At 35.3% G+C, this 144,179-nt stretch overlaps 2 protein-coding genes and 1 long non-coding RNA gene across 3 annotated transcripts; 1 reads left to right on the top strand and 2 right to left on the bottom strand.

Annotated features, from left to right (window-relative positions):
• Positions 1-3,238: 3,238 nt before the first annotated feature.
• On the bottom strand, positions 3,239-9,115 carry LOC142231060 (uncharacterized). The gene is made up of 2 exons (XM_075301679.1): positions 4,016-9,115; positions 3,239-3,946 (listed from the first exon to the last, which is right to left on the bottom strand). Exons 1-2 carry the CDS (start codon positions 9,113-9,115, stop codon positions 3,917-3,919), a joined length of 5,130 nt encoding a protein of 1,709 aa, XP_075157794.1. The 3' UTR covers positions 3,239-3,916.
• Positions 9,116-50,716: 41,601 nt separating this feature from the next.
• On the top strand, positions 50,717-55,972 carry LOC142231603 (ADP-ribosylation factor). Its single transcript, XM_075302230.1, has 4 exons — positions 50,717-51,143; positions 51,285-51,510; positions 55,190-55,552; positions 55,619-55,972. The coding sequence occupies exons 1-4, from the start codon at positions 51,028-51,030 to the stop codon at positions 55,913-55,915; spliced, it is 1,002 nt and encodes a 333-aa protein (XP_075158345.1). The 5' UTR covers positions 50,717-51,027; the 3' UTR covers positions 55,916-55,972.
• On the bottom strand, positions 55,342-102,001 carry LOC142231604 (uncharacterized). The gene is made up of 3 exons (XR_012720841.1): positions 101,275-102,001; positions 55,578-55,889; positions 55,342-55,469 (listed from the first exon to the last, which is right to left on the bottom strand). It is a non-coding gene; the product is annotated as an uncharacterized LOC142231604 (long non-coding RNA).
• Between the last annotated feature and the right edge of the window lie 42,178 nt (positions 102,002-144,179).

Raw genomic sequence — 144,179 nt, forward strand, 5'->3', positions numbered from 1 at the left:
TTCCTATCGAGGAAATTGTGTCGGAATCTAGAATAAAATGGGCTTTAAATAGCTTTGGACCATTCAAATCCCCCGGACCTGATGGAATTACTCCGGCGGAGTTACAGGCAGTGGCTGAAAGAGTTATCCCCTGGTTGACGGTGATATATAAACGATGTGTAAACTTAGCATATATTCCAGAAAAGTGGAGGGAAACAAAAGTCGTCTTCATACCTAAAGCAGGAAAAGCCTCTCACTCGAGTGCGAAGGATTTCCGACCAATCAGCTTATCCTCATTCCTACTTAAGACCCTGGAGAGGATGATAGACATGTATCTTAGAACTAGCGTGGATTCAAGTTTGCTCTCGAAACGACAGCATGCATACTCGAAGGGCAGGTCTACTGAGACCGCATTGCATGAACTAGTCAGCTTTATTGAAAGCTCACTATCTGTCAAAGAATACACAATCGTGGCGTTTCTAGACATCGAAGGGGCGTTCAATAATGTCCATCCGAGGTCGATATTAAATGGACTGACAACTCTGAATGTTGATCCAGGTATACTTAGGCTGTTAGACGAACTTCTAATAAAGAGACGTATTTCAGCCACACTAGGGCAAGCAAACATACAAAGGTATGTGAACAGAGGCACTCCCCAAGGAGGAGTTCTATCACCTCTTCTTTGGAATGTTGCTATAAACAACCTTCTGGTTTCCCTAGAAAAAGAAAGGATAAAAGTGGTGGCATACGCAGATGATGTGGCGCTAGCAGTCAGGGGAAAATTCCCATCCACAATCAGAGATATTATACAGAGAGCTCTCCGGATGACTGAGAAATGGGCGAAAGATAATGGTCTTGGTATAAATCCAGCAAAGACAGAACTAGTCATGTACTGCAAAGATCGTAAAACTCCCACGGTTAGGCCCATTTCCTTAGGGGGTACTGAAATTCCCTTTGGTGAGTGTGCAAAATACCTTGGCGTTATTTTGGACAGGAAGCTGAATTTTAGGCTTAATATTGAAGAGAGGGCGAGAAAAGCCACGGTAGCTTTGTACTCGTGCAAAAAGGCAATAGGGAAAAAGTGGGGACTAAAACCAAAAATTGTGCATTGGCTATACACTGCAGTAGTTAGACCTATAATGCTATATGGTGTTGTAGTCTGGTGGCCGGCACTTCAGAAACCGACTTGTTTAGATAAAGTTCAGCGTATGGCGAGCTTATGTATCTCAGGCGCATTTAGTAAGACAGGAACAGACTCCCTTAATGTCATGCTACATCTATTGCCTTTAGACATTTTGGCCAAACAGTCAGCTGCAACAACGGCTGTGCGGTTGCGCGAGCTATCGCTGTGGTCGGAAAAAATGTACGGTCATAGTTCGGTCCTCAAAATAATGCCAGATGTGCCTAACGTAGTGGATTATACCCTGGCAAAACCACTTTTCGACAAAAAGTTTGAAACTCTAATTCCCAACAGTGAGGCGTGGTGTACACAGACCCCGGGGAATAAAAGATATATAGATTTCTATACTGATGGCTCCAAATTGAATGGACAAGTGGGGTTCGGAGTATATTCTAAAGATCTGGAAATTCGAATAGCGAAAAGATTACCTAATCACTGTAGTGTTTTTCAGGCTGAAATATTAGCAATAAGAGAGGTGGCGAATTGGCTGAGAAGTAATGTTCCAACAAATATTGGCATTAATATATACTCAGACAGTCAACCTGCAATAAAATCCTTGGACTCTGTGTTCCTCAACTCGAAAACGGCTATCGACTGCCGCAAATCTCTCAATGAGATGGCTGAGCAGTACAATATTCACCTAATATGGGTGCCTGGCCATAGGAACATTCCGGGGAACTGCGAAGCGGATGAGTTGGCAAGGCTAGGGACTACCTTACATATTCCAGGGGAACTGGAATTTGTTGGTATGCCCCTAGCTACCTGCAAGCTCATGCTGCGTGAGAAGGCTGTTAGGATGGCAAATGTTCGATGGGAGAATTGCAAGGGTTGTAACGACACCAAGCAAATATGGCCCCATTTCAACTTAAACCGCACACTAGATATGCTAATGTTCTCGAGACGTCAGATATCACTCCTGATATCTGCTATAACGGGTCGCTGCCTGATAGGCGATTTTGCAAAAACTATTGGCGCGAAGTATAATGACTATTGTATGAGCTGTCATGATGCGGAGGAAAAAGAATCAATTAAACACCTCTTGTGTGAGTGTCCTGCATTTTGTGTAAAGCGCAAGCAACTTTTAGGAGCATATAGCTTCAGATTACTGGCGGATCTGGAAAACGTTAACTTAAGCAGTCTGCTAATGTTTTTGGAACAATCTGGTTGGTTCAACAAAGAAAAATAATCAAGAAGGTTCAGCGGTTAAAACTAGAAGTGCCCATATGTAATAGGTACTTTTAGTTAATGTGGTATCACAATGGACTGAATAGTCTAAGTGAGCCTGAATCTTAATCGGGCTGCCACTTTAACCTAACCTAACGGATTTGAAGAGTTTGTGCATTTCTATGAAACGACCCCAGAAGTTTTATGAGGCCCATTGGGTAGTGTACACGATTGCCACACGAGTCAAATTAATAATCTAAAAAAATTTTCATAAAATTCTACATATTCGAAAAACGCAAAATTTTTTGTTGCAATATACACTCACAATCCATTCCGTGCTTACACACTTCACCAGTATTCCGGAACGGGGTATAATCAGTTTGTGCATTTGTATGTAACGACAAGAAGGACCAGTCTCAGACCCATCGTCTGAGACCTAGAATTAAAATTAGTATTGAATTCCGAGGCTATTTAGTGATGTCTGTCCGTGTGTGTCTAAAAGAGTTTAGGTATAGATATACATGCTACCAAAGTGTGCCAAATTTAATCTATACTGAAAAAATTTAATTTTGAAAAAAACAGCAATTTTCCAACCTGTTAAAGAAATTGTCTTCGAAAAGAAAGAAAACCTATTCACGATTAAAATTCCCAAAGAAAAGAAAAGAATATTTCAAACACTGAGTATTTGCACAGAATTTATTACTTAAGTAACAAAGTATATACTCAAATGTTTCAACACAAATTGCTGAAAAAAAGTTTATGGGTTAGTTCAGTTATTTTACGATCTGGATTGTTCAGCAGCCAAAAACAGAAAGGGAAGAATAATTTTCAGTCTGATCTCAATACCCAATTTCAAAAGTCATTGGAATATTGAAAAAATTCTCTAATCTCTCATTAGAATTTTTTATGCATGTAAGTTACACCTAGGCCTCGTTAAATTAAAACATAATGTTTGAAATTCTTTAAATGTTTACATATTTAATCTAAGCTTTGAAGTTAAAAACAAAGCCGATGGTCTCGCCGAGGCCGAAGTGTAGTGAAGATCAAAATATGTTAGTACGTTTGTATGTTCGTTGCTCACCTAGTTTGTTTGTCATTACTTTGGAATAAATATTTAAGTAAGTAGGTGTATGTATGTTTACAATGTTAGTATGTTTTTGTTTTAGAACATTGCAAATCAAGTGAGCGACAACATAAATATCTATTGCTGAGTATATACTGAGAAAAAATTACATAAGTACAAACATTGATATATATATATATAAAATAAAAATTTTAGTAAATGATTTTAGTTTTATTTTGACATGAATTATTTTTTTGTTAACATGTAATTGGTTCGCAGAAATTTACGCGAACATGCTCGCCCCGAAGAACGGATGTTCTTAAAATGATAAATAATGTAGCTGTGGGATGGCCGTGTTGGGAGTGTTTTAGTCGAGCATTTGCTCCGCTGTGCTCCGACTCACAGCGTTCATTGATAGGCTCCATCCCAGGCCACCAAACTGCATGGATGATAGAAGTGACGATGATTTTATATTTCCATTATGATAAATGATGGTTTGAATAAGGCAAAGTGATTTACTGCGGTAGTAACTAGTTATTAGAATCCGATATAGAGTTGTGCTGTGGAAGAAAACATAATTTAGAAAGAGGTCTTTTTGTAATTTTATTTTTTGTTGAAACAGATACCACCCTTATTTTTCCATCAGGTCCAGGATGAGTGTCAACAATGCGTCCAAGTAACCACTGTCCGGGAGCACATCTTTCATCTGATATTAGTACGAGTTCACCGATTTTTGCATTTTTTTCTTCCTTAAGCCATTTTGGTCTTGCTTGAAGGCGATTAATATACTCACTATGCCATCTTTTCCAGAAATGTTGTTTCATTTTTTCAATATTTTTCCAGCGTGATAAACGGTTTGAACTTGTGTCAAGTAATGACTCTTCTGGAACAGAGTTTGTAGGCTCACCTATAAGAAAATGTGCTGGAGTCAAGGCTTCAAAATCTGTTGGATCTGCTGAGAGGGGGCATAAAGGTCGAGAATTTAGACAACTTTCGATTTGGCACAAAAGAGTCGATAATTCTTCGAAATTCAAAAGCCTATCATTTACTATCCGTTTTAAGTGATGCTTCACAGACTTGACACCAGCCTCCCACAGACCACCAAAATTGGGAGAGGCTGGTGGAATAAAATGCCAATTCGTACAATTTAAACTAAGGGCGTGTCGAAGGTCATCGGGTAATGATTTTGAACTCCTATTGAAGAGTATTTTGAGTTCCTTAGACGCACCCACAAAATTAGTACCACAATCTGAATAGATATCCGTGCATGTACCCCTTCGAGAAACAAATCTTCTAAAGGCTGCCATAAATGCATTTGTAGTGAGGTCTGAAACGGCTTCCAAGTGCAAAGCTTTTGTGACCATGCAAACAAATACACAAATGTAGCCTTTAGAAATAATCGTTGATCTAAGAGATGAATTTTTCAACATTATTGGACCAGCATAGTCTACTCCACTATGCTTAAATGGCCGAGAAGCGTTTAAACGAACAGCGGGCAAATTTCCCATGATTTGTTGTGAAGTCTTCGCTGAAAATCTAAAACATTTCATGCATTTATGAATAATCGTTTTAGCCAGCTGGTTACCGGATATAATCCAAAACTTACGACCCACATAGGACATTGTTAAAGTAATGCCACCATGCAAAGTTTTCTCGTGTGAATCGAGAATTAAAAGTGATGATAAAGGGTTTCGCTTCGAAAGTATAATTGGGTGTTTCATGTCAAAAGCAAAACTAGAATTTTGCAACCTACCTCCTACCCGTAGTAGTCCTTCATTATCAATGAAGGGCATTAGCTTAATTAGGGAACTTCCCTTCAAAGTATTGCCGATACGCAGAAGTTTGAATTCGTCAGGATAGTCTATAACCTGGACGATTTTAATAATACGATGAAGAGTAGTATTAATTTCAGCCAGCGTTAGCGAACCGGTAATTTTTAAAGTAGGATGTTTGCAATTGTAAATAAATCGGAAACACAATGATAAAGTACGTAATAAAGTTTGCATACTCGAAAATCGAGAAAGTACTTCGGGATATATGTTTGCAGTCAAATTGTGCGAAGATAACTTTTTAGTTCTCTCCTCTTCCGATGTTCCAAGATAAGGAAGGTTTCTTGGCCAAGATGACTGAGATTCATAAAGAAATTTGGGACCATACCACCAGGTTTCATCCCTGATCAATTCATCAGGAAAAACGCCTCTTGAAGCTCCGTCTGCAGGATTCAAGGACGATGGTACATATCTCCACTGGCGAGGTTTAGAATAGTGCTGAATATGTGAGACTCGGTTGGCAACATAGACAGTCCAAGTCGAAGGTGGCTTTTGAAGCCAGCTAAGAACTGTAGAACTATCACTCCAATAAAATATGTCCCGAATACCAAATCCATTCAAGGATTGATTTACACTATTAGTAAGATCGACAAGCAATTTAGCAGCGCAAAGTTCCAATCTGGGTATTGATATCGTTTTGATTGGTGTCACCTTTGACTTGGCTTGCAATATATTAACAAATATTTTACCAGCCGAAACAATTCTGCAATACACAACTGCTGCGTAGGCAATATTCGAAGCATCACAGAAACAATGAAGGTCAATGTAACAATTGGGTGACCAACTAAACCATCGTGGGATATTCAAATTCTCAAGTGTTTTCAAAGAATTCCTGTACTTAAGCCAGGTATTTCTAATATCAGTGGGAATCTCCGTGTCCCAATCTAAACCATTTTCCCAAAGAGCCTTAAAAAGAGACTTGGCTATAACTGTTGATGGCGTCAACCATCCAAGAGGGTCATATAGTCTAGCCGACTCCGACAATATAAGTCGCTTGGTGAAATGAGAGATATCATCAAGATTCACATTAAAAGAAAAGGAATCGGTCCGTGTATTCCATTGGAGACCAAGCGTTTTCACCACATTATCATGGTCGAATCCTAATGTAATGGATGGATCCCTATCCTCTTTAGAAATGTTTTCCAAGAAATCGTTGGAATTTGAGATCCACTTGCGTAGATTACAGCCACCCCTTCGCAAAAGCTCATTCAAATTGTCCCTCAAAAGTCTGGCGTCTTCAATGTTGTCAGCCCCAGAAATAATATCGTCAACATACGAATCAGAAACTAAAACTTGGGAAGCTTTTGGAAAAACAATTTTAAAATCTTCCGCAAGTTTCTGAAGGACACGAATGGCAAGATAAGGAGCGCTAGTAGTACCGTAGGTAACCGTGTTCAGTTCATATATAGAAATTTCATCAAAAGGCTCATATCGCCATAAAATTTGTTGAAATTTTCTATGGTCAGGACATACGTCAATTTGTCGGAACATTTTTTCAATGTCCGCGCTAAATGCTATCTTATGCCTCCGCCATCTCGTGATGATAGAAGGGAGATCATTTTGTAGAGGAGGCCCACTACAAAGTTCCTCATTAAGAGAAGTATAACCGTATTGGTGACTACTACCATCAAAAACAACACGTAATTTGGTGGTAGTGCTAGTCTCTTTCAAAACGCCATGATGAGGTAAAAAATATGAATTCAAGCGAACACCACCTGGGTACTGTCCTATTTTTGTCATGTGCCCTAAGGATTCATATTCCCTCATGAATCTTTTATAATCGTCCGCAAATTGCGGCCGTCTCGAAAAAGATAATTCTAATTGACGGAACCTCCTGCATGCATTAATAATGTTATTATGCAATTTAGGACTGGAATTGTCCCTTAAAATCGATTTAAATGGTAAATTTACCATATAGCGACCATTCTCTCCCTGTTTCGTCGAGTTACTAAAGTAATTCTCACAGGACAAATCCTCATCTGTCAAATCTCTTTTAGGAAGTATTTCCTCTTGTTCCCAAAATGATCGCAAAATACCGTCGAGGCTTGCACAATGTATATGGATTCTATGAGAAGAAATACTACCACTTAACCCCGAAAATACCCAGCCAAAGTGAGTATTTTGAAAGAACATTTTGTCATGGACAAACGATTCCGTAGGAATTTTGATTTGGGAACAAACGTCGGAACCAAGAATCAAATCTATTGGATCTGACATATAGAAATGAGGATCTGCCAAATTACCAACAGCAATCTCAGGCAAAGAAATGTGCTTAGTAAAGAAATCAGGAGAATACGAAGATAAGTTAGACAAGACCAAAGCGGTACAAGTCAATACAAGTCGATCCTCACGAGTATAGAGATCGACATCCACTGAATATCTTGCTAAATTTCCGCATCCATCGCCCACACCTATGACCTTAGAATGAGTTTTAGCCCTCTTCAATCCTAACAATTGAACCGCAGACTCGGATATCAGGCTTCCCTGTGAGCCTGGATCTAAAAGAGCACGTAAAGTGAACGTTCCTCGAAAAGTAAACACTTTTAATCGAATAGTATACAAAACGACTGATTGGAGCGAATGTGTGGTATGGGATGTAACTCGTGTCATGGTGTTATGCCCAGAATTAGGCGAGGAAATGGAAGGTGAAATAGACTGTTGACCAGCATCTATAGGCTCATCCTGATGAAGTATTGTGTGATGCAATTGTTTGCATGAAATGCACCGAAAAGGTGATGTACAATTTATTGGTTCGTGACCAGTAACTAAACAATTGCGGCACACTTTCTTATTGATCAAAAAATCATTTTTGGTCGAAAGTGGTAAAGCCAAAAAAGTATAACATTTTGATAACCAATGATTTTTCTCACAATAAATGCAAACAGGAGAATTTTGTTTAGAAATCTTGCTAACATGACAAGTTTTCTTAGCAGGGGTGAACCCCTTGTTATTTTTAAAAGATTTAGACTTAGAACTCGAGGGAAATTCATCAACCAATGACTCTAATGTTCGAAATGTCCTCTCGAGGAATGAAAAAAATTGAGAACGAGTAGGTAAATCAGTATTAGAGTTAAGGGAATTTTCCCAATCCCTACGTGTTTGTAAATCCAACTTCTGAATGAGCAAATGTAATAGTATTGGGTCCCAACTATCTGTGTCTACTTCTAAATTACCAAGCGATGAAAGACATTCTTGGGCAGAATCCAAAAGCAATTTAATGGATTGAAAACTTCCATCAGACCTCGGTATAGCAAACAATTTCGATATGAGACTCCCAACCAATATACGCCTGTTATGGTAACGCGCCTCCAACATCCGCCATGCTGATTCGTAATTAGCTTCGGTGGCCGATATGGCCTTAATAAGATTCGCTGCCTCTCCAGACAATGTGCCCTTCAAGTAGTAAAATTTCTGAACTTTATTAAGAGAATCGTTGTTGTGTACTAGGGAGCAATATATATCTCGAAATGGAACCCATTCCATATATTCCCCTGAAAATTTGGGCAAATTAATCTTAGGAAGCCTTGAATCAGAAAGCACGCTAGTCTCACACCTAATATTTGGAGCAGCAAAAGTGCTCGCCATTGGAGATTGGCTTACCGAATTATCTGGTAACGAATCAATTATCTGGCCCTTTATCGTCAAAAATTTATCAGAAAAGGTAAAATAAACATCATCGGCCAAATACGGTACATCATGAACATCTAATGAAGTCTCGCGAGCTTCTCGCACTATTTTGTCATGTTGCCCCTCAAATCTAGAAAACAAATCATCAATTCTTTGAGCAAGTGCATTTAAATAACCATGGGTTCTTTCATCTCTGGATTTATTCTTTAATGTACCTTCATATTTTATCAATAATTGCAACAAATCTCTTTGTTCTTTTATCAAAATATCCATGCCCTTTTTGGTTATTTAAACACGTGCACAAAAAATTGTAGATTTATTTTGAAGACCGATGAGCACAAAAAGCAATTTCACTGTATTTCACACGCGGTATGGAAAACTCGATAAAGAAAATTATTTTCGACGAATTCCCGGGTTTCGGCACCAATTTTTATGTTAAAGAAATTGTCTTCGAAAAGAAAGAAAACCTATTCACGATTAAAATTCCCAAAGAAAAGAAAAGAATATTTCAAACACTGAGTATTTGCACAGAATTTATTACTTAAGTAACAAAGTATATACTCAAATGTTTCAACACAAATTGCTGAAAAAAAGTTTATGGGTTAGTTCAGTTATTTTACGATCTGGATTGTTCAGCAGCCAAAAACAGAAAGGGAAGAATAATTTTCAGTCTGATCTCAATACCCAATTTCAAAAGTCATTGGAATATTGAAAAAATTCTCTAATCTCTCATTAGAATTTTTTATGCATGTAAGTTACACCTAGGCCTCGTTAAATTAAAACATAATGTTTGAAATTCTTTAAATGTTTACATATTTAATCTAAGCTTTGAAGTTAAAAACAAAGCCGATGGTCTCGCCGAGGCCGAAGTGTAGTGAAGATCAAAATATGTTAGTACGTTTGTATGTTCGTTGCTCACCTAGTTTGTTTGTCATTACTTTGGAATAAATATTTAAGTAAGTAGGTGTATGTATGTTTACAATGTTAGTATGTTTTTGTTTTAGAACATTGCAAATCAAGTGAGCGACAACATAAATATCTATTGCTGAGTATATACTGAGAAAAAATTACATAAGTACAAACATTGATATATATATATATAAAATAAAAATTTTAGTAAATGATTTTAGTTTTATTTTGACATGAATTATTTTTTTGTTAACATGTAATTGGTTCGCAGAAATTTACGCGAACACAACCTGAGAAAAGAAAAATTGATAAACTGAATTACAAATTTTCAACCACCGCCACATCAACCGTTTTGATTGAGTCATCGAGGAATTCCTCTTCACAGATCTCGGTGACTCTCGGAACAATCCCCGATTCAATCCCTGATGAGGTTTGAGCCTGTAGAAACTTCCCGCATACGATGTTCGACAATGTCGGCAGTTTTTATGTCTCTTTCGGCATCGCAAGGAGATTTTTTCACTTCTCATTCTTACGGAGGCTTGTCCGTTATGTAATCCTTTGGCTGTATACCTTCATATGGATATCATGAAGGCCGTAACTTACACGTCCTAAGGTTAGGTTAGGTATAGTGTTAGCCCGATATTTCAGGCTCACTTAGACTATTCAGTCCATTGTGATACCCCAGTGGTGAACTTCTCTCTTATCACTGAGTGCTGCTTCCCAGCTTTAAATCAATCCATAGTCCTCTGGTCCGCAAATGCGATTAATTCAAATCGGCCTTCATACCATCCAGCATCTTGCCGGGAAACTTGTTAGTACCTCTGAGTAGACACCGCGTTCTCAATTTCCCACCATTTTTGCAAGACCGATATTATAGGTAGCAACCGCACATAAGATATAGGATTCGATAAGAGAAGGGTCCATATTTCAGGCTCACTTAGACTGTTCAGTCCATTGTGATACCATAGTGGTGAACTTCTCTCTTATCACTGAGTGCTGCCCGACACGCCCTTGGATCTGGCCTAGATGTGGCAACGACTTAATGTTTAATATAAACATCGCATGTCGTCTTGGTCCATCCATTCCAATCGGCGGTTGGAATATCTGGGTGCCATTCATTTGGTCTGTTTAATATTGACTCAGGATCAGGAGGGTTTTCAGGTATCCATGCATGTGCTGTAAGTTTAGCCGGTATGTCTTTTACTCGACTAACTCCAAAGTGATTCCTTCCCAGCTTTAAATCAATCCATAGACCTCTGGTCCGCAATTGCGATTAATTCAAATCGGCCTTCATACCATGAGAGCCATCACAAAACAGTCTTTTGCAACTAAGCCAAACGGTCTTTGATTCCGTTTGGAGGATGGCAGCTCATTCGGCGATTTTTCCCTTTTTCCAGCTTCAATAATTCCTTGAGCCTATTAAGGAATAGCTTTGCTTATCCGACAACATGCTTGAGTCGACAGATCCTGATTTCTTTAGAATAAACAAAGTTATTCTGCGTTCCTTGAATATCTTTCGTGAGGGATTACCTCCTTTTGATGTCGTTACTTTAGAAAAGGTACGACTTGCCAAAGTGTCACAGTTAAGTGACATAGTGAACCGATGCCCTAACGCATCGAGCAAGAATGGGGTGGTATAGGAGGTAGAGCAAACTGCACCAATAGTTCTTCTAAAACGTAGGCATTTCTGTTACACTATGAATTTGTTTTGTTTGTTTGTTTGTTTTTATACCCTCCTCCATAGGATGGGGGTGTATTAACTTTGTCATTCCGTTTGTAACACATCGAAATATTGCTCTAAGACCCCATAAAGTATATATATTCTGGGTCGCGGTGAAATTCTGAGTCGATCTGAGCATGTCCGTCCGTCTGTTGAAATCACGCTAATTTCCGCCATATCGGTCCACTTTTACGTATAGCCCCTATATAAACGGACCCCCAAATTTGGCTTTCGAGGCCTCTAAGAGAAGCAAATTTCATCCGATCCGGCTGAATTTTGGTACATGGTGTAAGTATATAATCTCTAACAACCATGCAAAAATTGGTCTACATCTGTCCATAAATACATATAGCCTCTATATAAACCGATCCCCCGATTTGACTTGCGGAGCCTCTAAGACAAGCAAATTCCATCCGATCCGGTTGAAATTTGGAACATGGTGTTAGTATATGGTCTCTAACAACCGTGTCAGAATTGGTCCATATCGGTCCATAATTATATATAGCCCCCATATAAACCGTTCTCCAGATTTGACTTCCGGAGCCTCTTGGAGGAGCAAAATTCATCCGATCCGGTTGAAATTTGGAACGTGGTGTTAGTATATGGCCGCTAACAACCATTCCAAGAGTGGTCCATATCAGTCTATAATTATATATAGCCGATCCCCAATCACACAAAAATTGGTCCGTATCGGTTCATAATCATGGTTGCCACTCGAGCCAAAAATAATCTACCAAAATTTTATTTCTATAGAAAATTTAATAAAAAATTTATTTCTATCGAAAATTTTGTTAAAATTTTATTTCTATAGAAAATTTTGTCAAAACTTTATTTCTATAGGAATGTTTGTCAAAATTATATTTCTATAGAAAAATTTTTCAAAATTTTATTTCTATAGAAAATTTTGTCAAAATTTTATTTCTATAGAAAATTTGGTTAAAATTTTATTTCTATAGAAAATTTTGTCAAACTGAATTATATACGTATTTAATCGGTCTTTTTTAATATAATATATACCAGGTATGTGCTTACTTATAATTTAGAAGACGGTGTTAGGAGGTTTTAAGATACCTTGCCATCGGCAAGCGTTAGCGCAACTTAAGTAATTCGATTGTGGATGTCAGTGTTTAGAATAAGTTTCTACGCAATTCATGATGGAGGGTACATAAGCTTCGGCCCTGCCGAACTTACGACCGTATATACTTGTGTTTTTTTTTATTATTATGGCAATCCTTTAACCATAGCTACCAAAAATGTATTGATTTATGGTAACTGGCCGAAATCTATACCACATGAGCAAGAACTCCGCCCATTGTCCTGAGCAAGACCGGTATTATAGGTAGCAACAGCACATAAGATATAGGATACGATAAGAGAAAGATCGTTACAATACCATTTCAGATTTTGTATAAAGTCCCCATATATATCCGAACGGTAAATATGCCTACAAACCCGATATTTTATGACCGATCTCGACGAGATATTAATACAAATGAGTTGGTATTTTCCACATATCGTAGATTTAATAGCGACCAAATTTGCTCATACATACAGCATTTACTTTCAAAAGCTTTCATTAAAAAAAATATTTCAACAAAAAATTATTTGCTTGAAATATATGTAAGAAAATTTTATTGGAAGACATATTATTTCCTTATTAAATTCGAAAAAAAGGGAAAAAGAAAGAAAATACTTTTACATCGTCTGGAATACGATAGTTCATCAGTTCGGGAGCCACCGTGGTGCAATGGTTAGCATGCCCGCCATGTATACACCGGGTCGTGGGTTCAAACCCAATTTCGATCAAACACCAAAAAGTTTTTGGCGACTTTAGCAACAAAAAGTCAAATTTTCAACTTTAAATTTTTAATATTTTCTAAATGGGCTTTACTAACAAATTTAATATTTTCTAAATGGGCTTTACTAACGAACATATTGATAGTAAAAAATCAAAATAAATTTTGCTGTTGGCAACCCTGTTTATGCACAAACAGCCGTTAATGTTGACAAAACTTTTAATAGGTGGTAACAAGAGTAAAGCAGCGCAATTTTTGTAAAATCAAAAACGGGTTTTTAAATAAATATTTTTATAAAAAATATATGTAAATATGATTTCTAATACTCAAGGCGAGTAGTTTAACTATATATATATATATATATATATATATATATATATATATATATATATATATATATATATATATATATATATATATATATATATATATATATATATATATATATATATATATATATATATATATATATATATATATATATATATATATATATATATATATATATATATATATATATATATATATATATAAATAGAATTTGGTAAATGTTTTATTTCGTAGTTATTTCGATGGTATTTTGTGTGTACCTTTTTGTGAAATTTTTAAGAGTTTTATCGTTTTTCGTAGAGTAAAACTAAAAATATTTTGAAGTGCCATAAGACATTTTTACATGTGATTGTTTGTAGAAATCTCCAGTCTTATGCCATGGCAAAACTGTCTGCTTTTGCTTGCTAATGAATGAATGAATGATATTTTTTCAGAAACACTCAGGTTTAAAAATTTTGAAATCTTTGAGTCTTTGTTGGCAATCAAGAGAAATGATTCGAATTATATTATAGGAATTACATATTGAAGTCTGACGGTTTGAGATATGAATAAGTCCTTTGGATTCATAGTCTTGGCAGCAAATAGAAACACAAAATTTAAAAAAAAAATGGGTCTTCATGTTGAAAAGCCGAAATCAAATGGCAGTAGAAACGGTGATTTTTCGCACGAAAGAGAGAAGAACATTTTCTCGCAAGGACCTTTCATCTTTTACTGGTATTAATAACATTACACCCAATCTCAAAAGACTCGTCATCATTATATTAAAACTAGCGAACATATGAATGGTCCCCGATGTCTGCCACAATATACAAAATATTAGTACATTTATCCCAAATAAACGAGGTTTCAGTAGTAATTATAGATTTCCTTGCAGAAAATTAATCTGAGGCGCGAAACAAGTGTTTTAAAAAAGATCGAACAGGTACATGCATCTCAGCTCTGGCTCACATATTTTTTGTTTACATACCATAATTAAAAAAAAAAAAAAACATCAATTTACTCGGAAAGTCACTAAACGTTTTAAAAGGCTTGAATTTAAAAGAAAAAAAAAAAACAAATAAAATTGCAAAAATTTTTGTTAAGGAGTAATCGTATGAACTTTGTGTAAGCTAGAAAGTTGTTAATAATTATATAGGCTATATTTCGTACTTTGATTGTTTGGTCAAATTTTCAATAGTTCATGAGCTGTAGTAGGAAAGCCGAAAAAATCGGTGAACCATTTGTAATTTTTTCGACATTTTTGGCGTTTTGAGCATGAAGATGAAATTTTTCCAACTTAATATATTCAGCATTTTTGTTTGCCTAGTCAAGAGCTACAAATTTGCTGAAGGATGCAAAAACAAATAACACAATTTTTCCAGGTATTTATAGCCATTACTCTAAAAAGGGGCCATTTTTCTAAAATCCATTTTTTTATAACTGCAAATCTACCCATCAAATTTTGTGAAGTTATCTTGGTGGGAAGTGGTTTTTGCCCCTAAAATCATGATCTAGCCCATAGTGCGCTGGTTTATCACCTCTCAGTAATGCTGCTGACATTTCTGAGGGTTTCAAAGTTTCTCTAAGTAGTTTAACTGCAATTTCAAACGAACGGCTCGGTTGTAAAAAGGAGGTCCCTTGCCATTGAGCTAAACATGGAGCAATAAAGTCAAGTTGACCTTAGTCCAACAAAATTATTTTGAATATAAAGGTACCTAGTTTTAAGTCGAATCCCTTAACTATCTTTATTGAAACGTTTATCAACATTTGGACCAGAATGAGCTTTATATCAGCGAAATGAGTCTTCTATGCAAAATAAAACTCGCTTTGTTATTTTAAGGACAAGAATTCTTTGGCCTCACGACACTATTTTTCAATGTACGGCCCGACAAAATAGGCAAATTTGACAACCACCTAGTAAAATAAATTCCCCGCTGTGAATGCCAAATAAATACATTCCTATGTGGTGAAATTCTTTAGTTTATTCATTGCAATTGTCATAATTTATACAATTTTTTTTTTTACAAATGAAAACTGTCTCTTCCTTTAAATTCTAATATGTATGGTAATTTGTTAATATTTCTAGATCTTGTTAATCCACCCTTAAGAGGATTTTTTCATTGTCGTATAACCACTACTTACACATCTGCATTTACACAAACACAATGCATGTGTATGAGAATAGTTGCTGATACTGTCAAAAAATCATATAGGTCGCATCAGCCGTAACAACCACTAGTGATTGATGACATCTCAAACAAGCGATGATTGATGCATATTTCACACATTTTTTTACACCCTTTCGATGTTCATATTTCGCAACCAGTAACCACCAATAACCAAACAAATCAACAAAAGGCAACAACAGTATATAGAATAAGAGCAGATATGTTTAGCATTAGGGAGGGTAAAGTGCGACAGCGGACACAGATGACGTTTCAAAAAGAAACAATTATATATAGAAGTAAAATTTGGACAAAATTTTCTATAGAAATACGATTTTAACAAAATTTTCTATAGAAATAACATTTTGACAAAATTTTCTATAGAAATAAAATTTTTACAAAATTTTCAAAAGATTTAAAATTTTGACAACATTCTCTATAGAATTAAAATTTTGACAACATTTTCTACAGAAATAAAATTTTGCCAAAATTTTCTATAGAAATAAAATTTGACAAAAATTTTCTATAGAAACAACATTTTGCTAGATTATTTTTGCTCGAGTGGCAAGCATGATTATTTATGAACCGATATGAACCAATTTTTGTGTGACTGGGGATCGGCTATATATAACTATAGACCGATATGGACCAATTTTGGCATGGTTTTTCAACCGGATCGGATGAATTTTGCTCGTCCAAGGGGCTCCGAAGTTCAAATCTGGGGATCGGTTTATATGGCGGCTATATATATTAATGGACTGATATGGACCAATTTTTTGAATGTTTCTTAGAGACTATATACTAATACCATGTACCAAATTTCAGCCGGATCGGATGAAATTTGTTTCTTTTAGAGGATCCGCAAACCAAATCTGGGAATCGGTTTACATGGGGGCTATATATAATTATGGACCGATATGGACCAATTTTTTCATGGTTGTTAGAGAACATATACTTACACCACGTACCAAATTTCAACCGGATCGGATGACTTTTGCTCGTCCAAGTGGCTCCGAAGTTCAAATCTGGGGATCGGTTTATATGACGGCTATATATAATTATGGACTGATATGGACCAATTTTTGAATGGTTCTTAGAGACTATATACTAATACCATGTACCAAATTTCAGCCGTATCGGATGAAATTTGCTTCTCTTTGAGGCTCCACAAGCCAAATCTTGGGATCGGTTTATATGGGGGCTATATATAATTATGGACCGATGTGGACCAATTTTTGCACGGTTATTAGAGACTATATACTAACACCACGCACCAAATTTCAGCTGGATCGGATGAAATTTGCTTCTCTTAGAGCAATCGCAATCCAAATTTGGGGGTCCGTTTATATGGGGGCTATACGTAAAAGTGGACCGATATGGACCAGTTTTTGCATGGTTGTTAGGGACCATATACTAACACCATGTACCAAATTTCAGCCTGATCGGATGAAATTTGCTTCTCTTAGAACAATCGCAAGCCAAATTTGGGGGTCCGTTTATATGGACCCATTTTTGCAGGGTTGTTAGAGACCATATACTTACACCATGTACCAAATTTCAGCCGGATCGGATGAAATTTGCTTCTCTTAGAGCAATCGCAAGCCAAATTTGGGGGTCCGTTTATATGGGAGCTATACGTAAAAGTGGACCGCTATGGCCCATTTGCAATACCATCCGACCTACATCAATAACAACTACTTGTGCCAAGTTTCAAGTCGATAGCTTGTTTCGTTCGGAAGTTAGCGTGATTTCAACAGACGGACGGACGGACGGACATGCTCAGATCGACTCAGAATTTCACCACGACCCAGAATATATATACTTTATGGGGTCTTAGAGCAATATTTCGATGTGTTACAAACGGAATGACAAAGTTAATATACCCCCATCCTATGGTGGAGGGTATAAAAACATCACAAAATTCTACTGTGGCGATGATCGTATATATTTTTTACTATGAAATTTATACATGAGACTTAACCTAAAAAAAAAACACCTCTTTAACATATACTCCAAAACATATTCTCCTTCAAGCATAATCATAAAAAATAGTTTGTGCTGTGCAAACATATTATGTTTCACCCTAAGTATACCTTGTTTTAAGACCCGAAATAGTTAAATCCTCGCCGTCCGTCGCCATCTTTATCTATTTTCTCTATTCTCTCTCTAAACATATTTTTCTAAACATATTTTTGTGGTATGTAGGGTATGATTACATTATGAAATTCTGTGGGTATTCTGCCCATATTTTCCCAAATCGGAAGGACATATATGTGGGGGCGTTATCTAAATCTGAGCTGATTTGGATCCAAGTCGACAAACTTAAATAATAGAATGGAAAATTTAATTTCTATGTCAAGTCAATTGCACTAAAATCTCTGTCATACACGCAAAGAAAGACAAGTGAGTAAAGTAGAAAGACGGGCGGGCAGACTATATCATACCCTAAACCACCCCCAGTGAATTAGTAAACATAGGTTTGGGAGATGAACCGCATTTCCTTATTTATGAAAATTAAGGAGTACATGTTTATTGCAATTTTAACACAATCTAAACAAAAACGTCTGATATTAGGAGCTATACTTGGTTTTACACCTACAGATTTAGGTTAGGTATAGTGGCAACCCAATATATCAGCTCATTAGATTCATTAGACTATTCAGTCCATTGTGATACCAAAGTTGTGAACTCCTCTCTTATCACTGAGTGCTGCCCGATTCTATGTTAAGTTCAATGACAAGGGACCTCCTTTTTATGGCCGAGTCCAAACGGCATTCCACATTGCAGCAGCGTTGCCAGAATTGTTTCACCAAAAACCGCTAGATTTGTCCAAAAAACTAGCCAAAAAAAGCTAAAAAATTTTAAAAAATAGCTAGAAAAAAGCAAAATTTTTTTGTATCAAAAGTCACATTTTTTATTGAAATTTAACAAACTTAAAGGCTTTATTTCACTTAAAATGCATATTATTTTAATTTTATTCAATTTAATTCCATTTCTGTGAGACTGTAAGAAAATCTAAGTCATATCAGCTCTGTTGGCGTACTCGATACATTTTGATAACTATCACAAATTTATGCTGGAAGTCCTTCGTTTATATTTCCTTGTAAAAACATTTTTCCCAGTGAACTTGCAATTGTCAGCTGGTTAATCATGTCACATAGAACTGCATTAGAAAATATCTATATATTTCGTTTTAACTGAATTAATGATAAATTCGTGAACGTGTACACTTCTCCTAATTTTACCCAAGAGAATAAAACCTATTCTAACTGTCTTGCAAGTTTATAATGAATAACTTTTATTCGAAAATTTCCCAAACCTATTGTTGTCCAATTTTCGTAAATGTAAATCCATCCCATTAATAAATAGCAGATTTGTTTTGATCCTATCACTACGAATTTTTTATTGCATTTTTTGGTGTTAAAAAAAATAATACCACATTCAAAACTTTATTTCCTTAATTATTTCTATTTTTGTATTGATTCCGAGTCAAATTTGAATTTATTCGTTTTCTCAGCTTTTTCTTCATGAGCTATCACAGTGCTTTAAAAACGTGCTAACGAAAACTTAAATTTTCAAATTCAGACTCGACTTTAAGTAGAAATTATTTTATGTATACGTTTTTAAAATAAAATGTTTAAAAACCTCTTCTATTTTTGAACGTTATTTTGGTTTGTGGTCAAGATACAAAAACTCCACAAATTTAAAGACTAAAAGAATTTTTTAGAATTGACCCTAGCCTTCTTTCATGAAAAGATACCCATTTTTAAGTTAAATCACTTAACTATAAGGACAAAACGACTGTATCGGCTCTTGGACAAGGAAAACAGTTTATATAAGAGAAATTCACAAATGCTATTATAACCAAAATTCGCGTTCGTATTTTAAGGACATGAAATCTTTGGCCTCACGACAATATTTTTTCAGTGTACAAAGCAATTCAAATCTACTATTTTAATTTAGTAATATCAAAAGGATAAACGAGTCAAATGCTAATATTCCTAATAATTTACTGACAGTTTATATAAGGAATTTGTATGGTAATAGTAGATTTAAAGTTTACGATAACTTTTATGAATACGAGGCAAGAACTTTACAACAAGGTGTATTTGCTGCAAAAATGCCCGCATAATGGCTGGAATAATTATTAATGTTTCAATTGAGATTTGAAACATGGGAAAAACCTTATTCTGGCAGCAAGGCTTAGATAAAAACGAAGTTTTATCCATATTTCAATAGGAACATGTCGAAAATAAAAAAGCCAAAAATAGCTAAAAGGGTCATGAAAAAAAGCCAGAAAAAAAGCTAAAAGCTAAATGCATTTTTTCCCCGCTAAACGTCTTCAAAAAAAGCCAAATCTAGCGGGAAAAAAGCTAAATTGGCAACGCTGCATTGCAGTGAAACCACTTAGAGAAGCTATGAAACACTCAGAAATGTCAACAGCATTGCTGAGGTGGGATAATCCACCGCTGAAAAACTTTTTTGGTGTTTGGTCGAAATTGGGTTTAAACCCACGACCCTGTGTATGCAAGGCGGGCATGCTAACCATTGCACCACCATGGCTCCCACCTACAGAGTTAGTAGACCACTAATATTGAGCTCATTATTACAAAAATGGGAAATCGCCCAATTAGTGTGGATAATGTAGCCAAATTTGTGAAAATCAAGCAATATATTTATGTAAGAGCTATATGTAAGTCTAATTTCGATCGGCTAATGCATATAAATTTAAAATTTGAGTAAAATTTGTCAATAAATAAGAGAATTATGGACAAATTTAGGAAAATAGAGCTGTGCATAAATATGGGAGCTATACCTAAATCTGAACCGATTTGGATGATATTTTGCAGGTTTTGTTGATAGAAGGTTACCTTGTGGTAAATTTGAGTAAGATCGGTTAATAAATAAGGCCACTAATGTAACAAATAAAGTTATTAGGGGAAATTTTTGAAAATCTGGCGCTACATATATATGGGAGCTATACCTAAATCTGAACCGATTTGGATGCTATTTTGCAGGTTTTGTTGATAGAAGGTTACCTTGTGCTAAATTTTAGTAAGATCGGTTGATAAATAAATAAGGATTTTACGGTCAAATTTGGGGAAATCGGGCGATATATTAGAGCTATATCTAAATCTGAACCGAAATCGATGAAATTTTGCAGACTTAAGAGTGATGAAAAATATTACTTTGTGCCAAATTTGACTATGATCGGTGAGTAGTAAAGCGCAACGTGGCGCCATTTGTCGAAATCGGGGGATACATATATATGGGAGCTATATCTAAATTTGATCCGATTCAATAGCTTTCGTCCTTGTGCCCAAAATACACTCTGTACCAGGGTTGCCATTTTGGTCCGATTGGACCAAAATTGGCCCAAAAAATATTAAATTTTAAATTTGGTCCGATGGTCCCACCAAATGGAATTTGGTTGATTTTGGTAAATTTTCGTCAAATCGATAATTTTTCAAAATTTTGACAAAATTTTCTGCAGAAATAAAATTTTTACAAAAATTCCTATAGAAATAAAATTTTAACAAAATTTCCTATAGAAATAAAATTTTGCCAAAATTTTGTACAGAAATAAACTTTAAAAAATTTTTGAATTTTTGATTTTTGTAAAAATTTTATATAGATATAGAATTTTGCGATAACCTTCTATAGAAATGGAAGTTTGACAAAATTTTCTATAGAAATAAAATTTTGACAAAATTTTCAATAGAAATAAAATTTTGACAAAATTTTCTACAGATATAAAATGTTGAAAAAATTTTCTATAGAAATAAAATTTTGACAAAATTTTTTATAGAAATAATATTTTGACAAACTTTTCTATATAAATAAAAATTTGACAAACTTTTCTATAGAAATGATTTTTTTTTTACAAAATGTTCTATAGAAACGATTTTTTTACAAAATTTTCCATAGAGTTAAAATTTTGACAAAATGTTCCATAGAAATAAAATTTGGACAAAAATTTCTATAGAAATAAAATTTTGACAAAATTTTCAATAGAAATAAAATTTTGACAAACTTTTCTATAGAAATAACAAGTAAGGAAGGTCTAAAGACGGGCGGGGCCGACTATATTATACCCTGCACCACTTTGTAGATCTAAATTTTCGATACCATATTATATCCGTCAAATGTGTTGGGGGCTATATATAAAGCTTTGTCCCAAATACATACATTTAAATATCACTCGATCTGGACAGAATTTGACAGATTTCTACAAAATCTATAGACTCAAAATTTAAGTCGGCTAATGGACTAGGGTGGAACACAATGTTAGTAAAAAAAAAATATGGAAACATTGATATCTGAAGCAATTTTAAGGAAACTTCGCAAAAGTTTATTTATGATTTATTGTTCGATATATATGTACTAGAAGTTTAGGAAAATTAGAGTCATTTTGACAACTTTTCGACTAAGCAGTGGCGATTTTACAAGGAAAATGTTGGTAGTTTGACAATTTTTGTGCAAATCAGAAAAACATATATATGGGAGCTATATCTAAATCTGAACCGATTTCAACCTAATTTGGCACGCATAGCAACAATGCTAATTCTACTACCTGTGCAAAATTTCAACTAAATCGGAGCAAAAAATTGGCCTCTGTGGTCATATGAGTGTAAATCGGGCGAAAGCTATATATGGGAGATATATCTAAAGCTGAACCGATTTCAACCAAATTTGGCACGCATAGCTACAATGCTAATTCTACTCCCTGTGCAAAATTTCAATTAAATCGGAGTAAAAGATTGGCCACTGTGGTCATATGAGTGTAAATCGGGCGAAAGCTATATATGGGAGCTATATCTGAATCTGAACCGATTTCCACCAAATTTGACACGCATAGCTATGATGCTAATTCTACTCACTGTGCAAAATTTCAACTAAATCGGAGCAAAACATTGGGCTCTGTGGGCAAATGAGTGTAAATCGGGCGAAAGCTATATATGGGAGCTATATCTAAATCTGAACCGATTTGGATGATATTTTGCAAGTTTTTCGAGACTCATAAAATATTCGGATGTACGGAATTTGAGGAAGATCGGTTAATATACACGCCAATTATGACCAGATCGGTGAAAAATATATACGGCAGCTATATCTAAATCTGAACCGATTTTTTCCAAAATCAATAGGGATCGTCTTTGAGCTGAAACAGGACCCTATACCAAATTTTAGGACAATCGGATTAAACCTGCGAGCTGTACTTTGCACACAAAAATACATCAACAGACAGACAGACAGACGGACATCGCTAAATCGACTCAGAATTTAATTCTAAGATGATCGGTATACTAATTTTCCTTCTTGGCGTAACATACAAATGCACAAACTTATTATACCCTGTACCACAGTAGTGGTGAAGGGTACAAAAATTTGACAAAATATTCTGTAGAAACAAAATTTTGACAAAATTTTCTATAGGAATAAAATTTGAACAAAATTTTCTATAGAAATAAAATTTTGACAAAATTTTCTATAGAAATAAAATTTCCTATGGAAATAAAATTTTGACAAAATTTTCTATAGAAATAAATAGAAATTCAAATTTTTAAAAGAAATTAAAATTTGACAAAGTTTTCTATCAAAATAAAATGTTGGAAAATTTTTACCTTTTAAATTATATTAATTTAATTTGGTAAAATGGTCCTCTGGTACGAATTTTGGTCCAATTTTGGAAAAATGTTGGTCCAAAATAAAAATTCATCGTGGCAACGCTGCTCTGTACCAAATTTCATCAAGACCGGTTAATAATTGCTACCGGAATCCTGCGAACAACATATATATGGACATGCGAACGGACACCATGCGCTAGATCGGCTCAGGAGGTGATTTTGAGTCGATCGGTATATATTTTATGGGGTCTAAACTCAATATTTCTGGTAGGCACATTTTTTGGCAGATCAATGTTATTATACCCTGACCACTATGTGGTTTAGGGTATAAAAACGTTTGGAAACATTTGACGTCAATCGGACTTTGCACACAAAAATACATGAAAAGACAGACAGAAGGACATCGCTAAATCGACTCCGAATTTCTGTGTAGGTGATAAACTTCTAGTGAAACTATTTTGGTTTTTAAACGATAGTGATAAAGGTCCTCAATGCAAGGTGGATGCACCACGGTCGCTCCTTATAGTATGTGTCCAATATTTTCTATTGTTGTTTCAAACCTATATTTTTAACACCTTTAATTGAGGTTACTGGCAGCGGCAGCATATGCTCTGATGGGATAAAAGTACTTTGTGTATTGAAAAGTGGGTTTCTTCCTCAAATCCAATTAAAACACAGATGGGCGGACGCATGTTAGTTCTTAGGTATAACCACCTAGGGAGTTTTCACATACATTTGAGCGTATAATGGATCATTTGTTTTCAAGTCACACTTAAGCCGTTTATGCTACTTCCGCATATCACGTGCGTGTAAATTTTCTTGAACAAATAAACAGCAAACAATTTGAAAATGATCAATCAATTGATTTTTAACCCCACCATCAACCACCACCACCACAACTCGAAATGAACACGGAAAACCCTTTTCACCATAATCCCTGACAAGCAAAAAATAGTAGAACAGTGAATAAAAACTCCTATGGTTCATCAACCCTTTCCTTTGGCATTTAATCGCTTAACAAATTCTCCCATAATCATGTTGATTTCTGTTGAATGTCCAACATGATTAAAAATCATTATCGCCATTCATGCGTTATCAAGGGTGTGATTCGACAGACTGGGTGGCGACTGCCAGGGAGAATTCAGTTTCTCTGGTAATGACCATGGGTCTTTTCATAGTCTAAGGTCAATATACATCATTGGACTATGGGAGTTTTTATGAGCATTCAGGCATTAAATATCTTGAGTGCCAATTCGCGTACACTTAGATGTTGAGATATTGTTTTCACGTCGTACTTAGGTATTGGCAAGGTGGGAAAACTGATATCGTTGCTCTAATAGATTTGCAATACACCGAAGAATATGCCCTTATTTCATGTATATAACCATCAACAAAAATTGGAAGTTGTTATAAAGGCACATTTATAAAACTACTTAGTTCTCTCAAAGAAGAACTACACACACTCACAAAAAAAAAAAAACGTTTTGTAACATATATCCCAAACACATTGTGCTTCAAGCATATATATTTTCAGGATTGGTCCAAACAAAATATTGTTTGTATTGTTCAAACATATTATGCTTCACCTTAGGTATACACAGGTAGAACATTTTTTTAATGAAATTTTCTTTGTGTATATATTCTTTTACTTGCGACATACTCTCTAGGTCTCTCTTTCTAAACACATATATGTTGATATGCTATTTCTAAATTAATATATGTTTGTATCCAAGCATATTATATTTACAAAAATTGTATGTCCCAAAACCAGGGATCCGGAGCGGTCCATTTTTTTCGCTCCGCTCCGCTCCCGCTCCGGAGAAAAAAAAACCGCTCCGCTCCTCGCTCCGCTCCGAGAAAAAAAAAATCGCTCCGCTCCGCTCCACGCTCCGCTCCGCTCCTCTTCGAGAAAATTATAGTACAAAATTGTATTATTTGTTCAATTGAGTTTTATTTTATTTAGAAAAATCGGGCGGTACATATATGGGAGCTATAGCTAAATCTGAACGGATTTCGATGATTTTTTTGCACATATAGTTAGTGCTATAGAAGATTACATTTCGCCAACTTTGAGTAAGATCGGTTGATAAATAAGGGTTTTATGACCTAATTTGACAAAATCGGGCGATACATATATATGGGACCTATATCTAAATCTGAACCGATTTCGATGAAATTTTCAGACTTAAAGGGTGATACAGAAGATTATTTTGTGCTAAATTTGACGACGATCGGTTAGTAAGAAAAGTGCAACGTGACCCCATTTGTCGAAATCGGGCAATACATATATATGGGAGCTATATCTAAATTTGATCCGATTTCTTCCAAATTCAATAACGTTCGTCCTTGTGCCCAAAAAAACTCCCTGTGCCAAATTTCATCAAAATCGGTTAATAATTGCGACCGAAATCCTGTGAACAACAAATACATGGACAGACGGACGGATGGACGGACGGACGCCAAGCGCTAGATCGACTCAGGAGGTGATTCTGAGTCGATCGGTATATAGTTTATGGGGTCTAAAATCAATATTTCTTGTAGGCACATTTTTTGGCAGATCAAACTTATACCCTGTGGTTTAGGGTATAATGACTTTAAAACAATGTTTTGAAATATTTTATTAATTTTGAAGATTTTTTCAGAAATATTAAATCAATTTTGACTTCATTAAAACGAAATTTGCATTCATGTTAGGATACACATTTTTATGTCGAATCACTTAGCTATAAGGACAAACAGACTTCATTGAAAAGTTTAGAGACTTTTAGACAAGGAAAAACTTTTTTTCAGAGAAATACGTCTTCTATTCTAAGCAAAATTCGTATTCGTATTTTAAGCATGTGATATATTTGGCCTCCCGACAATATTCTTTGCGGTGCACCATCTACTATTTAATATGTGATAGAAACCAAATTTATGAAAATGGTCCAAAATGGACCAAATTCTGTTTGGTCTGACCATCGGACCAAATTTAAAAATTAGAAATCTTTTGGACCAATTTTGGTCCGATCGGACGAAAACGGCAACGCTGATTGGAATTGAAAGTCTATACACAGAGTAGAAGTAACTACTCTCCGAAAGTTTTTTTTTGTTTTGCAACAGACGTAGAGAAGAGGTTTTGTTATATTTGTAATGTGTGTGTGTATGTTTATGTTTGCAACAACCTCCATCGACATCAGTCCGTGGTATACCTACGAATATTCTTACTCAGATCTAGTGTTACCTAATTTCGCTTTTTTCCCTTTATTGTATAATAAGTATATGCGCACATTTTTCAACCAAAATTGAAACTATCTATAATTTTAATTAAATTTTCGAGAACTAATATCAGAAATAAGAGCATGCTAGGATATAGTACAATAGTACAGCAAATGTGAATGAAAAAAAGCATGCCCGGTTCCAAAGATTTTGTCTTTACTTTAACAGTTTGGGTATTAATTCCGAGCCAAAGAAGCGGAGAATACAAGTAAGGATACTTTAAAGACGTAATTCTCTTTTAAATTTGGGGGTTATGTACTTGCTTCTAGGAAGCAAATGTTAATTTTTCATTTTTTTAGATTTTTTTCGTCAGTTGTTATCAAAATCTTTTAAAAACGAGTTAACGAGTTATTTTTTTTTCCATATTAAGAATCGACTTCCAGTAGAAATTATGCTATGTTTCAAGTAAAAAGCGTCTTTAAAATAAAGTGTTGAAAAACATGTCTTATTTTTTAACGATTTTTTGCTTTGTAGGCAAGATGCAAAAAGGAAACAAATTTAAAGACAATTTTATTAATGTTAAAGAATTTTTCTTAATTATTAAAGTCACGTTGACCTTACCTCAAAAATTTTATCTTTCATGTTATGATACACATTTTTAAGTAAAATCACTTAATTATAAGGACATTACAACTTCATTCAAAAGTTTATTGCCTTTTGGACAAGAAAAAAAAACTTTATTTTAGAGAAATGCGTCTTCCATGTTAAGCAAAATTTACATTCTTATTCTAAGGACATGGAATCTTTGACTTCACGACAATATTTTTTTCAGTGTAAAAAACTAAAAAATTAAATATAAATAAGATCGTTTAATTGCATTTATTTGACGTTCATTACAAACATCTTTGTAGTAATACGGGATGAAATTGATCGAAAGTACTGTTGTTACTTTTACAACACATACTAGATATATATTTTGACATTTGCCGTTTTTGAAAACAATTACTAAAAAACACGTTGTGTTTTCCCCAATGTACGTACGTACAAAAATACATATCGTACATTTTAAACGTTTACTCACACTACGCTAAGTACTAGCTAAATTTGAAATTACCTACACAGTGAAATTTCAAAGTTACACATTTCATTCAAGTAATATTTTATTCGGAGCGGAGCGGTTTTTCATTTGGAAACCGCTCCGCTCCCGCTCCGCTCCCGCTCCGCTCCGGATTTTAGAAATGCCGCTCCCGCTCCGGCAAAAAAAGGGCTTGCTCCGCTCCGCTCCACGCTCCGCTCCGCTCCGCTCCGGATCCCTGCCCAAAACTAATATGTTCTAACATATGTATTAACATATATGCCCCAAACATGTTATGCTAGTTTATGAAGATTAAATGCTTGCACTTAAAAATTTTGCGTTCCATATATAAATTATACACCCAAACATATGAAAAACAAAGACTGTTTTTCATATGCTTGGGTGTAAAAATTATATATTTGGAACTCAAATTTTTTAACACAATATTTTTAAGTGCAAGCATATAATCTTCATAAATTAGCATAACATGTTTGGAATATATATGTTAATATGTTAGAACATATTATGTTTGGGATATAAAATGTTTGTAAATATAATATGCTTAGATGCAAACATATATTAATTTGGAAATAGCCTATAAACATATATGTGTTTAGAAAGAGAGACCTAAAGAGTACGCCGCAAGTAACAGAATGGAAGTAACCAAGTGGCGCCTTAAAAATATATCCACACAAAGAAAATTTCATTAAAATTTTTTACTACCAGTATATGCCTTAAGGTGAAACATAATATGTTTGAACAATACAAAAAATATTTTGTTTGCACCAATCCTGAAAATATATATGCTTAAAGCAAAATGTGTTTGGGGTATATGTTACAGAGGCGATTTTTTTGGAGGAAGTAGCAGGAAGTGCTTGTAATTAAATTTTTTAAAACTCGCTGCATAATATTTTGAATGAGTAATTTTAACTTTTTTTGTTTCAAATAAGTTAAAAACAGAGTAAAAGTTAATAAAATGGTACAAATTGTTTAAATTTTGTCGAAAAAGAAAATACTAAATCCTTTCCAGAAAAATGTGAATTTTTGAGAATTTTAGGGTCAAACGTTTCAGACAAGCGTTAGATTGCATTAAAACTCACAAAAAAATTATAAAACTTATTTATTTGGTAAAATAACGTAACGCACAATTTTTTAATTCACATCTAAAATACTGAATTAGGGTCACACCTTAAGAAGTGATTCACATTGAGGGCAACGACTGTTGAAATGGTGGGCATCCGCCCAATGTTAAGCCCATGTTAAACGCATTGCTTTTGCGCCAATTTTGCACCACTTTCAGATCAAAAAGAACATTTTAACTTTGTTAAAATGTTCTTTGATCGACCTCAAATCTTCAAATTCGATATTTGATATTTTTGAAAACTGACTCAAATCGATTTTTGGTGTTCGCCAAAATCGATTTTTAACGAAAAATTATAAGCAAATCGAAGTAATTTGGTGCAATTTTCAATAAGCCAAGCAAAGTGGCAGCCCTCCTTCCCGACCAGAAATCATAAAAATTAGGTGCCTTACTTTCACCACGTAATTACGTTCTCTGAAAATTTCCGAGCATGCATCCTCAAAAAAAAAAAAAATTTATACGGCCGTAAGTTCGGCCAGGCCGAAGCTTATGTACCCTCCACCATGGATTGTGTAGAAACTTCTACTGAAGACTGTCATCCACAATCGAATTACTTGGGTTGCGGTAACTTTTGCCGACGACAAGGTATCTTAAAACTTCCTAAAACCGTAATATATACCACGTAGTCCATACCTGGTATATATTAAACATAAAATGACCCATTAAATACGTATATAATTAAGTTTGACAAAATTTTCTATAGAAATAAAATTTTGACAAAATAAACTTTTGACAACATTTTCTATAGAAGTAAAATTTGGACAACATTTTTTATAGAAGTAACATTTTGACAAAATTTTCGATAGAAAAAAAATTTACAAAATTTTCAAAAGATTTCAAATTTTGACAACATTCTCTATAGAATTAAAATTTTGACAACATTTTCTATAGAAATAAAATTTTGCCAAAATTTTCTATAAAAATAAAATTTGACAAAATGTTCTATAGGAATAAAATTTCGACAAAATTTTCTATAGAAATAAAATTTTGCTAGATTATTTTTGCTCGAGTGGCAAGCATGATAATGAACCCATATGGACCAATTTTTGTGTGATTGGGGATCGGCTATATATAACTATAGACCGATTTGGACCAATTTTCGCATGGTTATTAGCGGCCATATATTAACACCACATTGCAAATTTCAACCGGATCGGATGAATTTTGCTCATCCAAGTGGCTCCGGAGTTCAAATCTGGGGATCGGTTTATATAGGGGCTATATATAATTATGGGCTGATATGGACCAATTTTTGAATGGTTCTTAGAGACTATATACTAATACCATGTACCAAATTTCAGCAGGATCGGATGAAATTTGCTTCTCTTAGAGGATCCGCAAACCAAATCTGGGAATTGGTTTATATGGGGGCTATATATAATTATGGACCGATATGGACCAATTTTTGCATGGTTGTTAGAGACCATATACTAACACCACGTACCAAATTTCAACCGGATCGGATGAAATTTGCTCCTCTAAGAGGGTCCGGAGTTCAAATCGGGGGATCGGTTTATATGGGGGCTATATATAATTATGGACCGATGTGGACCAATTTTTGCATGGTTATTAGAGACCATATACTAACACCATATACCAAATTTCAGCCGGATCGGATGAAATTTGCTTCTCTTAGAGCAACCGCAAGCCAAATTTGGGGGTCCGTTTATATGGGGGCTATACGTAAAAGTGGACCGATATGGTCCATTTGCAATACCATCCGACCTACATCAATAACAACTACTTGTGCCAAGTTTCAAGTCGATAGCTTGTTTCGTTCGGAAGTTAGCGTGATTTCAACAGACGGCCGGACATGCTCAGATCGACTCAGAATTTCACCACGACCCAGAATATATATACTTTATGGGGTCCTGGAGCAATATTTCGATGTGTTACAAACGGAATGACAAAGTTAATATACCCCTATCCTATGGTGGAGGGTATAAAAATCGCTTCTGTAACATATACCCCAAACACATTTTGCTTCAAGCATACATATATATTTTCAGGATTGGTCCAAACAAAATATTGTTTGTATTATTCAAACATATTATGTTTCACCTTAGGGTATACACTGGTAGAAAAAAAATTAATGAAATTTTCTTTGTGTGGATATATTTTTAAGGCGCCAATTGGTTACTTCCATTATTTTTCTTGCAGCATACTCTCTAGGTCTCTCTTTCTAAACACATATATGTTTATAGGCTATGTCTAAGTTAATATATGTTTGCATCTAAACATTTTATATGTTCTAACATATTAACATATATGTCCCAAACATGTTATGCTAGTTTATGAACATTATATGCTTGCACTTAAAAATATTGTGTTAAAAAATTTTGATTTCCAAACATATAAGTTTTATACCCAAACATAAGAAAAACATTCTTTTTCATCCGTGTGGGTAGAAGGAATATGCTGATATCACCTACCACATTTTAACCGGATCGAATGAATTTTTTTTTTTTATAGGCACCAGAATTCAAATCTGGGGTCTTCTAGGACGCTCCAGAATTCAAATCTTGCGTAGGCTTCAGAATTCTAATTTGGTTTGCTTATCTAGGATCCTCCAGAATCCAAATCTGATGATAGGTTTGTTTTAGGGATATATGTATTTGAAGCCTATTGGATGAACTTTGCTTCAGGAGACCCAAGAAATCAAAAAAGGGTCCGATAATGTCCCACCGGCCTAAATCAACTACACGCAGATAAGGAATATGATCACCCCAACCATGTTCCAAGAGCAAAATGTTACTTTTTCACGGAAAACATGTAGCATGTTTGTCGAAATCATGTTCTTTTTTTCGGAAATTATGTATCTGATTTCGGAAAGCATGTTATGTTTGATGAGAAAATAATATTTTTGCGACAAACATGCCATGTATTGAATCCTGTTGAAGAATAAATATTCCTCATATGGTGACAATGCTACAATTATATCAATCATATACCCCTATTACTCATTATGAAAGATATAAAAGGCCCCCGTATTAATAATACCTTCTCCAATAAAATCTTATATGAAAATCGTTTATTTTACTATGATGCTTTTTTTTAATGGAAAAAGTATGGATATTGACTGCCTTCATTTTCCTCGATGCCATTGTTTTGGCACAAACCATCATGTAAATGAGTTCAACCTTTACTATTAATCCTTAAGCCGCAGACATAAAAGTTTTGTAATTGATCCACCCAACCAAAAAACAAGTGGCCATTTTTACCCTTTTATTGTGTATTTCCCTTGAAATAAAAGAGTTAAGCCATAAAACCTCATTGGAAAGACACTGGAATGGTCTCGGAACAGGTGTTGTTTGGACAGAGAAATTCACACGCGAATTATGTTCGCTTGACATGTACATGAAGCATGTTATAAGGATTTCTCTTTGGTCATTGTATTTGTGGAGTTCAAGGAAAGAATTGAAGAACGTGGTGTTAGCCTGTCTATAGTCTACATAATCCGTTTTCCAATAATGACACATTGTTACGGACATTCGTTAGGGAACGGACGATAATTGGATTTTGCTATGTAACGAGAAGATGGGGTAAATGTTTGTCATAGAGAGATGGAAATGATAAGTATCCGTCGAAATGTGTGAATTTAAGAAGTTTTGAATATCACCAAAATTCGAAAAAATGGGCGTTTAAATAGGTTGTCTATGACAACTCATAATTTGAAAAAACACAGATCCAGACTAATTTACCTTAATTGATGTATAGTTTTTTTCATCAAGGTTTCTTAAAGATTTAATAGGAATATGTTTTCTCCTTTATAATTGTGATTTTTTTTTGGAAAAGTATCCGCGAAATGGAGAGAGAGAGGGCTTACGTTAAAGAATAGAAGGATAGACACTACTGTGGGTAACAACTGTATACGACCTACTAAGCATTCTAGCTAAGGAGGGATTTGAACCCGTCTGTTACGTAGCCGATATGGACCAATTTCGGTTGTTAGAGACCTTGTACTAGCACAATGTACAAAATTTCAACCGAATCGGATGGAATTTGCACCTCTAAGAGATTCCAGAGGTCAAATCTGGTGATCTGTTTATATGGGGGCTATAAATAATTACACTAGGCAACAAATAACAAACTTTTCTCTGTGAATTGTTTCTAGCATATTTTTTCTTATTGATTATGACCTACTAAACACGAAAACGAATATGAATTTTTATATGTTTTTTTTTTGCCACATTTTTACTTAAAAAACGCCGTTTTTTTACTTTTTTAAGCCGCTAACATCCAAACTACTTACCCGATTTGATAATTTTCTGAGAATGAGTTGTAGACGGCTCAATTTTTTTTAATTTGAGTAGTATTAGGATCAAAAAGGTCAAAAAAAACGAAAGATATGCTCAAAATTGTAGGTGTACCTCCAAAATCTCGAAAACCAATCGACAGAAAATTTTTTAAAAATCATTTTCGTGTTTAGTAGGTCATAATCAATAAGAAAAAATATGCTAGAAACAATTCACAAAATGGTTGTTGGCTAGTGTTATTGACCAATATGAACCAATGTTTGGATAGTTATTGGAGGATCTATACTAACACCACCACCAAATTTCAACCGCATCGGATGAAATTTGCTGCTCCAAGAGGATCCGAAAGCAAAATCTGGGAATCGGTTTATATGGGGGGCTATACGTAAAAGTGGTCCTATATGGCCCATTTGCAATACTATCCGACCTATATCAATAACAACTACTTGTACCAAGTTTCAAGTCGATAGATTGTTTCGTTCGTAAGTTAGCGTGATTTCAACGGACGGATGGACGGACATGGCTAGATCGACTCAGAAATACATCACTATGGGGATCTGTTTATATGGGGGCTATAAATAATTATTGACCAATATGAACCAATTTTTGGATAGTTATTGGAGAATCTATACTAACACCACCACCAAATTTCAACCGGATCGCATGAAAATTGTTTCTCCAAGAGGATCCGCAAGCAAAATCTGGGGATCGGTTTATATGGGGGCAGACGGACATCGCTAGATGAACTCAGAATTCCACCACGACCTACAATTTATATAATTTATTTGAGTCTTTGATCAATATTTCGATGTGTTACAAACTCAAAATTTTATAGTTTAGGCAACTGTAGCAGTTGGTTTCGACCTAACTGTCCTCCACACAGACCGGGTTTTTACATTGCGCGCATATTTTGCTTATAGAATGCTTCCTTCTCTTCTCATCATGGTAGCACATGTAGCAAGCGGACTTTATTTTTTAATGTCTTCTCCCATCTGACAGGCATAAAACTAATAAATAGCCAATGATTGTATGGGTTCGCCACGTTGTTTCATATTTTTAATGGGTACTTTTTCCTTTTCTTTTAATCGGTTAAAAAAAAAGAGTTACAATTGATAAAATGGTTCAAATTATTCAAATTTTGCCACAAAAATGCTAAATCCATTCTAGAAAAATCGATAATTTTTTTAAAATATTCGAGGTTAAACGTTTCAGACAAGCGTTAGAATGCATTAAAAATAAAACAAATATATACGGCCGTAAGTTCGGCCAGGCCGAATCTTATGTACCCTCCACCATGGATTGCGTAGAAACTTCTACGAAAGACTGTCATCCACAAACTTCAACTCACTCGGATGAAATTTGCTCCTCCAAGAGGCTCCAAAACCAAATCTCGGGATCGGTTTATATGGGGGCTATAAATGATTATGGACTGATATGGACCACTTTTGGCATGGTTGTTAAATATCATATACTACCACCACGTACCAAATTTCAACCAGATCGGATAAATTTTGCTTCTCCAAAAGGCATCGGGGGTCAAATCTGGCGATCGGTTTACATGGGAGCTATATATAATTATGGTCTGATAGGAACCAATTCCTGCATGATTGTTGGATACCATATACTAATATCACGTACCCAATTTCAACCGAATGGGAAGAATTTTGCTCTTCCAAGGTGCTCCGGAGGTCAAATCTGGGGATCGGTTTATATGGGGCCTATATATAATTATGGACCGATATCGACCACTTTTTGCATGGGTGTTTGAGGCCATATATTAACATCACGTACCAAATTTCAACTGAATCAGATGAATTTTGGTCTTCCAAGAGGCTCCGGAGGTCAAATCTGGTGATCGGTTTATATGGGGGCTATATATAATTATGGACCGATATGGACCAATTTTTGCATGGTCATTGGAGACCATATGCTGACACCATGTACCAAATTTCAGCCGGATCGGATGAAATTTGCTTCTCTTAGAGGCTCCGCAAGCCAAATCGGGGGATCGGTTTATATGGGGACTATATATAATTATCGACCGATGTGAACCAATTTTTGCATGGTTGTTAGAGACCATATGTTGACACCATGTACCAAATTTCACCCGGATCGGATGAAATTTGTTTCTCTTAGAGGCTCTGCAAACCAAATCGGGGAATCGGTTTATATGGGGGCTATATATAATTATGGACCGATGTGAACCAATTTTTGCATGGTTGTTAGAGACCATATACTTCCACCATGTACCAAATTTCAGCCAGATCGGATGAAATTTCCTTCTCTGAGAAGCCTCGCAAGCCAAATTTGGGGGTCCGTTTATATGGGGGCTATACGTAAAAGTGGACCGATATGGCCCAATTGCAATAACATCCGACCTACATCAATAACAACTACTTGTGCCAAGTTTCAAGCCGATAGCTTGTTTCGTTCGGAAGTTAGCGTGATTTCAACAGACGGACGGACGGACATGCTCAGATCGACTCAGAATTTACTTCATGGGGTCTTAGATCAATATTTCGATGTGTTACAAACGGAATGACAAAGTTAATATACCCCCCATCCTATGGTGGAGGGTATAAAAAATATTAACAAGTATATACAGCAGTAAGTTCGGCCGGGCCGAATCTTAAATACCCACCACCAGGAATCAAATATAATAGTTTACTTTGGAAACTCTTCGTCGTATCGGGTTACTTGATAATATATAGAATTTTAGGGGGTTTGATGACAAATCTTCTCCCAAGCAAATTGGTTCAACTAGTACGCTTCCCGAAGAAAAAATTTAAAGATTTTACCTATGAAGACTAGATCAGATTCTGGATTTATGAGAACCAATTTTGTTTGAGCTTTAGAGAAATCATAAACATATCGTGTATATGATGAAATAACGTCTTGATTTGAAATCTTAAATCTGTAGACTTTTTCCGCCATTATTAAAATGAATACGATTAGTAAAATTTGGAAATTTTGCTTTCAGTTTCAAGCAATTTTCATGATCAGTGCGCCTGCTATACCCTGCAAGTAGCGTTTTCTTTTCTGAGGAACGAAATTTTAGACTATCAAAGTTTTCTTTTGACACAAAATTTAAAGACAATCGTTGAGTCGCTTATCAAAAATTCGGTTTAGTTTGCTCTAAACGAAAATACTTTATACGAAAGGGGAATTTCGTTTGTCTAAAATTTAATTCCGGAGGAAAATATTTTTTCTTTGGATGTAAATATAGTCTCTAGACGCCCAAGAAGTAAAATCGGGAGATCGGTTTATATGGGGGTTATACAAAAAAATGGACCGATACACCTCAATTTCGGCACACCTATTTGTGGTCCCAAAATACCTCTAGATTTCCAATTTCAGGCATATCGGGTAATCAATACAGTTTATAGAAGCCCAAGAATTAAAATCGGGAGATCGGCCTATATGGCGGTTATACCAAAACATGTACCGATTCGGACCATTTTCGACACACGTTTTTATGGTCCCAAATTACCTCTAGATTTCCAATTTCAGGCAAATCGGGTAGAAATAGAAGTTTCTAGACACCCAAGAAGCAAAATCGGGAGATCGGTCTATGGAGCCTATACCAAAACATGGACCGATACACCCCATTTTCGACACACTTCTTTAAGGTCCAAAAATACTTCCAGATTTTCAATTTCAGGCAAATTGGATAGAAAATACAGTTTCTAGACGCCCAAGAAACAAAATCGGGAAATCGGTCTATACCAAAACATGGACCGATGGGCACCATTTTCGGCACACCTTTTTATGGTCCTCAAGTACCTCTAGATTTTCACTTTCAGGCAATTTTGATAAAAACTACGGTTTTTATGAGCCCAAGACCCCAAATCGGGAAGTCACCATTTTTGGCACACCACTTTATGGTTCTAAAATACATCTAGATTTCCAATTTCAGGTAAATTGAATAAAAACTGTGGATTCTAGAAACACAAGAAGTAAAATCGGTAGATCGGTCTATATGGGGGCTATACCAAAATAAGGGCCGATACTCACAATTTTTGGCACACGTATTTTTGGTCCTACAATACCTCTAGATTTCCAATTTCAGGTAAATTGAATAAAAACTACGGTTTCTATAAGCCCAAGAAGTAAAATCGGGAGATCGGTCTATATGAGGGCTATACCAAAAAATGGACCGATACTCACCATTTTTGGCACACCTTTTTATGGTCATAAAATACCTTTAAATTTCAAATTTCAGGCAAATTGGGTAAAAACTACGATTTCTATAAGCCCAAGACCCAAATCGGGAGGTCGGTTTATGTGGGCACTATATCAAAACTTGGACCGATATAGCCCATTTTCGAACTTGACCTGCCTGCAGATAAAAGACGAATTTGTGTAAAATTTCGGCACGATTGCTTCATTATTGAATTTCTCCCTGATCAAGAATATATATATATATATAAAAAAAGTATATATATATATATATATATATATATATATATATATATATATATATATATATATATATATATATATATATATATATATATATATATATATATATATATATATATATATATATATATATATATATATATATATATATATATATATATATATATATATATATATATATATATATATATATATATATATATACTTTATATAGTCGGAAATCGATATTTCGCTGTATTACAAACGGAATAACAAACATACACTGAAAAAACAGTGAACCCACCAGGAAGAAAAATTTCGGTTAATTTTAGAAAATTTTGAATATTTTTAGAAAATTTTGAATATTTTTAGAAAATTTTAACTAAACAGTATAGCAATATCTGGCATCACGCCGATGTCATAAAGATAAGTAAATATTTTTCGACAAATTCAAGAAAATTTATTAGACATAATTAAGTTTTTTCATTTGTTAAAGACATTTTTGTAGTTTGAAGGAAAAAATTGGAGTTCAAAATTACAAGAATGTCTTTAGTGACATACGAAGTTCATGATGAACGCATTTGTAGTAAAATTTACAAATTTAAAGAAATATTGAACTATTTTGTGGAAGACACGAATTTAGTTAATCTTTATCCTTCATTTGTATATATTTTTTTCCTCGGTTTTAGTTAATTTAACTAACGTACACAAAAAATTATTAGAGTAGAGGAAACTTTCTCCAAACATAATAACTCCATGAACTAAAATAAAGTTAAATTGGCTTTAGTGAAATAGAGAGTTCACTTTTTTTTGAGTGTATTATACCCGTGTCACCATTCCAGATTTTACTTCCACTGATTTAAGATTTCAAATCAAGACGTTATTTTATAATTTTCTTGCACACTTACAAAACTCCAAAACTCAAACAAAAATGGTTCTTATAAATCCAGAATCTGATATAGTCTTCATAGGTAAAATCTTTAAATTTATCTTCGGGAAGTGTACTGGTTGAACTGTCATATCTGTCATCAAACCCTCTGAAATTTCAAAGGAAACTATAATATTTGATTCATGGTAGTGGGTATTTAAGATTCGGCCCGGCCGAACTTATACTTGCTTTTTACTAACATTGTGTTACACCCAATGGGCATTCGCCGACTTAAATTTAAAGTATATACATTTTGTAGAAATTTAACAAATTTTGTCCAGACCGGATCAGATTTAAATATATGAATATGGGATCATAAACCTTTATATATACCACCCAACACATTGGACGGATTTGATATGCTATCGAAAATGTGAATCTACAATGTGGTGCAGGGTATAATATAGTCGGCCCCGTCCGACTTTAGACTTTTCTTACTTGTTTAATTCTACTACCTGTGCAAAATTTCACGTAAATCGGACTATAACTTTGACCTCTGTGGTCATATGACGGAAAATCGAGCGAAATATATAAACGGGAACTATATCTCTATCTGAACCGATTTCAATCAACTTTGGCACACTTGACTATAGCACTAATTGTACTCCTAGTGCAAAATTTCAACCAAATTGGGCTAAAAATCTGGCTTCGGGGACCATGGAAGTCCATATCGGGCGGAAGATATATATGGGAGCTATATCTAAATCTGAACCGATTTCTTCCAAAATCAATAGGGTTCTATTCTGAACCAACACAGAAACTTGTGCCAAATTTGAAGTCGATTGACCTAAAACTGCGAACTAGACTTTGATCACAAAAATGTGTTCACAGACAGACGGGCGGACGGACAGACGAATATGGCTAGATCGACTCAGACCCCCACTCTGAACATTATTGCCAAAGACACCATGTGTCTATCGCGTCTCCTTATGGGTGTTGCAAAAATATGTACTAACTTATACCCCAGCAAAAAAATTTGGAAGTTCTTCCAAAGGCACAACTTTAAAAGCACTTCCAGAAGATGCACTCCCAATGATGTTCTTTATTTTAACTACCCAGGAAGTTCTTTTAATTCAATTCTTTACAACTTGGTTTTTTCATACTTTTAATGAGTAATTTAAATTTGTTTCAAATAGGTTAAATGGAGGACTTCCGTCCAATGACAAGCCCATGTTAAATTCATCGCTTCTGCGTCAATTTTGCACCACTTCGGGATCCAAAAAGAAAATTTTCGTTATTTTTGGCGACGCTTTTTTTTCTGGGACCCTGTTCCCCAGGGTGGCGCAGGGTATATGTTAAAGACTGCACAAAACAATACAAATAATAAAGGAAACAAAATACCTATTTGCATATGTAAATAGTGGCAGGAAATGTAGAAAAAAGTTATTACCAGGGCTACACTGAAAAAAATATTGTCGTAAGGTCAAAGATTTCATGTCTTTAAAATACGAATGCAAATTTTGCTTAGCAGAGAAGACGCATTTCTCTAATATAAAGTATTTTTCCTTGTCCAAAAGTCGATAAACTTTTCAATGAAGTCGTATTGACCTTATAATTAAGTGATTTCACTTAAAAATGGGTATCATAATATGAAAGAAAAAATGTTTTGGGTAAGGTCAACTTGACTTTAATAATTCAGAAAAATTCTTTAAATATAATGAAATTGTCTTTAAATTTGTTGTCTTTTTGCATCTTGACTACAAAGCAAAAAGTCATTCAAATATAGGACATGTTTTTCAACACTTTATTTTAAAAACGTTGTTTACCTGAGACATAGCATAATTTCTACTGGAAGTCGAATCTTAATTTGGAAAATAAAGTTGTCGTTAACTCGTTTTTAAAGGACTTTGATAGCATATGAAGACAAAAGGCTGAAAAAGCAAAAAGTTACAATTTGCTTCCTAGAAGCGAGTACACAAAACCCAAATTTAACGGACAATTGTGTCTTAAAAGTATCCTTACTTGTAGTCTCCGCTTCTTTGGCTCGGAATCATCACCAACATTTTTAAAGTAAAGACAAAATCTTTGGAACCGGGCATGCTTTTTTTCAGTGTAGGATTAATGGCATCGAATGCCTTACTAAAATCAGTATAAAAAACATCAGTCTGTATACCTAACAAGTAACATAAGGAAAGTCTAAAGTCGGGCGGGACCGACTATATATTACCCTTCACCACTATGTATACCAACATTTGGGTTACTATCTCAACTACTACAAATTAGCTGGGAGCTATATCAATAAGATACAGATACTTATAATGGAGACAATTTTTTGTACTTATACAAAATCTATAGAATTCAAATTTAAATCGGCTAACGCCATGGAATGAAACACAATGTTAGTAAAAACAAGTATATAAAGCAGTAAGTTCGGCCGGGCCGAATCTTAAATACCCACCACCATGAATCAAATATTATAGTTTCCTGTGAAAATTTCAGGAGGATTTGGTGACAACAGATCAGTTCAATCAGTACACTTCCCGAAGATAAATTCAAAGATTTTACCTATGAAGACTAGATCAGATTCTCGATTTATAAGAACCATATTTGTTTGAGTTTTAGAGGAATCATAAACATCGTGTGCAAGTGTGCAAGAAAATGAAATGAAAATTAAATAACGCCTTGATTTAAAATCTAACATTTGTAGATTTTTAACCCCATTATTTAAATGATTACCGGAAGTAAAATCTGGAAGCTATAATTCAGTTTCAAGAAATTTTCATTATCAGTGCACATGAACCGATATTCACCATTTTCGGCACACCCCTTTATGTTCCTAAAATAATTCTAGATTAAAAATTTCATGCAAAAAAAACTATGGTTTCTAAAAACCCAAGAAGTAAAATCGGGAGATCGGTCTATTTGGAGGATAAACCAAAACATGGACCAATACACGCCATTTTCGGCTTTAATATTTAAGGTCTTAAAATACCTGTAGATTTCTCATTTCAGGTAAAATGGATAAAAACTACGGATTCCAGAAGCGTAAAAAATAAAATAAATTCTGGCACACCTATTTGTATTCCTAAAAACCTCCAGATTTTCGATTTCAGGTAAAGTGGACAACAATTACGGTTTCTATCTATCTGATAGCTATATCAAAACATGGACCTATACTCACCATTTTCGGCATACCTTTTTATGGTCCAAAATACCTCTAGATTTCCAATTTGAGGCAAGTTGGATAAAAACTACGGTTTCTACAAGCCCAAGAATAAAATCTGGAGATCGGTCTATATGGGGGCTATATAAAAACATGGTCCGATACTCATCATTTTCAGCACACCTCTCTAGGGTTTCAAAATACCTCTATATTTCCAACTTCAGGCAAATTGGATAAAAACTACAGATTTTAGACGCCCAAGAAGTAAAAACTGGAGATCGGTCTATATGGGGGCTATACCAAAACATGGACCGATACTCACCATTTTCGGCACACCTCTTTATTGTTCTAAAATACCTCTATATTTCCAATTTCAAGCAAATTGGGTAAAAACTACGGATTCTATAAGCCCAAGACCGCAAATCGGGAGATCGGTCTATATGGGGGATATATCAAAACCTGAACCGATACTCACCATTTTTAGCACACCTCTTTACGGTCCTAAAATACCTCTAGATTTCAAATTTCAACCAAATTGGATAATAACTACGGATTCTAGAAGCCCAAAAAATAAAATCGGGAAATCGGTCTATATGGGGGCTATACCTAAACATCAACCGATATTCACCATTTTTGGCACACCTCTTTATGGTGCTAAAATACATCTAGATTTCCAATTTCCGGCGAATTGGATAGAAACTATCGATTCTAGAAGCCCTACAAATATAATCGGGAGATCGGCCTATATGGGGGCTATACCAAAACATGGACCGATACTCACCATTTGTGGCACACCTCTTTCTGGTCATAAAATACCTCTAGATTTCCAATTTCAGGCAAATTGGATAGAAACTAAGGTTTTTATAAGCCCAAGACCCCAAATCGGGAGGTCGGTTTATATGGGGACTATATCAAAACTTGGACCGATATAGCCCATCTTCGAACTTGACCTGCCTGCAGACAAAATACGAGTTTGTGCAAAATTTCAGCACGATTGTTTTATTATTGAAGACTGTAGCGTGATTACAACAGACAGACAGATAGCCAGACAGACAGACGGACATGGCTATATCGTCTTAGAATTTCTCCCTGATCAAGAATATATATACTTTATATAGTCGGAAATCGATAATTCAATGTGTTACAAACGGAATGACAAACTTATTATACCTACGTCACCATTCTATGGTGGTGGGTATTAAAACGTTTGGAAAACGAGTACCAAAAACGTTTTTCTTTTGTTAAGAGTTTTTTGAATTGCTTCGAAAATTGTAAACTTTTATCACCAAAAAAATTCCATTTCCATTTCGTTTATATCAAACACTGTTCTTTTCTGACTTTAAGTCTTTAATAAGACACATTTTATAGTTCAAAATTTAATATACTACAATGTAATGTTCGACATTTTTTCGGAATCTTCCGAACACATCTGGAATATATGTAAAAAAAAAAAAAACAAAAAAAAACTTTGGTCGAAGCAGGGATCGAACCCACGACCCTTGGCATGCAAGCCGGACGTAGCAACCACTGCTCCACGGCGCCAAACTAAATGTTTCTTTCTGTTAAATAAACTTTGTTTATTCGGTTCGTGGGCGCCGCAAGCCATGCTATATAAATATAACTTATATGGATATTTATCTATTGATGACCATAACAGGTACATAGCTCAGTGGTTAGTGTGTTGGCTTACAATGTGCATGGTCCGCGGTTCGATTCTCCGTCCAGGCGAAAGGTAAAAAATATTTTAAAATTTATAAAATCGTATAATTTCTTCTACATTGTTGGTATTACAGGAAAAGGTGTTAAGAACTAAAAAACCTCGTGGATGTGAGAAAGATGTGAGGGAAATGCAATTAGCAAGAAAACAATGTTTTCTTTTTTTGAGTTTGTCTTTATGAAATTGTTTTTACATCCTGGAAAAGAATAAACGTTTATCACAAGAAGTATATACTTTTCTTCCAAATACACTTCTTTACAGCGAAAAGCAAATGAGAAACGAACTTTGTTTGTCTAAAATTTCGTTTGGGAGGAAAGAATTATTTTTTTTTGCGTGCGGACAGACGGACATCGCTAAATCGACTCAGAATTTAATTCTAAGACGATCGGTAAACTAAACGATGGGTCTCAGATTTTTCCTTCTTGGCGTTACAAACAAATGCACAAACTTATTATACCTTGTACCACAGTAGCGGTGAAGGGTATAATGATAACATAGTTTAGTTTTTATACCCATACAAGATATAAAATATAAAAGTGTGACATCTACAATTCATTTCTGAAATTTTAACGTGAGACAACCCCTAATTACCGCGTAGTCAAAGCGAAGGCGGTTAAAACGCTTTACCAAAGAAACCAACCCTTATTCCGTATAACAGTTACATAGAGTACTGTACACAGACAACATTGCCCCAGTTTGCTCAATAATGTAGTAGGGATAGCAACATGTTGGTAACATTAAACTGATGATGTTAACAAATTACGATATCTAATAACCGTTAATTTCAAAATTAACATTTAGAAATAACATTCACATAATTTGCCTCATGAAAGTCCAATTTTATATGTTAACGAAAATCAGAAAACTATCAGCAGTTTAGGCGGAGATATGCATAAGTATAGTTGGACTTTCGAAAAACGGGGCAATATTACCATGTGGCTGATATGTAATGCAACAGTGTAAAGCACTATAGTTTTTCATTATTTTTATACCATTCACCACTATTGTGGAAAGGAGTATAAATTTTGTGCATTTGTATGTAAAGCCAAGAAAAACTAGTTAAATCGTCTTAGAATTAAATTCTGAATCTGATTGTACTCAAAATTCTATGGTCTTACTTCGGCTCAAATACAATCGTTATTGATATTTAGATATAGCTTCCACATATATCTTTCTCCCGATTTACACTCTTATGACCACATAGGCAAACATTTTACTCTCATTTAAGCGAAGTTCTGCAGAGATTAGTCCTACACTAATATTCTATCTATGCATGTTAAATTTGGTCAAAGTCGATTCAGATTTAGATATATATCTCTACACACACACTCAATAAAAGTGAACCCTATATGACGTTAGTTAAACGAACTAAAACAGGGAAACAATTATACACAAATGAGGCATAAAGATAAACTAAATTCGGGTTTCCCACAATATATTTCAGAATTTCTTAAAATTTGTTAATTTTACAAATAATGCGGCCATCTTTAACGCCGTATGGCACTAAAGACATTTTTCCAATTTTGAACTCCAATTTTCCCTTCCAACTACGAAATTTTCTTTAACAATTAAAAACAAGTATATACGGCCGTAAGTTCGGCCAGGCCGAAACTTATGTACCCTCCATCATGGATTGCGTAGAAACTTCATCTAAACACTGCCATCCACAATCGAATTACTTAAGTTGCGGTAACGCTTGCCGATGGCAAGGTATCTTAAAACCTACTAACACCATCTTCTAAATTGTATGTAAGTCCATACACTCAAAAAAAAGTGAACTCACTATTTCACTAAAGCCAATTTAACTATATTTTAATTCATGAAATTATTATATTTGGAGAAAGTTTCATTTACTCTAATAATTTTTCGCGTACGTTAGTTAAATGAACTAAAAGACGGGAAAAAATTATACACAAATGAAGTAAAAAGTTTTACTAAATTCGTACTTCTCACAAAATAGTTCATTATTTCTTTAAATTTGTAAATTTTACTACAACAGCGTCCATCATGAACTTCGTTGTCACTAAAGACATTCTTGCAATTTTGAACTCCAATTTTTTCCTTCAAACCACAAAATTTTCTTTAAAAAGTGAAAAAAATTATTTATGTCTAATAAATTTTCTTGAATTTGTCGAAAAATATTTACTTATTTTTGTGACATCGGCGTGATGCCAGCGCTTGTAATACTGTTTAGTTAAAAATTTCTAAAACTATTCAAAATTTTCTAAAATTAATCAAAAGTTTTCTTCCTGGTGGGTTCACTGTTTTTTCAGTGTACGTGGTATATATTAAATCAAAAAAGATCGATCCAATACGTATATAATTCAGTTTGACAAAGTAGACATAAAATTTTGACAATATTTTCTACAGAAATAGAATTTTAACAAAATTTTCTATAGAAATAAAATTTTGACAAAATTTTCTATAGAAATAAAAATTTTGACAAAATTTTCTATACAAATACCATTTTGACAAAAATGTCTACAGAAATAAAATTTTAACAAAATTGTTTATAGAAATAAACTTTTGACAAAATTTCCTATAGAAATAAAATCTTGGTATATTATTTTTGGCTCGAGTGGCAACCATGATTATGAACCGAATAAAATTTGAACAAAATTTTCTATAGAAATAAAATTTTGACAAAATTTTCTATAGAAATAAAATTTTGACAATGATGAAAATTTTATTATGAACCGAATAAAATTTTAACAAAATTTTTTTCTCTAGAAATAAAATTTTGACAAAATTTTCTATAGAAATAAAATTTGGGTAGATTATTTTTGGATCTAGTGGCAACCATGATTATGAACTGATATGGACCAATTTTTGTGTGATTGGACCAATTTTGGTATGGTTGTTGGCGACCATATACTAACACCACGTGTCTAATTTGAAACGGATCGGATGAATTTTGTTTCTCTTTGAGGCTCCGCAAGCCAAATCTGGGGATCGGTTTAAATGGGGGCTATATATAATTATGGACCGATGTGGACCAATTTTTGCATGATTGTTAGAGACCATATACCAACACCATGTACCAAATTTCAGCCGGATCGGATGAAATATGCTTCTCTTAGAGGCTCCACAAGCCAAATCTGGGGATCGGTTTATATGGGGGCTATATTTAATTAAGGACCGATATGGACCAATTTTTGCATGGTTGTTAGAGACCATATACCAACATCATGTACCAAATTTCAGCCGGATCGGATGAAATTTTCTTCTCTTTGAGGCTCCGCAAGCCAAATCTGGGGATCGGTTTATATGGGGGCTATATATAATTATGGACCGATGTGAACCAATTTTTGCATGGTTGTTAGAGACAGCGTTGCCAATTTAGCTTTTTTCCCGCTAGATTTGGCTTTTTTTGAAGACGTTTAGCGGGAAAAAAATGCATTTAGCTTTTAGCTTTTTTTCTGGCTTTTTTTCATGACCCTTTTAGCTTTTTTTATTTTCGACATGTTTCTATTGAAATATGGATAAATCGTCGTTTTTATCTAAGCCTTGCTGCAAGTATAAGGGTTTCCACATATTTCAAAGCACAGTTGAAACATTAATAATGAGTCCAGCCATTATGCGGGCATTTTTGTAGCAAATACACCTTGTTGTAAAGTTTTTTCATTATATACATAAAAGTTATCGTAAACTTTAAATCTACTATTACCATACAAATTTGTTAGATAAACTGTCAGTAAATTATTGGGAATATTATCATTTGACTCGTTTATCCTTTTTATGTTATTATAATATTCTAAAGTTATTACGATATTACTAAATTAAAATAGTAGATGTGAATAGCTTTGTGCACTGAAAAATATTGTCGTCTCCTTAAAATACGAACGCGAATTTTGGTTATAATAGCATTTGTGAATTTCTTTTATGTGTTCCTTGTCCAAAAGACGATAAAGTCGTTTTGTCCTTATAATTAAGCGATTCAACTTAAAAATGGGTATGTTTTCATGAAAGAAAAATAGAAAGTGAAATAGTCTTTAAATGTGAGGAGTTTTTGCATCTTAACCACAAACCAAAAGAGCGTTCAAAAATAGAAGATGTTTTTCAACACTTTATTTTAAAAACGTATATATACAATAATTTCTACTTGAAGTGGAGTCTGAATTTGGAAATTTAAGTTGGCGTTAGCACGTTTTTAAAGCACTTTGATAGGCACTTTGATAGTATTTTCTACAATTTAAATAAAAGTAATGTATTTCGAATTTTTCACAATTTCAAATCCAAACTAAAATTTTATTTAAAAAAATGACAAATCATTTTTTTACCAAATCCAAAGCATGCTTAGATCATTTATTATTTTAAAATAACAAGTAAATAAAATAGAGGTGTTGGGAAGGTAGCTCCCACAAAACGAAGGACTTCCAGTAAAAAATTTGTGATAGTAATCAAAATGTATCGAATACACAAACAGAGCTAATATGCCTTAGATATTGTTACAGTCTCACAGAAGTGGAACTAAAATGAAAATAATATGCATTGTAAGTGAAATAAAGCCTTTAAGTTTGTTAAATTTCAATCAAAAATGTGACTTTTGATACAAAAAAATTTAGCTTTTTTTCTAGCTATTTTTTAGCATTTTTTAGCTTTTTTTAGCTATTTTTTGGGCAAATCTAGCGGTTTTTGGTGAAACAATTCTGGCAACGCTGGTTAGAGACCATATACCAACACCATGTACCAAATTTCAGCCGGATCGGATAAAATTTGCTTCTCTTTGAGGCTCCGCAAGCCAAATTTGGGGATCGGTTTATATGGGGGCTATACGTAAAAGTGGACCGATATGGCCCATTTGCAATACCATCCGACCGACGTATAGCCCCCATATAAACGGACCCCAGATTTGGCTTGCGGAGCCTCAAAGAGAAGCAAATTTCATCCGATCCGGCTGAAATTTGGTACATGGTATTTGTATATGGTCTTTAACAACCATGCAAAAATTGGTCCATATCGGTCCATAATTATATATAGCTCCATATAAACCGATCCCCAGATTTGTCCTCCGGAGCCTCTTGGAGGATCAAAATTCATCCGATCCGGTTCAAATGTGGAGTTAGTATATAGTCTCTTACATCCATGCAAAAATTGTTCCACATAGATTCGTAATTATATACACCCAGAGAAGGAATATGATAACCTCAAACATTTTTTTTGGTTTTCGCAACCATGTTATTTTCTCGGAAATCATGTATCTGATTTCGGCAAGCAGGTTATATTTGACGACAAAATGACATTTTAGTGACAAACATGTTACATGGTCACCATACAAAAATAAAATTTTACTCTTCAAACATGTTTGAGGTGATCATATTCCTTCTCTGCGTGTATAGCCCCCATATAAACCGTTCTACAGATGTGACCTCCAGAGCCTCTTGGAGAAGCAAAATTCATCCGATCAGGTTCAAATGTGGAACGTGGTGTTAGTAACATATATGGTCTCTAACAACCATGCAAAAATTGGTCCATATCGGTCCATAATTATATATAGCCCCCATATAAACAACCATGCCAAAATTGGTCCATATCGGTCTATAGTTATATATAGCCGATCCCCAATCACACAAAAATTTGTCCATATCGGTTCATAATCATTGTTGCCACTCGAGCCAAGAATAATCTACCAAAATTTTATTTCTATAGAAAATTTTGTTAAAATTTTATTACTATAGAAATATTTGTCAAAACTTTATTTCTATAGAAAATTTTGTCAAAATTTTATTTCTATAGAAAATTTTGTTAAAATTTTATTTCTATAGAAAAATTTGTCAAACTGAATTATATACGTATTTAATCGGTCTTTTTATACCCTCCACCATAGGATCGGGGGTATATTAACTTTTTCATTCCGTTTGTAACACATCGAAATATTGCTCTAAGACCCCATAAGGTATAAATATATTCTGGGTCGTGGTGAAATTCTGAGTCGATCTAAGCATGTCCGTCCGTCCGTCTGTTGAAATCACGCTAACTTCCGAACGAAACAAGCTATCGGCTTGAAACTTGGCACAAGTAGTTGTTATTGATGTAGGTCGGATGGTATTGCGTATAGCCCCCATATAAACGGACCCCCAAATTTTGGCTTGCGACGCCTCTAAGAGAAGCAAATTTCATCCGATCCGGTTGAAATTTGGTACATGGTGTTAGTATATGGTATCTAACAACCAAGCAAAAATTGGTCCACAGCGGTCCATAATTATATATAGCCCCCATATAAACCGATCCCCCGATTTGGCTTGCAGAGCCTCTAAGAGAAACAATTTTCATCCGATCGGGCTGAAATTTGGTACATGGTGTAAGTATATGGTCTCTAACAACCATGCAAAAATTGGTCCACATCGGTCCATAATTATATATAGCCCCCATATAAACCGATCCCCCGATTTTGCTTGCAGAGCCTCTAAGAGAAACAATTTTCATCCGATCCGGCTGAAATTTGGTACATGGTGTTAGTATATGGTCTCTAACAACCATGCAAAAATTGGTACATATCGGTCCATAATTATATAGCCCCCATATAAACCTATCACCATATTTGACCTCCAGATTTGAAAATTCTTCCCATTCGGTTGAAATTTGAACGTGATGTTAGTATAGGGTATCCAACAACCATGCAGGAATTGGTTCCTATCAGTCCATAATAATATATAGCTCCCATAAAAACCGATCCCCAGATTTGACCTCCGGTGCCTTTTGGAGGAGCAAAATTCATCCGATCTGGTTGAAATTTGGTACGTGGTGGTAGTATATGATATTTAAGTCTTTAGTCTTTCGTAGAAGTTTCTACGCAATCCATGGTGGAGGGTACATAAGCTTCGGCCTGGCCGAACTTACGGTCGTATATACTTGTTTTTTTTTTTTGTTTGTTTGCTATCACATCTGTGAAAAATATTTAGTATACATCAAGCCATTGAACAGACAACATCATATTTTTTTATCGTGTTACAAATGTCGAATTTTGTACCAGAAAGAGATGATTTGCGGAAAGCATTAATTTTTTGTTTTCATTTGAATAAAAGTGCTGCAGAGTCGCATCTCTTGCCAATTCCTTTTTTCTATTTTACCCGTCCAATAACTCTTCTCGATTGCATATCTTTCATCTGGATATTAAGGATATTAAGCATTTCTACCCACTATTAAGGGGCTACAGCGTAGCCGCAATTTGGTTTAATGACTGTGGCTCCCATCTGTGACCTTATTATTTTCTAGACTACTCAAATGTTTATCTGTGTCGACCGACCACTCTTGTTATTTATATGCTATACAAATCTTTCATGAATCCATTTCACATGTAAATGAAAACATTAATAGCAAATTGTTTGGTTTATGTCTACCGGAAGCATTTCTAACATTCAACAAGTTATCTCAACAGTAAAGTCGTAACGCATGAACTGTACTTTACTCAACAACACTAAAAAGAAGTGTGTGGTTTTTTTTTATTCAAGCTAAAATACTTTTTCAGTGCAACTCTACCGCATAAGCATACTAGTCTCCAGTCATGTGGGTTACTGTGGTAACCCATGGTGCATTGGTTGCTAGGCAACTCCCTGTGACGGTGGCAAGTGCTCACAAAGTATATACAAGTGGAGCAAACCACCACAAGTTTTGTGATATGCTTGAAAAATCAACAAAAACAGTAAACAAAGGAATATCAGCATTAACAGATGATGTGGGTTAAGCTAACTAAGTTGGAGTAAAAGTAAAGCTCATCATTTTCGGTTCAATCAATTCAATTAAAAGTGAAATTTCAAATCCTAAACCAAAGGAGATCTCGGCATAAGTTACAGGATTCTATTGTATTCATCATCGGCATTCCATTCATCGCCCTAATTAATGTTCCAACATGACAATAGACATCTTGGCCAGCTAATGGGTGTAATTCTATGTAAATTCTGTTGTTGTGGCTCTTGTTGTGGTGGTTGTTGGAATAGAATTCTTGGTGGAAACAGGTATTCGTTCAAGTACTCGTATTCCGTAATCTATTGACATTGATTTTGCAGACATGTTGACATGCTCTTCATCGTCAGCATTCATTCATGGAACACAAATTTGACATGTAATCCTTGTTTTCTTTTGTGGTATACTTCCAGTGTTGGCATACTTCCAGAGAAAAAACTGAAATTTCTACTACTTGGCCTGGAGGGTAGCGGAAAAACCGAAATAGCTCATTACCTATCCCGCACTCAACGCCTGGACTATGATCCAACGAATGGAGTACATAATTATAACATGACGTGTATGGAGGCTCAGTGTTCGATGACGGAAATCGGTGGAAATGATGATATTCAAAGAATTTGGCATCATTACTATGCAGGGGTAAGTGTAATTCTATGGTCGATAAAAACTCTTGGGGAGGCGGTAGTGGTGTTTATTACAGTTCTCACGAAATCTTGAAACTCAATCTTATCGAACTGGAAAAAGGGTTTGATGGGTAGGGAATTTTCAAAGGAAAACCAACAAAACTAAAAAAAAAAATAAAGTGTATCGAGTCCGCATATATTATGGCCTAAACCCACATAATTGAATGGAATTATAACTTGACATACTTGAAAGGTTTGGCGAATTATTGGTAATAAAATTTGCAAAGGAAAACTAACAAAAGTTCTAGAAAGAATGATCTAGAGATGTCGTGAGGCCAAAGATTTCTTGACCTTACACTATGAATGAGATTTTTGCTTAGCATAGAAGACGAATTTCGCTGATATAAATATTTTTCCTTGTCTAAAAGTTCATAAGCTTTTCAATATGGTCGTTTTGTCCTTATAAATGAATCAAGGTATGGTATTAATATTTCCCAATATTCTTCGGAATTGAGTAGAGGTTGATTTGGTCTATGCTCAGATTGGCAACGATTCTTGGTTGATTTATTTCAACCCGAATTTCATTGGAGAAATTGACTCAGAATTCTATTCTAAGACGATTGGTATACTAAACGATGGGTCTTAGATTTCTCGTTTTTAACGTTACATATGTTACAAATGCACAAACTTATCACACCCTGTACCACAGTAGTGGTGAAGGATATAAACAATCTCATTTGAAGTTTTTGTTACAATTTTTGTGGTTGGTATGAAAAACAAATATTTTTATACCTTTATTCCTCCCTCGGAATAACTTTGTCATTTCGTTTGTAACGCATCGAAATATAGCTCTAAGACCCCGTAAAGTATATATATTCTGGGTCGTGGTGAAATTCTGAGTCGATCTATGCATGTCCGTCCGTCTGTTGAAATCACGCTAACTTCCGAACGAAACACGCTATCGACTTGAAACTTGGCACAATTAGTTGTTATTGATGTAGGTTGGATGGTATTGCAAATGGGCCATATCGGGCCACTTTTACGTAAAGCCCCCATATAAACCGACCCCCAGAATTGGCTTGCGGAGCCTCTAAGAGAAGCAAATTTCATCTGATCCGTTTGACATTTCGCACGTGGTAAGTAAGAATATGGTCTCTAACAACTATGCAAAAATTGGTCCATATCGGTCCATAATTAACATACAGTTGTGCTCAAAATAATAGTGGTGCTGTGCTGAATTTTTTTTCTGCTTCTTCTATTCCTTCCACTAAAGGTTTATTTTATCTTTGTTTTTTTACTATATCATTGTTTGGAGTGTGCATAATAAAAAAATACCGTTGGTTTAACTTCTGATGCTATTGTTGTTGTAAAAAAATCGACATAAGAAGAATCCCTTTGCAAGCTCCAAAACAAAAACAAAAAGGTTATAACCTAGCTTACAAACAATTAAAAGACGAAAATAATTTAGCTGTCCATAGTCCAAGAAAAGTCACTCTCCTTTCAAAAAAAAAAAAACATGTATCGAAAAGAATAAAGTATGCCCAAGAGGATTTCCATTGGTCAGTACAGAAATGGAGGAACATTCCCCAGTACAGAAATGGAGGAACATTGGATGGATGAGTCAAAAATGGTGCTTTATGATTGAAGAGGATCCCGTCTATATGTTCGGCAACCTAAAAACACTGAGTACAGTACCAATTTTACGACAAAAACTGTAAATCACGATGGTGCTTTAATTTATTTGCTACTACTATTATTTTGAGCGCAGCTGTATATGTAGCCCCCATATAAACCGATCCCCAAATTTGGCTAGCGGATCCTCTAAGAAAAGCAAATTTCATCCGATCGGGATGAAATTTGGTACATGGTGTTAGTATGTGGTCTCTAACAACCATGCAAAAATTGATCCACATCGGTCAATAATTATATATAGCCCCCATATAAATCGATCCCCAGATATGACATCCGGTGCCTCGTGTAAGAGACAAATTCATCTGAATCGGTTGAAATTTGGTACGTGGAGTTAGTATATGATCTCTAACAACTAAGCAGGAATTGGTCCATAATTATATGTAGCCCCCATATAAACCGATCCCTAGATTTGACCTCCGGAGTCTCTTGGAAGAGCAAAATTCATCCGATTCGGTTGGAATTTGGTACGTGGTTTCAATATATGGCCTCAAAAACCTGTGCAAAAATTGGTCGAAATCGGTACATAATTATATATAGCCTTCATATAAACCGATCCCCAGATTTGACCTTTGGAGCCCATTGGAAGAGCAAAATTGATCCGATTCGGTTGAAATTTGGTACGTGATGCTAGTATAATGTCTCTAACAACCATGGTCCATATCGGCCTATAATTATATATAGCCCCCATATAAACCGATCCCCAGATTTGACCTCCGGTGCCTTTTGGAGATGCAAAATTCATCCGATCTGATTGAAATTTAATACGTGGTGCCAGTATAACATATGATCTCTAACAACCATGCAGGAATTGGTCCATATCAGTCCATAATTATATATAGCCCCCATATAAACCGATCCCCAGATTTGACCTCTGGTGCCTTTTGGAGAAGCAAAATTCAACCGATCTGATTGAAATTTGGTACGTGGTGTTAGTATATGATATTTTACAACCATGCGAAATGTGGTCCATATCGGTCTATAAACATATATAGCCCCCATATAAACCGATCCCGAGATTTGGTTTTGGAACCACTTGGAGGAGCAAATTTCATCCGAGTCAGTTGAAATTTGGTACATTGTGCTTGTATATGGCCCTTAACACCCATGCCTAACTAGGTCCATTTCGGTCTATAGATATATATAGCCCTCACATAAATCGATCCACAATGACATAAAAATTGGTCCATATCATACCGATACCCAGATTTGACTTTCGAAGCCTTTTGGAGGAGCAAGTTTCATCCTAATTCGGCACAGACACTTTGTCTTCAAGCAGGTCAAATACGAAGATGGGCTATATCGATCTAGATTTTGTAATATGACTCCCATATAAACCGCAGCCCCGAGTTGGGGTCTTAAGCATCTACACATTCCAATTGTTATCCGATTTTCTCAATCTCTAGAGAAATTTAGGTTCAGAACATAGTGTTTGATACAGCTCCCATATAAACCGATCCCCCGAATCGGGGTCTTGAGCCTGAAATTGAGATGTTCTTTAGGTCCACAGGGAGGTGTGTCGAATATGGTGCGTATCGGTTCATGGTTTTATATAGACCCCGTATAGGCGGACCAAGGTATACATTTTATTAAGGTGCCCATATAGACCGATCTCCAGTTTTGAATTCTTGGGCATCTAGACATCACAATTTTTATCCGATCGACGCGAATTTTGAAAGCTATATAATCCTAATATACACCAGTCTCCCCATTTAACTTCTTGAGGGGATAGAAAGTTTAAGATTCGTCCGTGCTGAATTTAATGCCGTATATACTTATTGAACATGCCGTATATACTTATTAAAAATAAAACTATACCCTATCAGAGGGTTGTGGTAACTTCCAAGTAATTCGATTGCGGACAGTCTTTAGTAAAATTTTAACACATACGGGATACATACAATCGCCCAAATCTTGTCTCCTAAAGTTAAGGATGCCTAATCGTTTGTAATAGGATATTTTTATCACTGTAGTAAAATTATTTATATATATTTTTTTATTTATAGACAATGGCCATCATTTATTGTTTCGACATGTCAGCAGAATTAAAAGATCTACAGAAATCGTTTCGCCTATTAAACGATACCATGAAAGATTCTTATGTTGCTGGTAAACCGGTACTGCTGGTGGCTACGAAAGCCGATTTGGCCGACGAAAGTATTCAATTGTATGATATTGAAAATAGTTTCCACCTACATCAAATGGCTGCTACATATGGAAATACAATTAAACTATGCGTTTATGATCCAAGATATATGGGAGAGGAGTTCAATAATAATCTAAAATCTGGATTTAATTGGTTAGTTCGTTATGTCTTGGATAACTATGATGTGATACAAATGCGTTTAAACTGTGATAAAAATATGAAGGTGAGTGTAATCAGTTGATACATACCAATTTTATATTTTACGATTGTCGTTTTTTTTTCTTTACAGAACTGGGAAATGAATCGCGATAATATGGTTAATGAGGGAAAACTAAATTTTCGAGCCTATCAACGTTTTCCTAAAGCTTCCACAAGACATAAATTTTGGCGTTTATCTCACAAACGATTACGACGAAGTTTAATTCGACCACGAACAGCTCCATCTAAATTGAGTTTTGTCTCCAATTTAAAGACAATTTCTTCACCTGCTCCCAATGAAGTTGCTTCCTCTGAAATTTCATTGACACACTATAGGAAAGTGCCAAATGGTGTACTGCCAACTGAAATTGAAAATACAGTTGTATGATTATAATTGTTTAAATAAAAATATTGTTTAATTTATATTAGTATAGTTCAACTCTTAGTCCCCCTACTTAAGTAGCTGAGTCTTAATCATTCGGATAATGGGTGATTTTTTTTAAAGCTACATAGACAATTTATCAAACAAAACAAGTAAGAAAAGTCTAAACTCGGGCGTGGCCGACTATATTATACCCTGCACCACTTTGTAGATCTAAATTTTCGATACCATATCACATCCGTCAAATGTGTTGGGTGCTATATATAAAGGTTTGTCCCAAATACATACATTTAAATAACACTCGATTTGGACAGAATTTGATAGACTTTTACAAAATCTATAGACTCAAAATGTAAGTTGGCTAATGCACTAGGGTGAACACAATTTTAGTAAAGAAATATGACAAACATTTAAATCTGAAGCAATTTTAAGGAAACTTCGCAAAAGTTTATTTATGATTTATCGCTCGATATATATCTATTAGAAGTTTAGGAAAATTAGAGTAATTTTTACAACTTTTCGACTAAGCAGTGGCGATTTAACAAGGAAAATGTTGGTATTTTGACCATTTTTGTCGAAATCAGAAAAACATATATATGGGAGCTATATCTAAATCTGAACCGATTTCAACCAAAATTTGCATGCGTAGCTACAATGCTAATTGTACTCCCTGTGCAAAATTTTAACTAAATCGGAGTTAAAAATTTGCCTCTGTGGTCATATGAGTGTAAATCGGGCGAAAGCTATATATGGGAGCTATATCTAAATCTGAACCGATTTCAACCAAATTTAGCACGCATAGCTAGAATGCTAATTCTACTCCCTGTGCAAAATTTCATCTAAATCGGAGTTAAAAATTTGCCTCTGTGGTCATATGAGTGTAAATCGGGCGAAAAATATATATGGGAGCTATATCTAAATCTGAACCGATTTCAACCGAATTTCGTACAATTACCGGTACTAAACGTACTCCTTGTGCAAAATTTGAAGCAAGCCAGGGCAAAACTTTGGCTTTTGAGGCCATATAAGTCCAAATCGGACGAAAGATATTTTTCAATCAAATTTGGCACACATGACTATACTACCAATTGTACTCCTTGTGCAAAATTGCCAGCTAATCGGGATAAAACTCTGGCTTCTGGGTCCATATAAGTGCATATCGGGCGAAAGATATATATGGGAGCTATATCTAAATCTGAATCGATTTCAACCAAATTTGGCACGCATAGCTACAATGCTAAATCTACTACCTGTGCAAAATTTCAACCAAATTGGGCCAAAACTCTGGCTTTTAAACCATATTAGTCCAAATCGGGCGAAAGATATATATGGGAGCTATATCTAAATCGGAACCGATTTCAATCAAATTTTGCACACTTGACTATACTACTAATTGTACTCCTAGTGCAAAATTTCAACCAAATTCGGCCAAATATCTGGCTTCTGGGGCCATAAAAGTCCATATCGGGCGAAAGATATATATGGGAGCTATATCTAAATCTGAACCGATTTCAATCAAATTTTGCACACTTGACTATACGACTAAGTGTTATGTTTATACAAAATTTCAAGCAAATCGGTATAAAACTCGGGCTGCTGGGTCCATATTAGTGCATATCGGGCGAAAGATATTGTTACGAATTTGATAATTATAGATATAAGTTTATTTAAATTAGTTTCCGTTAATTTAAAATTTAAAATTGTAACGATAAAATTTCGCTATCACTTGTTGGAATCATCTATTCATTTTCTAGTATTTTCCTGAATTTCTTTTATGTTCTTTTGTTTGCTTACCGAAATGTTAGTTCTTACTCTCTCATAGAATAACAACCCCTTTGCTTTGTTATTTTGCTTTCTCATTTCATCTCATTGTCTATTGTCATTGTTGTTGTAGTAATGCGAGCATATATCTATGTGAGTGTGTATGTGTTTGGCAGCCACCAGACGAATTACTTAATGGTCGTAGATCCTTCTAGCATTGTCTAAGAATGTTCTGGCGTTGCCAGAATATTGTAGTGCTACCAGAATGTTCTCGTATTGCCACACCGTCATATATAAAAGCGCTCGCATGCTGCTTGCGAGTCAGTCTTAATTAAAGCGTCAAACGAATAACTTCAGTGTGAACGAATTGTAAAGTGTGAAGTCATAGTAAATAAATTGTAGATTGTCGTTATTTAAAAGAACTGTGTTTTAATTGTCGGGTAATTAAAAAACGCCTAAATATAAAAACGTAACAATTGGTGTCAGAAGTGGGATAACGAAAAAAATCTACAATGAAGTTTAATGAGCTTCGAATGGAAGACTTAAAAAAGGAATTGAGCAAACTGGAGCTGCCGACAACAGGCAATAAGGCCCAGCTTCAAAAGCGTCTACTGGAAGAGTTTGAACGGCGTAATATGGACATTGCGACGCATGAGTTTGATTATAAGGAAGACATTTATGAATCAATACTCGTCAATACCAGCAGTGTAGAAACTCCGTCTGTGGCTTCGAGTGTTGTAGATTACACATCAATGCTCAGTGTTTTGAGTAAAATGATGGAGGAAAACTCTAGAAAAATCATGGATGAGAATTCTAGAAAAATGGAAGAAAATTCTAGAAAACTGGAAGCAAATTCTCTAAAAATGGAAGAAAATTCTAGAAAATTGCTGGAAGAAAACGCTCTAAAAATGCAAGAAAATTCTAGAAAAATGATGGAAGAAAATTCTCTTCTTTTGGTGGAGAAATTTGACGAAAATTCTAGAATTCTTAATGAAAAGTTACAACAACTTTCGGAAGGTATGGAGAAACGCGTAGACCACATTGAAAGTCAAATTGTGGAATTGGATAAGAAATTTGTGGTTCACGATGAAAAATTTCTACACCTTGAGAAAAAAATGTCAGAACTAGAAATGAAAGGTGGTCCAGTGCGCGTAATCGAGGGCCCAAAAATCAAAACTCCTGTTTTTGATGGCTCATCTTCATTTGATGTTTTCAAATTCCAATTTGAGACGGTGGCATCCAGAAACATGTGGAATGACAACGACAGAGCAATTGAACTTCTGTTGGCATTGAAGGGTAATGCTGCCGATGTAATACAAAGTATCCCAACTTCTTCCAGAAATAACTATAAGGAAGTAATAGCTGCGCTACAACGCAAGTACGGTGGAGAACATAAGCAAGACATCTTCAGAATGGAATTAAGAGGAAGAGTCCAGAAATCAAATGAGACTCTACAAGATTTTGCAACAGAAGTTGAGCGGTTGGTGCTATTGGCATACCCAGGAGAGAGTCACCCACTTGTGGACCGCATCAAAATTGAGACCTTTGTGAATGGCATTCGAGACCCAGACATAAAATGTGCAACATATGCGTCACAAAAAGCTACATTTGTGGAAACTCTAACATTTGCCCTTACACAAGAGACAGCGAGGGTACTAGCACGTCCTCAAATTCACAAAGTACGTAAGGTGGAGACCGAGAATGACGAATCAAATTCCGTGATTGATTCAGTGAAAGAAGCCGTTAAGCAGGCAATGCAAGAAATGAAGCAAGAGGCAAATAAATCCCGGATCAAATGCTATAACTGTGATAAGCCGGGACATCTAGCTCGAGAATGCAAAGCACGACGCAAACGGTCAAGATCCACATCACCATCTCCATTAAACAATAACCATAAGAAGGTGACCCCACAGTCAAGTGAGTCACCTTTAAACTAAATCGAGCTAGTTCAGCGGGGCAAGAGCTGGCTCCCACAGACGATGGCCCCACCATCTCCATAGCAATAGTTCAACAGAAAAATAACAATTTAACTATTGCGGGTGTTATTAATGGCGACAAGCGTACTTTGACGTTGGATACTGGTGCATCAAAGTCTATCATTAGATCTGATTTAGTAAAAGGAAAAGTTACACCACTGATTGGAGTCAAGCTACGCACGGCTACAGGGGAACCCGCAACCGTATATGGAAAGGTCACCGTAAAATTAACTATTGCTAACAAATCCGTTACTTATGATTTCATTGTGGCCGATATAGTAGACGAAGTTATAATTGGAGCGGATTTCATGATTGCTTTTGGTCTCAATTTGGATATGAAGCGTCGTGTAATGACATGGTGCGATGCCGAAATAACGGTAAACGTGGGATACGACGGGAATACACCTGTCAGACGTTTGACAACGAGCCAGTCAGAGTCTATACCACCGAATGCCGAAGCAATTATATGGGTTTCTATGAATGGAGATTGTGAAGTCGGCCAATTGTGGGTTGTTGAACCAGCAGAAAACAAAAGCAACAACATCTTGATAGCAAATGCCCTGGTAACAACGAACGAAGAGAGACTAATACCAGTTCGTGTCTTGAACTTGTCTGACAATCACGAGCAAATTGTAAAATTTTCTGACATTGGCAAATGTACACCAGCCGAGGCAATAGTCAATTTGGAAGGCAACTCATCAAAGACACATGGAGCAGTGAGAAAACATCTAGAAGCGTATGTCGAGGCTTGGACACGTCATCTATCGCCGTCAGAGAGAAATAAAGACAAGCAATTGTTGTGGAAAAACGCCTGTGCTTTTGCTTCTGAAAAGGGAAATCAAGGAAGAACATCTGTAGTGAAACATGAAATTAAAACCGCAGAAGAAAGGCCCATAAAACAGGCACCACGAAGTGTTCCCCTGGCAAAAAGAGACGAAGTTCAAAAGCTCATAAAGGAAGTGGCGGAGAGTGGAGTGATCGAGCCATCATCAAGTCCTTGGTGTTCCCCAGTTGTGCTGGTCAAAAAGAAAGATGGAAGTACCCGATTCTGCGTGGACTACAGAAAACTGAATGATGTCACCAAAAAGGACAGTTATCCGCTTCCACGCATTGATGACACGTTGGACACACTAGCCGGAACAACATGGTTTTCTACGCTTGATTTGCAGAGTGGATATTGGCAAGTAGAGATCGCCGAGAAAGACAAGGAAAAGACGTCTTTTGGCGTTAATGGCGGTCTCTGGCAATTCAATGTAATGCCGTTCGGGCTCTGCAACGCTCCGGCTACCTTCGAAAGATTGATGGAGCGGGTACTGAAGGGGTTGCACTGGAAGTCGTGCTTGATATACTTGGACGACATCATAGTGATGGGCAAAACATTTGACGAGCACCTTAAGAACTTGAAAGACGTTATCCAGCAATTGTCAGCCGCTGGTCTACGCCTTAACGCAAAGAAATGCTCCCTTTTCCAGCGGGAAGTTAAATACCTGGGTCATCATGTGACTGCAGAGGGCATATCCACCGATGAAGACAAAATCCAAGCTGTCAGAGATTGGCCACGACCCCGAAATCTCCACGAATTAAGAAGTTTCCTTGGGTTATGTACATATTACCGACGATTCGTCCCAAACTTCGCCAGCATCGCCGCTAGTCTCCACAAATTGACGCAAAAAGGTCAGAAGTTCCAGTGGAGCGACGAACAGGAGGATTCATTCCAACATTTAAAAGAACTTTTATGTTCAGCTCCTGTTCTAGCGTATCCTATTCCGGGCGAAAAATTTGTTTTGGATACAGATGCTAGCGCGCATGGTATTGGAGGTGTGCTATCCCAACAGATAGACGGCAAGGAGAAGGTCATCGGATATTTCAGCCGAACGTTGTCCAAGCCCGAAAAGAACTACTGTGTAACGCGACGAGAGCTGCTAGCCGTCATAGAGAGTGTAAAACATTATCATAAATATTTGTATGGACAACACTTCTTGCTCAGGACTGATCACTCAGCTCTACGATGGTTGCTCCAATTCAAGAATCCGGAAGCTCAACTGGCACGTTGGATCGAGAGGCTCCAAAGCTATGATTTCAGTGTCGAGCATAGAAAAGGTGGAAAACACGGTAACGCTGACGCTTTGTCACGTCGACCTTGCAGTATAGAATGCAAGCACTGCTCGAAGGCTGAACACAAGGAGGAGATTGTTGATATTCGGCTGTTACACGTCGAATCTGGAGTGGACTGGCCAACAGAACAGCGTAAAGATCCCATTTTGAACAAAATTATTTCGGCAAAGGAAGAGAACAAGAAGCCCAGTAAGAAAGACATCGCAGCCGAAAGTCCACTTATGAAATCATACTGGGCTCAATGGGATAGTTTAGTTCTAGTCAATGGATCCCTGCAACGTAAATGGGAAAGCGAAGAAGGCAAGAGCAGCCGAAATTTGATCATCGTTCCAGATTCCAAAATAAGAGATGTTTTGGCGGAGTTCCATAATGGTCCCAGTGGAGGTCATCTGGGAATAACCAAAACCGCCGAGAAAGTGAAGCAACGATTCTACTGGGTTGGATGCCAGAAATCAATTGCTGAATGGGTAGCCAATTGCGAGAAGTGCATGAAGGCGAAAGGTCCAACAAGGAAAAGTCGAGGTCCTATGCAAGAATATAGACCAGGAGCCCCGTTTGAAAGAATAGCAATGGACGTGGCAGGCCCTTTCCCAGTAAGTGATTCTGGAAACCGTTATGTCCTTGTCATGGATTACTTCAGCAAATGGCCGGAGGTGTATGCAATTCCAAACCAAGAAGCAAAAACGATTGTGGATGTTGTCAACAAAAACTGGATATGTCGCTACGGTGTGCCGTCCGAGATTCACTCAGACCAGGGAAGAAATTTTGAATCGGCCATATTCAAAGAGATGTGTGAATCCCTTGGTATCAAGAAAACGAGGACTACACCATTACATCCGCAATCCGATGGCATGGTAGAAAGGTTTAATCGCACTCTGGAGGAACATCTTCGAAAAGTAGTGGACAACGGCCAGAGGGACTGGGACGAGCATATACCAAAGTTTTTGCTGTCGTATAGATCTGCCATTCATGATTCCACCTCTCGAACACCTGCCAATGTTCTATTCGGAACTGAGTTGAAGTTGCCTGGTGATCTGATATTCGGTGCTAAACCTAATGAGCTCGCCATGGAAGAAAACAGAAACGACATCCCAAACACTTTCGGTGAAGTTCACGAATCAGTGCGCAACAAAATAAAAATGGTCAGCAACAGAATGAAGGCGAGATACGATCGTGCTGTAAATACTGAGGGCTTCCAAGAAGAAGAATTGGTTCTGCTATTTAACCCGCAACGAAAGAAAGGATTGTGTCCTAAACTGCAAACACAGTGGGAAGGCCCATACAAGGTCATCAAGAAGATCAATGATGTTGTATACCGGATTCAGAAGGACGACAGCCCTAGATCAAAGATGAAAGTTGTACATCTGGAACGATTGGCTCCTTACGGAACAGGTTCTGTGCCTGTTCGGGACGAACAGGCTTAAGCGGGAGGCAGTGTTACGAATTTGATAATTATAGATATAAGTTTATTTAAATTAGTTTCCGTTAATTTAAAATTTAAAATTGTAACGATAAAATTTCGCTATCACTTGTTGGAATCATCTATTCATTTTCTAGTATTTTCCTGAATTTCTTTTATGTTCTTTTGTTTGCTTACCGAAATGTTAGTTCTTACTCTCTCATAGAATAACAACCCCTTTGCTTTGTTATTTTGCTTTCTCATTTCATCTCATTGTCTATTGTCATTGTTGTTGTAGTAATGCGAGCATATATCTATGTGAGTGTGTATGTGTTTGGCAGCCACCAGACGAATTACTTAATGGTCGTAGATCCTTCTAGCATTGTCTAAGAATGTTCTGGCGTTGCCAGAATATTGTAGTGCTACCAGAATGTTCTCGTATTGCCACACCGTCATATATAAAAGCGCTCGCATGCTGCTTGCGAGTCAGTCTTAATTAAAGCGTCAAACGAATAACTTCAGTGTGAACGAATTGTAAAGTGTGAAGTCATAGTAAATAAATTGTAGATTGTCGTTATTTAAAAGAACTGTGTTTTAATTGTCGGGTAATTAAAAAACGCCTAAATATAAAAACGTAACAATATATATGGGAGCTATATCTAAATCTGAACCGATTTCTTCCAAAAATCAGTAGGGTTATATTCTGTACCAAATTAGGAACATGTGCCAAATTTGAAGGCGATTGGACTTAAATTGAGACCTAGACTTTGATCACAAAAATGTGTTCACAGACAGGCGGACGGACAGACGGACATGGTTATACCAACTGAGGGACCCACCCTGAACATTATTGCCAAAGACACCATGTGTCTATCTCGTCTCCTTTTGGGTGTTACAAACATATGCACTAACTTATAATACCCTGTTCCACAGTGTGGCGCAGGGTATAATTAATATTTTAATAGGAGTAAGTAAGTAAAGTCTAAATTCGGGCGGGGACGACTATATTATACCCTTCACCCTTAACAAAATTTTCTATAGAAATAAAATTTCAACAAAATATTCTATAGAAATAAAATTTTAACAAAATATTCTACAGAAATAAAATTTTGACAAAACTTTCAATGAAAATAAAATTTTGACAAAATTTCTATAGAAATAAAATTTTGGTAGATTATTTTTGGATCGAGTGGCAACCATGATTATGAACCGATATGAACTAATTTTTCTGTGATTGGAGATCGGCTATATATAACTATAGACCGATATGGACCAATTTTTGTATGGTTGTGAGCTGCCATATCCTAACACCACGTTCCAAATTTGAACCGGATCGGATGAATTTTGCTCCTCCAAGAGGCTCCGGAGGTCAAATCTAAGGATCGGTTTATATGGGGGCTATATATAATTGTCAACCGATGTGGACCAATTTTTGCATGGATGTTAGGGACCATATACTAACACCACGATCTACATTTGAACCAGATCGGATGAATTTTGCTCCTCCAAGAGGCTCCGGAGTTCAAATCTGGAGAACGGTTTATATGGGGGCTATATATAATTATGGACCGATATGGCCCAATTCTGGCACGGTTGTTAGAGACCATATACTAATGCCATGTTCGAAATTTCAACCGGATCGGATGAAATTTGCTTCTCTTAGAGGCTCCGCAAGCCAAAGCTGGGGAGCGGTTTATATGGGGGCTATATGTAATTATGAACCGATGTGGACCAATTTTTGCATGTTTATTAGAGACCATATACCAACACCATGTACCAAGTTTCAGCCAGATCGGATGAAATATGCTTTTCTTAGAGGCTCCGCAAGCCAAATATGAGGGTCCGTTTATATGGGGGCTATACGTAAATGTGGACCGATATGGCCCATTTGCAATACCATCCGACCGACATCAATAACATTTACTTCTACCAAGTTTCAAGTCGATGGCTTGTTTCGTTCGGAAGTTAGCGTGATTTCAACAGACGGACGGACGGACAAGCTTAGATCGACTCAGAATTTCACCACGACCCAGAACATATATACTTTATGGGGTCTTAGAGCAATATTTCGACGTGTTACAAACGGAATGACAAAGTTAATATACCCCCCATCCTATGGTGAAGGGTATAATAATTGTTTGTACTTCTGCAAAATCTCTAGAATTAAAATTTAAATCGGCTAACGCCCTGGGATGAAACACAATGTCAATACAAAATATGGGAAATATAAAGCTATAACAATTTTAATCTAGCATTACAGTGTGTAGGATATGACTACACACTCAAAATTATCAATTAATTTTCTTGTCAATACAATTAAAATTATGTTTAAATTTGAGCTAACAACGTAATTTGTAAATACAGTTACGATTTTAGAATTATTTTGTCACATTAGCAAGCAATTTTGTTATATCACAAAAAAAAATTTGACTTAAAAAGTTTATTTAACAACAATTTATTGTTAGTTCAAAAATTGTAATATTATTTTGGAATTATTCGTTTGGCTTGAGACCAAAATGGTAAAATTCCAAAGGTCAACTAACAAAACTAAACAATATTATTTTGTGTGTACGATATGGAGAAATTTGGCCATATTTATATAAACTGGAAGAACATATATTACACAGAAAAAAAAGTGTCTTGTAAATTTAAGGACCATTTTAACTTTCACATAGTTCAACAAATTTACTGTAATATAGTTCATTTTTCGTAACCACAACGAAAATTAACTTAGCTAAAGGAAAACTTATAAAAACTCTGTAAATGATTTTTAGTTCACTAACTACGAAATGGGAAGGATTTTCCCTTAAATAAATTTCCAACATAGTAGTTAATGCATCGTTGATTGTATTATAAAAATACATGGGCAATATAAAAATCTTACTACGAACTGTGGACAATTTACTAAGAAAAAAATTTGTATGGAAAAAAATGTTTGTAGTAAAAATTAACTTAACGATATTACCGATTCGTACGATGGCTACCTACAGATTATTTCCCTGTTTATTATATGTTGGAGTGTTTTTACTCACATTGAAAATTTTAGATAAAGTAGAATAAAAATTAGTTAATATAATCCTTGAGGGGTGTATATAATTTTTTATAGATTCCTCATAGATTTGGTATATATTTTACCTTAACTTATAGATAGAATTCCAACTAATCAATAAAGTTGCTACTGGAAAATGTGAGTGCATCATGTGAGGAAGTTTTTAGAGACATTTTGTGTATATATCGTATGATTGTTTTTGTTTGTTATTGCGTCATCTATGCTGTTGTTGGTTGTTTTGATTCTAGAGACAATGGAATGTTCCTTGTGTGTTGGTATCTTTTGTGGTGAGAGTTGTTTTCTTGCAATAGCGAGATCGTGTGTGTGTGTGTGGAGTTGTTTTTCTTTACGGCAGGTATGTATCCTTTATGACTATTTGTGTCTTTGAGTTTTATTGCTGCATTCAGTTCTGTTGATGAATTTATGAAGTGCACACGTGGTTTTAATTTTGCGATATTGTACGTGCGGTATTGGTGTCTATTAATGAAAACACATTTATTTTGAAGCATTTTAGAAACTGAGAAGTGAATGATGTGATGTTAGAGAAATCAAAAACGCTTCTTATTGATAAAAACAAATAACAGATTAAGGAACTGTATATTTCTGTTAACAGTTTAAAATTAGTGCGGATTTTTAATTGATTTACATAAAAAATATACTACATGAGTGGTAATAGGATAATCTATATTTATTCTACATCTGGATCACAGGTTGGAGATGCAACCATTTTTTGAATCTATATTTTTTATGTTACAGCAATTCCTACAGGTGAGTACTAAGTTCGAGTTTAGCCGCTAAAATTAAAAATAAATAACTAAGAAAAATATAAAATTATACGTATTCGATACAAATTTATATATAACTTGTTGGAAAATAGCCCAAACCAAGTTTTTTATAAAGATTATTTTTGTATAATGGATTATTAAAGAAAACTTATCATGAAAATTGCGATTTTAGCCTCTAAACTCGAACTTTATATCCTCCTTAAATACTAAATGCTATACTGACAAGTGGAAATTATGTCTAATTTTATAATATTTTTTATTTCAAATATATTCTGAGAATAATTTCAAAAACGTCCCATTAGTCCATGGCTATGATTCTAATAATGTACATACTGGATGGATTTGTCAATGTGGTAAGTTTTTCTATAAACCGTATTTTGTCCGTTTTTAATAAAACCAAAATTTCAATTTATTAAAAATAATTATTTTCACTTGCAGGTAGACAGGTCTTGTAATGGTAATTTTTTTAATATTCTTATTGTTTAATGCTAACTAAGCTGATATCCTTATTGGTTCTAGGAAATATAGTTGAAACCCGTAAGTTAAAAATTAATATGAACGATAGAATTTGATAATATTTTTCTTATATTTTGTATAACTTTGCAATTTCAGATGCTTATAAGACAAATCCGCCCAACAAAAGTTAGCCAAAATCGATGAAATTGGACAACAATTCAACGAATATAGCAACTTATGCCACATATATCTTTAATATGGATATAAAACATGAAAATTTAAATTAATTAGTCCTAATAACATAGAATATTACTCTTTTGAAGAAGCAATTACTAACTACCGACAAGTAACTGCATCCAACGCACGAATAAAAATATTTCCTTTATTGTATATCATAAGCCATAGTTTTGTGTAATAAAGGGTGATTCTTTTGAGGTTAGGATTTTCATGCATTAGTATTTGACAGATCACGTGGGATTTCAGACATGGTGTCAAAGAGAAAGATGCTCAGTATGCTTTGACATTTCATCATGAATAGACTTACGATCTGCCACAACGTCGAATTTTCAGTGAATGGGCCCTAGAAAAGTTGGTAGAAAATCCGCTTTTTTATCGACAAATTTTGTTCAGCGATGAGGCTCATTTCTGGTTGAATGGCTACGTAAATAAGCAAAATTGCCGCATTTGGAGTGAAGAGCAACCAGAAGCCGTTCAAGAACTGCCCATGCATCCCGAAAAATGCACTGTTTGGTGTGGTTTGTACGCTGGTGGAATCATTAGACTGTATTTTTTCAAAGATGCTGTTGGACGCAACGTTACGGTGAATGGCGATCGCTATCGTTCGATGCTAACAAACTTTTTGTTGCCAAAAATGGAAGAACTGAACTTGGTTGACATGTGGTTTCAACAAGATGGCGCTACATGCCACACAGCTCGCGATTCTATGGCCATTTTGAGGGAAAACTTCGGAGAACAATTCATCTCAAGAAATGGACCGGTAAGTTGGCCACCAAGATCATACGATTTGACGCCTTTAGACTATTTTTTGTGGGGCTACGTCAAGTCTAAAGTCTACAGAAATAAGCCAGCAACTATTCCAGCTTTGGAAGACAACATTTCCGAAGAAATTCGGGCTATTCCGGCCGAAATGCTCGAAAAAGTTGCCCAAAATTGGACTTTCCGAATGGACCACCTAAGACGCAGCCGCGGTCAACATTGAAATGAAATTATCTTCAAAAAGTAAATGTCATGGACCAATCTAACGTTTCAAATAAAGAACCGATGAGATTTTGCAAATTTTATGCGTTTTTTTTTTTTAAAAAAGTTATCAAGCTCTTAACAAATCACCCTTTATAATAATAATTTTTTGAAATAAATTACTGGTGGTTATAGAAAATTGACTTGTTTTGTACGAAAAATTTCTTAGTTGTATACAGGCTTGTTGTACCTTTGATTCCTCAATTTCTCTACTTTTTTGAAAATTATACTGACAAACAGTTTATTTCAAACCAATTTCTTAATACAGGTTTCCCAAAAAATTGTTCATTTTTCCGGATAGCAGGAATATTTTGAATGAGTTTAAGTATATTCTTCCCACAGCATAGTAATAATGAACTAAAATACGATGCACTACATGAACTAATTTATAAGAAAATCATGAACTTATCTAGATGAAGAAAATCTTTGGCGCCAAATCATGGTCATTCTTACTATGGGTTAGTTCATTTTTCATAAAAAATAGTAAACTTTTTTTCGGTGTAGGTTAGGTTAGGTTAGGTGGAAGCCCGATGTATCAGGCTCACTTAGACTATTCAGTCCATTCTGATACCACATTGGTGAAGTTCAATCTTATCACTGAGTGCTGCCCGATTCCATGTTAAGCTCAATGGCAAGGGACCTCCTTTTTATAGCCGAGTCCGAACGGCGTTCCAAATTGCACTGAAACCACTTAGAGAAGCTTTGAAACCCTCAGAAATGTCACCAGCATTACTGAGGTGGATGTTTTTTGGTGTTCGGTCGAAGCAGGAATCGAACCCACGACCTTCTGTATGCAAGGCGGGCATGCTAACCATTGCACCACGGTGCCTCCCAAAAACATATATTAGGAGAATTTATCTAAATCTGAACCAATTACATAAAGATGACGCGCTTAATTAATATGCTATTAAATATATTCTCTGTGGAAAATATTGGAGAAAATTCCCATTGAAAATGTTTATAAAATATGAAACATTTTACCATATTTCCTCAACTCTGGAGTACTTATAAAGGGTGATTTGTTAAGAGCTTGATAACTTTTTTTAAAAAAAAAACGCATAAAATTTGCAAAATCTCATCGGTTCTTTATTTGAAACGTTAGATTGGTCCATGACATTTACTTTTTGAAGATAATTTCATTTAAATGTTGACCGCGGCTGCGTCTTAGGTGGTCCATTCGGAAAGTCCAATTTTGGGCAACTTTTTCGAGCATTTCGGCCGGAATAGCCCGAATTTCTTCGGAAATGTTGTCTTCCAAAGCTGGAATAGTTGCTGGCTTATTTCTGTAGACTTTAGACTTGACGTAGCCCCACAAAAAATAGTCTAAAGGCGTCAAATCGCATGATCTTGGTGGCCAACTTACCGGTCCATTTCTTGAGATGAATTGTTCTCCGAAGTTTTCCCTCAAAATGGCCATAGAATCGCGAGCTGTGTGGCATGTAGCGCCATCTTGTTGAAACCACATGTCAACCAAGTTCAGTTCTTCCATTTTTGGCAACAAAAAGTTTGTTAGCATCGAACGATAGCGATCGCCATTCACCGTAACGTTGCGTCCAACAGCATCTTTGAAAAAATACGGTCCAATGATTCCACCAGCGTACAAACCACACACGCAGAGAAGAAACATGATTGTCACAATCATATTCGAAGAGCAAAATAATATGATAGCAGCTATTTTTGCGGCGACCATGTAACATTTTAACCTGCAACCATGTTGGCTCAGTGAACATAGTTCTAAGAAAAATACAATTGTCCTCGTCTAAAATGTTATTATATTGTTAAAAAGAAATTTGTTTCCATTAAAAGACAATGGTCACGATCCAAAATGTTATGTTATTCGTCAAAAATGTTTTTCTTCTAGTTAAAAGAACATGGTCACAACCTAAAATGTTTTGATTTTTATGAAAAAACTTTTTTCGTCGTCGAAAAAAGGACGCCACTTGAGAAAAGAAAACACAAAATCAACTTTATTTATTTGTTTTTATTTATTTATAAACTAATTCATTGTTTATTTGTATTTATAATGTCGTGCAAGCAAACATCACATATTTTTACACACTAGTTTGGTTCAATTTCAACAATAAGTAATCATTCCATATTTACTTCGTGCCCATCAAATGTACTAACGCAGACATGATGTGACTGCAAATAAAAATAAATTATACCATATATCAAAATGCAGAACAAAAACCAGGTACATTCTTTTCAATTACACTTTCCTTTTTTGTATTCACATAAATCCACGTGCCATTTCTGAATAAATAAATTAACACAAAACACAATAATTCCGTATTCTCCGTCCATTCCAAGAAACAATCAACACACGACTGACGCGCAAAATGAAAATCGTGTGTAACTGCAAAAAAGTAAAAAAAATTGAATGGTCAGGTACATGATTTTCCTGACCATATAATGGTGTCAAATTCTATCATTTAAATAATACAACATGTTTGCGGCATTTGAGAACCATTTAAATGCTTATTGCCAACATATATTTTTCTCCGCTCGAAAATTATTTTTACAAAGACAAAATACATGGTTTTCGCGACAATTACATACTCTAAATAAGCATTAAATGGATGCGGCAACCATGCCAAAACATCTTTTTTCTGTGCGTGCACCAAACAGTGCATTTTTCGGGATGCATGGGCAGTTCTTGAACGGCTTCTGATTGCTCTTCACTCCAAATGCGGCAATTTTGCTTATTTACGTAGCCATTCAACCAGAAATGAGCCTCATCGCTGAACAAAATTTGTCGATAAAAAAGCGGATTTTCTGCCAACTTTTCTAGGGCCCATTCACTGAAAATTCGACGTTGTGGCTCGTTAGTAAGTCTATTCATGATGAAATGTCGAAGCATACTGAGCATCTTTCTCTTTGACACCATGTCTGAAATCCCACGGGATCTGTCAAATACTAATGCATGAAAATCCTAACCTCAAAAGAATCACCCTTTATATTCGAGCTATATCTAAATCTGAACCGATTTTGACCAAATTTGCCAGGCATAGTTAGAATAATAAATCTGCTATCTCTGTAAAATTGCACGTAAATGGGAGAATAGCTTTGGCCTTCGTGGTCATATGAGTGTAAATTATCTAAATTTGGCACACTTAATGATACTATTAAACGTACTCCTTGTGCAAAATTTAAAGCAAATCAGGACAAAACTCTGGCTTTTGAGGCCACATAAGTCCAAATCGGACGAAAAATATATATGGGAGCTATATCTAAATCGGATCCGATTTTTTACTAAATTTGGCAAACTTAACGATACTATTAAACACATTTCTTGTGCAAATTTTGAAGCAAATCAGGACAAAACTCTGGCTTTTGAGGCCATATAAGTCCAAATCGAACGAAAGATATATATGGGAGCTATATCTAAATCTGAACCGATTTGGCTGATATTTTGCATATTTTACGAGAGCCTCAAAATATTGGCTGTTATAAGAAAATACGTAAATTATGAGCACATCGGTGATAAATATATGGCAGCTATATCTAAATCTGAACATATTTTTTACAAAATCAATAGGGATTGTTTTTGAGCCAAAGTTAAACCCTGTGCCACACGCAGAGAAGAAACATGATTGTCACAATCATATTCGAAGAGCAAAATAATATGATAGGAGCTATTTTTGCGGAGACCATGTAACATTTTAAACTGCAACCATGTTGGCTCAGTGAACATGGTTCTAAGAAAAATATAATTGTCTTCATCTAAAATGTTATTATATTGATAAAAAGAATTTTGTTTGAATGAAAAGACAATGGTCACTATTTAAAATGTTATGGTATTCATTAAAAATGTTTTTCTCCTAGTTAAAAGAACATGGTCACAACCTAAAATGTTTTGATCTTTATGAAAAAACTTTTTTCATCGTCCAAAAAAAGACGCCACTTCAGAAAAGAAAACACAAAATTAAATTTATTTATTTGTTTTTATTTATTTATAAACTAATTCATTGTTTGTATTTATAATGTCGTGCAAGCAAACATCACATATTTTTACACACTCTATTTTATTTCAATTTCAACAATAAGTAATTATTTCATATTTACATCGTGCCCATCAAATGTACAAACGCAGACATCATGTAACTGCAAATAAAAATAAATGATCCATATAGCAAAATGCATAACAAAAAACAGGTACATTTACATTTCCATTACTCTTTCCCTTTTTGTGTTCACATAAAACCACGTGCCACTTCTGAATAAATAAATTAACACAAAACACAGTAAATCCGTATTCTCCGTCCATTCCAAGAAACAATCAACACACGACTGACGCGCAAAATGAAAATGGTGTGTACCTGCTCAATGTTTTTATAAAATTCTTTTCGCTGCAAAAAAGTTAAAAAATTAAGTGGTCACGAAAAAAATGTAAATGGTCTTTATGGCTATGTAATGGTTCTAGACATGTCTATACTTAACCTATAAAAATATTTTTTTCTCTGCAAAAAAGTAAAAAAAATTGAATGGTCAGGTACATGATTTTCCCGACCATGTAATGGTCTCACATTCTATCATTTAAATGATAGAACATGTTTGTGGTATATGAGAACCATTCAAATGCTTATTGCCACCATACATTTTTCTCCGCTCGAAAACTATTTTTACAAAGACAAAATACATGGTTTTCGCGGCAATTACATGCTCTAGATAAGCATTAAATGGATGCGGCAACCATGTCCAAACATGGTTTTTCTGTGCGTGCAGACTTGAACTGCGAGCTGTACTTTGCACACAAAATTACATATACAGACAGACGGACATCGCTAAATCAACTCAGAATTTAATTCTAAGACGATCGGTCTCAGACTTTTCCTTCTTGGCGTTACATACAAATGCACAAACTTATTATACCCTGTGGTGAAGGGTATACAAATTGCGTTGAAATATTTTTCTGTGTACCATAATGAGGAGAGTTCGAAAACCACAGATATGTTTCAAAGAAAACACTTTTATTACTTTCTAAAGCAATCTATTAATTCAAGCATTTTATCAACTTGAAGACATTAAAGCTGTTTCCTTCAAAACCAGTTCGTAAAATTTTCGTAGTGCATCCAACAATACAACAAGCACCCAATACTTCTAGATGCACCAATTAATTAAATATGCATTTTCGCCTTAAAAGCAATCTTTTCACAAAGACTGTCTTATCATTTAAGTGTTAACACCCTAATTCGGTTAAGCGGTAGGTGGCATCTTATTTGGTATGTATAGCAATTTAGATGACATGCATAGATAAATTACACTTAGCTACAATTATGAGTGCTATGATATAGAGACAAGAACTACCTTTGCGATGAATATGATGATGCAACAGCGATAAGAGTGGTGTTACATCAATGTTGCAAGTCTCGTTGAAGGCAGCTAATGTTCTGCATTTTTTGAGTAGCTTACACTTCTGTACGCTTGTAAGACGGATAGTGGTAAACTCGTAGATGTAAGGATGTAATTTGTATCAAACAACTTGTTTTTAGAATATTTAAAACTGTTAACTCAATGATTTCGATCTTAATACAGAGTTTCTTAATGGCTTTCGTCAGGAAAAAAAAAATATATGAATATCAAAGTGTGCTCTTAAGATATTTCAATGTGTTTTAACTATTTTATCTTGGTTGCGCATTTTCACAGCATTCACCAGAGTGTGAAGTGCTCTAATAGTTATCCATTCCTAGTGAAACGCATAGAAACAACGGTTATAAAATACCCATTGATTTAACTTTATGTTAGTTTATGAAAATTAGTTGATTTTAGTTAAATTTTGCCAAATGTGAGATTTTTATACCCCCCATCATTCCGTTTGTAACACATCGAAATATTGGTGTCAGACCCCATAAAGTATATATATTCTGGTGAAAATCGTGGTGAAATTCTCAGTCGATCTAGCGATGTACGTCCGTCCGTCCGTCTAACTTCCGAACAAAACAAGCTATCGACCTGAAACTTCTTAATGATATAGGTCGGATGATATTGCAAATGGGCTATATCGGAATACGTTTACGTATAGCTTCCATATTTTCCCACCAGATGTGGGCGGCTATATTAACTTTGTCATTCCGTTTGTAACACATCGAAATATTGGTGTCAGACCCCATAAAGTATATGTATTCTGGTGAAAATCGTGGTGAAATTCTCAGTCGATCTAGCGATGTACGTCCGTCCGTCCGTCTAACTTCCGAACAAAACAAGCTATCGACCTGAAACTTCTTAATGATATAGGTCGGATGATATTGCAAATGTGCTATATCGGAATACGTTTACGTATAGCTTCCATATTTTCCCACCAGATGTGGCTTGCGGAGAAGTAAATTTCTTTCCATATATAGCCCCCAGATAAACCGACCCCACAAAAATTGGTCCATATCAGTTCATAATTGTATATAGTCCCCACATAAAGCGACTCAACTTCTGGCTCTCTAATTACCACACAACAGTTCATATCAGTTCCTAATTATTTATAGACTCCCCTAATTTTATTTTAATCGGTACTATTTTTATACCCTCCACCATAGGATGGAGGGTATATTAACTTTGTCATTCCATTTGTAACACATCGAAATATTGCTCTAAGAGATCATAAAGTATATATATTCTGGGTCGTGGTGAAATTTTGAGTCGATCTGAGCATGTCCGTCCGTCCGTCTGTTGCAATCACGCTAACTTCCGAACGAAACAAGCTATCGACTTGAAACTTGGCACAAGTAGTTGTTATTGATGTAGGTCGGATGGTATTGCAAATGGGCCATATCGGTCCACATCGGCCCATAATTATATATAGCCCCATATAAACCGATCCCCCGATTTGGCTTGCGGAGCCTCTAAGAGAAGTAAATTTCATCCGATCCGTCTGAAATTTGGTACATAGTGTTAATATAGGGTCTCTAACAACCATGCGAAAATTGATCCACAGCGGTCCATAATTATAGATAGCCCCCATTTAAACCGATCACCAGATTTGACCTCCGGAGCCTCTTGGAAGACCAAAATTCATCTGATTCAGTTGAAATTTGGTACGTGGTGCTAATATATGGCCTCAAACACCCATGCAAAAATTGGTCGAAATCGGTAAATAATTATATATAGGTCCATAATTATATAAACCAATCCCCAGATGTGACCTCCGGAGCCCCTTGGACGAGCAAAATTCATCCGATTCGGTTGAAATTTGGTACGTGATGTTAGTTTTTGGTATCCAACAACCATGTAGGAATTGGTTCATATCCGCCCATAATTATATATAGCCCCCATATAAACCGATCCCCCGATTTGGCTTGCGGAGCCTCTAAGAGAAGCAAATTTCATCCGATCCGGCTGAAATTTGGTACATAGTGTTAGTATATGGTCTCTAATGACCATGCAAAAATTGGTCCACAGCGGTCTATAATTATATATATCCCTCATATAAACCGATCACCAGATTTGACCTCCGGAGCCTCTTGGAAGACCAAAATTCATCTGATTCAGTTGAAATTTGGTACGTGGTACTAATATATGGCCTCAAACACCCATGCAAAAATTGGTCGAAATCGGTGCATAATTATATATAGGCCCCATATAAACCAATCCCCAGATTTGACCTCCGGAACCCCTTGGAAGAGCAAAATTCATCCGATTCGGTTGAAATTTGGTACGTGTTGTTAGTATATGGTATCCAACAACCATGTAGGAATTGGTTCATATCAGCCCTTAATTATATATAGCCCCCATATAAACCGATCCCCAGATTTGACCTCCGGAGCCCCTTGGAAGAGCAAAATTCATCCGATTCGGTTGAAATTTGATACGTGGTGGTAGTATATGATGTTTAACAACCATGCCAAAAGTGGTCCATATCAGTCCATAATCATATATAGCCCCCAAATAAACCGATCCCGAGATTAGGTTTTGGAGCCTCTTGGAGGAGCAAATTTCATCCGAGTCAGTGGAAATTTGGTACATTGTGCTAGTATATGGCCGTTAACAACCGTGCCTAACTAGGTCCATATCGATCTATAGTTATATATAGCCCTCAGATAAATCGATCCCCAATCACACAAAAATTGGTCCATATCAAGTTCATAATTGTATATAGCTCCCATGTAAGCGAACCCCATATTTCAATTCTGGCTCTCTACGTATCGTGCAAAAAGTCCATATCGATTTGTAATTATTTGTAGACTTACCTATACATAACTTTTTTGTCTAATATACTCGTATACCACGTATGGATTAACTCACAATTTAGAAAACGATGTTAAAAAGTTTTAAGATACCACAACCCAATTAATTCGATTGTGGATGACAGTCTTTCGTAGAAGTTTCTACGCAATCCATGGTGGAGGGTACATAAGATTCGGCCCGGCCGAACTTACGGTCGTATATATTTGTTTTGTCTAATATACCCGTATGGACTAACTCACAATTTAGAAGACAATGTTAAGAAGTTTTAAGATACGTTGCCATCGGCAAGTAATTTGATTGTAGATGACAGTCTTTGGTAGAAGTTTCTACGCAATCCATGGTGGAGGGTACATAAGATTCGAACTTGCCGACTTACGGCCATATATTACATATTGGTTTTACTAACATTGTGTTCCACCTAGACTTTGTAGAATTTGTTTCCTTACTTCTTGCATAGTTGTTAAAGAGCATATACTAACATCGCGTACCAAATTTCAACTATAGCTGGATGAAATTTGCTCCTCTAGGAGGCTCCGCAAGCCAAATCATGGGGGTCGGTTTATATGGGGGCCATACCTAAACGTGATCAGATATGGCCCGACCTGTATCAATAGCAAGTACTTACGTCAAGTTTGAATTGGATAGCTTGTTTCGTTCGGAAGTTAGCGTCATTTCGACAGACCAAATTTGCTCTTCCAAGAGGAATCGCCCAATCTGTTGGTTGATTTGTATGGGGGCTATAGATAAAAGTGATGCGATAGATGTTTTAAAATCAGTGCTTCAAAGCGGCTCTAAATAGCGACACAAAACTGAGCCTTATTCGGTTGTTTGGTAATCAATTGTTCCTGCTTCACCCCTTTACAATCCTGCTGAAATAGTGTTCCATTGTTTGCTGGGTTGGATAGCCACAATATTTTCTCTATATTTCCCGATTTGAATTTAAATTTATATAAATTTTCTGTTTATAATATCAATAAGTTTATTTTCTAATGCGAATATAACACCGATCTTATGTCAAAACTGAATTCTCCCCATTTCCCTACTTGTTCCCTATTGCCTACTTTCAAGCTAATATATGTAGATACTGGAAATGGAAAATTTTCCAATGCTTTTGCAAAAAAAGAATATTCGATTATTGCCTCTGCCTTTTTAATGTGCCAACACATGTTCATCTATGCTTCATTTATTTTCGTTCTAAAAAATCTGAAAATGAAAAATCACGCATTCTAAAGCCAAATCCATGTACTCACACTTGTTTGGCTTACTGCCAGTTTAGCAAAAGAGTGCACCATTGGAACGTGTGTCGTGACAATATGCCACACAAAAATTAACATTCGCCCATGCTTCAGCATGAAACAGGAATGTCTTTTTGGCACATCTGCTAGAGAAATTGACAGGATTTTCCGGTAGATGTCAAATGAAATTATTTTCTTTCATAGAGATTTAATGAAAATGAAAAACTGAGGAGTTCTCTAATTACGCTGATGGTTCGAAAATTGCAATGCAAAAACGATGTTAATGAACATCAAAGAAACGGAAGCGAATAAAATCAAAAAAATTGTGCTATGCATACAAATAAATGAATAGAAATGTAGAATGTCATGTGAAAGTAAAATATTACAAGTCTCTTGTGCAATATTCATTTTGGATATGAATATTTTTCAAAGGCTATACATTTCAATATTAATTATAATTCACTGAAAGATCAATAAAGTTAAAAGGTGCGTATGGAAGGAGTTGAGTTCGTACGGCAGAAGATCAAGGTAAAAGATTTTAACTTTTCCTTAATATTTTGTTATTGATTCCAAGTCGGTTTCTTTAAAATAGAGATGTAATTAAGTAAACAGAAATAACTACCATGTAAAAGTTGGTCCATATCGGTCAATAATTAAATATACACATCATATAAACCAATCGCCAGAATTGACTTTCAGAGCCTCTCGGAGGGTAAAATTTCATCCGATCCGATTGATATTCGATCGGTTCATAACTATGCAATGGTTTCAATGTCATGGGTTCAATCCCAGTTTCGACCAAACGCCACAAAAATGTTTTCGACGGTGGATTACCTTAATAATTTTGGTATTGATTCCAAGTCGGCTTCTTTAAAATAAAAATGTAATTAATTAAAAAGAAATAACCACCATGTTATGTTAAATATGGTCCGTATCGATTAATAATTAAGTATAAACCAAGCGCCAGAATTGACTTTCCGAGTCTCTCGCAGGGTAAAATTTCATCCGAACCGATTGATCGGTCCATAATTATGCTCCCATACAAAGGGTCATGGGTTCAATCCCAATTTCGACCAAACGCCACAAAAATGTTTTCGACGGTTGATTATTGTTTGTAATTAAATTTTGTTACTTTTTTTCGAAATTTTCCACAAGATAATGAAATCTTACTTGTTTTAAGTATGTCTCAAACATTTTGTGAACTAATCGTGGGTAAAAAGGTCAAAGGTCACGCAAATGAATATTTTCGTACCATTCCCAAAAATATTGTCATTGGCGCCAAGATTTTCTTCTTTTTATACCATCCACCATAGGATGGGGGTATATTAACTTTGTCATTCCATATGTAACACATCGAAATATTGCTCTAGGACCCCATAAAGTATATATATTCTGGGTCGTGGTGAAATTCTGAGTCGATCTGAGCATTTCCGTCCGTCTGTTGAAATCACGCTAACTTCCGAACGAAACAAGCTATCGACTTGAAACTTGGCACAAGTAGTTGTTATTGGTGTAGGTCGGATGGTATTGCAAATGGGCCATATCGGTTCACTTTTACGTATAGCCCTCATATAAACGGACCGCCAAATTTGGCTTGCGAGGCCTCTAAGAGAAGCAAATTTCATCCGATCCGGCTGAAATTTGGTACATGGTGTTAATATATTATCTCTAAAAACCATGCAAAAATCGGTTCACATCGGTCCATAATTATATATAGCCCCCATATAAACTGATCCCCAGATTTGGCTTGCAGAGCTCTAAGAGAAACAATTTTCATCCGATCCGGCTGAAATTTGGTGCATGGTGTTAGTATATGGTCTCTAATATCCATGCAAAAATTGGTCCATAATTATATATAGCCCCCATATAAACCGATCCCCCGATTTGGCTTGCGGAGCCTCGAAGAGAAGCAAATTTCATCCGATCCGGCTGAAATTTGGTACATTGTTTTGGTATATGGTCTCTAAGAACCATGCACAAATTTGTCCACATCGGTCCATAATTATATATAGCCCCCAATTTTGGCTTGCGGAGCCTCAAAGAGAAGCAAATATCACCCTATCCGGCTGAAATTTGGTACATAGTTTTGGTATATGGTCTCTAAGAACCATGCAAAATCTGGTTCACATCGGTACATAATTGTATATAGCCCCCATATAAACCGATCCCCCGATTTGGCTTGCGGAGCCTCTAAGAGAAGCAAATTGCATCCGATCTGGCTGAAATTTGGTACATGGTGTCAGTATATTGTCTCTAACAACCATGAAAAATTGGTCCATATCGGTCTATTATTATATATAGCCACCATATAAACCGATCACCAGATTTGACCTCCGGAGCCTCTTGGAAGACCAAAATTTATCTGATTCAGTTGAAATTTATTACGTGATGTTAATATATGGCCTCAAACACCCATGCAAAAATTGGTCGACATCAGTCCATATTTATATATGTAGGCCCCATATAAACCGATCCCCAGATGTGACCTCCGGAGCACCTTGGAAGAGCAAAATTCTTCCAATTCGGTTGAAATTTGGTACGTGATGTTAGTATAGGGTATCCAACAACCATGCAGGAATTGGTTCCTATCAGTCCATAATAATATATAGCTCCCATATAAACCGATCCCCAGATTTGACCTCCGGTGCCTTTTGGAGAAGCAAAATTCATCCGATCTGGTTGAAATTTGGTACGTGGTGGTAGTATATGATATTTAACAACCATGCCAAAAGTGGTCCATATCAGTCCATAATCATTTATAGCCCCCATATAAACCGATCCCGAGATTTGGTTTTGGAGCCTCTTGGAGGAGCAAATTTCATCCGAGTGAGTTGAAATTTGTGGATGACAGTCTTTCGTAGAAGTTTCTACGCAATCCATGGTGGAGGGTACATAAGATTCGGCCTGGCCGAACTTACGGCCGTATATACTTGTTTTAGTTCATTTTTATACCCACCACCATAGAATGGTGAGGGGGTATAACAAGTTTGTCATTCCGTTTGTAATACATCGGAATATCTATTTCCGACTATATAAATTATATATTCTTGATCAGTCGTTATAGCCATGTCCGTCTGTCTGTTGTAATCACGCTACAGTCTTCAATAATGAAGCAATCGTGCTGCAATGTTGCACAAACTCGTATTTTGTCTGCAGGCAGGTCAAGTTTGAAGATGGGCTATATCGGTCCAGGTTTGATATAGGCCCCATATAAACCGACCTCCCGATTCGTGGTCTTGGACTTATAAAAACCGTAGGTTTTATCAAATTTGTATGAAATTGGAAATCTAGAGGTATGTCGAAAATTGTGATTATCGGTCCATGTTTTGATATATCCTCCATATAGACCGATCTTCCGATTTTATTTCTTGGGTTTATAGAAATTTACTCCTCCAAGAGTTTCGGGAGGTCAAATCTAGGGGTCGATTGTTAAAGACTATACTTACACAACGTACCAAATTTCAATCGGATCGGATAAAATTTTCTCCTCCTAGGCGCTACACGCAAAAGTGGTCCGATTTGCAATACAATCCGACCTACATCGATAATAACTACTTGTGCCAAGTTTCAAGTCGATAGCTTATTTCTGTCGGAAGTTAGCGTAGTTTCAATAGACAGACGGGTGGATGTAGCTCGATCGACTTAGAATTTCACCGGCATCCTATGGCGGATGGTAGAGTCGTTAACAAAATTTGTTACCTCTGCTGATTTCCATTTTCGTGAATCGTGCGTGAGTGTGAGTCTTTAAAAGTAGTTCGTGCGTGAGCGTGCCTTAGTACTGGTTTTCATTTCGTGAATGTGCGTGAGTGGGATTGGCTACCACATGTATCGTGCGTGAGCGTGCGTGAATAAACATTTTGCTTCGTGAATGTGCGTGAGTGAAATTTCAGTCACGCGCACACCTCTAGTGGAGGGTATAAAAATTTTGTCTCCTAAACATAATATGTTCTACCATATTAAAATATATGTCGCAAACATATTATGCTAGTGCATGAACATTATATGCTTTCACTTAAAAATACTATGCTAAAAATTTGAGTTCCAAATATATAATTTTTATACCCAAACATATGAAAAACAGTATTTTTCGTCCGTGTGGCTCCCAAATTATGGCCCTAAACGAAGCCATTATGCTCTGCACGAAAATGGCTCTGTGGAATTTTGACCCATGTCAGGCGAAACGCCGTCTTGAGATGATCGACACTGGCATTTGTGTTTTGTGGCCATGTGCGGTTGAAATGAAACGAGGAACCTTCATTCAGTCATTCACTCAACAGAGTGCGAGGGTGTTGAGTCTTGTTGGAGTGTTCGTGGTAGATGAATACGAGCGGGGAGCGACCATCGCCCATTGCCATCGCCGGCGCTTGAGTTATGGTGGTCGATCGAAAGTGTAAATTTTCACGCGGCCTGGCCAGTGGCCACTTTCGTGCAAGCGAAGCAACTGCGTGGCTCTTTCTAGTTTATCTTTTTTCGGCCATCGGTGAGCTCTTGCAGTTTTTGGAACTCCAATGGTTTAGTCCAAATAATTTGTTTCTTAGTAAGCATGTGACTGGTGTTTTTCTTAATTGAGTCTCGGTCACATATACTTTCTTCTCTTTTTAAGAAGATCTACAGAACTCGTGTACTCACATATTTGAAATAATTTTTTCCGTTGGATATGTTCAAATATGTGATTAGATTCATGAATGAATACAAATTTATACGTATTTGTACCTTAAATTAAAATTTCAAATTCGTCGCAAACACAATTTACCATTTGGTACTTGGCGTTAAAGTAGCATTGCGTAAATACTCATTAAATTTACGTTTTGTGGAATTTGTGCTCTTCCGGTCTTCTACAACTCTTGCATACAAGGTGGCTGACTAGATCTGTAGCATACAAACGGACAGACGTGGCATGAATGTCAGGCCACGACAATGATTCTTGGGATTGGATGCAACTGATTGCAATTACAATGGCAATTGCTCTTTCACTTTTATTGCCTGTGGATTAATTGATGCGAAGGCATGCTGCTTTACAGATTCTGTATTCAGATTACGATTCATTCAAGATTTTCGAAAATGTGTAAAGCTAGCTATACTAGCTCTTTGCATCTGGTACATTTGGTTAAATGATTCTGCAATTAAAACGAAATTTACAAAAATAAAAATAAAGGAAAACAATTTGCCATTGTACCTCACAATGATTGGATGATCAATTATGAATTACTTAAGATTCCAAACCATATAACATAAAATGTGGTTTAAGCAATGAGTTGTGTTAGTGCAACTTAGTTAAAGGGGTCTTTATTGACTTTATTTTATACAATGATGCAAGTTGGTGATACGATATGACTTGAAAATGATAATCAATGCTATTTATGTATTACTACTGATTATGAACAATGAATATACATAGGATAACAGCGAACCCACCATGAAGGAAAATATTGATTAATTTTAGAAAATGTAGATTTAGAAAATGTATATAAAACAGTTTAACTAAACAGTATTAACAAGTATATACGGCCGTAAGTTCGGCCAGGCCGAATCTTATGTACACTCCACCATGGATTGCGTAGAAACTTCTACGAAAGACTGTCATCCACAAATTTCAACTCACTCGGATGAAATTTGCTCCTCTAAGAGGCTCCAAAACCAAATCTCGGGATCGGTTTATATGGGGGCTATAAATGATTATGGACTGATATGGACCACTTTTGGCATGGTTGTTAAAAATCATATACTACCACCACGTACCAAATTTCAACCAGATCGGATGAATTTTGCTTCTCCAAAAGGCACCGGAGGTCAAATCTGGGGATAGGTTTATAGGGGAGCTACATATAATTATGGACTGATATGAACCAATTCCTGCATGGTTGTTGGATACCATATACTAACATCAAGTACCAAATTTCAACCAAATCGGATGAATTTTGCTCTTCTAAGGGGTTCCGGAGGTCAAATCTGGGGATCGGTTTATATGGGGCCTATATATAATTATAGACCGATTTCGACCAATTTTTGCATGGGTGTTTGAGGCCATATATTAACATCACGTGCCAAATTTCAACTGAATCAGATGAATTTTGGTCTTCCGGCTCCGGAGGTCAAATCTGGTGATCGGTTTATATGGGGGCTATATATAATTATGGACCGATATGGACCAATTTTTGCATGGTCATTAGAGACCTTATACTAACATCATGTACCAAATTTCAGCCGGATCGGATGAAATTTGTTTCTCTTAGAGGCTCTGCAAGCCTAATCTGGGGATCGGTTTATATGGGGGCTATATATAATTATGAACCGATGTGGACCAAGTTTTGCATGGTTGTTAGAGACCATATACTTACACCATGTACCAAATTTCAGCCGGATCGGATGAAATTTGCTTCTATTAGAGGCCTCGTAAACCAAATTTGGGGGTCCGTGTATATGGGGGCTATACGTAAAAGTGGACCGATATGGCCCATTTGCAATACCATCCGACCTACATCAATAACAACTACTTGTGCCAAGTCGATAGGTTGTTTCATTCGGAAGTTAGCGTGATTTCAACAGACGGACGGACGGACATGCTCAGATCGACTCAGAATTTCACCACGACCCAGAATATATATACTTTATGGGGTCTTAGAGCAATATTTCGATGTGTTACAAACGGAATGACAAAGCTAATATACCCCCATCCTATGGTGGAGGGTATAAAAATATTTTAAAAACATACGAACCAATTTTTATTTTATGGGTACTAAATAAGATTAAATGTATGCTTGAATTAAGCGCACGTTAAGATTAACACAAGTAGAAATCCCACTTAAATCAAGCACATATTAAATAACATCGAATACGGTTCGGGAATAAATCAAGTACAGACCGTTCTTAGATCAAGCATAGTGGATAATATTCAAGAATAAAATAGATTAATACAAGCTTTGATTCCGCTTAAAACAAGTTCGTTTTGGCTCAAGTTAAGCGTTAATTGGGTTTAATGTAAGCTTAAATGCGGATTGAATCAAGTACATACTAGGATTAAATAGAGCTTCACTTGGCTTGAATCAAGCACAACCACGATTGATGATTTCTAAAATTAAGAAATATGTACGTAATTTGTTCCGGATTGAATTAAGAATTTCGCACTTGGATTTAGAAAAACCGTACTTTCCGTACTATTGACACTGCTACGGCTTGATTCAAGTAAACTTTTCTCTATTATTTTTTTGGGTGCATGTGTAATAGGTACTATTAGTTAAATGTGGTATCACAATGGACTGAACAGTCTAAGTGAGCCTGAAACTTAATCGGGCTGCCACTTTAACCTAACCTAACCTAAGTGGCCGTGCTATTTAGCCATTGGCATTTCGTCCTGACCCAGCAAACACTAAGTAACCACATCTAATTATAATTGGCATTGCCGGTACACTAAAAAAAATGAACCCTATATGTCACAAAGCCAATTTAACACTTTTTTAGTTCATTGAATTATAATGTTGTATTATCCGATCTTACTCAAAGCTGGCTAGATCCAGCCCTCTATAGTACTAACGGTATGTGGAAAATTTCATCGAAATCGGTTCAGATGTAGATATAGCTCTCATATATGGTCTATCCCCTGTCAATATGTTGGTGACAATTTTAGGTGTTTAAAAGCATTTGGTGAAAGACCGTTCGAACTCGGCTACACACAGAAAACAGTTTGGTTGAAATTCCATTATAGCTGCAAAATCTTCGTTCTTATAACACATTTTCAATTGAGTCCCTAAATATTCGGTATTTGCAATAAGCCCGAATATTATTTGAAAATCTATCAAATGTCAAAAGTATTCACCAGTTAAATTGAAAATTTTATTTTAATTTTGAAGAACAGGATATATTTGTTAGGAAATAAGGAAATTGAATTGAAAACAAATACAAATGGTAAAACCGTTTGAGCAAACAATTTCCCTTAATATTGTCATTCAATATATCTTTTTTTTACTAGTTCCGGGGAATGTGCCCAAAACTCATACGTAATAAATAAGGAATACAACATTGTGCACCACCAAAGAAAAGGAACAAAAGTTTTACAATAATTCTACGAGTATGCGTAAATGCTTCCGCAATTTTTTTTAAACATATGAGACGTTTTCAACGTTAAGGTGAGTACTATGTTCGGTTTTCGAGTTGAAAATCACTTTATTTTCGCGATTCTTTTCCTGAATTAATCAAGATTATATATGAAAACAAACATATTCCCGTAAAGTCAGGCCGAAATCTAGAGGAACAAGACACAGGACATCAATTGAGTTAATTTATCTGCTTTATATTGAACTGTAAAGTAACCGCGAAAATTTCATCTCGAAAAGCGAACATAGTACTTACATTTAGTTGGTAGTCTTCTTTTAAAATATCTAGATTGTGATGTAAGTCCCTATTTTATTCAATAGCGAAAATTAATACTCAAATATTTTGTACTTAGAATAATATGTACTAATATACATATATTTAAATAAAATTGAATATAATATATAACTGGGAAGGAAATTTTAAATTCGGCAATGAGTATTATTAATGTTGGGCAACACAACCGAAAGATGAAGGTAGCCATAACCGATATCGTCGGCAGACCCAACCAACGCATATGTCGTATTAGTTGTGTCGACCGAATCAGTCGGGTGGCACAGCTGCCAACTGATAGTAGCTGTAACTGCCAAAAGGAGGTTGGCAATAAATTCGGTTGTCACAACCTATCTGTATTCTCTGTGTATAGAGCTTAATATTGAATCGAACTGCTCTCAGTGATAAACAGATGGTCAATATTGTGGTATCATAATTAACTGAAAAGTGTAAGTGAAAATGAAGTTTTGGTTCGCCATTATACCTAACCTAAGTAAAAACAAGTAAGGCAAGTCTAAAGTCGGGCGGGACCGACTATATTATACCCTGCACCACTTTGTAGATCTAAATTTTCGATACCATATCACATCCGTCAAATGTGTTGGGGGCTATATATAAAGGTTTGTCCCAAATGCATACATTTAAATATCACTCGATCTGGACAGAATTTGATAGACTTCTACGAAATCTCTAGACTCAAAATTTAAGTCGGCTAATGCACTAGGGTGGAACACAATGTTAGTAAAAAACATGTAAGGAAAGTCTAAAGTCGGGCGAGGCCGACTATATTATACCCTGCACCACTTTGTATATCTAAATTTTCGATACCATAGCACATCCGTCCAATGTGTTGTCATGGTCTGTCGCATTACATTTGATGTAACACTAAGTACCGGATTTTTTGTTACTTGCTAAATTTAAAACTTTTTTTGTTCAAGTAGTCTTTCGTTTTGAAATTAAAATAATTAAAACTTCATTCAGAGAAAATTTTATTCGATTTCTAAAGCTATCTTTGTTACGTCAAATTCGATTTAAAATTTTAACAAACAAAGAAAAAGAAAAATTGTAAAAAAAAAAAATAAAACAAACAGAAAAGGATATCTAACGAAAATTGGCATCGCATTTACCGCGATACATCTTTAATTGATTTCATCTCATACTATCAACTAAGTCGTAAATTTTGTCTCCCTTCTTTTTATGGTAAGTTTATTTCGTATTTATCCATTGAGACATACATTTGTATAGATTGAACATTGTTTTTTCCGAATAGGTCGTGGGTCCTTCTGGATCCACGTGCTTCTAACAGCTTGCTTTTTAGCTTGCCTTGTTCCCTTTATTGGATATAAACAACTAAGGATATCTCGACAGATTTACAATTACAACCATATCATTCTTTAAAACCAGACCAAACTATTTAAGAGAAGACTGCTGCAGAAGTTTCATCATAGAACACTATTTTGCCTGCAAAGCCCAATCAAAACAAGAATTTTTTTAAGTTCCATGGGATATACGTCTCCCACACTTAAATCACCAAATACATTTAACATATATCTACATACAACGAACCATAATTTGTATAGCAAATTGAGCGCATCAAATTGAAGATTTAAAAATTTTTTTTTCCTCGAATTAGACTTCACAAATCTCATCATCAGGCCTGAAGACAAAGGATTTGAATTGGTAAGTCAAACTTTATATTTATCTTCAAATTGTGCGCTTAAAAAAAAAAAAATACTCGGAATTTCATAATCACTCATAATTTTTACATCGTTACATCTCTTAGTACTTAATTACCATTGAATTTTCTATTATATCATAAACATTACACTATTACATTAAATTCTAAGAATCCGTTCCCAATACTTTTCACTTTACTACATGATTTAATTCTTTTGTTCAATTAACTTTCACTTATTGTTAATAAATATGAATTCTAAACTTTAAATTACTTATTATCTCACGAAAAATGAAGGCGCGTTAACGAAAAGTTACTCTAAACACCCTACAATGGCAGGGTGAGTTAATATATTAGTGGTGGTATGACATCTTTAATCACTATCCCAAGTACTGGATCCCTATTATTGTTTTCATTCACCTCCTTTATTCTTTCTATTCCTCTATTTCGTACTTCAATGAGCTACCTTAAATTTTTATTTATGTCAACGCACCCGTATCCATTACTTGAGAATAAAAACCCCCCTAAGGACTGAGCACGGCTGGGGCTAGAAGGTAGCCACTTTTCACAAGTAATGGATCAGATAGCGAGGAGGGTCGTTACAGTGTTGGGGGCTATATATAAAGGTTTGTCTCAAATACATACATTTAAATATCTCTCGATCTGGACAGAATTTGATAGACTTCTATAAAATCTACAGACTCAAAATTTAAGTCGGCTAATGCACTAGAGTGGAACACAATATTAGTTAAAAAATGGGAAACATTTAAATCTGAAGCAAATTTAAGGAAACTTCGCAAAAATTTGTTTATGATTTATCGCTCGATATATATGTATTAGAAGTTTAGGAAAATTAGAGTAATTTTTACAACTTTTCGATTTTACAAGGAAAGTGTTGGTATTTTGACCATTTTTGTCGAAATCAGAAAAACATACATATGGGAGCTATATCTAAATCAGAACCGATTTCAACCAAATTTGGCACGCGTAGCTACAATGCTAATTCTACTCCCTGTGCAAAATTTCAACTAAATCGGAGTTAAAAATTGGCCTCTGTGGTCATATGAGTGTAAATCGGGCGAAAGCTATATATTGGAGCTATATCTAAATCTGAAACGATTTCAACCAAATTTGGCACGCATAGCTACAATGCTAATTCTACTCCCTGTGCAAAATTTCAATTAAATCGGAGTAAAAGATTGGCCACTGGTGTCATATGAGTGTAAATCGGGCGAACGATATATATGGGAGCTATATCTAAATCTAAAACGATTTCAATAAAATTTGGCACACTTGACTATACTACTAATTGTACTCAAAGTGCAAAATTTCAACCAAATTGGGGTAAAACTCTGGCTTCTGGGACCGTATTAGTCCATATCGGGCGAAAGATATATATGGGAGCTATATCTAAATCTGAACCGATTTCAATAAAATTTGGCACACTTGACTATAATACTAAGTTCTTCTTGTGCAAAATTTTAAGCAAATTAGTGTAAAACTCTGGCTTCCATATAAGTCCATATCGGGCAAAATATATATATGGGAGCTATAAATCTGAACCGATTTCTTCCAAAATCAATAGGGTTCTATTCTGAGCCAAAACACATACTTGTGCAAAATTTGAAGTCGATTGGACCAAAACTGCGACCTAGACTTTGATTACAGACGGACATGGCTATATCGAATCAAGAGCCCACCCTGAGCATTTTTGCCAAAGACACCATGTGTCTATCTCGTCTCCTTCTGGGTGTTGCAAACATATGCACTAACTTATAATACCCTGTTCCACAGTGTGGCACAGGGTATAGTGAGGGTCCAGGTTTCCGTGTATTATAAAGGGTGATTCTTTTGAGGTTAGGATTTTCATGCATTAGTATTTGACAGATCACGTGGGATTTCAGACATGGTGTCAAAGAGAAAGATGCTCAGTATGCTTTGACATTTCATCATGAATAGACTTACTAACGAGCCACAACGTCGAATTTTCAGTGAATGGGCCCTAGAAAAGTTGGCAGAAAATCCGCTTTTTTATCGACAAATTTTGTTCAGCGATGAGGCTCATTTCTGGTTGAATGGCTACGTAAATAAGCAAAATTGCCGCATTTGGAGTGAAGAGCAACCAGAAGCCGTTCAAGAACTGCCCATGCATCCCGAAAAATGCACTGTTTGGTGTGGTTTGTACGCTGGTGGAATCATTGGACCGTATTTTTTCAAAGATGCTGTTGGACGCAACGTTACGGTGAATGGCGATCGCTATCGTTCGATGCTAACAAACTTTTTGTTGCCAAAAATGGAAGAACTGAACTTGGTTGACATGTGGTTTCAACAAGATGGCGCTACATGCCACACAGCTCGCGATTCTATGGCCATTTTGAGGGAAAACTTCGGAGAACAATTCATCTCAAGAAATGGACCGGTAAGTTGGCCACCAAGATCATGCGATTTGACGCCTTTAGACTATTTTTTGTGGGGCTACGTCAAGTCTAAAGTCTACAGAAATAAGCCAGCAACTATTCCAGCTTTGGAAGACAACATTTCCGAAGAAATTCGGGCTATTCCGGCCGAAATGCTCGAAAAAGTTGCCCAAAATTGGACTTTCCGAATGGACCACCTAAGACGCAGCCGCGGTCAACATTTAAATGAAATTATCTTCAAAAAGTAAATGTCATAGACCAATCTAACGTTTCAAATAAAGAACCGATGAGATTTTGCAAATTTTATGCGTTTTTTTTTAAAAAAAAGTTATCAAGCTCTTAACAAATCACCCTTTATAAGCTGGCATATACCAAAACCAGTTTTCAGCTCCAACTTCTTTGTTCCATCATACCGAATCATATAAGATATGGCGGTTTCTTTTTCTTGTAAAAACATTTGCCATAAACAGAGTTTCAAAGTCTCTTTGTCGTCAAAATACGGCTGCATACACAATCATCCGCTGTTGTTATTAGGAACAGATGTGCCTCCAACTCTAGGTATCCGGTAATGATTGCTATGACGTTTCTGTTTCTCTTTTCTTTAAGCATGGTAGTTTTCCAGTCTTTTTCTTGTTTGGGTCACCCCCTAGAAGTTTCGTCGCCCCTCCGACCATTGCACTGTTTCACGTGGAACAGTTTGGCGAAGCCCGGCAAAAGAACCCGCATCTATGGGATTGCGTTCTCCAAGTTCACTTCCCTTTGACAGAAATTATTTAGAATCCCATGAGTTTGACATTTAATATTACACCCCGAAAAGGAATATGATCACCTTAAACATGTTTCAGAAGTCAAATGTTAGTTTTCGATGAGGAACATGTAACATGTTTGACGCAACCATGCTTTCTGATTTTGGCAAACATTTTATGTTTGGCGGGAAAACAATTTTTTTAGTAAAAGTGTACTATTTGCCCCATCCAGCAATAAAATTTTCACTTAAAACATGTTTGATCTGATCAATTTTGTCCTCTACCTGTGATATATAGAGATAACAACGTGGACTAAAGAAATTGATTATCTGCACCCTCACAAAAAATCGCTTCTGTAACATATACTCCCAAACATATTTTGCTTCAAGCATATACATTTTTGGGTATTGCCCAAACATTTATATGTTTGATCTCTACCAATATATAATATGTTTGAAAGCATATTGGCCTAAACAATATATGTTTGGGTTGTCTAAGTTCCAAACATTTTGTATTTTTGCATCCAAATTCAATAATGTTGTCTTCCAAAAAACAATATGTTATTATGTGACCATATAATATGTTTGGAAGCATTTTGCACCCAAAAATATTATATGCTTAAAAAAAATTCTCCCAAACAATATTGTGCTCAAAATTTTATTTATTTATTTATATATTTACAATCATAATGAATTATGAAAATAAACAGGTAATATAGGTGCTAACAACGTAGGTTTTCGACCTGAATGCTCAAAATTTTGTTTCTGCCCAATTGTATATTCCCCGACATCTTTCTCACTTCCACCAGATTTTTTAGTTCTTAGCACCTTTTTCTGTAATACAAACATTGTAGAAGAAATTATTCAATTTTATGATTTTTTTTATTTTAATTTTACCTTTTGCCGGACGGGGATTCGAACAGCGGACCACACAGTTTGTAAGGATCAAAGAAGTAGCTGATCAATTGCCCAAGGAAAAATAAAATGTTAATTTTGTAATAACAAGCAACAACCACCAACTTAATTCAATATCGCTCCCTGTTAAATAGCGCTCCAAGCTACTAAACACATATATGTTTATAGGCTATTTCTAAATTAATATATGTTTGCATCCAAGCATATTATATTTACAAACATTTTATGTCCCAAACATAATATGTTCTAACATATTAACATATATGTCCCAAACATGTTATGCTAGTTTATGAACATTATATGCTTGCACTCAAAAATATTGTGTTTAAAAATTTGTGTTCCAAACATATAATGTTCATAGCCAAACATATGAAAAACAGTCTGTTTCAACCGTGTGCATGAATGCATATATGCAGCGTTACGTAACTTTTCCTCCAGTGATCAGAATCGAACGAACATTTTTACTGTTGCTCAAATTAAATCATTTCCTTTAAAGTAAATAAAAACATTTTTGAGTTAAAGAAATTGTCCTTAAATCTCAAGCCTCTTGGAGGAGCAAATTTCATCCGATCCGTTTGAAATTTGGTAAGTAATGTAAGTATGTATATGGTCATTAACAGCCATGCAAAAATTGGTCAATATCGGTCCATAGCTATATTTAGCCCCCACAAAAACCGATCCCCAGATTCGACCTCCGAAGCCATTTGGTACGTTTTGTTAGTATATGGCATCTAACAATCACGCGAAAATTGGTCCATATCGGTACATAATTATATATAGCCACCCATATAAACCGATCCCCTAAATTTGACCTCCGGAGCCTCTTGGAGGAGTAAATTTCATCCGATTCGGTTGAAAATTGGTACATTGTGCTAGGATATGGCCGCTAAAAACCATGCAAAAATTATTCTATAATGGTCTGTAAATATATATAGCCCCCAGATAATGCAAATCCAACAAAAAAAATGTGTCCATATCAGCTCATAATTGTATACAGCCTCCATAGGAAATGACCCCCATATTTCACTTCTTACCGGTCAATAACTGAATATATATAGAGTATGTCAAGAAAGTGTTTTGACAATAGGATAAAAATTATGTTTTATTCCAAAATTAAATAGAATTTAATTTTAATAAATATTTTATTATGTATTTTGCAAAGTATACATATTTTATTTTTCTCAAAACGAATTAACAACTCGATTTTTACTTCAATTATTTCTGGAATTTTAAATATTTGGCAATGTCAAAAGACTTTCTTGACATACTGTACGTATTTAATCTGCTTTTTCGTCTAATATAAGCCCCGTATGGACTAACTTACAATTTAAAAGACGATGTTAAGAAGTTTTAAGATACCCTGCCATGGGTAAGTATTACCACAATCCAAGTAATTCGATTGTGGATGGCAGTCTTTAGTAGAAGTTTCTAAGCAATCCATGGTGGAGGGTATATAAGATTCGGCCTGGGCGAACTTACGGCCGTATATACATGTTATTTCTCGAGCTTTTCGATGTCGCATGAGATAAAAATTCGATGATGCTTTACACCCATAATTAATTCTGATGACGACTTGCATCGGATGATATTATGATCACCCGTTTCCCGGGTTTTGAAATATTGATCTTATTTTTGATCTAACTCGCTAACTGGAATAACAAAATGTTTATATTTTTTAATTTTTTGATTCTTACGGATTTTCTACAGAAGAAACCATTCTTTTATTATTATTATTTTGTACAAAAACTTTGTAATTTTTGCGAGGAATTTCTATTTAAATTGGGTATTTTTGGGGACGACACCATCCCAAATTGGGGATAAGAGCCAGGAAAATACTGACAACACAGATTTACGCAATAAAATTAAATCTAAATGATTGCATAGTTACAAGATTGCATTTTTTATTTTATTCTTGGTGTTGGCAAACTGCAGCATAGTATCTACTAAGTGTAGAATAGGATTATCGAACACACAAATTGAAAGCAATTCCCATGAAATTTATTTTTATATTTCAGAGTTTTGTTTTTCTGTTTTAGATTTGTATCGCTACTCAAAGTCCATTGATGCAGTTGATGAATGAAAGGATTAGTGAATGAAGTATTTTTGTTAAATGCATTCCTTTTGCAATCAGAATTTACAATTAGATTTGGTTTATGGTGTTGTTTGTTCCAAATGAATCTATATTTGGATTTGGCTAAACAAATACAAATATCCTTTGCGGTAAACAAATAAAATATGAATACAAAGTTGATTGTCGATGTGGGAATATTGCTAACAGATAAATAAATTCAAAAGTTTGAATAATATAAAAAAGCTTTTAAAAGCATTGTACTTGTATTGAGCTTGTTTTTGTTGCATTGTAAGAATATGAACAATAGTAATTAAAACCTACATGAGTGAGATTATAACAAATTTGAAATACTTGAATATTTACCAACACTTAACAAAATAGTTTAACTGGATTCAAAGGGTATTTGGGATTTCACTTTATGATTTTTATATTGATTCAGAGTCAAATATTCGAGGAAGGAACCCACATGTACCATAGGTTTTACGAAATTGTATTCCAAAATTGAGTAAGTATAAAAAAAAATTATTTCCTTTCAAACAAAATATTTAGACAAACAAGCCTAATTAAACATTTGCTTTTCCTCTATTGTTTTGGCAGAAACGTATAGACTTTTTTGATAATCTTTGCAAGATGTGTAAAAAAATGTTATGAGACTAAATCACCGTCCTTCATATCTTTCTCACATTTCTGTTATGTAAACAATGTAAAATGTTCGGTTTTATGATTTTTTTTTCTCAACTTTAACTTCCGTCCAGACGGAGAATTGAATCTCGGACTACACAGTTTGTAAACAACCACGCTATCCACTTTGTCATCGACACGCAATTATCACTATAACCATAAATACATAAGCAACGCATATAATTACGGAGCCACCGTGGTGCAACGGTTAGGATGCCCGCCTTGCATACACAAGGTCGTGGGTTCGATTCCAGCTTCGACTGAAAAGTTTTTCAGCGGTGGATTATCCCACCTCAGTAATGCTGGTGACATTTCTGAGTGTTTCAAATCTTCTCTAAGTGGTTTCACTGCAATGTGGAACGCCGTTCAGACTCGGCTATAAAAAGATCCCTTGTTATTGAGCTTGGAACATGGAATCGGGCAGCACTCAGTGATAAGAGAGAAGTTCACCACAGTGTGGTATCACAATATAACGCACTCGATTTTAACCATACTCATGTTTTCAGTCATGTCCTACAGGTAAATCACTTATAAAATTATTCGTGGGTCACGAGGTTTTTCGAGAGTCACGACATTTTCGGTGAGTAACGACATTTAAAGATTTTCGTGCGTTAGAGTGCCTGAGTACAAATTTTCTTTTCGTGAGCGTGAGTCCTACCAAAAAATATCGTGCGTGAGTGTGCGTGAATAAGATTCCTCCTTCGTGAGTGTGCATGAGTACACCTCTAATTTATAGACAAGATTGTTGGGTACACATTAACCTATCAAATCAGATCACTAAACCAAATTACTTTAGTAGATCTCCTTCCTACACGCAAAGCAAAAAATGTTTGGAAAACGTGTACCGAAAACGTTTTTCTTTTGTTAGAGTTTTTTTGAATTTCTTCGAAAACTTTAAACTTTTATTACCAAAAAAATTCGTTTGTTACAAAATTTTTATTTTTTCAATAAAAAAAATATTTTTGAACCAACAACACAGACCATTTCGTTTATATCAAGCACTGTTCTTTTCTGACGTTAAGGCTTTAATAAGACACATTTTACAGTTCATAGTAAAAATTTAATATAGAAGTATGTAATGAATTGAACATCTTTTCGGAATCTTCCGAATATATGTAAAATAAAAAAAAACTTTTTGGTGTTCGGCCGTAGCAGGGATCGAATCCACGACCCTTGGCATGCAAGGCGGACGTAGCAACCACTGCTCCACGGTGCCCAAATAAATGTATGTTTCTGTTAAATGAAGTTTGTTTAATCGGCTAGTGGGCGCCGCAAACTATGCTATATAAATATAACTTATATGAATAATTGTCTATTGAGGACAATAAGAGCTACGTAGCCCAGAGGATAGTATGTTGGCTTACAAATTGCATAGTCCGCGGTTCGATTCTCCTTCTAGGCGACATTTAAAAAGGTAATAAAATCCAATACTTTCTTCTACATTGTTTGTATTACAGAAAAAGGTGCTAAAAAAGCTCTGGTAGTTAGAAAGATGTGAGGGAAAATGGAATTAGCCTGAAAAGATTGTTTTTTTTTTGTGAGTTAGTCTTTGTGAAATTGTTTTTACATCCTGGAAAAGAATAAACGTTTATCACAAAAATTATATACTTTTCTTCCAAATAAACTTCCTTAAAGCAAAAAGGAAATGAGAAACGATCTTTGTTTGTCTAAAATTTTGTTTGGGAGGAAAGAATTATTTTTTTGCGTGTAAAACCGACGTGCCACATACAATTTTTAGAAAGGAAATAATTTAATTTTATATATTCCAAAAATTTGGAAAGAGTTCGAGAGGATGTTCGGGGTTACATATTAAATATTTGATATGAAAACTTTAAATTGTGACATATTAAAGTCTTGAAGCCAGAAAAGAACACAGCTTTATAAAAACAAGTAAGGAAAATCTAAAGTTAGGCAGGGCTGACTATATTATAAAACTATACACTTAAAATTTAAGTTGGCTAATGCGCTGGGTGGAACACAATGTTAGTGAAAAATCAAGTATATACGACCGTAAGTTCGGCCAGGCCCAATCTTATATACCCTCCACCATGGATTGCATAGAAACTTCTACTAAAAACTGTCATCCATCCGTCGGCAAGATATGTTAAAATTTCCTAACACCGTCTTCTAAGTTGTAAGTTAGTCCATACGTGGTATATATTAAACTAAAAACAGGCCGATTAATACGTGACAAATTTTTCTAAAGAAATAAAATTTTGACAAATTTTTCTAAAGAAATAATATTTTGACAAAATTTTCTATAGAAATAAAATTTTGACAAAATTTTCTATAGAAATAAAATTTTGACAAAATTTTCTATAGAAATAAAATGTTGACAAAATTTTTCATAGAAATAAAATTTTGACAAATTTTCTATAGAAATAAAATTTAGACAAATTTTCTATAGAAATAAAATTTTGACAAAATTTTATAAAGAAATAAAATTTTGACAAAATTTTCTGTAGAATTAAATTTTGGACAAAATTTTCTATAGAAATAAAATTTTGACAAAATTTTCTATAGAATTAAATTTTTGACAAAATTTTCTATATAATTAAATTTTGGACAAAATTTTCTATAGAAATAAAATTTTGACAAAATTTTCTATAGAATTAAATATTGGACAAAATTTTCTATAGAAATAAAATTTTGGTAGATTATTTTTTGTTAGAGTGACAACTATTTTGAACCGATATGGACCAATTTATGTGGGATTGGGGATCGGCTATATATAATTATAGACCGATATGGACCAATTGGTTGCTAGCGGCCATACTCTAGCGCAATGTACCAAGTTTCAACCGAATCGGATGAATTTTGCTCCTCCAAGAGCTTCCGGAGGTCAAATCTGGGGGCTATATATAATTATGTATCGATATGGACCAATTTTTGTATGGTAGTTAGAGACCCTATATTAACACCATGAACCAAATTTATACCGGCTTGGATGAATTTTGCTCCCCCAAGAGGCTCCGCAGGTCAAATCTCGGGATCGGTATAAATGGGGGTTATATATAATTATGGACCGATATAGACCAATTTTTGCATGGTTGTTAGAGACCATATACTAACACCACGTATCAATTTCAACCGGATCGCGTGAATTTTGCTCCTCCAAAATGGAGATCTTTTTATAGGGGGGCTATATAAAATTATGGACCGATATAGGCCAATTTTTGAATCGTTGTTAGAGACCACACACTTACACTGCGTTCCAAATTTCATCCGGATCGGATGAAATTTGCTTCACTAAGAGGTCGGTTTATATGGGGGATATACGTAAAAGTGGTCCAACATGGCCCATTTGCAATACCATCGACCTACATCAATAACAACTACACACAGAGAATAGATTGGTTGGAAATTGATCGTTATAATGAAAATTCCACATTTAGAGCTCAATGATAGTTGGGTCAGTTTACATTCATTTTTTCCAAACATTTTTTCGTCATTTCTACCACTTGGTGATAATTGGAATGGATTTTCATTTGTGATGCATGATAAATAGTTGTAGTAACCAAGTGTCTCTATTAAAAAAAAAAAAATCAGAATATCAGTCAATACGACCTACTTGAAATCAGATTAGTAACTAACAGTTAATAATCACAACTTAGATTCGATATACACAGCCGAATGTAAATTGAATTATTGTTCAAATGTCATCGTTGTCATTACTAATTTATAGCCGAAAAAAATAATTTTTCAAATTTCAATTCTAAACCACTATAAATATGAAAAGCTCAAGCCCGCTTAATTATATTTGTCTTTAAAACTGGACCGCAAGATATACTAATGAAGAACCGACATTTGCTCTGGATGCAGAGTGATAAACAGGAATATTGGACAACAAATTTCAAAGATTGGTTAAATATATTCCTATACGTTTGAGAAGTCATATACAAAGATGGGAATATTATTATGCATTGACCAAATAAATAGAAAATGAGCCTCCACATTGCTTTACATTAAATCTCTTGAAGTTGCTGGAGATTGCGGGTACGTTCTGGTTATTTCATCCAATGAGAGATTTGGATCTACTAATATGCAAATTGAGTTTTTTTACGATTAAATGAACGAACTCGCTGAAACGGCCTTTTTGCATGCAGGGAAGAAAAATGACTCTCCTAGAACAAAATTTAATTTTTGTACGAGGAAAATTGAACATTTGCGCCGCAAAAACGTTGCTTCCTCGCCAGCTGTCGAAATCAGGTACATAATGACCGAGAAAATAACAGGGTTGAGCAACAATGATACATGTTCACCGTAAAAAAAAGTGTTTGGTCTAAGAAGTGATCATATTTATACTCTGGGTGTGCATACATTATCATGCAATAAATAGAGATTCTAGAGAAAAAATTGTATCTACTACACTTAGCGTATTAAGATTTATTTGTACCACTATACCTATATGTAAATAAAATAAAATATAATATTTAACTCTTAAGTAATTGATTTTTAAATATATTTTTAATTCGGTCATGAGTATTATTCAGGTTGGGCAACACAACTGAATGATGAAAGTAGTCACAACTAATGTCGTCGGCAGACCCAACCAACACCATATGTGGTATTAGTAGTGTCGACCGAATCATTCGGGTGACACAACTGCCAACTGATAGTAGCTGCAACTGCCAAAAGGAGGTTGGCAATAAATTCGGTTATCACAACCAATCTGTATTCTCTGTGTACTTATGCCAAGTTTCAAGTCGGTAGTTTGCTTCGTTCGGAAGTTAGCGTGATTTCAAGTGACGGACGGACGGACATGCTTAGATCGACTCAGAATTTTGCCACGACCCAGAATATATATACTTTATGGGGTCTTAGAGAAATATTCCGAAACGGAATGACAAAGTTAATATACCCCCATCCTAAGGTGGAGGGTATAACAAGTGTATACGGACAGACTAACTGACGGACGGACATCAAGGGCTACATGGACTTAGGAGGCGATTCTGAGTCAAGCGATATATATTTTATGGAGTCTAAAACAAATATTTGTGGTAGGTACATTTTTTGCATATCAAATTTATTATACACCATCTCAAATCCATCCAAAAATATGGATATGACTAAACTTATTATGCAATTTGACAAAATTACATTTACGATTTATACCTATATACATATTTTTACAATTTTAGTGTTATATCGGGCGAAAAATATATACGGGAGCAATATCTAAATCAGATTCGATTTTGACCAATTTTGGCACGTATATTTCGAATGTTTATTCTACTATCTCTGAAAATTTTCACGTAAATCGGAGTAAAACTTTGGCCTTCGTGGTCATAAGAGTGTAAAGATATATATGGGAGCTATATCTAAATCTCAACCAAATGTGGCGATTTTGACGATACCATCAGTTGTACTCCTTGTGCAAAATTTGAAGCAAATTAATATGAAATTCTGGCCTCTGGTGCCAAATAAATGCATATCGGGCGAATGATGAGAGCTATATTTAAATCTGAAGCGATTTTGTCCAAATTTGTCAAGCATAGTTAAAATGTTAATTCTACTATCTCTGCAAAATTCCAATCGTGGTAACACGTTGGCCTCCATGGTCATAAGAGTGTAAAACGGGTGAAGAGAGCTATGGGATATTTCACAAGCTTTGCGCGACTTTCAAAATAGTCAGATGTACGAAATTGGAAGAAGATCGGTTTATAAACATGTCACTTATAATTAAATCGGTGATAAATATATATAGTATCTTTATCTAAATCTGAACCAATTTTTTCAAAAATTTATAGTGATTATCTTTGACCCAAAAAAACACCTATGCCAAATTTGAGGTCGATCGACCTTAAACTACGAGCTGTATTTTTAACAGACCGACGGACATCACTAAATCAACTTACAATTTAATTCTAATACGATCGGTATACTAAACGATGGGACTCAGATGGCTCCTTTTTAGCGTTACATACAAATGCACAAACTTATTATACCCTGTACCACAGTAGTGGAGAAGGGTATAAAAATTTATTAAAGTGAATTATTTTGGTCAATTTCCATGAACTGAAATAAAATTAAGTTGGATTTGTGCCTCCCTTTGGAGTGTGATCTTATTCGAATTGGCTAAAAATAAAAAATAAAAAAAAATGTTCATAGAAATTGTGATAATTATTGGTGGTCACCATTCAAAATGCAGTATTCAATACCATGCTTTCGAAGTTGTCTTGTGGTCGCTTCCTGTGTAAAAAATGCAATCATTCCAAACCGAATACTATGTTCACATTCGTATCTTAGACCATTCTAGTATGAGTTTTGCAAATATTTTTCTTTCACTTACCACCACCGTGGAATCCACTTAATACCATGCCAATCATTAATCTTATTGCTCAGGATACAGTTGATGTTCTCGGAACGTATGTGTTTTTTTTTTTGTTTTTCCAGCTTCGATTTGTAGATGCTGTGGTATTTGTGGTGGTGCTTTACTTTAGACCAACTACCAGTGAAAAAGGTTCTCAATGAATGGCTCAGTGTTCTGTTTGTGTTTTTTGTCCGAAAATATTTTGGCCATTTTTGGCCCCATGCGACTATGCCTCCAGTTCATATTGATGGTTGACTAAGTTAGAAGCTATTCAACATTGCATACGAATCGATAACGCGAATTTTATTTTGCCAGCAGTGATTTCACTCTAAATTTCATTTGTGTATCCCTTTTTCTGTTCTTCCTGTGGTCCATGGGAATTCTTGAATTTATTGACTGTTGCAACAAAGTTAAGCTAGCAAGTGCATGGTAAAAATGCCTTTAGAACAAATATAAATTGCTGTTCAATCACTTCTGTGATGTAGGGCGAAATTATTGCTCGTGGGATTTGTGATTGGAAGACATCGTGTAAATATGAAAAATTTTTAGGAAATCTGAAAACCCCATGGAATAAAAGGCTACTATTGAAAGCCTATCGAGTACTTTTTATACCCACCACCAGCGGATGGTATTGTCTTGAAGAGGGAGAAATAACTATTCTCCCGCCATTGTACTCACGCAAAAGCTTTCACTAATGGAGGTATATTTCTGCCGATTTAATTTCTGATAAAAATTTCCGAAATTTTTATCGGATTTGCCTGAAATTAGGAGTTTAGAGGTATTTTAGTATAGTATAGAAGTATTGTGAGGTCGTGATGAAAAACAAAAAGAACAAGTATATACGGCCATAAGTTCGGCCAGGCTGAATCTTATATACCCTCCACCATGGATTGCGTAGAAACTTCTACTAAATACTATCACCCAGAATTGAAATTCTTAGGTTGTGGTAATACTTGCCCATGGCAAGGTATGTGAAAACTTCTTAACTTCGTCTTGTAAATTGTAAGTTCATAGGGGTATATATTAGACAAAAAAGGCAAATTAAATCATATATAATCCAGTACTTGGAGTCTATGAACAATTATGAATATTTGCGCCATAATTATCCAGAAATGAAATACGGGGCTATATACAATCTGGAACCGATATGGACCAATTTTTGTGTGATTGGGGATAGATTTATATGGGGGCTATATATGACTATACACCGGTATGGACCAATTTTGGCATGGTTGTTAGCTGTCATATACTAGCACAACGTACCAAAATTCTATGGTGGAGGGTATAAAAATGGGATACAGATTTCATTTATCGAATTTTCATTCTATTTTTGCGGTATATTAATAATGTTACAAACGGAATGAGAAAGTTAATATGCCCCCAATCCTATGGTGGAGGGTACACAAATGCAAACAGATTTCATTTATCGAAATTTCATTCTCATCTTGCGGTATATTAATAAAGTTATTCACGAGCAAACAAATGTAAGTTTTAATATCCATATTAGAGCAACTACTTCTAAATAAAATATTTTTCAATATTTAAACCAAAGATGCAAAATCCTCAAAATAACTCTTAGCTTATATTTCAATCATTTTTGCCATAAATCAAAAGATTCTATATATATCCATTAGTTTAAATACTTGATTTTAAATCAAGAAAGGTTTTCTCAACATTAAGGAAAATTTTCTTTAATTCGATGAAATTCCAAAAAAAAAAAAAATTAAACCAAAGATACAAAAGCAGAAGCATTTTTATTTTAAATCTAAAGATTCAATATATCAGTTAGACTAGAGATGATGTTTTTCTTTTTATTAAGGAAAATTTGCTTTACTTTAGAAACACATTTACACATTTCCAAGATTTGTGTTCTAAATTTAATGAAACAAATTTGTGAATCCAAGATTACAAATTTTAATTTTAATGAAAATATCTTTATTTTAAAGAAATTTGTCCTTAATATATAGTAAATTGCGTGTCCAAAAATTGAGGTTGCATAATTTTTATACCCTCCACCATAGGATGGGGGTATATTAACTTTGTTATTCCGTTTGTAACACATCGAAATATTGCTCTAAGACCCCATAAAGTATAAATGTTCTGGGTCGTGGTGAAATTCTGAGTCGATCTAAGTATGTCCGTCCGTCCGTCTGTTGAAATCACGCTAACTTCCCAACGAAACAAGCTATCGACTTGAAACTTGGCACAAGTAGTTGATATTGATGTAGGTCGGATGTTATTGCAAATGGCCATATCGGCCCCCTTTTACGTATAGCCCCCATATAAACGGACCCCCAGATTTGGTTTGCGGAGCCTATAAGAGTAGCATATTTCATCCGATTCCGCTGAAAATTGGTACATGGTGTAAGTATGTGGTGTCTAACAACCATGCAAAAATTGGTCCACATCTGTTCATAATTATATGTAGCCCCCATATAAACCGATCCCCAGATTTGACCTCCGGAGCCTCTTAGAGGAGAAAAATTCATCCGATACGGATGAAATTTGGTACTTGGTGTTAGTATATTGTCTCTAATAACCATGCAAAAATTGGTCTATATTGGTCGATAATTATATACAGTTCCCATATAAACCGATCCCCAAATGTGTCTTCCGGAGCCTCTTGGAGGAGCAAAATTCATCCGATCCGGTTGAAATATTTTACGTGGTGTAAGGATATGGTCTCTAACAACCGTGCCAAAATTGGTCAATATCGGTCCATAATTATATATAGCCCCCATATAAACCGATCCCCAGATTTGACCTCCGATGCCTCTTGCAGTAGCTAAATTCCTCCGATGCGGTTGAAATTTGGTACGTGGTGTTAGTATATGGTCTCTAACAATCATGCAAGAATTGGTCCATATCGGTCCACAATTATATATAGCCCCCATATAAACCGATCCCCAGATTTGTCCTCCGGAGCCTCTTGCAGTAGCAAAATTCCTCCGATGCGGTTGAAATTTGGTACGTGGTGTTAGTATATGGTCTCTAACAATCATGCAAGAATTGGTCCATATCGGTCCATAATTATATATAGCCCCCATATAAACCGATCCCCAGATTTGTCCTCCGGAGCCTCTTGGAGGAGCAAAATTCATCCGATTCGGTTGAAATTTGGTACGTGGTGTTAGTATATGGTCTCTAACAACCATGCACAAATTGGTCCATATTGGTCCATAATTACATATAGCCCCATATAATAAACCGTTTCCCAGATTTGATCTCCGAAGCCTCTTGGAGGAGCAAAATTCATCCGATCTGGTTGAACGTGGTGTTAGTATATGGCCGCTAATAACCATGCCAAACTTGGTCCATATCGGTCTATAGTTATATATAGCCGATCCCCAGTCACACAAAAATTGGTCCATATCGGTTCATAATCATGGTTGCTACTCGAGCCAAAAATCATCTACCAAAATTTTATTTATATAGAAAAATTTGTCATAATTTTATTTCTATAGAAATTGATGTCAAAATTTTAATTCTTTAGAGAATGTTGTCCAAATTTTAATTCTATTGAAAATTTTGTCAAAATTTTATTTCTATAGAAAATTTTGTCAAAATTTTATTTCTATAGAAAATTTTGTCAAAATTTTATTTCTATAGAAAATTTTGTCAAAATTTTATTTCTATAGAAAATTTTGTCAAAATGTTATTTATATAGAAAATTTTGGCAAAATTTTAGTTCTATAGAAAATTTTATTAAAATTTCATTTCTATAGAAAAATTTTCCAAATTTTACTTCTATAGAAAATGTTGTCAAAATTTTATTTTGTATAAATTTTATTTCTATAGAAACTTTTGTCAAAATTTTATTTCTATAGAAAACTTTGTCAAACTTAATTATATACGTATTTATTCGGCCTTTTTTAGTTTAATATATACCACGTATGGACTATGTGGTATACATTACGGTGTTAGGAAGTTTTAAGATACCTTGCCATCGGCAAGTGTTACCCCAACCCAAGTAATTCGATTGTGGATGACAGTCTTCAGTAGAAGTTTCTACGCAATCCATGATGGAGGTTATATACTTGTTTATATTGGGACAATATTTTTTGGGATTGTAGCTTTCTAAATCCTTTTTAAGTTTAAACCTATTTAATAGTTTTTTATTCAATCGTCTGTTTATGCTTGTTCGCAAACATGAAAACCAATCTTGTCAGATATACATGTCTAGAGGCAAAGATTTTGCTAGAAAACATGCATTGAAATACTTAAGGAAGGAATGCTGTTTGTAACCATTCTTTTCTTGTACTTTTCACTACATATGTGCTCTCAATGTTTTGTCTGCCTTTGTTCCCGTTTGTATCCTTTTCGTTACTTTTACCTTATTCTGACTACAATCGACACTTTAAATATTGAGAGCTGTATCAGATGTTTTGAGACAATGTCCTTTTGTTATGCATGCCATACAACTCAATGGTCATGAAGGACACTCCACTACCATTCGTGAATCTCCTTTCATTGTTTCATTCTTCAGTATTGGAGAACGGTTCATCGTTTGGCATTCAGCTTGCCATAAAAAAAAGTTTTATATTTTACAAGATTTTATGGGATGTTAACATGATACCATGAGCCTAATATCAATAGAGTGACAGGTGCAGTTTACACTGGTAGACCTCAACACAATTGAAAATTTAATAGGTTGTGAAACTCCTCATATATCATAGAATGATGTCAAATATACATTAGGGTGGTATTCAATAAACACTATAATACAGCGTACACACAAAGAAAAAACACGTTTGGAATACGTTGTTCTTTCGTTAGAGTTTTTTGAATTTCTTTGAAAATTTCAAAATTTTATAAACAAAAAAAATTTTGTTACACAATTTTTATTTTTGCAATAAAAAAATATTTTTTTTTTTTTATCACAGTCCATTGTTCTTTTCTGGTAATAAGTCTTTAATAAGACAGATTTTGAATTTTCATAGTAAAATCACAAAGATTTACTAAATTCGTACTTCTCACAAAATGGTTCATTACACTAGTTTACACTGAAAATGTACATTTGATGAGACGTGCCTTTCTTATGAATTCTGCTGAATTCAAAAAAAAAAATGTTGAAAAAAATTTTATTGAACAGTTTTTGAGATATCCCGTTATTTTTAGTTTTTCGCCCCTTTTTTCACTAAACAAATTATATCTCGAGTTAGAAATGTCCGATTATATCGTAGTTGATACTTAAATGAAATGTATTGAGATATAATCGGATATCTCTAATTCAAGATATAATTCGTTTAGTGAAAAAAGAGCGAAAACTAAAACTAACGGCATATCTCAAAAACTGTTCGATAAAAAAATTTAAATTTTTTTTCGAATTCAGCAGATCAAAAATACACAAGAAAAGTTATATCTCATCCAATGTACATGAAAAAATATTTTGTAAACTAGTGTTATTTCTTTAAATGTATAAATTTTACTACAAATGTGCCCATCTTGAACTTCGTATGGCACTAAATACATTCTCGAAATTTTGAACTCAATTTTTTACCCTCAAACTATAAAATTTTCTTTAACAAGTGAAAAAAAATACACCTAGACCTCTCTTTGCGTCGTTTCGTTTTACATTGTTTCGAAGTTGCCATAGAAACTCATAATACACCTTGCGTCGTTTCAGTTTGCCTCGCGTTATTTTTTTTTTGAACGTATGTGCAACGCAAAGCGAAGTCTAGGGGTAATTATGTCTAATACATTTATTTAAATATGTCGAAAAATGTTTACTTAATTTTGTGATATCGGGGTGATCTCAACGTTTGTAATACCACTTAGTTAAAATTTTCTAAAAATAATCTAAATTTTCAAAAATTAACCCAACATTTTTTTTCCTGGTCGGTTCATTGTTTTTTCAGTGAATAATATTAAATAATTTCTTATAGATTATTTGTATTACATAACAAAATTCTGAGAACTAAAACCTCGTGGGAGCGAGAAAGATGTGAGGGACGATGCAATTAGCCAGACAAATAAAAAAACTTTTGAGTTAGCCTTTATGAAATTGTTTTAAGATCCTGTAAAAGAATCAACGTTTATCACAAAAAGTATATATTCCGCTTCCAAACAAACTTTCTTAGAGCGAACAAGTATATACGGTCGTAGCTTATGTACCCTCCGCCATGGATTGCGTAGAAACTTCTTCTAAATACTGCCATCCACAATCGAATTACTTGAGTTGCGGTGACGCTTGCCGATGGCAAGGTATCTTAACACCTCAAAACACCGTCTTCTAAATTGTAAGTCCATACGTGGTATATATTAAATCAAAAAAGACCGATTAAATACGTCTATAATTCAGTTTGACAACATTTTCTATAGAAATAAAATTTTAACAAAATTTTCTACAGAAATAAAATTTTGACAAAATTTTCTATAGAAATAAATTTTTGACAAAATTTTCTATAGAAATAAATTTTTGACAAAATTTTCTGTAGAAATAAAATTTTGACATAATTTTTTATAGAAATAAAATTTTGGTACATTATTGTTGGGAATCGGCTATATACAACTATAGACCGATATGGACCAATTCTGGCACGGTTGTTAGAGACCATATACTAACACCATGTTCTAAATTTCAAGCAGATCGGATGAAATTTTCTTCTCTTAGAGGCTACGCAAGCCAAATCTGGGGATCGGTTCATATGGGAGCTATATATAAGTGTGAACCGATGTGGACCAATTTTTGCATGTATATTAGAAACCATATACTAACACCACGTTCCACATTTGTACCGGACCGGATGAATTTTGCTCCTCCAAGAGTCTCCGGTGGTCAAATCTAGAGAACGGTTTATATGGAGGCTATATATAATTGTGGACCGATATGGACCAATTTTAGCATGGTTTTAAAGACACTATACCAACACCATGTACCAAATTTCAGCCGGATCGGATGAAATTTGCTTCTCTTTGAGGCTCCGCAAGCCAAATCTGGGGATCGGTTTATATGGGGGCTATATATAATTATGGACCGATGTGGATCAGTTTTTGTATGGTTTTTAGAGACCCTATACCAACTCCATGTACCAAATTTCAGCCGGATCGGGTGAAATTTGCTTTTGATTGAATTTGAGGCTCCGCAAGCCAAATCTGGGGATCGGTTTATATGGGGGCTATAAATAATTATAGGCCGATATGGACCAATTCTGGCACGGTTGTTAGATACCATATACCAAAACCATGTACCAAATTTAAGCCGGATCGGATGAAATTTGCTTCTCTTTGAGGCTCCGCAAGCCACATCTGGGGATCGGTTTATATGGGGGCTATATATAATTATCGGCCGATGTGGCCCATTTGCAATACCATGCGACCTACATCAATAACAACTACTTGTGCCAAAAAAACAACGTTCTTCTAATTCAAATTCTTTACTTGAAAACATTTTATTCTAAAGTTTTCTTAAATTTATGTTGAATACTCTTTAATATATCATCGCAATTTTTTCCCTCAGTGTATTATTGAATAAAACTAAAGACTTACTAAAAATATAAATAAGGCGATATTAAATGTCAATCTTAAAAAAAAAACTGTCCATAAAATGTTTACTACAAAATTTGGCCACTATTTGTCACCATTTATGGTAAAATGTCCTTAATAAATAATTCACTGAGCTATGTGTAGATCATAGCATAATGACGATATTATCATTAGCTCAAGAGCTAAGGGCACAATGCGATTTTTCTCCATCAATGTTCATTATTGCCACAATGCTTTTAGAAAATCATCCAAGCAAAACGGGCAGAACATGCTGTTTTCCATTTCATATCTTTTTTTATTGTCCTTAAGGATAACAGAAAAAAAGTTTCACGGCTTTGTTTTGCCATTGTTTTCAATTTTTGTCACGTTAAACAACACCAAAGCCTCTTTATCACAATACCACATCGCCAAGAGGCTGTCATCTCAAACTTGCTGCAAAACGAGAGTACCGCCGCCCTCATCAGTACTTAGACTTTATTGTTTGTTCGGGGGGCGCAGACCGCTTTTTGTCGGTTCATATTTACTTTATAAATGTGAATGAAAAATAACAGGAGGTATTAATGTGCAACGACCCAAATCAGATTCATTTGTAGCACGACACAAAAAAGGTCTCCGAAAAAAAACCAAAAACATGAAAAACGTGTAGAGAAACAAAACGACCATAGAAAAAGCAGCACTTGTAGCCGTTTGCTTACTTTGTGTCAGTTCAACAGAGGTGGTCGAAAGGAAAAACTTTTGTTTTCTACGTCTGTTTGTGTTTGTGGTACACTTTCCTAATTCAATGAATGAAGCTTCCTTTAGAAACTGTTTGCATTGACCAAGATCTAAAATTGTGTTAGAAAAATTAAAAAGTATTAGAACTTCCATCTATGAGTGTCAAAGGCTACTGACTTTTGTTAAATTCTCTTTAGGCTTTGTGATTTTTCAGTGACTTTTCGTTACAGGTCTTCTCTGGTAAGGGAAGTTGAAAGCAGGGTGGGCTGACTATATCTGCACCCTGCACCAAAAAATGATCGACACCATTAAACTCCAATCGATTCAGAATTACCTCCTGAGTCGAATTAGCTCCTGGTCTCCATCCGTGTGTCCATGTAATTGTTGTTCAAAGGATTCCGATTGCAATTATTAACCGATTTTGATTAAACTATGTAAATGGCGTTTTTCTGGCCCAAGGATGAACGCTATTGAATTTTCGGATCACAATTAGATATAGCTTTCATACATATATATGTATCGCCCGATTCCTATATATGGGGTCAGATTGCTCTTTGGTACAACCCGATCGGCGCCAAATTTGGCAAAACGTAATCAATTTCACTGCCCTTCAAATGTGTTCATCGAAATCGGTTTAGATTTAGATACAGTTCCCATATACATGCATCACACGATTTTCCATAAATTTGGGCATAAAAACCTGTAAAATATCATCCAAATCGGTTCAGATTTAGTTTTAGCTCCCATATATTTGTATTGCCCGATTTTCCCCAAATTTCACATTTATAAACCAATCTTACTCAAAGTTGGCTAAATATAATCTTCTATAGTACTAACTGTGCCTGCAGGAATCATCCAAATCGGTTCAGATTTAGATATACTTACTCAAATTTCAAATTTAGATGTATTAGCCGAGGTTATGAAGTTAATATGGGGTACCTGATTTGTAATATTCGATTGAAATATTTTTCAATCATACTTCTTCCAGTTGCTTGAAATGTTCATAGAATCACGTTTGCCAGATTTTTTTGAGAGAGATCCCCAAAATTTCGAAATTATTTCCTCAAAAAATCCCCAACAGGAATATTTTTCCCCATGAAAATTCCACAAAGGAAAATTCATATAATTATTGTATGTGTGTAAATTTTTTTCTATGAAAAATAAAAACAATCTTACTATATCGGAAATTTTGTCAACATTTTATTTCTTTAGAAAATTTTCTCAAAATTTTATTTCTAAAGAAAATTTTGTCAAAATTGTATTTCTAAAAAAATTTAGTCAAAATTTTACTTCTATAGAAAATATTGTCAACATTCTATTTCTATAGCAGCAAATGTTGTCAAAATTATATTCCCAGCAAAATAAAAAGCGTCGCCAAAAAAGTAGTGAAAATGTTCTTTTTGGATCCGGAAGTGGTGCCAAATTGAATCAGAAGCGATGAATTTAACATGGGCTTGTCATAGAACGGATATCCACCATTTCAACTGCCATTGCACTGAATTTGCATCTCTCCTTAAGGTGTGATCCGAATTCAGTGGTTTGGACATAAATAAAAACAAGTGAGTAAAGCAGAAAGTCGGGCCTAACCTAACCTAGGGCTCTAGCCATGTCCGTCCAACTGTTGAAATCACGCTAATTTAAACAAGACAAGCTATCGATTTGAAGTTCTGTATAAGTAGTTGGTCGGATTGTATTGTAAATGGGCCACATCGGACCACTTTTAGATATAGCCCCCATATAAACCGAACCTCAGATTTGATTTCCGGAGCCTCTAGAAAGAGCAAATTTCGGCTGATGTTTGATACGGCATATGTGTACATCATATGCCTTGTGTCAAAGTGGTCCAAATCGGTTTACAATTATATGATTTCCGGATACTCTGGAAGGAGCAAATTACATCCGATCTGGTTGAAATTTGTCCCTCTAATTACCGTGCGAAAATTGCTTTTTTACAGGATCATAATTATTTATATATATTTATATCCTCTATATAAACCTATCAAACACTGAATTGGCTTATGTAGATAATTAATCTGCCTCTATATGGACTAAGACAATGCTAAGAAGTTGAAAGATACCGTGCCATCGGTAAGTATAACCATAACCCATGTAATGCGATTGTAGATGACAGTCAGCAGTAGAATCAATGGTTGAATGTATATATGGTTCGATCTGGTCCAACTTATGGTCGTATATTCTTGTAACTTTGTAATTTTTGCTAAAAAAAAGTACGCGAACTTATCCAATGTAGCCCCACATATACATTTTCAACTCAATTACGTTGAATGACATCGGATTATACGGCGAGTTAGTTTTAGTTTTTGACTAGTTTTGATATTTAAAACTCTTCAGCCACTAAATATTAAGTCCGTAGCTTAAGAATATAATACAGAACACAGTTCATAACTTTCAGTAACCCATTTCGTTTGGCACTTTATGCAGTGCTTCTAGAATGGCCATAGACATCACTTTGCATACATAGACAATTAAATCACCCTTAGGAAGTACAATTCACACATCTAACAAGTAGTCAGTTGCGAGGATAATAAAATCCCTAGTTCATATCTTAGTTGGTCACATGGAAATAGCGACATTGTACCAAGTTTCTTGTCCACCAACAGTACTTTAGCATCTTTTCAAATATACAATCTATCTGCACGAATCTGAAATGTTTCTATTCTGTTTGTTGCTTCTGAAAAAGTTCTATTGTAATGTTTTGTAATGAATTTATTTAGTTTTGGAATCTCTCGCTTTTTGGTTCTCTTTAGGACTCGGGTATTTCTGTCCTAGACTTTTGTTTGAGGTTTTTGGCTCACACTCCTATGGTAGGGAAAACTTTTATGTTTTGTTCAACAAATGCCTTTTATTAGATTATAAATGGTGAAAACTTGTCTCTTAATAATGTTAAATGAAACTTTCTTTTCCAGAATTACCCCTCACATTGGATATGCCTTAACTTCTTCAGTTGTGCGATTTCGGTCCACTGGCAGAGTTAGGCCGCATAATTTGTTTTTTTTATTTCATTTTTTTGTATACCCTCCACCATAGGATGGGGGTATATTAACTTTGTCATTCCCTTTGTAACACATCGAAATATTGCTCTAAGACCCCATAAAGTATATATGTATATTCTGGGTCGATCTGAGCATGTCCGTCCGTCTGTTGAAATCACGCTAACTTCCGAACGAAACAAGCTATCGACTTGAAACTTGGCACAAGTAGTTGTTATTGATGTAGGTCGGATGGTGTTGCAAATGGGCTATATCGGGCCATAATTACATATAGCCCCCATATAAACGGTCCCCCAAATTTGGCTTGCGATTGCTGTAAGAGAAGCAAATTTCATCCGATCCGGCTGAAATTCGGTACATAGTGTTAGCATATGGTCTTTAACAACCATGCAAAAATTGGTCCATATCGGTCCATAATTACATATAGCCCCCATATAAACCGACCCCCCGATTTGGCTTACAGAGCCTCTAAGAGAACCAAATTTCATCCGATCCGGCTGAAATTTGGTACATGGTCTATAACAACCATGCAAAAATTGGTCCATATCGGTCCATAATTACATATAGCCCCCATATAAACCGATCCCCCGATTTGGCTTACAGAGCCTCTAAGAGAACCAAATTTCATCCGATCCGGCTGAAATTTGGTACATGGGGTTAGTATATGGTCTCTAACAACCATGCAAAAATTGGTCCACATCGGCCCATAATTGTATATAGCCCCCATATAAACCGATCCCCAGATTTGACTTGCGGAGCCTCTTAGATGAGCAAAAGTTATCCGATCCGTTTGAAATTTGGTACGTGGTGTTAGTATATTGTCTCTAACAACCATACCAAAATTGGTCCATATCGGTCCATAATTATATATAGCCCCCATATAAGCCGATCCATAGATTTGACCTCCGGAGGTTCTTAGAGGAGCAAAATTCATCCGATCCGGTTGAAATTTGGTACGTGGTGTTAGTTTATGGTCTCTAACAACCATGCAAGAATTGGTCCATAATTATATATAGGCCGCATATAAATCGATCCCCAGATTTGTCCTCCGGAGCCTCTTGGAGGAGTTATATATAGCCGATCCCCAATCACACAAAAATTGGTCCATATCGGTTAATAATCATGGTTGCCACTCGAGCCAAAAATAATCTACTAAAATTTTATTCCTATAGAATTTTTTTTTTTCAAAATTTTATTTCTATAGAAAATTTTGTCAAAATTTTATTTCTATAGAAAATTTTGTCAACATTTTATTTCTATAGAAAATTTTGTTAAAATTTTATTATGTTCATAATCATGGTTGCCACTCGAGCCAAAAATAATCTACCAAAAATTTATTTCTATAGAAAATGTTTTCCAAATTTAATTTCTATAGACATTTTTTTCCAAATTTTACTTCTATAGAAAATGTTGTCAAAATTTTATTTTGTCAAAATTTTATTTCTATAGAAACTTTAAACTTAATTATATACGTATTTAATCTGCCTTTTTTAGTTTAATATATACCACGTATGGACTATGTGGTATATATTACGGTGTTAGGAAGTTTTAAGATACCTTGTCATCGGCAAGTGTTACCGCAACCCAAGTAATTCGATTGTGGATGACAGTCTTCAGTAGAAGTTTCTACGCAATCCATGGTGGAGGGTACATAAGCTTCGGCCTGGCCGAACTTACGGCCGTATATACTTGTTTTTAAATTTTTTGTTTGTTTTTTTGTTGCTGTTTATTCCATAAAAGTTAATTTAATTTATGTTATCATTTTACTTTAAGGAATCTTTGGTGTTAGTGGAGGGTTTTGTGCAAATACCTCCTCTTTAGAGAGGTGCAAAAAGTGCATAACCAAATCATGGGTTTGTCACAACTAAAGGGTTACTAAAGTTGCCATTAAGGAAAAATACTGCCCGATACACGTTTTATGATATTTGAGATAGGGATTATAAATAATTGCTATACTCACATAAATAATCGTGAACGGCGTTGACGTTTCACAACGATTCGTTCATGAAAGTGAATCAAAATGCATATCCCATAAAACCGAGAACATATGTCATCAATTTTAAAACATAAATTGTTCTTGATCTCAATCTCAAACAATGTTCTTGATCTAAAAACGTAATTGCTAATAATTTATAACCATATGAGTACGATTTGAATTTGAATTCCCTAATTTGTTTCCAGTCGCTGTTTCCGCACTGGGACAGGTCCCGAATCACCTCTTTACCAAAATGATTAACTCTTTGCCCAATAAAGACAGGACAGTGACAAAGGTAGAGTTCCATCATACTCACGCCTTAAATGCACATATCTCTGCTGCTCCTTTTCGGTACAGATGTGCTCAAAAATCTATGTGCCCTGTACCCGCCTGACTATTTTCCTACTCTCCTTGACTAGTTTTCCAGACTGTTTATTGTCTGGATCACCCCATAGAATTTTGGTTGTCCTTTATACCATTGCATTGGTCTACATCGCTTCGTGTGTCTCCAGTGCCCATTCATCTAACTCGGGCTGTATTGCCTCTATGTGCTTTTAGCTCTCTAAGTTCATTTCTCCATGTGTCCTTGCTCTTATTACAAGTTCATTTTCCTTTACATTTCCTCTTATTCCGCCATGTCCAGGCGCCCGTTATGCCACGTACTTCTGTCCGTAGGATTGTGCCACGCACAATTTTTAGTCCTTCTAGTGAATAGGCATAATTCTGTCTTCTCTGGGTTAACCACCAGACCCCCGTGTCTAGCGCAGTTATTATCTGCTAATGAAAAAAAAGTGAAGTGTGAACCGTGATCAGGAACATCTGCACTTGTCGCAATTGAAAGTTAGGGTTACGTATACCATAGGAGATTAACTTCTCTCTTATCAAGCAGTGCTGCCTCATTCTATTTTTAACTCAATAACGAGAGACGTCTGGGACTCAGTAACGAGGGACATCTGGCACAATAATAATATGGAAAAACCCCTCAGATAAACTTTGAAGCACTCAGAAATGTCACCAGCATTACTGAGAGGGATAAACAGCCGTTGAAAAACTGGGATTTAACCCATGACCCTTTTTGTATGTAAGGCGAGTATGCTACTCATTTTGCGACGGCGGATAGACTAACGGGATTTTTTTATATGTACTCTGGAAAAAAAAAAACGATCCACGATTCCAAAGATTTTGTCTTTACACTAATGATTGCGGTATTAATTCCGAGCCAAAGAAGGGGAGAAGGATATTTTTAAGACACAATTCTGTTTAAATTCATTTTTTTAATATATTCATTTTTTATTTTTTCTTCATTTGCTATTAAAGATCTTTAAAAACGTGTTACTGACAACTTAAATTTCCAAATTGACTTCTGCTAAGTTTTAGGTAAAAAAAGCTTTTAAAGTAAAACATCTCCTATTTTTGAATGCTTTGTAGTGAAGATACAAAAAGTCAACAAACTTAAAGACGATTTCATTAGTTTAAAAGAATTTTTCAGAATAATTAAAACCAACTTGACCTTAGTCAAACGATATTATGTTTTATGCTAGGATACTCATTTTCATATCGAATCACTTAACTATAAGGACAATACGACTTCAACCAAATGTTTATCGACTTTTGGACAAGGAAAAACTTCCCAGCAAAAAAAATTTCTTCTAAAGGCACAACTTTAAAAGCACATCCAAAAGATGTACTCCCAAAGGTTTTCTTTATTTTAACTACACAGGAAGTTCATTTATTTAAAACTCGCTTATTCTTATTTTTAATTGGTAAATTAATTTTTTGTTTTGTTTCAAAAAAGTCAAAAAAGGAGTAAACATTTACATATGTGTCAGACCGAGGATTTATCAGCCAACCTGTTAAAGAAGGGTACAAATTATTTAAATTATATCGAAAAAAAAATCTAAATCTATTTAAGAAATATTGAGAATTTTTCAAAATATGTTAATTCAAACATTTCAGACAAGCGTTAGAATGCATTAAAAATTATAAAAAAATATGACAACATCTTTTAATTCACATCCAAAACATTGAATTCGAATCACAGAGTAAGAAGTGATGCAAATTTACTGTAACGGCTGTTGAAATGGTGGACATCCGTCCTATGACAAGCCCATGTTAAATTCATCGCTTCTGCGCCAATTTTGCTCAACTTCCGGATCCTAAAAGAACATTTTCACTACTTTTTTGGCGACGTTTTGCTGGGTTTATATAAGAGAAATACATCTTCTATGCTAAGCAAAATTCGAATTTTGAGGACATGAAATATTTGGCCTCCCCACAATATTTTTTTTCGATTGTTTCATTTAAATTTACGTTGCTTTCATCGAATTTATTTTTTTCAACTTTGGCATTAAACTGCATATAGAAATTGGACCTACTGAGAAAATCAATCAAGATGCTATGACACTCAACAAGAATAAATCTTGTTGTCAGTAGTGAAATTCCTACTTCAATAACCCTTTGCCAGATGTCATACTAGATGCCACCTGTAGTTAGAAAGTTAATTTATCATGGCATGGCATCAATGTCAGTATTTTCATATGAGTTGACGTTGGCGGTTTATGCCCTGCATAAAATCCACTCAACCGAACATCCTTTCAAGTGAGCTTGTGTCACTCATTTTGATAACTGTCCTCTATTACAATTATCTCCAGTGCCTCTTCTTTCGTGGTATGTCATAGATATTTTACAGACACGTTGATGTCCCGCATCTGTCTTCCAGTGTGATATTCAACGTGCAACATAAATGAAGCTTAAAGAGATATGAAACATTTTTTTGTGAACGTTAGTTTGTTTTGCTAAAATATAAGAAAATATTTTTGTGAATAATCTTTTGGTTGCTATTTTTTAATTAACAGCAAATGTAAGGAATGTACGTGAGAGGTGTAATGTTCGCACTAGGTGTGTGTCACATTCTAAATTACTTTTGTTGCCACCACGTACTTTGGATTTGTATGTCAACGTGTATATTAATTCATCGAGATAAAATTCTCTGTATTCCTTAGAACATTTCGTTTGAAGCGAGAAAACTACGAAATTTATTTTATTTATAGTCAAATTGTAGTTTCATAACCTATCGAAATAACAATCTAAATCGACCAACTGTCTCATCCGAACGACACCCGGAGAAAACATACTTTCCTCCGGAACGAAATTTTTCATTAAATTTTTAATTTAATAGAAGGAAAAAAATAATCTTGCAGATGTAGTCTTATCTATCAGTGTAATATGGGTTATTGGACTAACTTAAATTAGCACAGATTTAGAAAAAACAAACCTTTTATTTCATTTGGTTTTATGGCTTAAATCTATGATAAGGAACTTCGTGAAATTAACTAGGCACAAGTGTAAAAAATAAACACATTTTTATACATATGGTTTTTGCGATTTTTAGGCATTAAAATTTTTATATAAAGATTTCAAAAACATTAGGCCGTTCAACAGCGGCCGGTCCAACCCTATTTCGTTTCTCTGTAAAGATGTTGCGTATAGAGGAAATGATATCCCTGCTGCTGTACTGATAGCTGGTATTGAGTGAACTTCCAAAGCGAGTTTCGACAAATATGGGTATTTGATCTGTTCGGACATGTCTACACGTTTATTGCAATATTTTTCAACCTCGTCTCACCTTTGGCTGCTATTTGTGAAACTGAAGATAATTCCAGCAAATTTGCGAAAAAGAAAGTGTCGCTGTTTTTATTAGTGTTTGGATGTTGGCTAACTGCATCTATGTCTGTGCTACTACACAAATCAAAAGTAAAATTCGTTATCGAAGAGGGCGAAGGAGTGCTCGGATTTGAACTTTCTGCATAACCTCGAATTCTTGAGATGCAATACTGCTTTATGCTATGCAAATTATCTGGTTGCATATTTATTGCCGGGAGATATAAGAAAAAAAGTATATAGGGCCGTAAGTTCGGACAGGCCGAATTTTATGTACCCTCCACCATGGATTGCACAAAAACTTGTACTAAAGACTGTCATCCACAATCGAATTACTTGGGTTGCAGTAACATTTGCCGATGGCAAGGTATCTTAAAACTTATTAACACCGTCTTCTCAATTGTAAGTTAATCCATAGGGGTTATATATTAAACAAAACACGTATATACGGCCGTAAGTTCGGCCAGGCCGAATCTTATGTACCCTCCACCATGCATTGCGTAGAAATTTCTACGAAAGACTGTCATCCACAATCGAATTAATTGGGTTGTGGTATCTTAATCGTTTTCTAAATTGTGAGTTAGTCCATACGTGGTATATATTAGACAAAAAAGGTATGTATAGGTAAGTCTACAAATAATTACGAATCGATATGGACTTTTGCACGGTACATAGAGAGCCAGAATTGAAATATGGGGGTCGCTTATATGTGGGCTATATACAATTATGAACTTGATATGGACCCATTTTTGTGTGATTGGGGACCTATTTATCTGAGGGCTATATATAACTATAGACAGATATGGACCAACGGCCATATACTAGCACAATGTACTAAATTTACAAGCACAATGATGAAATTTGCTCCTCCAAGTGGCTCCAAAACCAAATCTCGGGATCGGTTTATATGGGAACTATATATGATTATGGACTGATATGGACCACTTTTGGCATGGTTGTTAAATATCATATACTAACATCACGTACCAAATTTCAAACGAATCGGATGAATTTTGCTGTTGCAAGGGGCCCCGGAGGTCGGTTTATATGGGGGCTATATATAATTATGGGCCGATCTCGACCAATTTTTGGGTGTTTGAGGCCATATATTAACACCACGTACCACATTTCAACCGAATCGGTTGAATTTTGCTCTTCCACGAGGATCCGGAGGTCAAATCTGGGGATCGGTTTATATGGGGGCTATATATAATTATGGACCGATGTGGACCAAATTTGCATGGTTGTTAGAGACCATATACTAACACCATGTACCAAATTTCAGCCGGATCGGATGAAATTTGCTTCTCTTAGAGGATCGGCAAGCCAAATCGGGGGATCGGTTTATATGGGGGCTATATATAATTATGGACCGACGTGGACCAATTTTTGCATGGTTGCTAGAGACCATATACCAACACCATGTACCAAATTTCAGCCGGATCGGATGAAATTTGCTTTTTTTAGAGGCTCGGCAAGACAAATCGGGGGATCGGTTTATATGGGGGCTATATATAATTATGGATTGATGTGGACCAATTTTTGCAAGGTTGTTAGAGACCATATACTAACATCATGTACAAATGTTCAGCCTGATCGGATGAAATTTGCTTCTCTTAGAGGATCGGCAAGCCAAATTTGGGTGTCCGTTTATATGGGGGCTATACGTAAAAGTGGACCGATATGGCCCATTTGCAATACAATCCGACCTACATCAGTAACAACTACTTGTGCCAAGTTTCAAGTCGATAGCTTGTTTCGTTCGAAAGTTATCGTGATTTCAACAGACGGACGTACGGACGGACATGCTCAGATCGACTCAGAATTTCACCACGACCCAGAATATATATACTTTATGGGGTCTTAGAGCAATATTTCGATGTATTACAGACGGAATGACAAAGTTAATATACCCCCATCCAATGGTGGAGGGTATAAAAAGGCCGATTAAATACGTAAATAATTCAGTTTGACAACATTTTCGAGAAATAAAATTTTGAAAAAATTTTCTACCGAAATAAAATTGTGACAAAATTTTCTATAGAAATAAATTTTTGACACAACTCTCTGTAGAAATAAAATTTTGACAAAATTTTTTATAAAAATAAATATTTGACAAATTTTCTATAGAAATAAAATCTTGACAAAATTTTCTATAGTAATAAAATTTTGACAAAATTTTCTATAGTAATAAAATTTTACGAAATTTTCTATAGTAATAAAATTGTGACAAAATTTTCTATAGTAAAAAAAAATTTTGACAAAATTTTATATAGTAAAAAAAATTTACAAAACTTTCTATAGAAATAAAATTTTGGTACATTATTGTTGGGGATCGGCTATATATAATTATAGACCGATATGGACCAATTTTGGCATGGTTGTTAGTGGCCATATACTAGCGCAATGTACCAAATTTCCCCACGTACCAAATTTCAACCTGGTCGGATGAATTTTGCTCCTCCAATAACTCCGGAGGTCAAATCTGGGGATCGGTTTAAATGGGGGTTATATATAGTTATGACCAAATCTTGGGATCGGTTTATATGGGGGCTTTATATAATTATGGACCGATGTTGACCAATTTTTGCATGGTTGTTTGAGACCATATATCAACACCATGTACCAAATTTCAACCGATCGGATGAATTAGGCTCCGTAAGCCAAATCTGAGCGTCGGTTTATATGGGGGCTATACGTAAAAGTGCACCGATGTGGCCCATTTTCAATACCGTCCGACCTCCATTAATAAAAACTACTTGTACCAAGATTCAAGTCGATAGCTTGTTTCGTTCGGAAGTTAGCGTGATTTCAACAGACTGACGGACGGACGGACATGCTTAGATCGACTCAGAATTTCACCACGATCCAGAATATATATACTTTAAGCACCCTAAAAAACAATCACATCTGTAACATATACCCCAAACACATTTTGTTTCAAGCATATATATTTTCAGGATTGGGTCCAAACAAAATATTGTTTGTATTGTTCAAACATATTATGTTATGTTTCACTGGTAGTAAAAAATGTAATGAATTTTTTTTGGGTGGATACATTTTTAAGGCGCCAATTGGTTACTTCCATTAACATATTTTACTTGCAGCATACTCTCTACTTCCATTATTTTACTTGCAGCATACTCTAACATATATATGTTTATAGGCTATTTCCAAATTAATATATGTTTGCATCTAAGCATATTATATTTACAAACATTTTATGTCCCAAACATAATATGTTCTAACATAGGTGTGTTCCTTTACTTTACTCGTAGTAAAAAGTAGTAAAAGAGAGAAATATTGAAAATCCTCTCAGATTTCTAAATTTTTTAAATGTACAGGAACGAAAATATAGTAAAAATAGTAAAAATGTCAAATAAACAACAAAATAAGCATTGTGATTTGAATAAATATTTTCAAAACACGTAGGTAAATTAAATACTTTTATATCGCAATTATTTTGACAAATGGCAGTTTTTTTGCAGGAAACTTTGAAATCCTTATTACGATAGAAAGAAGCTATGGTTTTTACTTTGTTATAAAAAGTACTCCTTTTGCAAAATTTTTAATCAAAGTAAAACTCTGGCTTCTGGGCCATAAAGTGGAGTAATAGCGCATATTATCAGTATCTTATAAGGTGGGGTTTTTCATTCCGTTTGTAGCACATACAAATAACGAATTCTGACTATAGAAAGTATATCAGGGTGAAATTATAAGACGATGTCTCTCTGTCTGACTATCTGTTGTAATCAGGCTACTTCCTTCAATAATGAACCTATAGTGCTGAAATTTTACCAGACACCTTTTTCTTCTACAAGCAGCTCAATTTTGAAGATGGACTACATGGGCCTAAGTTTCGATTTTGCTTCCATATGAACCGACCCCCCATTTGGGGTCTTCATGACATAGACATTAAAACTTTTATCCGATTTGCATGAAATTCAAAACGTAGAGGTACTTTTGGTCCATTAAAAGGTGTGCCGAATTTTGTGTGAGTCGGTCAATGTTTTAGTACTTTTTTTCGAAACAAGTGGTATTGGTTCGGCATTGTTTTGAAATTGTGGAGTCTACACGTTAAATCTAAAGCACAAAGGTGCACAAATTTTTCCTCCAAAATACGTAGAATTTGATAAGGAATGCAGTTAACAAAATATAACAACAATCGATCTTAAAACTATCTTTCTAGATTCAAAATACAGACCCCACTTTGTTCAAATTTTGCAAAAAAATAAATTGTAAGGCCCATATCTGGCAAATATTAGATATATTCGCACACATACACAATCTTTTTATGGAGGGTTATAAGTTCTATCCAGCAAAACAAAAATCATGAAAATCGGTGCATAATTGCGCGTTTGCCAAGTAGAACTAAATTTCATACATCCGAGATGCCCAACTTCCGACGTCTATAGGCCAGCCCGTGAATCCATTAGGGACCTACAACCCCCTTAACATAGAGAAAAACATCTCAGCTTTGGCACAAAGAAAAAATTATGTTGATATCTTAATCCATTAAAAAGTTACAGAATTATTTCCAAAAAAAACGATTTGGAACTACTTTGATTTGTAAAATTTAAAAACAAATAATTATTTTTGTCATGACATATCTACAACTTTTACTCGAAGGAATTTGTCGAGTAACTTGTAGTAAAAAAATTTTAAAAGAGACATGCATTTTGACATTGTTCTCTTAAAATTGTTTACTACTTTTACTATTTTTTGGGGTTGAGGAACGGTTTCTAGTAAAACCTAGTAAAAGTAGTAACAAGTAGTACGTAAAGGAACACAACTCATATTAACATATATGACCCAAACAAGTTATGCTACTTTATGAACATTATATGCTTGCACTTAAAAATATTGTGTTAAAAAAATTGATTTCCAAACATTTAATTTTTACACCCAAACATATGAACAGTCTTTTTCGTCCGTGTGGGGTCTTAGAGCAATATTTCGAAGTGTAACAAACGGTTTGACAAAGTTATTATACCAACCCCATCCTATGGTGAGGATATAAAAATTGACGAAAATTGTATCAAAATTTGTAAAATGTGTAAAAACAAAAAGTGTATACAATTTTTCATATTATAGTCAGAAATTTAGCCGTTGCAAATAGAGGTAGTAAACGAATATTAATGAAAACCTACAACAAATTACTGCTTTGTATATAAAAATATGCTTGCTGGGATGTTTAGTATATTATTTACGTTTTGTTGAAATTACACATTTGTGTTGTTTTAGAAAATTTAATTATACAAAAGTGCTCAACCAAAAATGACAGTACGCTCCTACTGGAGCCTCGTGACACGCCCCTGGGGGTGCGCGCCCCCATTTGGGTAGTGCTGAGTTAACTTATATTACCCAACGCCACAGTGTGGAGCAGGGTGTAATTACGATCCCAACTCGTAAACGGATGGTAACGAAATGACGCAGAAGCTTTCACGAAAAACAAAACGGAATGTTCATTGTTTCGTCCACGGATGTTCCCGATTTTATGTACGGCAGATATTTTACTTTGGCCACACCCAGGTTTCACCCACGATAGTGAAAATAACTAGATTAATTTTTTAATGGTAAGTATGTGCAAATTAGTATTCATACACTGAAAAGACAATTTACCGAGTTTCAAAGTGTGTAGGTTGATGAAGACAAAGTCGACTATCAACAATTTTTTTTTCGGATGGTTCAAGTTTAATTCACATTGGGTTTGATGAATTATTCGAATTTATTCTGATAATTGGCTGATAGTTTCTCTGCAGGTAGAGAATGATGATGAGGAATTTGGCAGTATAGAAACGATCGTCCATCTCCAACCATATTGGAGTCTACATGACTTTGCCTAAATCAATTTCACAAATATACTTTTCCTCTCTTTGTTAAGCTAATCTAGGAGTTTAGTCAACGTGTGGTTTTAAGCTGAAATGAAAACAATAAAGAGTTTGTTTTTAGTTAAATTATTTTGGCATTGATTCCGACCTAAAGAAGCGAGAAATTACACTCATAAACTGTTTTCTTAAATACATAAATTTTGAACTTCCCTGAAGGATTTTGGTATTGATGCCGAGCCAAAGATGCTGCTCCATTAAAATAAAATCATTTTTTAGAAACCTATTTGGATTAAAAACTAGGATTAATAAAATTAAAATATGAAACTCATTTATCGATTTTCATTGTCTTCTTCCGATTTATTAATAAAGCTATTCACGTACAAAACGAATGTCAGTTTAAAATTCAAATTTTAAAAGATCTTCCAAAGTAAACAAATGTTTTCTTGATTAAAAAAAAAAAACACATTAAACCAAAGATGCAAGATCCTCAAAAAAAAATCTTAGCTTTGTGAAGAATTTTTATCTTTAATCTAAAGTTTCAATATCTCACAATCAAAAAAATTAATTAATTATGGCACTAAAGCCATCTTTATTCTATTTTAGTTCATAGAATTATTACGTTTTGAGAAAGGTTCCTTGATTATATTAAATTTTGGCATACGTTAGTTGGCAATTCATAAACATTAGGTTTTCAGATCATGAACGCTAGATGTTGCTCCACAACACAGGGTGTACATTTTAACATTGTCAACTTGACACTGTCTGTGTGTTGATTCACTTTCATGAAGGTGAACGCCTTTCATGATTTTAAATTCCTTGTTAAATTCCTAGAAAACACTATCCAAGTTTATTTTGTTTCTATATTATGGGAAACCACTTGCAGCCATTTATTTGCAAAATTTGCTCCTCCAAGAGAATCCGCAAGCGAAATCTGGGGATCGGTTTGTATGGGGGCTATATTTAATTATAGGCAAATCCGTTTATATGGGGGCTATACGTGAAAGTGCACCGATATGAGCCATTTTCAATACTATTCGACGTATAACAGGTTGGCTTTATTATTCAACATAGTTCCCTTCAAGAGCGATACAACGATTATAACGATCTTCCAATTTTTTGATAACTTTTTGGTAGTACTCCTTCGGTTTTGCCTCAAAATAGGCCTCATTTTCGGCGATCACCTCTTCATTGCAGCCAAACTTTTTCCCTGCGAGCATATTTTTGAGGTCTGAGAACAAGAAAAAGTCTGGAGAATACGGTGGGTGTGGAAGCAATTCGAAGCCCAATTCATGAATTGTTACCATCGTTCTCAATGACTTGTGGCACGGTGCGTTGTCTTGGTGGAACAACACTTTTTTCTTCTTCATATGGGACCCTTTTGCCGCGATTTCGACCTTCAAACTATCCAATAACGCCATATAATAGTCACTGTTGATGGTTTTTCCCTTCTCAAGATAATCGATAAAAATTATTCCATGCGCATCCCAAAAAACAGAGACCATTACTTTGCCAGCGGACTTTTGAGTCTTTCCACGCTTCGGAGACGGTTCACCGGTCGCTATCCACTCAGCCGACTGTCGATTGGACTCAGGAGTGTAGCGATGGAGCCATGTTTCATCCATTGTCACATATCGATGGAAAAACTCGGATGTATTACGAGTTAACAGCTGCAAACAACGCTCAGAATCATCAACACGTTGTTGTTTTTGGTCAAATGTGAGCTCGCGTGGCACCCATTTTGCACATGTTCCTTTGATATCTTTAAGGCCTCTGCTATCTAGATCAACTTCATTTTACGGTCATTCAAAATCATTTTGTGGATTTTTTTGATGTTTTCATCGGAAACCACCTCTTTCGGGCGTCCACTGCGTTCACCGTCCTCCGTGCTCATTTCATCACGCTTGAATTTTGCATACCAATTAATTATTGTTGGTTTCACTGGGACAGGGTCCGGAAACTCATTATCAAGCCTAGTTTTTGCTTCCACCGTATTTTTCCCTTCAGAAAACAGTATTTTATCAAAACACGAAATTCCTTTTTTTCCATTTTTTTTTCACAATAACAAAAGTTGCTTCACAAAAGACGCTCTATCTCACAAACTAATTGACTTACAGACGTCAAATTTTGACACGAATCATTTGAAGGTTGGTACTATATAAAAATAATATGCATTTAATACTAGCGATGCCATCTATGTGTCAGACCGGGGACTTATCAGTCAACTTGTTATCGATAACAACTACTAGTGCCAAGTTTCAAGTCGATAGCTTGTTTCATTCGGAAGTTAGCGTCATTTCAACAGCGTGCAGAAGTTAGCGTGATTTCAACCACCAATCACCAGATCGACCCAGAATTTCACGACGACCCAGGATAAATATACAAAGTTATGCAAGAAAATTACAAAATTACGTCTTGATTTGAAATCTTAAATCTGTAGGTTTTCACCCGAGAAGTAAAATATGGAAATATGGAAATTTTACATTGAGTTTCAAGCAATTTTCATGATCAGTGCACCTTCTATACCTCCAAGAAGAGAAATCGGTCTATATGGAGGCCTTACCAAGTGGACCGATAAAAACTAAATCCGATACCCGTTCTTGTGAGCCTAAACTACCAGAATATTTACAATTTCGGGTAAATCGGACAAACACTACGGTTTACAGAAACCCAAGGAGTTAAATCGGGAGATCGTTCTTATGGGGTCTATACTAAAACGTGGACCGATACTCACAGTTTTCGGCACACCTCTAGATTCCCAATTTCAGGCAAATTGGATACAAACTTCGGATTCTAGAAGCCCAAGAAGTAAAATCGGGAGATCGGTCTATATGGGGGCTATACCAAAACATGAACCGATACTGACCATTTTTGACACACCTCTTTATGGTCCGAAAATAACTCCAATTGAAATCGTAGGTTAGGTTAGGTTAGGTTAGGTGGCAGCCCGATGTATCAGGCTCACTTAGACTATTCAGTCCATTGTGATACCACATTGGTGAACTTCTCTCTTATCATTGAGTGCTGCCCGATTCCATGTTAAGCTCAATGACAAGGGACCTCCTTTTTATAGCAGAGTCCGAACGGCGTTCCACATTCCAGTGGAACCACTTAGAGAAGCTTTGAAACCCTCAGAAATGTCACCAGCATTACTGAGGTGGGATAATCCACCGCTGAAAAACTTTTTGGTGGTCGGTCGAAGCAGGAATCGAACCCGCGACCTTGTGTATGCAAGGCGGGCATGCTAACCACTGCACCACGGTGGTTCCCAAATTGAAATCGTAGTTTTTATCCAATTTGCTTGAAGCTGAAAATCTGGAGGTCTTTTGGGACTATAAATAGGTGTGCTGAATATACTGTTTATCGATACAGACTTCTATATAGACCCCTTATAAACAGGTCCTCCGATGTGGGGTCTAGATTCTAGAACCTCCATATAAACTGATTTCACACTGATCATTAAAATTGCTTGAAACTGAATGTAAAATCTCCAGATTTTACTTCTCGTAATCATTGAGAAAATAGGGGGTAAAAATCTACAGATTTTAAATCAAGGCGTTATTTAATCATTTTCTTGCACACTTACATGAGATGATTACTATTCCTCTAAAACTCAAACAATAGGAAGAATTTTTAAATGTATCTTCGGGAAGCACCCCCTTAAATTCTATATATCAAGTAACCCGTTACGACGAAGAATTATCAAAGGAAACTATCATATGTGATTCATGGTGGTGGGTATTTAAGATTCGGCCCGGCCGAACTTACTGCTGTATGTACTTGTTTCTGTTCGAGAAAGATGCATTTCGTAAATGGTAATTAAAAATCCAAAAATGTCAGAAAATGTTCGTTAATTAATGCATCTCAAACTATGGAATACAATTTAGTTAAATTTTCACTCGAGATTATTTTTTTTAATTTTTCCCATCATGTAGTTTACTTTTTTTCTGTGCGAGTTGGATGATACATATATATGGAGACTATATCTAAATTTGATAAAATTTTTTCCAAATTTAAAAGCGTTCGCCGTTGTACAGCCAAACCTATGCGAAAGATATACAAGGGAGCAATATCTAAATCTGAACTGATTTTAAAAATATATGGCGTACGTAACGTTACCATCAAGTGTAATCTATACCGAAAAAAATAAACTGTTTTCTAGGAAGAATGAACTAATTTGTGAGAAATTGAACTAAATTGTACTCCACATATTTAGATTTCCACAAAGCGTTGGTAAAGCCAGGAAAATTGAATGCCCTGTTGTATTGTTTAACTGCAGTTCACAAAATTAACTAAAAATAAAGATGAAAATCATTGGCTCCATATCATGACAATTTTTACTATTTTTGGGAATCATATACATTTAATTTAATTGAAATTTCTTCAATCACAGAAATTATAATATCAATCACCAACATCAAATAAAAAATTAATTGGCCCAATTAAATATTTAATTGATACAATTAAATTCTGTTATTGGGTTTTGTTTCAATTAAAAAATTTGTAGAACCAATTAAATTTTTGATTGAAAACTTTTTAAAATTCAATTAAAATTTTAATTGGAAAATTTTTGGTAATATTTTTTGTATATATGCATTTTTTTTTGTTTTAGTTCATATTGAGCTTATGTGTAGGTCATTGAACTTTATAACAACGTTTAGTTCATAAAATGTTTGTAACATACTTTAAAAAAAAAAAGAAAATTTAATTTTCTGTCGAAATTTTCGAAAAAAAAAATAAAATTTAATTACAAATATTTTTTTTTTGCAATAAAAATAAGTTAAATGTAGCGTTAGTTTAACTACGGAATTTTTTACTGTGTATAATAAATTCCTATAATCTCGGCGCTTAGTTCATATATTTACTTAGTTTTGTTTATACAAAATTCTTACACAATAATTTCTCTGTGTGTATTAACCCTCAAACTTAAAAAATTGATAAGACAAAGTTTCGACATTAATGTGCGCAGTCACATGTGAACTTGTTTTACTTTCAATGATAGTTCTCGTTACCCCAGCATTACTTTTGCCATAGTTGCTAAAGTGAAGAAAGTCTCAAAATCTCAACAATCTCCACATACAAATGTACCCATTCACTAGACGTGCAAGTTAATATTCTTCGAACATATAAACAAACATATAATGGGGTGTAACGCGCACAAAAAATTAAGCGAATTTATGGCGAGATTTGTCAAAGTATATTTTATTATTTGAACTATGGTAAAGTAGACAGATTTGAGTTGTGATTTGAAATTTCCCTATATATCGAGAATTGTAGTTTGCTGTAAATTCCTCGTTATAACCTACTGTACCCATTGCTGCCCAAGATATAAGTTTTTTTTTCATTTTTCTTTTTTTTTAAGTTTTTGTCAACTCCTCTTGGTCACTCTATTAATTAAGAGGAACTAAACTTTGGTTTTGTACATCTCACTGTATAATTTTTCACTGTTCCCACTTTTTTGGACCTTTTAGATATAAGCAGATATACACATATATGACGAGATAGAATTATGTATAAATGTATTTGATTCCATATATGACTAGATCTAACATCATATCCAATTATATATTGGGATAGATATAATTATATCTAAGATATTAGATCTACTTATATCTATAGATCTTATATCCATAGTAATTAGATGTGAATAGATCTTACCATTTTTCGTATCTACTTATATCTAATTGTATAAAATTAGATCTCTCAGTTTTTTCTCGGGATTTCAAATTGTTCTTGTTGGTACAACGAAATGTCCAATTAATATTGGTTCCATGTTTTGTTATGATAACATTTTGATTTAGGAGCATTGGCGGATGTAGGAAATTTCTCTGGGAGGGCAGCACTTAGTACCACTCTAGCTACGTAAATGTCTAGGAGTGATTAAAATCACTTTGTTAGTAGTTGTCTTTCAGTAAGGCTACTGGCTCTACACCGAAAGAATTCTCTTCGTACATTTTACGAAGAATTCTTCATTAACTATTCTTCCTGAATTCTTCATTAAAATAACGAAATTTTCATTCATTTTCGTAAATTTTATGAAGAACATTTTACGAATATACGAAACTTCTACGAAACATTCTACATTAACTTTTCTTCGTAAAAAGTTCGTACTTTTAACGAAACTTTCTTCATATTTAAAATTAAAATTTCTTCATAAAAAGTACGAAACATTTTCTTTGGAATAACGAAGAAGTTTCATTGAAGTTGTAAAATTTCCGTTCGCGGCATTAAATTGTCTTTTATAATGTGGTTGAGTGTATTCATTTATTCTATTTTTTATGCAAGTCTATGCTACTTCTCATTTGGGTGATAGCGCGCTATGAATAAAAGTGAAGCAATAAAACTAAAAATTATTCAAAACCTTAAGAGGTAAAGTAGTGATGTCATTTTTCACACTTGCAACTACAACCAAATGCACTTTCGACTATAATTTTTTTTTCTGAAAGTTCGAACATTTTTCAGAAAAAAGTACGAATATTTTTCATAAAAACTAAGAAAATTTTTCATAAAAAGTACGAAACATTTTCATAAAAAGAACGAAATTGTTTCATAAAAAGTACGAAGATTTTTCATAAAAAGTACGAAGATTCTTCATAAAAAGTACGAATTTTTTTCTTACAAACTACGAAAATTTTGGAAGAACTTTTCTTCGTAAAAAGTACGAAATATTTCGTACTTTTAATGAAAAGTTTTTTTGGTTGTAAAACAATGACAAATTTCGTACCTTTAACGAAATTTTTCGTTCTTTTTACGAAGAAAATTCTTTCGGTGTACAGATGTTCCAATCACCAAGAATAAAAAGTTCGGACCATCCTATTAGGTTAGGTTAGGTTAGGTGGCAGCCCGATGTATCAGGCTCACTTAGACTATTCAGTCCATTGTGATACCACATTGGTGAACTTCTCTATTATCATTGAGTGCTGCCCGATTCCATGTTAAGCTCAATGACAAGGGACCTCCTTTTTATAGCCGAGTCCGAACGACGTTCCACATTGCAGTGAAACCACTTAGAGAAGCTTTGAAACACTCAGAAATGTCACCAGCATTACTGAGGTGGGATAATCCACCGCTGAAAAACTTTTTTGGTGTTCGGTCGAAGCAGGAATCGAACCCACGACCTTGTGTATGCAAGGCGGGCATGCTAACCATTGCACCACGGTGGCTCCCACCATCCTATTATATTATCTTTTAAATCATCTTTGGCTTGAGACATCATAGACCGAAAATTTTGTTCAGGTTATGCGTTCTTAAAAATAATATGTGAATTGAATCGTGTATTAAATTTCAGTGCGACAAAAAACATAAGCATTGCGACCCATTTCGCACTAACATTAATGTTATTCACTCGAATTCAATTGTTCGAGGAGGGTCCTCCATTTTCCCCACGTTTTGAAAATTGAAGAAATGTTCCGGGATTTTCTCGAAATTTTAGAAAAGTTTAGGATAGACCAAAAACCCCTAATTTTTTTTTTTTGACATTTGGACGGCGAAGGGGACATTAAAGGAAATGAAGTTCAGGATAGGTGATTTTTCCAAAGTTTTCAGATCTTCTTGAAACTTATCTGATTTACTTAAAATTAACTGGGAACAATAGAGAGGCGCACCTCTTTCTTACCCATTTTTATACCCACATAACCACATAATGGTCATCTTAATTCACTGTGATACTAAATTTAAGCTGTGTTTTGTTTTTATTTCTATTTTAATTTTATATTCAGATTGTCCGTTCAAAATTTATGTTTAAAAAGTAAGTATTTAAATGTAAATTTTGAGAAAATAATTTTACTAAATCCCCTGGAAGAAGTCAACAAGTATTAACGAAATGTTGGGATAAAAATGTAAAAAAGTTTTCTTCTTTACATCAATGAATTTAGGCCCAATTAGCTAAATAAAACATAAAAGGTATAATAACTTTGATCTGCCAAAAAATGTGCTTACCAGAAATATTGACTTTAAATATGTACCGATCGACTCAGAACCACCTCCTGAGTCATTCTAGCCCTTTGTGTCTGTCCGTCTGTCCATATAATTGTTGTTCGCAGGATTCCGGTCGCAATTATTAACGATTTTGATGAAATTGGGTACGTGTGTTCTTCTGCCATAAGGATGAACGCTATTGAATGTAAAAATGTAGGGCAAATTTAGATATAGCTCCCATATATATGTATAGCCGGATTTCGACAATTGGGATCATATCACGCTTATTTACTAACAGATCGTCCTTAAATTTAACCCAATATAGTTCTTGGCAGTACCCTTAAGGTCTGACAAATTTTATTGACATCGGCTCAGATTTAGATATAGCTCCCATATATATGTATCGCTCGATTTTCCCAAATTCACCTATAAAACCCTTATTCACTCTCTCAATAATTGCAGAAATTAATCTTCTACAGTACTTACTATATTTGCAAAGAATCATCGAAATCGGATCAGCTTTAAATATAGCTCCCATATATATCGCCCGATTTTGAAAGTTTTGGCTCTAAAAATCGTATTTATAATCATATCTTACTCAAATTTAGCACAGAGTCCCCTTTTGTGGCACTTAACAAACCTGAGAAATATCATCTAAATCGGATCAGATTTAGATACTGCTCCCATATATTTCTCTCGCCCGATATGCAGAGGCCATAATTTTATATTCAACTAGCGTAACCCGGCCCGCTTCGCTGCGCCTTCCTAAGCATATTTGGAGGAATATTTTGCGTTAACTTTGTCAACTATATCCTTCGTGCTGAAAACAAATTCGAAAAGATTTGAATTCTTTTAAACAAATCGGACTACTTGATTTTTCGTTTATAGGTACAAATACGGCGGGAGAGGGTGTACCTTCTTCTATATTTCTTGTGAATTTTAAGTGTGGTTTGTCAAGGAAAGGTATCCTTCTCCTCAACATATCTGAAAATTAGGCACTATATTATAATAACATACAAAGAATTACTCTTTCCCATCCAATAAATCGGAAAAAGCAAAATTAGTAAAAAATTTTACCACATTAACATTTGCTAAAATGTTGGAAAATGATGCACCCTCTACGTTGGCTGCCAATTTCATGTAAATTTAAGTTCTTTACTAAAAAGAAGTCTGGCAGAAGCCTGTGCAAAAATCATAAAATTTTGTACCGAGTTCCCATTTACGGACAACCCTCTACTTTAAATTTAAGAAAAAAACAAGTATATACAGCACGAAGTTCGGCCGGGCCGAATCTTAAATACCCACCACCATGAAGCAAATATTAGGGTTTCCTTTGAAATTTCAGGAGGGCTTGAGGACACTTCCCGAAGATAAATTTAAAGATTTCACCTATGAGGACTATATCAGATTCTGGATTTATAAGAACCATGTTTGTTTGAGTTTTAGAGGAATCATTAACATCTCTTGTAAGTGTGCAAGAAAATTATAAAATAACGTCTTAATTTGAAATCTTAAATCTGTGGAAGTAAAATCTGGAAATTTTACATTGAGTTTCAAGCAATTTTCATGATCAGTGCACCTTCTACACCGTCAAGAAGTGAAGTCGGTCTATATGGAGGCATTATCAAATGGACCGATAAAAACTTAATCCGATACACGTTTTTGTGAGCCTAAAATATCAGAATATTTACAAATTCAGGCAAATCAGATAAAAACTAGAAACCCAAGGAGTTAAATCGGGAGATCGGTCTATATGGGGGCTATACCAAAATATGGGCCGATACTCACCATATTCGGCACACCTCTTATGGTCCTAAAATACCTCTAGATATCCAATTTCAGCCAAATTGGATAGAAACTACGGTTTCTATAAGCCCAAGACCCAAAATCGGGAGGTCGTTTTATATGGGGGCTATACCAAACCATGGACCGATACTCACAATTTTTGGCACACCTCTTTATGGTCATAAAATACCTCTAGATTTCAAATTTCAGGCAAATTGGATAAAAACTACGATTTCTATAAGCCCAAGACCCCAAATCGGGAGGTCGTTTTATATGGGGGCTATACCAAAACATGGACCGATACTCACAATTTTTGGCACACGTATTTGTGGTCCTACAATACCTCTAGATTTCCAATTTCAAGTAAATTGAATAAAAACTGCGGTTTCTATAAGCCCAAGAAATAAAATCGGGAGATCGGTCTATATGGGGGCTATACCAAAACATGGACCGATACTAACCATTTTTGGCACACCTCTTTATGGTCATAAAATACCTCTAGATTTAAAATTTCAGGCAAATTGGATAAAAACTACGATTTCTATAAGCCCAAGTCCCCAAATCGGGAGGTCGTTTTATATGGGGACCATACCAAAACATGGACCGATACTCACAATTTTTGGCACACGTATTTGTGGTCCTACAATACCTCTAGATTTCAAATTTCAGGTAAATTGAATAAAAACTGCGGTGTCTATAAGCCCAAGAAGTAAAATCGGGAGATCGGTCTATATGGGGGCTATACCAAAACATGGACCGATACTCACAATTTTTGGCACACCTCTTTATGGTCATAAAATACCTCTAGATTTCCAATTTCAGGCAAATTGGGTAGAAACTAAGGTTGTTATAAGCCCAAGACCCCAAATCGGGAGGTCGGTTTATATGGGGACTATATCAAAACCTGGACCGATATAGCCCATCTTCGAACTTGACCTGCCTGCAGACAAAAGACGAGTTTGTGCAAAATTTCAGCACGATTGCTTCATTATTGAAGACTGTAGCGTGATTACAACAGACAGACAGACAGACAGACGGACAGACGGACATCGTTATATCGTCTTAGAATTTCTCCCTGATCAAGAATATATATACTTTATATAGTCGGAAATCGATATTTCGATGTGTTACAAACGGAATGACAAACTTATTATACCCCCATCACCATTCTATGGTGGTGGGTATAAAAAGGACAAAAGGGAACCCTCCCCCACCTTCGCTCCACTCCGACCTGATATCGGTCTATCACGTACCCTATATTAATTTCGCAACTACTCAATGGTCCCTATAAATTCTATCGAAGTAAATCGACAAAGTTTATTGAAATTTTCCCCTACCCCAACCAGATATCGAAAAATTATATACTAATTTAAAAGTCATGTATAAATTTAATCACCTCCTCCCACGTTCCCTGTAAATTTCAAGTAGATCGGCGATGTTTAAATTTTGCTCTATTGTTTTAAAGGGACGTCACTTTCCCCGATACAATATCGACAAACACCGTAGTGAATAGCACCCCTAACCTTCCCTGAAAGTTCTTGAAACTTTCCTTCAAGTGTGGGGCAAGGAAGGTTGCCTCTTCGTTCATAACCTTCCCCCACTGCCTATGTAAATTTCAAGAAAACTTTCTCTCCTTAGTCGCCTTTCTCTTCCCTTTGGAACTTTCGGCGGATCTAGTGTTCGATGATCTTAAGCGCTGTGATAAAAGACGCGTAGCTTCATCTTCTACAGATTCTGAATTTATACGATCGTACTTGTTCTGATTGCACTCGGGCATCATGTTGTTGTTATGTCTCTGATTGTCGCGATGCAGCAGTTCTTATCAGTTGGGAGCGTAATCGTTCATCCCATTGTTGTTGCGTCCCCGATTCTCTTAATGAAAGAGTTCTGACCAATTGCGATTGGAGTCGTGTATCGCGTTGTTCTTGCGTTTCAGATTGTCTAAATGCAATAGTTCTTACCATTTGCGATTGGAGCCGAATATCGCGCTGATTCTGAGTTTCGATTTCTCGAGAAGCTAACGTCCGTATTCGTTGTGCTTGGATTCTGCGGCGACTTTCTTCAGATTTCTCTAATGTACGCAATGTGCTTGATCGAAATCTTTGTGACAGGATTCGAATTTCATGCTGTTGGTTTGTCACTGCTTGTCTAGAAGTTGTTGCTCTATTTCTATTTTCTTCTAAACGCAACTCACGCTCTTCTTGCGACTCTTTATTCCTTCTTTGTTTTAGTTTCTGCGATTTTATAGAAAGTTTCGTAAGAGCTGCCTTCTTCTTAATTGGCATGATTTAAAAATTTATTACAGGAGTTACAGAGTTGTTACAGAGTTGTGAATGCAAATGGTAATAATCGAAGGTAATTATTGTTACACACTGATTTCACACTGACTACTTTATCGGTAATAGTTATGAAAGGTAAAATAACAAAGCCACAATTTAATAGTTTTTTTAATATCAAAAGATACGCGTGTCCGCACTATTTCGTTTTTAAAAAGCAGGTAGAACAGTTTCCTAAAAACATTTTGCACGACTACTGTGTAAATTTCAATAAAACCCGAGAAGAGTAGTACTGTACACTATATTTTACTGTACTGTATTTAAAAAAAGTAGAGTAAAGGGGAGAGACCCCTCCACGACTAAATTTCGAAAAATAAATTAGCGGCTCCTTTTCTAGGGGCCACCCCTACCATCCTGAAAAATTTTAAGTTAATCGGAGAAGTTACGTCCAATTTTCAAAAAAATCGGGCAAGGGGGAGGTACCCCTCCCAGACCAGATACCAAAAAATGAGGTACCCTATTTTCACAACATGGTCACCCTCTACATTCTTGAAAAGTTCAATTAAATCTGCTTGACCGTTTCCGACTTCAAGCAAATCCGAAACTTGAAAAAGGATCGGCAAGGGGGAGGTACGCCTCCGGCAAAGGGTCCCTTCTCTGATTCAATTTCAGAAAATGAAGTTGCGGATCTTTGTCCCATAGTCACCCCCAACTTTCACTGAAAATTTTAAGCAAATCGAAGAACTTAAGTCAAATTAACAAAAAGTCGGGCAAAGGGGAGGTACCTCTCCACGACCGGATATAACAAAAGGGAGTACCTTTTTCTACCAAATGATCATATTTTACCTTCGGTTCAACCGTTTGCGAGTTCAAGCAAATCTGAAAACGTAAGCCCAATTCTAAAAAAATCGAGCAAGGGGGTGGTACCCCCACCCCCCCGGGCCAGAAATATAAAAATGATTTACCCTATTCCTACTACATGATCATCCTTTACCTTCTCTTAAAATTTCAAATAAGTCGGTTCAGCCGTTTCCGATTTCAAGCAAATCGGAAAATTTGAGCTCTATTTTCAAAAAGTCGCTTAAGGGGGAGGTACCCCCTCCCGACCAAATTTCGAAAAAAAAATTTGCGAATCTTTGTCTAGGGATCACCCCCTACTATCCCAAAAAATTTCGTGCAAATCGGTCAACTTTGGTCTAATTTTCAAAAAGTCGGACAAAGGGGTGGTTCCTCTCCGCGACCATATGTCAAAAAATGAGGTACCCTATTTTCAGCACATGAGTGCCCCCCACGATCTCTGAAAGTTTCAAGTAAATCGGTTCAGCCGTTTTCGCGCCAACCCGGAACATACAAATAAACAAACAAACAAACAAATAAACAAACATAATTTGAATTTTATATATATAGATTTGCACAAGGAGGGCAACTGATGGTATCACTAAATATGCCAAATTTTATTGAGTTATACATATAGCTCCCATATATATCCTTCGCCCGATTTATATCCTTATGGTCACAGAGACCAAAAGTATTACTCCGATTTACGTGAAATTTTGCAGAGATAGTAACAGTAACATAACCATGAGTTAGTCAAAATCGGTTCATATTTAGAAATACTTGTGAAAGTATAAAAAATTTTGTCCAAATCGTTTCAATTTGGAGCTTTATACAACCCCCCAATAAATTTTATGGATTTAATATGGTACCAAAAATGTCGGTCTACAATTCCCAAATTTTATATTACAATAAATTTAAATCTAATATATGATTAAACCTGGACATTTCAGAGTTCTGGCAAAATTAAGCCTTCATTTTAAAGTTAAGGAGTTAATAAATAGCTAAATTTTTCCGTTGATGTCTTTTGTATAAAATTAAAGCTGCACATGTATGGTGTTGCGATAACTACTGCCGGAAGTTGAGATGATGTTTCTTTCTGAAAGTGTGTATCTTTGTGTTTTTTGTTTAATCTACGATTTGCGATTCGCTTAACATTTAACAAATGAGGGAAACGGAAGAAGGTCGCTGGCGGCTGATACACATGTGTTAACATGATTATTTGCTAACGCGAAATTAAATAGAACAAGTCCCTTCAACTAACAAAATTATCTACGCTTTTTTTCCTTGCGAAATTAGTGTTAATCAAATAGCTTAATCACGAAGTTAACTCGAAAACTCCTCACAAACGTAGACTGAGCAATATTTTTCATACTATTTGTGATTAAAGAGGATATAGTGTATGGCAGAAAGTTTAATATAATAACACCATAATGCAATTGTATATAGAGATGGTGTTTACACAGCATAACTATCACCAAACAATTTCTAATTAAATGCTGGAGTGAAGCTGAAAACGTGTTCATCTACACCCAAACAAATAATATAATGGATTTCTTAATTCAAGCCGGATCGGTTTCAAAAGCTATTAAGTATGTTTTTTTTTTTTTGCGATCAAGTCAAGATTTCTTAATTAAGTGTGATTTGCTTATATTTAGTATTTTTTATACCCACCACCATAGAATGGTGACGGGGGTATAATAAGTTTGTCATTCCGTTTGTAACACATCGAAATATCGATTTCCGACTATATAAAGTATATATATTCTTGATCAGGGAGAAATTCTAAGACGATATAACGATGTCCGTCTGTCCGTCTGTCTGTCTGTCTATCTGTCTGTTGTAATCACGCTACAGTCTTCAATAATGAAGCAATCGTGCTGAAATTTTGCACAAACTCATCTTTTGTCTGCAGGCAGGTCAAGTTCGAAGATGGGCTACATCGGTCCAGGTTTTGATATAGTCCCCATATAAACCGACCACCCGATTTGGGGTCTTGGGCTTATAGAAATCGAAGTTTTTATCCAATTTGCCTGAAATTTGAAATCTAAAGGTATTTTATGACCATAAAGAGGTGTGCCAAAAATGGTGGGTATAGGTCCATGTTTTGGTATAGCCCCCATATAGACCGATCTCCCGATTTTATTTCCTGGGCTTATAGAAACCGCAGTTTTTATTCAATTTACCTGAAATTGGAAATCTAGAGGTATTGTAGGACCACAAATACGTGTGCCAAAAATAGTGAGTATCGGTACATGTTTTGGTATGGTCCCCATATAAAACGACCTCCCGATTTGGGGTCTTGGGTTTATAGAAACCGTAGTTTTTATCCAATTTGTCTTAAATTAGAAATCTAGAGGTATTTTCTGACCGTAAAGAGGTGTGCCAAAAATGGTGAGTATCGGTCCATGTTTTGGTATAGCCCCCATATAGACCGATCTCCCGATTTTACTTCTTGGGCTTATAGAAACCGTAGTTTTTATCGAATTTGTCTGAAATTGGAAATCTAGAGGTATTGTAGGACCACAAATACGTGTGCCAAAAATGGTGAGTATCGGTCCATATTTTGGTATAGCCCCCATATAGACCGATCTCCCGATTTTACTTCTTGGGCTTATAGAAACCGCAGTTTTTATTCAATTTACCTGAAATTGGAAATCTGGAGGTATTGTAGGACCACAAATACGTGTGCCAAAAATTGTGAGTATCGGTCCATATTTTGGTATGGTCCCCATATAAAACGACCTCCCGATTTGGGGTCTTGGGCTTATAGAAACCGTAGTTTTTATCCAATTTGTCTGAAATTGGAAATCTAGAGGTATTTTAGGACCATAAAAAGGTGTGCCGAAAATGGTGAGTATCGGTCCATATTTCGGTATAGGCCCCAAATAGACCGATTTCCCGATTTTACTGCTTGGGCTTCTGAATCCGAAGTTTTTATCCTATTTGCCTGAAATTGGAAATCTAGAGGTATTTTCGGGTCATAAAGAGGTGTGCCGAAAACGGTGAGTATCGGTCCATATTTTAGTATAGCCCCCATAGGAACGATCTCCCTATTTAACTCCTTGGGTTTCTAGAAACCGTATTATGGTATTTTAGGCTCACAAAAATGTGTATCGGATTAAGTTTTTATCGGTTCATTTGGTAATGCCTCCATATAGACCGACTTCACTTCTTGAGGGTGTAGAAGGCGCACTGATCATGATAATTGCTTGAAACTCAATGTAACATGTCCAGATTTTGCTTCTACAGATTTAAGATTTCAAATCAAGACGTTATTTTATAATTTTCTTGCACACTTACAAGAGATGTTAATGATTCCTCTAAAACTCAAACAAAAATGGTTCTTATAAATCCAGGATCTCATATAGTCCTCATAGGTGAAAGCTTTAAATTTATCTTCGGGAAGTGTCCTCAAGTCCTCAAGCCCTCCTGAAATTTCAAAGGAAACCCTAATATTTGGTTCATGGTGGTGGGTATTTAAGATTCGGCCCGGCCGAACTTAGTTCTGTATATACTTGTTTTTTATTCCCTCCACCACAGGATGGGGGTATATTAACTTTGTCATTCCGTTTGTAACACATCGAAATATTGCTCTAAGACCCCATAAAGAATATATATTCTGGGTCGTGATGAAATTCTGAGTCGACCTGAGCCTGTCCGTCCGTCCGTCTGTTGAAATCACGCTAACTTCCGAACGAAACAAGCTATCGACTTGAAACTTGGCACAAGTAGTTGTTATTGATGTAGGTCGGATGGTATTGCAAATGGGCCATATCGGTCCACTTTTACGTATAGCCCCCATATAAACGGACCCCCCGATTTGGCTTGCCGAGCCTCTAAGAGAAGCAAATTTCATCCGATCATGCTGAAATTTTGTACATGGTGTTAGTATATGGTCTCTAACAACCATGCAAAAATTGGTCCACATCGGTCAATAATTATATATAGCCCCCATATAAACCGATCCCCAGATTTGACCTCCGGAGCCTCGCGGAAGAGCAAAATTCACCCGATTCGGTTGAAATTTGGTACGTGATGTTAGTACATGATATTTAACAACCATGCCAAAAGTGGTCCATATCAGTCCATAATCATATATAGCCCCCATATAAACCGATCCCGAGATTTGGTTTTGGAGCCACTTGGAGGAACAAATTTCATCCGAGTCAGTTGAAATTTGGTACATTGTGCTAGTATATGGTCGTTCACAACCATGCCTAACTAGGTCCATATCGGTCTATAGTTATATATAGCCCTCAGATAAATCGATCCCCAATCACACAAAAATTGGTCCATATCAAGTTCATAATTGTATATAACCCCATATTTCAATTCTGGCTCTCTACGTACCGTGCAAAAGTCCATATCGATTCGTAATTATTTGTGGACTTACCTATACATACCTTTTTTGTCTAATATATACCACTTATGGACTAACTCACAATTTAGAAAACGATGTTAAGAAGTTTTAAGATACCACAACCCAATTAATTCTATTGGAGATGACAGTCTTTCGTAGAAGTTTCTACGCAATCCATGGTGGAGGGTACAAAGATTCAGCCTGGCCGAACTTACCGCCGTATATACTTGTTTTTGTTTAAGAATCTTTGAGCTATCTTGGCTTAGGAGATTTATTGCTCATATTAACCCTTCTGTGCGTGATGAGGTCCTGCTGGACCTTTTTGATGATGGTGGTTTATGACTTCTTATGTTAAAGTGTCTTAAGTTGAAAACTTTAAATTTTTGTGTGATTGGATCATTAAATCGGTTTGAAAAAGTTTAGTGCGCTTCTGCGTGATAAGGTCTAATGGGACCTACCACTAATTACATGAGCACAGTTTAAAAAGCAGTGTAGAGAAATTTTGATTTTTGTATTTGGAACAATAAATAATACTAACATCCTTTCAAAAAATACCGTTATTTAGAAGAATATGACATTTTTATACCCACCACCATAGAATGGTGACAGGGGTTTAATAAGTTTGTCATTCCGTTTCTAACACTTCGAAATATCGATGAAATTTTGCACAAACTCGTCTTTTGTCTGCAGGCAGGTCAAGTTCGAAGATGGGCTATATCGGTCTAGGTTTTGATATAGTCCCCATATAAACCGACCTCCCGATTTGGGGTCTAGGGCTTATAAAAACCGTAGTTTATATCCAATTTACCAATTTACCTGTTTTGGTATAGCCCCCATATACACATATATCCCGATTTTACTTCTTGGGCTTATAGAAACCGTAGTTTTTATCCAATTTCCCTGAAATTGGAAACCTAGAGGTATTTTAGGACCATAAAGAGGTGTGCCAAAAATGGTGAGTATCGGTCTATGTTTTGGTATGGTCGCTATATAAACCGACCTCCCCATTTGGGGTCTAGGGCTTCTAGAAATCGTAGTTCTAAAGGGTGATACGGTCAAAATTTGGTCAATATAAACTTGACGTATTCAATTTTGCATTTAAAGAACCAGAACACCCCTCATTTTGAAGGTGTGTGTGTGTAGAATGTTGCTCCTATTTTGATTTGGAATTCACTCTTCACTTGTCAAAATGCCGTCCAAGCAAGAAGAGCAGCGTATCTAAATTTTGCTCGCGCATCGCGAAAATCCGAGCTACTCGCACGCAAAGCTGGCAAAATCGCTAAAAGTTGCCAAATCAACCGTTACAAATGTAATTAAAATGTTTGGGGAACGTTTGTCGACAGCCAGGAAGTCTGGCTCGGGAGGAAATCGAAAACCGGAAGCCGCTGAGACGACAAAGAGAGTTGCCGGTAGTTTCAAGCGAAACCCTAACCTCTCTCTCCGAGATGCCGCAAATAAGCTGGGTGTATCGTCTACAACCGTGCATCGAGCCAAAAAACGAGCCGGACTATCGACTTACAAGAAGGTAGTGACTCCAAATCGCGATGATAAACAAAATACGACGGCCAAAGCGCGATCCCGGAGGCTGTACACGACGATGCTGACGAAGTTTGACTGCGTGGTAATGGACGACGAAAACGACGTCAAAGCCAACTACAAGCAGCTTCCGAGACAGGTTTTATACGGCAAAAGGAATGGGAAAGGTAGCAGATATTTTCAAGCACATAAAACTCTCAAAGTTTGCAAAGAAATATCTGGTTTGGCAAGCCATCTGTACCTGTGGCTTGAAAAGCAGCATTTTCATAGCTTCCGGGACTGTCAACCAAGAAATTTACGTGAAAGAGTGTTTAAATAAACGTCTGCTGCCTTGTCTGAAGAAACACGGTTGTTCCGTACTGTTTTGGCAGGATTTGGCATCTTGCCATTACGGTAAAAAGGCCATGGAGTGGTACGCCGCCAACAACGTGCAGGTGGTTCCCAAGGACAAGAACCCTCCCAACACGCCAAAGCTCCGCACAATTGAGAAATACTGGGCTATTGTCAAGCGGAACCTAAAGAAGACCAAAACAAGTAAGTAAAAATCTAAATTCGGGCGGGACCGACTATATTATACCCTTCACCACTATGTCGACCAAAAATTTGTGTTACCATTTCAAATCGTTAAAATTTGTTGGGATTTATTATGAAGGCTTTTATTAGAAATATTTATATAATTTATATACAATATGGAGAAAATTTTTTGTACTTCTATAAAATCTCTAGAATTAAAATTTAAATCGGCTGAGGCCCTGGGATGAAACACAATGTTAGTTACAAAATATGGGAAATATAAAGCTAGAGCAATTTTAATGCAATTGTACGAAATAATATTTACGATTTATCGAGCGAGAAATACGTATTCGAGATAAAGGCAAATTTAAGTAATATTTAAAATTTTTGCTACAGTGGCGCTTTTACGAGGATATTGGTTCAATCTCGGCATTATATGTAATCAATTGTGGGTTGTGATATATTATTCGGCCTAGTTTATTTAAAACTCGACCGTTTTGTGGAAAGTGTGGTATTACAGTGCGAAATATGACTACGAAATCTGAACCAATTAGATCAAAAAGCATATTAAATATATTCTCTGTGGAAACTATCGAGTCAACTGAAGGAAACTCCCATTGAAAATGGGTCTAAAATATGAAATATTCTACTCAACTCTGGCGTATATATACAAAATTTGAAGCAAATCAGGCTTCAACTCTGGCTTTTGTGCAAATCGGACGAAATATATATATATGTGAGCTATATCTAAATCTGAACCGAGTTCAAACAAATTTGGCACAGTTAACCATACTATTAAACGCACTCCTTTTGGAAAATATTAAGCAAATCAGGGTAAAATGCTGGCTTTTGAGGCCATATAAGTCCAAATCGGACGAAAGGTATATATGGGAGCTATATCTAAATCTGAACCGATTTCAACCAAATTTGGCACACTTTACCATATTATAAAACGTACACTTTGTGCAAATTTTGAATCAAATCAGG

This window comes from Haematobia irritans, chromosome 3, assembly GCF_050003625.1.
Source record: "Haematobia irritans isolate KBUSLIRL chromosome 3, ASM5000362v1, whole genome shotgun sequence".
Lineage (NCBI taxonomy): Eukaryota > Metazoa > Arthropoda > Insecta > Diptera > Muscidae > Haematobia > Haematobia irritans.

Bases quoted from the DNA above. Each gene is read 5' to 3' on its own strand.
- LOC142231060 (XM_075301679.1), bottom strand. From the start codon at position 9,115: ATGGATATTTTGATAAAAGAACAAAGAGATTTGTTGCAATTATTGATA. The intron at 3,947-4,015 runs GTGGTATCTGTT...TTTCTTCCACAG, and splicing joins GACCTGATGGAAAAATAAGG to CACAACTCTATATCGGATTC.
- LOC142231603 (XM_075302230.1), top strand. From the start codon at position 51,028: ATGTTCCAACATGACAATAGACATCTTGGCCAGCTAATGGGTGTAATT. The intron at 51,511-55,189 runs GTAAGTGTAATT...TTTTATTTATAG, and splicing joins GGCATCATTACTATGCAGGG to ACAATGGCCATCATTTATTG. The intron at 55,553-55,618 runs GTGAGTGTAATC...TTTTCTTTACAG, and splicing joins ACTGTGATAAAAATATGAAG to AACTGGGAAATGAATCGCGA.